Source organism: Pecten maximus, chromosome 7 (assembly GCF_902652985.1).
Source record: "Pecten maximus chromosome 7, xPecMax1.1, whole genome shotgun sequence".
NCBI classification, from domain to species: Eukaryota; Metazoa; Mollusca; class Bivalvia; order Pectinida; family Pectinidae; genus Pecten; species Pecten maximus.
Genome location: NC_047021.1, coordinates 34,804,995 through 34,928,603, shown reverse-complemented (window position 1 = coordinate 34,928,603; position 123,609 = coordinate 34,804,995). Strand labels below are relative to the sequence as shown.

The following is a 123,609-nucleotide window of genomic DNA, read 5'->3' as shown; positions in this document are numbered from 1 at the left end:
TTTTTTAACTTACGACCGGAATGATTCCATTGTCGTTTTGTTGATTTATTAAGATTTTTTAAAGAATCTTTCTATGTCTTAGGTACATTCTACTGTTAGTTTTGCCCCCTTTCCTGGGGCTTGGAGGGATAACGTTGCACAATGTAAAGACGAATTCAAGAATAATTTTGATTGTGGAGAACCATATTTTATTATATACACCTTCCCCATCAGACGAATTAGTTTTAGCCGGAAACCTCGCGAAATCAGCACATGAGCAGACGACCCTGTGTTGATACAACATGAATAGATTCAAGGAGTTAGTGGCGAGTGGAAACCATAAGTCAGAAACGGCACGCGAGCAGATTAAACAGTGATCGAGACTGCTGTAAGATAAAAGGTAATTTATGTCCCTCACTTCATTATAGATTTCTGTGTCTCGACCGGGAAATTTATCGTATATTTAGCATGATACCGAAACAGAGGAAACCGGCAGACAACAGATTTTATAGAGTAAGGAAATGAAACAATTTTCCTTGTTACATTCTTGTTTTCATTTGGTCCCTGATAAGATAAAAAATATATCTATATACAAACATATCCGCGTGCCTTTACGTCTCCCTTATTACATTTAACAATTGTTTTTATTGTTTTTATGTTTCTTACTTCCCTTCTGTACACTGTATGTCAAAACATTTGGTTCCTTACATCGCTGACGGTTCCTAAAGGGACAAAACCGTTGCATGATGCAATTCTATTATTCGTCATGTAGTAATTCTAGATTCATTATTCGACATGTAATGATTTTTAATTATTTATTCTACATGCAATAGTTTTAGATTCATCATTCGACATGCAATGATTTTAGATTCATTATTCGACATGCAATGATTTTAGATTCATTTTTCAACATGTAATTATTTTAGCTTCATTATTCGACATGTAATGATTTTAGATTCATTATTTGACATTTTAGATTCCTTATTCGACATATACAATTTTAGATTCATTATATTCCACATGTAATAAGTTTAAATTCATTATATTCCACATGTAATGTTTTTAGATCCATTATTCGACATGTAATAATTTTAGATTCATTATCCGACATGAAATGATTTTAGATTCATTAATCCTCAAGTAATGATTTCATTTTTGAAAGTGGTTGTCACATGTATATCTTTGGTACTACCCTTGATAAGAGTTTACGGACAAAAGAATTTTGAAAATGCTGGTCTACCATGAATGTTTGGTAACTAAACAAATAGGGACCCCACATTCAGATCTTAGGATTGTCTGTAGAAGTAGCTATTCATAGATGATAGGCTATCCGTCATCATCGAACTCCAACTAAGCTAGAAAGCCAGACGATTTGTCAAGAGGCTCAGATGACGAATTACCACTAGTCTTTTCCACGTGTCATTAGATGAGGTTATGTACTCTCTTGAACCTCTTGAGTCGTCTGCTAAAAATTTAAAAAGCGGGAGTGATATAGCGAAATAGGATCTAACTTATGTTGAAACTTTGGTTTGTGGAGATCAGTAAAGTTGATATGATGAATGCTTTCTTTGACTGTGTATTACAAAGAGACTGGTGATTAAAATACCGAATACTTTGTTAAAGGTGATGTATTAAGCATACATTTTATAGATATGTTATCAAGAAAAAGATCACATTTTCAAACAAAACTCAACTTCCGGTTGGCAATATTTAGACACGTTTTGTAATGGATGCGAAATGGAATCCGTCACTTGTTGCAGATGATTCTCGTACTCACTAACCCCATTCCTGATAGACCTCCATGTCGAATAAACAGCATGTTGTACGATACATTCATTGAAAATAAACAATTCGGCATCGACCGAGAAAGACACCAGGTATCAGAAGTCATTCTTGAAAACATATGGCGGCGTCTTATTAGAAGCAGGTTTGGCGGCCATATTATTTCAACCCCTTGCCGTGTTGCATGCACATTTACCCAACGCATCCATATTGTATCGCGATTGTAAATTTAGACTGAAATGTCCGATATTAAGCTCGAATATAAATATATTTTCTTATGTGTAGTTATACATTGTAAAGTGTCATTTTAGAGGGGTTTTCTGCCTGTATTCATGTCTTTATTTTAACTATTTTCAAGGATTTTGAAACAATGTCTCCAAACTGACATTAATTGTGAAACTGTCGTCATTTTCATAATTCACTTTAATAAAAGAACAACGATTTGAACAGTGCCGCCTTTGATAAAATGAAAAAAAAAATATTCCAAAATATCTTTGGTTAAGAAAATTTCATAAAACCACGAAAATTATTGAAAACGAAAAAAGAAACCTTGAACAATGCTGCCTTTGAAACACCGTGATTTGCATTCCCATATATCCCTGAGCTGTAGGTTTCATTCATAGGTGTAGTTTGATAGAAGGATGATGAATGTTCGCGTAATGTAGCGGAGACATGTTGCACACGTGCATTACATAAGAAATGATACTGTTCCTTATCAGTACCACAGATCATTAGCACGTGACCCACAGGTCTGCTCGTGCTACAATATATCCACGAGACACACCCTGACACATCACTTCCGGTTTATTAATCTTCTGGAAAACAACTTTGCTTCGATACCAACTGATAATCAAATACCATTTATTGAAAAATGATGATGAATATTGATTTTGATTAATTCAATTAACTGTATCAATTAGACAATATCATATTTAAGTTTTCAATATTGGAAAGTGAATAAACAGATCAAAGCGTAATAGTATGTCATTGAGATAGCGTTTTGTCATATGCTTAAAATTACAAGCGAAAACAAAAGGCTATCTGTGCCCAAGTTCAAAATTGGAAAGCACTGTAAAGGTTTTCGTTCTCAAAACGATATTTTATTAGAATAATATTTTGCCACAAAGAAGAAACAATATTGATGTTTTAATTCTGAAACAGAAGAAGGAACGACGAAAAAGGGACGAAAAACACAGGTAGATGATCGTTATTTATTATCAAAGACACGGTGGGGGAAACATTGGAATGGCATTTCTTATTAAAGACTTAAGATGATTATAATCATATTTATTCTACAAGACACAATTGTACATAATTCTTTGTTATTAATGTTTTCCACTAAAGGTGGTCTGCGGGTAGGAGGTAGTGTCATGATTCACTGGAAATTTCAAGAAGCAATCTAAGGTATATTTTAACCATTCCAGAAGCAAATTCTGTCTTGTCGGTATCAATAGATAATTGGTTTTCAGAAGGATCAACTGTGGAAGTTCTGTGAATTTGATACAAAAAAGGTCCCGGGAAAATGAGAACATCGGTAATCCAGCCTCACCTCTGCGAAATTAAACAACACTTTAGTTGCCAAAACGATATTGCTATGCGTTCATTGACAATAAGTATTCCATATCAACACGCCAATGATTTTGTTCAATATAGGTCCAACAAATACAGGTATAGTACCTCGAAATAGGCATGCTATCTATTTGTCGGTTTAACATCAATGGATATTGTTTGTGAGCTTCCTGCCAAAAAGTTAATTATGTCCGTGTCGCTGCACTTCACCTCACTTGACAGAGAAATCAGAAATGGATTCCCTCGCGGAAAGAAAGTGCTAATTTTCTCGTGAAACAATAAACCACAAAAAGTTAACATTATTACGATCGCTAGATACAGCCTTCTAAATTGCTTCCAAATATTTACTATCTTCTACTCTATCTCATTTTCCATACAAACATTTTAAAATCAATAAATGCTTTATTATTCCTTCAGACAAAAATACTTTCTCTATTCTTAAGTATGCTAGAATATACTCTACATTTTGTATTTGGTTCAGAATAATTTTCAGTCAGAAGATTTCACGAAAGACGATTACTACAGCTAATTGGATGTACATAATTATTATATCATTGTAGTTTCTTAAATGAATTTTTTCATAGATTACCAAAATGTTACATACGTTCCATAAGATATAGCCATACTCAACGCAAGACCTTTCCTTATCATACCATTACTATATCCATCACCACCTTCGCTTCACGCTTGGATTGACACAGATTTGCATGGTGAGCGTCATCGATGAGCCTTCAATTTCGGAATACTTCACTTGTGTTATTCTCATTGTACTTTTACAGAGGTCTCCATGCAAATTCTTAGATTTTAATTTGCGCTCGATTTGGAATTAGAATTGTTTAGTTTTAATATCGGTATTCTCTGTTGTATTGATTTCAAGTCACCATTAGAAGGATAATAGTCCGCTATCTCAGATGAAATAAATTCTTTAAGAGTAAATATTGTTGGCAATCCCATGGATATGATTACATTAACGTATATGAACTTCGATTAAGAAGGTTGATATTGATTGATTACGTAAACAAGACCTGTTTAAACATTTTAGAAACTCAAATTTGTTTTCTTGCAACCAATATCTCATAAATATTAGATGTTTGTTTACCGTTTCTTACGCCATTTGTTAAACTTCTCTGGTTTGCTTTTGTTTTCACTTATTTTCCCCCTGTGTTGTAAAAGTATTCAATCTATTAAGATATTTCCATGTTTGTAAATTTTATTTTCATTTTTAAAAAGTTGGTATTAATGTTGACGTTACTTGTGTGCCAAATCCTGTTCTACGTTTTAGCTAAAATGTTTCGAATACCTACCTAGTTATTGGTCATCAACTTTTTTTAAGAGGTTGAGAAAGTTGAGCCCTTAGAATACCGTCTGCTGAAGGGTTATCTCATAAGTGTCACTTAAACCCATAACGAATTTACAAGGAACGCAGCATTCTAAACTTCAGGCAATGTAACAAATAAAAATGTCACCGCGCTTCACCATCTTCACCTTTAAAAAACGCTCATGAGGGGAACCCGTAACAGTATCAGGGATATATAATTGAAACCTCACGCTGATTCTTTTATTGAGTAGATCAGCTTTTATAAGATATGATAAAGTGCACAATACACGACTGCTGACACAATTACCAACTTCCGGTCGGGTTAGTCTAACGATAGATTAAACTTCCGGTCGAGATCAGGTTACGCCTGGTTAGATAAAAGGTAATATATTAGTGATATTACATGGATAACAATACCATCATTACCCTCCTAACGTGTACATGATTGTAAACTAGGAGGTTTTATATGTTTTTTGAAATTGGTGTGAAAGAGGAATCTGTTGTGAGATGAAACATCTTACCCTGGGTCATAGTGTCATCATTTGTAAACATATAGGTATAATAATGGCCGATAATAAGATCACATGCTACATAACTTTTAATCCTCGTTTGTTATTTCTATCATATTTTTCTGACACTTTATGATAAATGTTATAACAAGATTAAATTCAAATCTATATCCATAAAAAAATATTCTGGTTGGTTTGATTTTAAAACTTTCTTTATGGTTATATTTAATCTGCACGTGATGATGTTAAAGGTAAGTTAGACATTTCTGAATCTTATCTGCATGTTTTACAGATTATATATGTAAGAAGGGACGATTTCCATTGGTCATTAGCTTTGGATATCACTTATATTAGATAGCATTCCCTCTTTAGATTTTATATAGACAACGAAGTATCGCAAAATCATGTTACTATCCATAAACTAAATCGCTAATAAATACACTTTTTTCACTATGATATAATATATTGTGACAAGAAAATTAGATTAAATTTGTGATAAAAAGATAGTTTTCATTGTAATCGTTAAGGATCAGCAATGTTTTTTCGTTATGGAGACATAATGCAAAATACAACTTGCCACGGACTCTTTTCTCCGAAAAATTACTACGCAGTTTGTTTACCCAATCAAATTCAACGTTACAAGCAGCGACGTCATTTTCTCTGCTATTGGATGATAACAAAATTCTAATAGCCAATAGAAATACTTGTAACAAACAGAATTAAATTATTATGAGATTCATATATTTTTTGTTATCTTCATTTGATGAATATTTATGTAAGCCCAAAAACGTCTAGTTGGGACATGTCCACATTTATAATCGATACGGCTCTCCTCAGAATCCCTTATCAGTTTAAGAATTTTCACAGTGTGACAGTATATATACGTTTTGGTATTTCTTACGTAATTTGACACATTACAGTAAATAACTCAACTTCTGAGGATAATTTTCGGCATTTTGGAAATTGTCAAACAACTTTGCTAAATGTTAAAATAATTGGGCAAAAGTTCTTTAAAACTATGATATCTAAACTGATGGCTATTTGGAATACATTATTGCTTGGAAAATGGCGGTTAGATGTGAGATATGTAGTTCTTAGGGTATTATTTTCAATCCTGGCAAAACGGTATGGATGGACGACTTATTCATCACACAAGAGTTTGTACTTGATGAACTGGCTTCAATTCCACAGGCTTGCATGGAGACGCTTGGAGAAATGGTAGGGAAAATACCAAGTCGGGCCTATTTGGAGCACAATTCCAGCCAAAATAACATATATCAGAATAATTAATGATCATTATTATCAGTATCTAATGTATGAAACCATTATAATTATTACCAGTATTTGTTGTATTAACCTATGATCAGTAATACCAGTATCTGTTGTATTAAACCATGATCATTATTACCAATATCAATTTATTAAACAGTAATCGTTTATACCAGTATATTTTGTATAAAACTGTGATCATTATAACCAGTATACATTTGAATGTTGTATTAAATCATGATCATTATTACCAATATCTGTCGTATTAAACCATGATCATTATTACCAGTATCTGTTGTATTAAACCGTGATCATTATTACAAGTATCTGCCGTATTAAACCATGATAATTATTTCCAGTATTTGTTGTATTAAACCGTGATCATTATTACCAGTATCCGTTGTATTAAACCGTGATCATTATTACCAGTATCCGTTGTATTAAACCGTGATCATTATTACCAGTATCTGTTGTATTAAACCGTGATCATTATTACCAGTATCTGTTGTATTAAACCGTGATCATTCTTACCAGTATCTGTTGTATTAAACCGTCATAATTATTACCAGTCTCTGTTGTATTAAACCATGATAATTATTACCAGTATTTGTTGTATTAAACCATGATCATTATTACCAGTATCTGTTGTATTAAACCATGATCATTATTACCAGTATCTGTTGTATTAAACCATGATCATTATTACCAGTATCTGTTGTATTAAACCGTGATCATTATGACCAGTATCTGTTGTATTAAACCATGATAATTATTACCAGAATCTGTTGTATTAAACCGTGATCATTATTACAGGTATTTGTTGCATTAAACCGTGATCATTATTACAGGTATTTGTTGCATTAAACCGTGATCATTATTACCAGTATCTGTTGTATTAAACCGTGATCATTATTACCAGTATCCGTTGTATTAAACCGTGATTATTATTACCAGTATCTGTTGTATTAAACCGTGATCATTATTACTGGTATCTGTTGTATTAACCGTGATTATTATTACCAATATCTGTTGTATTAAACCGTGATTATTATTACCAGTATATGTTGTATTAAACCGTGATCATTATTACCAGTATCTGTTGTATTAAACCGTGATCATTATTTCCAGTATTTGTTGTATTAAACCGTGATCATTATTACCAGTATCTGTTGTATTAAACCGTGATTATTATTACCAGTATCTGTTGTATTAAACCGTGATTATTATTACCAGTATCTGTTGTATTAAACCGTGATCATTATTACCAGTATCTGTTGTATTAAACCATGATAATTATTTCCAGTATTTGTTGTATTAAACCGTGATCATTATTACCAGTATCCGTTGTATTAAACCGTGATCATTATTACCAGTATCCGTTGTATTAAACCGTGATCATTATTACCAGTATCTGTTGTATTAAACCGTGATCATTATTACCAGTATCTGTTGTATTAAACCGTGATCATTATTACCAGTATCTGTTGTATTAAACCGTGATCATTATTACCAGTATCTGTTGTATTAAACCGTGATCATTATTACCAGTATCTGTTGTATTAAACCGTGATCATTATTACCAGTATCTGTTGTATTAAACCGTGATCATTATTACCAGTATCTGTTGTATTAAACCGTGATCATTATTACCAGTATCCGTTGTATTAAACCGTGATCATTATTACCAGTATCCGTTGTATTAAACCGTGATCATTATTACCAGTATCCGTTGTATTAAACCGTGATCATTATTACCAGTATCCGTTGTATTAAACCGTGATCATTATTACCAGTATCCGTTGTATTAAACCGTGATCATTATTACCAGTATCCGTTGTATTAAACCGTGATCATTATTACCAGTATCCGTTGTATTAAACCGTGATCATTATTACCAGTATCCGTTGTATTAAACCGTGATCATTATTACCAGTATCTGTTGTATTAAACCGTGATCATTATTACCAGTATCCGTTGTATTAAACCGTGATCATTATTACCAGTATCCGTTGTATTAAACCGTGATCATTATTACCAGTATCCGTTGTATTAAACCGTGATCATTATTACCAGTATCCGTTGTATTAAACCGTAATCATTATTACCCGTATCCGTTGTATTAAACCGTGATCATTATTACCAGTATCTGTTGTATTAAACCGTGATCATTATTACCAGTATCCGTTGTATTAAACCGTGATCATTATTACCAGTATCCGTTGTATTAAACCGTGATCATTATTACCAGTATCCGTTGTATTAAACCGTGATCATTATTACCAGTATCCGTTGTATTAAACCGTGATCATTATTACCAGTATCTGTTGTATTAAACCGTGATCATTATTATCAGTATCCGTTGTATTAAACCGTGATCATTATTACCAGTATCTGTTGTATTAAACCGTGATCATTATTACCAGTATCTGTTGTATTAAACCGTGATCATTATTACCAGTATCTGTTGTATTAAACCGTGATCATTATTACCAGTATTTGTTGTAATAAACTACACTTCATACAACGGATAGTGGTAATAAGGTTCACGGTTTAATACAACAGATATTGGTTATGATGTTGTATTTAATATTGATCATTATTACATCTGTTACATTAAACAGTGATTATTATTACCGCTATCTTCATTACCTGTGATATCAACAGTTTATATATCATACATAACTGTGATCACCATTCAGTTTAAGTTGTATTAGTACCAAGAATTGTCGCAAGGAATCTTCATTCTTTATTCTTATGTATCACAATAACATGCTTGTTTTCTTATATCGAACTATTAAAGGTTAAATGAATATTGTCAAAATCAATTGTTTTTCTAGGGATACTATTAGAAAGTCCAAAAACTCGGCGGTCACCGTCAAAACACAATGCTGCTATTTGATAAAACAAAAAGGCGCTGCCCGTTCAAGTCCGCTCCGATCCCAATGGTGTACCACTACGAGATGCTCCCCGTACACGTGCAGGAGATAGAGAGGCTAAGGATGCATGATGGTATGCGCGTGTTGTTCTAGAGAAAGGGAAAGTGGGAGCCGAGTGTCAGAACAAGATGTCACTCATTGACAGAGTTTGATAATCTTTTCGACACCTCGGTAATAATTCAGTGTCAAGCACCTCGTCATATAATACACCGATATGTTTTTTTTTCTCTCCGAGACAAATAAAGTTTTTAGACAATTCGATATAGGACAGATATATACGTAAAGCACGTGTCTATCCATCTACGCTAGACGAGGGCCTGGTGAGAACGTAGATAGCGTGGACCACCACAGCAGAAGACAGATCCGCTATTATAGTTTCAAGTCAGTTTGCGATCCATAAGAGTTATAAACACAAATATGTATACGGATATTTCGTTTTTGAGCTTCACAATATACAACAAAGTATACTTATTTTATCTATATTCATTTTTATTACTTTTTTTTTGTGGTTTTACAAAAAGTATATTTTTAATGAAATTTTGAAACAGACTATAATTGTTTTTCTATTAATGTTATTACCAAGGTATTATTTTTTGCGTGATTTATTTATCCTGAAATAGAACCGCATTAAATTAACAAGTTTCTGAGTCTAAGACATATTTCCGGAAATGTTTGGGTGAAATGCTTTGATCAGTCTCATGCGACGCCTATGATAGTTTAGAAGCATCAAGAGTTGATCAAGATAAATGAGCATAAGTTCAATGATCGAACAGCTACCGAGATAGAATGAAAGCTTCCAGAGAAACTCCACGTATTAGCATTTTATAGAGATAGCATTATACATAAAGATCTGCATTAAATCATAACATTACAAGATAGTATTGTTTACGGCATGTTTTAATAGAATTTCCGACACTTCAGAAGGCATGAGTCAAATAAAAAAAATTAAACTTAATTTATTTTACAGTAATTGCGAAACACGTTATAACAACTTATATCAATCACGCTTGTTGGCCCTGATGGAAGCGCGATATGGGTCTCATTGTGGGAGGAAACTCGAGTTCATGTACCCAAGGGAAAGCACATGTGGTCGGGCAGGTGATCCCGTACCTTTTCACGTCCGATCGGGGAATCGAACCCCGGCCGCCTAGGTGAAAGGCAAGTGTGTTACTACTGTGCCACCTGGCCACCCAAATTTTACTTATAATAATGTAGAAAGCGTATATCAAATATATATCTCAATAATGTAGGAAACAGACGCCAATTATAATAATGTAGAAAGCACGCGCAAAATATATTTATCTAATATAGAATGTATTTATCAACTATAATATATAACTTATAATAATGTAAAAGACACCTGTCAAATATAGCTTATAATAATGTAAAAGGCACCTGTCAACTATAACTTATGATAATGTAAAAGACACCTATCAAATATTACATGTAATAATGTAAAAGGCACCTGTCAAATATAACATATAATAATGTAAAAGGCACCTGTCAACTATAACTTATGATAATTTAAAAGACACCTATCAAATATTACATGTAATAATGTAAAAGGCACCTGTCAAATATAACTTATGATAATGTAAAAGACACCTGTCAAATATCACTTATAATAATGTAAAAGGCACGTGTCAGATGTAAACGTCAAATATGTTTTTTAATGATGTAGAAGGCACGAGGTAAATATAGATTACGGTTAAACCTGTCAAATATAACATATAATAATGTAAAAGGCACCTATCAAATATAACATGTAATAATGTAAAAGACACCTGTCAAATATAACTTATAATAATGTAAAAGGCACGTGTCAGATGTAAACGTCAAATGTGTTTTTTAATGATGTAGAAGACACGAGGTAAATATAGATTCCGGTTAAACCTGTTATAAAGGACACCTCTATATAAAGGACACTTTTGATCTGTCCCTTTGGTGTCCTTTATAGACAGGGTTTGCCTGTTTAACTTATAGTATCGTAGAAGACACTCGTGAAACACTTGGAAACGTATACTGATCTGGCTTATAATCAACTTTCATTGTGTTTTGAATTTAGTATTGCACGGTTGCATACTCTGTAATGTTCCGTAAGGCCAAAAGTTAAAAAATGAACTGAACTGAACTACAAACCAAACATACTGTGATTATATGATTAACATTACACATATCCAGAGCTGTGGTTTTGTTATTTGCCAAATCTAAGTTTAATTAGTATAGAACCAGATCGGCTGGTCCTTAAAATATGGCTTAACCCCATGATGTTATCTTTACAATAGGATGTTCTGATGTAAACACTTGTCCCCACGCCCCGGGCTCGTGTGTCGGGATTATGAGGGGGAGCACGAACTGGGCACTAGGCGGGCCATAACACCATTAGAGGTAAGGAGTTTGCACTTGAAATCGTCCCCTTCGTGTCCAATGTTTCCTAGTTTCAAAGCGTCAACACCCTATAGTCTACTCAGACAATGGTTTGTTTGTGGAACAAAATGAGGCAATACATCTGGACCACGAAATCGCTGGGGGAGGAGAGAGGGGAAGACGGGATCCAGCTGCTGCACGCGCATCACTCAATGGGAGGGTCTATCGTAATCGAAATCTTTACACGGGGCAATGCTCAGATTTACTAACTCGAGTTTCTTTTACTCGTTAGAATCTCTCATACGTTTACGTGTTAGAATCTCTCATATTTACGTGTTGTAATCTCTCATATGTTTACGTGTTATAATCTCTCATATGTTTACGTGTTATAATCTCTCATATGTTTACGTGTTATAATCTCTCATATGTTTACGTGTTAGAATCTCTCATATGTTTACTTGTTATAATCTCTCATATGTTTACTTGTTAGAATCTCTCATATGTTTACGTGTTAGAATCTCTCATATGTTTACGTGTTGTAATCTCTCATATGTTTACGTGTTATAATCTCTCATATGGTTACGTGTTATAATGTCTCATATGTTTACGTGTTATAATCTCTCATATGTTTACGTGTTATAATCTCTCATATGTTTACGTGTTATAATCTCTCATATGTTTACTTGTTGTAATCTCTCATATGTTTACGTGTTATAATCTCTCATATGTTTACTTGTTAGAATCTCTCACATGTTTACGTGTTACAATCTCTCATATGTTTACGTGTTGTAATCTCTCACATGTTTACTTGTTAGAATCTCTCATATGTTTACGTGTTACAATCTCTCATATGTTTACGTGTTGTAATCTCTCATATGTTTACGTGTTAGAATCTCTCATATGTTTACGTGTTGTAATCTCTCACATGTTTACGTGTTATAATCTCTCATATGTTTACGTGTTATAATCTCTCATATGTTTACGTGTTATTATAATCTCTCACATGTTTACGTGTTATAATCTCTCATATGTTTACGTGTTAGAATCTCTCATATGTTTACGTGTTGTAATCTCTCATATGTTTACGTGTTGTAATCTCTCATATGTTTACGTGTTATAATCTCTCATATGTTTACGTGTTGTAATCTCTCATATGTTTACATGTTATAATCTCTCATATGTTTACGTGTTATAATCTCTCATATGTTTACGTGTTAGAATCTCTCATATGTTTACGTGTTATAATCTCTCACATGTTTAAGTGTTATAATCTCTCATATGTTTACGTGTTAGAATCTCTCATATGTTTACGTGTTGTAATCTCTCATATGTTTACGTGTTGTAATCTCTCATATGTTTACGTGTTATAATCTCTCATATGTTTACGTGTTGTAATCTCTCATATGTTTACATGTTATAATCTCTCATATGTTTACGTGTTATTATCTCTCATATGTTTATGTGTTAGAATCTCTCATATGTTTACGTGTTATTATCTCTCATACGTTTACGTGTTATAATCTCTCATATGTTTACGTGTTGTAATCTCTCACATGTTTACGTGTTGTAATCTCTCATATGTTTACTTGTTATAATCTCTCATATGTTTACGTGTTATAATCTCTCATACGTTTACGTGTTATAATCTCTCATATGTTTACGTGTTGTAATCTCTCATATGTTTACTTGTTGTAATCTCTCATATGTTTACGTGTTATAATCTCTCATATGTTTACTTGTTAGAATCTCTCACATGTTTACGTGTTACAATCTCTCATATGTTTACGTGTTGTAATCTCTCACATGTTTACGTGTTGTAATCTCTCATATGTTTACTTGTTAGAATCTCTCACATGTTTACGTGTTACAATCTCTCATATGTTTACGTGTTATAATCTCTCATATGTTTACGTGTTGTAATCTCTCATATGTTTACTTGTTATAATCTCTCATATGTTTACTTGTTATAATCTCTCATATGTTTACGTGTTAGAATCTCTCATATGTTTACGTGTTATAATCTCTCATATGTTTACGTGTTATAATCTCTCATATCTTTTAAGTGTTATAATCTCTCAAAGCCTAAATACCCTTCACCTCTCCTATCGTTTGTTAATAAGCATGGTAAACGCAATATAAGACTTCAATAGAACTAGCCTTATAGTTAATAGTTCACGATTACCTTACAGTCCCGTCCCCCCCCCCCCAAACTAGCATTTAGAAGAGGCTTACGCTCCCAGAACGACTTATTCTCATTGAGCTCATAGATATTGTTTCCGTGTAAATCTATATATTTATATGTTGTCATCGTTTTGTCGACTTCGAGATGCAACTCAAGTTTCGTTAACACGTCGGCATTGTATCGAATGAATCTTTTTTTTCACAATTGTGCCAATCGCCGAGACATAACGAATTACAATATTTAAATGTGTGCACGGTTTTGTATGGGGACAGAGAAGATGACGAAAGCTGTATTTTGTTTCAAGAGTGCCTCACTACTTAAATCTGAATTTGCTAAGTGTTTTATATCATTCCTTGACAAAGGTTAACATGTTTTTGTTTTTGTTTTACATCGTACATACTATAACTTCTAACACTCATTCCACGAATCAATTGGTTTCTCGAACTGTATTTGGGCGGCAGCGATGTATTCTTATGGCTAATACAAAACCAATAATATCTTAAAGGTACCAAAGCCTGCAACATGTACTAGACCTACAACCAAACAATGTACGTAAGGTTTTTTGCAAAACAAAAACAAAAAAAAACAAAAAATAACAAAACAAAAAATGCAGAAAAATACCGACATAATAACGAGCCAATAATTCCAATTCAAAATCATTAAAACGAGAGCAAAACATTAATATAAATATAGATTTGCATGGAGACATTTGAAAAGGTACAATGAGATCAGGACCAGGTACTCCGAATGAGAAAGCGTCTTCTGTGTCATCGGAGACACCCGCCACACAAATGTAGGCCACGACGATAACCGCCATACAAATATAGGTCACGACGACACCCGCCATACAAATCTAGGTCACGACGACACCCGCCATACAAATCTAGGTCACGACGACACCCACCATACAAATCTAGGTCACGACGACACCCGCCATACAAATCTATGTTTAATCCGGGTAAAGTCACAATCACAAACTGAGAACTAGCGTCGTGAAAAGGGAACCGCTATGCATATCAAAAGGTGTCGAACTAATCTGATTTCATATCGTATAAGGAAATAGAAAATTTCCAAAATCAAATAATTATATCGATCATAAAACGTTCCTGTGGTCATTACCAACCTTTTTTGCATTGATTAGAATTCGGACTGGATGTTCGTTTTCAATCAGTGCGACCAAAAATAGAGTTGTTGTTTAAAAGAATCCTGGACAGAACACAGGCGTCTGCGTCCGGTTAATGGTTAAGATATAATAATATTGCTACTATAGTATAGTAGTAGCAATATTATTATATCTTAACCATTAACCGGACGCAGACGCCTGTGGACAGAACGACGGACGGACACGCAATGTTAATTATAAAAATAATTACAGGATACTTCCATCCGGGTACTCCATCATTTGATAATTTGTCACAGTTTCAAATATAAGAATTGAAAGATAATATACGTACCGCAAATCCTCCAGTCCCCGAATGATTCCAACAAAGGCTATAAGAAGTAAAACACTAGCTTCAACTCCTGCGTGGCGTGACACCATTCCATACATGTATCCGGATCACAGGTAACAGCTTCCGTGTTCAATTTTAGACAAACTTTCATCACCATAATCACATGTCTTCCTTTTATGAAGGTACGTCCGATTGTACAAAATGGAACAACCAATGTGCAGCAAGAAATCCAGTCATGTTTCAATTTTTATAAAGATGACGAATCCAAAGACATAAACATATTACAGGCTAAGTCTCTTGATTAACACGAGACAGACCGCGTATGGCCTTCCTAATTTGCTCACACACAGACGAAACTGCAGCATACGAATTTTCATAAATATATTTCATAGAGGCTGTCGAACCGTACATTGGAAACCGCCATGAGGGAAAAGTATTTGCAACTTGAATTAAAACCAGATTTTTTTTATATAATTAATCCATTTGATTAATTTTTTTCCCTCAATGTATAATTACATAATATATGGACTAACAGCTTTCAACATAGAAAAATAAAGTGTCGTTTAGGTAAGCTCTTGGATACAGTCACACAATAAAAAGCGGAAGCATAATATTTATTTTAAGCTAAGCTAACAAGAAACGTTATTCCTGGTCGATTACGTGAATAGGTTTAGTGGGCGGTACTTTGATGTTAATGAAACAATATCCAGACCTGCTGTTTATAGTATTCAAATAATTGACATCTGGGTCAAGCATTGCCCTTAACACGATAATACTGTTCCTTTAACAATAAAGTCGACATTATGGAGAGTATATTTGTCATTCCTAGTTTAGTCACTTCGTTTTTACTAAAGGAAATTATTCTTCATGATAAAACAGCGAAAACATCTTCTAGTATTCAAATATTACGTCCGAGAAATCAGTATTTATGACCAAGTTGTCATTTAATCATAGAACAATGTTGATCCAGTAGTTAACCAAATTTTATATTTTATTTATTATATAAGATAGATTATAAAGTATATGAGATATCTTATATGTTTATAAGATAATTTCATCTTGTTTCTTTGTAAGAAATCCAATATGTTTATATCTTAAAACTTATGAGATATTTTATATCTTTTATAAGTTATCCTGTAAAGTATAAAGGATATTTTATAAAATGATAACTGGACAAACATTTCTCCATGAATAAATGATAAATTGGCTTGCCATAAGCGTTAGTTATTTCGATAGTTGTAGAGTAAACGACCCTAGATAAAAAAAAAACGCAGTAACATTCAAATTATGTATGATAGTTTCCAAATTAAACAAAAGAAAAAGGGAGAAAAACAGAAATACAAATGAAACTGTAATTCCAACTCACAATTGATTTAACGAGGTCAAGATACGAAAACAGTTTTGATTTGGACGGAAACTCTTCAAAAGGTGCAAGTAAGGTGTCTTCTGCTTCGTCCAACATTCCATCGACGAATTATTTGAGATATTTTGGTTCACGGTGGTTTTATTTCGGAAATCAATGTGCCACACTTTTTTGGTATACCATGACATTTTACACGACGAAACCGAAGGCTCTAATGCCATGCTAGCGACTTCTCAGTTTCTCATGACTGGAGACAATCAAATGGTAGATCGCCGCGAGACTTCGTTTCTGCCATGATACATTCCAATGGCACAGATAACTTATGAATCGACAGAAGAAATTCCGGATTTCGAAGTTGTCAGGAATTGGTTTATGAAGTACTTGACGAACAAATGTTTTTCTCGCGATCTTTTACGCCATCGTTCGAATGTTTTCTTTTAATTCTTCACGTTGTCATCGTTTGGGACTCCACCAGCCAATGAAGATTACCAACTTAGCGTCTCCTTTCCTTTGTCACATCTTTCGTGAAGGTGTTCATTTGTAGTATCTGTTGACATTTGTATTGACGTAATCGTTTGTCAATAGTATTGCTTAGTATCTCGGCAGTCGCAGTCTATGTTGTAGGTAACATATTTTTGCAAATGAACTTATTTCATTGGCTTAATTTATTATTGATATAAATGAGATAATTAATTCACAATACTCATGTCCATCCTGTTTTAACAATGCATTATTGTTATCCATTTGTTTGTATTCATATTCTCTGCACTGTACCGTTTACGAGAATAAACAATTGTCGTTGCAATATCAATTATTATCTTTTGTTTATGTTCATATTCTCTGCACTGTACCGTTTACGAGAATAAACAATTGTCGTTGCAATATCAATTATTATCTTTGGCCTTTGACATATAGAAAATATTCTTTAATCTTATTGCTAAGTATTTTGACCTTGCTGGTCGTTAGTTCTGTTCTCATTGGAGATTTGAGCAGTGCTCTCGATACATTTCAGCCCAAATATTTTTTGAAACACTCCTTTTTCGTTTTTGATTAAAAACTACCGATTCGTTTGCATGTCGGTATTTTCTATTTCTTTTTTTTTTCGGCGATGCACGTGTGACTAACTAACAGTACATACAGAGTTAAAGTCCGGCTATATATCTCAACTTTAAGGGGTGTTAAATTATTGAATGATTTTGTGAGCTGACGTAAAAGTATCTTTTCCACAAATCCCCAAGTACGACGCAGAAAGGAAGTTACATTGGCTACAGCAGGTCGTCAACTTTTTCTCATTTTTTAAACTAAATATCAGACATCTTCCATGGATCGATATTTTAAGTCTCATTTTGTTCATAGTTAATTAGTGCAGAGAAACTGGCGCTAGTTCAATATAGAATATGCGACATATTCAAACTAATGTTTGGTTCAAGTGCCTGGCGATTCTGTCGTCATTGCCCTATTTATTATTGAAGAAAGTGTTGTTGCCTAGATTTACACAAGAGTCGTTAGTGGGCCAAAGGACGCTTACACTTTAGAAACGCCATCCCCCGATATCGTTCAGGTCTCCCAGTAGGTGTCTAGAGTGTTCCATTTTGTCAATGGGTAACACTAGCTTCACACTCTTAAATCATATGGGCTAATCAAGATTAAAAATTTTAATCATCAGAATGTGTTAGCAATAATAAAACATGTTATTTTAGCAACGAAAACGTCCAAATCAACATGGCTCTCTTCTGTTTTTTACTTTGATGGTATTTTATTGATCATATTGTCAAACAGAGCCAGTCTGAATTCATGTCAAAATTGTATGGTTCAGAATATACACGTCTTTTTAAATCCAATATGGCAAATTAATAAATCTATTGAATCATTTCGTCTCCCCATCAAGCTTTTGATATTTCCTTCACCATATATCAAGATCAATAAGTCACCTCTCGGGTATCCAATACTTTCGACCCTTCTAACATCAATATCACTGACGAGTTATAGAATAACAGCTGTATGGTGCAGGTATATTTTTTCGCTCTACAGTATCTAACTCTCAAAATGTATTGACAGGTGTTAATATCTTGTGTCTTGTACAACCGTTTCAAACAGAAATGTCTCCAGGGTCCATGTAATTGTTAAGATATAGGAAAAAAGACAAACACCGAATTCATATTTCATACAATATTTTACTGAAGCACATCTGTGCTACACCTCTTCAGTGTCATAGAATATTAAACACAGAGAGATGATAATCTCACTTAATGTCATGGCTCATTTTAACGTATAATATAATCATGTCATGTATCAGAAACCAAGGCAGCTACCCCAGTATATAAGTATGTATGTATCCTTAATAGCATTCCTTAATACAAGTACAATTTGTTGTATATGAACAAAAATACAAACTTACCCGGTAACCTATTCATTTCATTTGTAGAATTATCAAATACACACAAAACGTTAACTACCCGTATTTGAGGAATTGATCAATACTGTATGGTTATCAGATGCTTGTCAAATGACTCTAAGAATTGTAGAATTGTGTATAGTTGTATATATTTGTATTTTAATATTTTACTTCGGGGTTATTCCTAAAACATTGGCCCTAAATGACACAACTTGTCGATGAGTACAAAAACAATACAATGCTTAGTATAGTGTTGAAAGTCTGCATTAATCTGAGTTACCTTATAAGTATATAGAGCTGTCGTTTATGTCTTAAATGGTCATGTACAATTTACTCAAAATATATTTTAGAAATTATACTTCAGCGAGATACAAGCTAGGTAACTTGTGCGTGGGTTTGTCGCTACTCTGTTGACATAAAAGTTGAGACGGTTAGATAGGAAAATTTCAATTAAATCAGTTTCACCCTTAATCCATGTTCTTACAACAAATAAAACACTCCTTCTCATAGCATGCCAATCAACCTGGACATAAACAAAAATAAAATTCCTGTCTCGCCACTAATCTGCCCACAGGTTACCTGCCTCGGCCAGGTAAAATTACAGGTAAGGATCTAGACAGTTACAGTGACACTAATTAAGGTAAACAGATCAAGCCATTCACCCAAGCAGTCTACAGAATTCCTAATCCATGTTCTGTCACATATTTCAAACAAAAACACCAGAAGAGAATTGATATTACTTTTGACATGTATGACAATATCATAAATCCTAGATTTTATACTTAAGATGTTGGCTAATTATGAAATCTGAATTTTAATCTCCAGTTTTAATCCGGGGGATGTTATGAGTGACAAAGCTTTATCAAATCAGGTCAAAGTCGCCAAAATTCTAGTTTTTTCACCTTCACTTATAAATTATTTAATATCAGAACAAATAAAGGATTTTTACATCCAACTTTTTTTCTTTTTTTTTTATCTATGAATCATTTTTCTGCGCAAGTGAAAATACGATTAAAATAATTTCATGTTCAGAGATACATAATTGTCCAACATCTTTCTCACAAACTTGTGTGCCTAAGACAAGAATTTGGCATGGTCCCCATATCCTATCAGACATACACATACTAAAGCCTTCCTAGCTCTCTCGTTAAACCCTCAGGGACCAGGTGTGGTGTTTGGCATAGAGTTATCTGCCCCTGGGGAGTAATGCACTACCGTTTAATTACCTCCTCTCTAGAGAGGTGATACTTAAGCTATAAGAGTTATCAGGTCAGGCATTTCTAGGGTATCAGTCAACTCCTAATAGGTCAATACTATACAGATCATTGTGTGTGGCAATGTCATGTGATTTATCATAAAGTTGTTAGGGGCTCAAAAATATGATTAGATCCCCGGGGTTCAGAGTAAATGATGAGCTGATGACAGGTTATTGTGGGCGAAAGCCGATACAGATCGATAGGCAAATAGTCTGCACCTGTTACCAGTAGTACACAGATCAAGTAGGAGTCGACCTTAGTACAGATAACAACACCTCGAAACTTTCACTCACACAAAAGGATGAAGGGAAGCAAGTCATGTTTAATATAACATTCACAGGCAGTAGAAGGATATATATATCAAGAGATCTCTAAGGTAAAAATAAACAAAAGGCTTCCTGTAAATAAAATCATTTTTGTTAAATGAAAAAACAAAAACAAAAAACACAAAAAATCATTTCTCAGGATTTTCCCCTTACAATTGTTGTGTATAATGAACACATTTGTTTACCCTGGGTGTAATCATAAACAAGTTTTGGTATAAAATACATAAATTCAAGCTTTCTACTTCAAATCCATATAACATGGAAAATCAATACCCTGAAAGTTAAAACAGCTTTCCACTGCGTAAATATAGATATGTACCTACTTATATAACATAAGTGGAAAATATAATATGAGGATGTGTATGTAAACTTAATTTTCAGTTGAATGAGGACAAGACAACAGGCCTTTCTTCTTTATAGTTGAGGATTGTCAGATGGAATGGAGAGAGGACAGATATATTTTAACAAGCTGCCACAGGCATTAATATTTATAATTATAAGTTTTCAGTATATCTTCACCGTCAATGTACAATTGATGAGCAACATGTATAATAGCTTGATTTTGTTTTGGTTAAAAAATCTTATTGTTTAAATGTAAACATTCAAAATATTTTTCACAATCATTTTTTGTATTAGTAACAGCAAAATTACCAATAACAGTTGACAAATTACTGATAATATTAAGCTTTATAGAGGATAATTGATGTATTGAATTCATAACCTTAAAAAAAAAGTATTTTGAGATTTTGTATTCCAAAATGTAAATGACACTTCAAAACCCTTATCACTTATGTTGGCTAGAATTCGTTGGAAAATGAGCCTCTAAATATATATTTGTTCTCCAATTCTTTTCACAATTGAACATCTATAACATAAAATATCTATTCCAACCAGAGTTACTTCCCTTCCCCGATCATGACCTTCTGCTATCATTGTAAAAAGCATTCAGACATGGTTACTTCTTTGGATTGAAAAGCTGGTACAATTGTATAAACTGCTGTCTTAAGAATCTGCTATTGTTTGTAAGGTGAGTACTTTAGTTTTTACCATATGTCACTTGTTTGAACTGTTTATATGAGATATGTTTTGTCATTAGATAGTGTTTCTAACATGCACTTAGCTTAAGTAGAACATTTTTGTAGAGGAATGCTGTTGTGTCCAAAACTGTTTTCAATTTCTGCCTTGGTTTCTGATCCTTTCATGGTTTGAAGACATTGAAAATATTTGGCGCATTATTATTGAGATTTCCTAATTCACTCCTATTCATCACCGTCCATAAAAAAGGAAAACTTTTGTTTTACAGTGCAGTCCATCAATGTCCAGTGTTCCTGGTAAGACACACTTGTCGTATCACTAGACGGAGTGTGACCGTGCTGACTGGTCATTGTGACGTTGACGATCGGCCTAGTCAAATACGAGACAGTTGATGTAATAAGTTGGAAGGTAAGATGGCTTCCAGCTTCTCTAGAATGTAACTAATCGGCATGTAAAGCCAGTTCAGCACCTGAAACATGAAGAACAATTTAAAGTAAACACCAATATGAAAGGAGAATTTTTACTTATCTGAAAACTGCATTCAGATTTCTTATATATCATCATGAGAACAAGCACACTGAGTATTGCTTATGTCCCTTACCAGCCCCCGCTAAAAATAGTAAGTGGCATTGACCCAACAACCCTGAAACTCAAATTTGTCTCAGATATCATGGTCCTTTATCACTGTACATCAAAATCCCTCAAGAAATGAAGCCCCTAGAGTGATGATAAATTTTGTCATTATGTACATACATTGTACGTACAAGATGGATGGAGAGGAAACATATAGTCCCCCAGTGAAACAGGTAGGGAACTAACAAGCAAACAAATTGCTGAAGTAATACAATAAATGTCTCCTATCGGCCTCGGCTAAAATTAGAAACAGTGACCTTGACTCAAAAACCCTGAAACTTGAACTTGTCCTTTATCGTTGAAGTTTAATCAAATTCACTAAAGGAATGAAGTACAGACAAATTTTGGCAATATGTTCAAATGTACATACATACATAATACACAAGCATATACGTATGTACAAGATGGACAGACAGAAAATCTTTATTCTCACATACTTCACAAGGTTATCCCGGGGTTGCTAGGGAAAAGATAAATCGATCTCACACAGGGGGGTAAAGACAGCCGGCATGCTCTATATGACACTGCTTACAATAACGTAACGTCATCATTTTACGTTGAGTAACCAAGTCTTGAATGATGATGTCATTAATTTTGACGTACATTCCAAGCATTGCAGATGGCACGATGAAAAACTTTAATAAAATCTTACATTTGCTTGTAAGTATGTGAGAAAAATAATCAAACATGGGTCTGTTCCGCGAACAAGGATATATCAACCCTCTTGTAAGAGTTTGGCTGGCCAGCACTCGCCAAGCCTCGTGCTGACTGGCCAAATTTTTACACTCGGGTTGAGATATCCCTGTCCACGGAACTGACCCATGGTAGATTCCATTAGTCTCCCCGTTGAAACAAGTAGGGGACTAGCAAGCAAGCATACTGAGTCTGCTGAAGTAATATATGTCTCCTAACTGTGAGTGTTGTTAAACTATAAATTCAAGGGCCATAACTCAACAAGACCTATGTGTAATCCCAATATGTCAGTACTGTAAGTTTGAGGTTAGTTATAATCAAACTCCAAAATTCACTAAAACTTTCCCTCAAAAACAACTACACAATCCTTCATGTCAATGATTTGGTAGTATATGAGCACCCTGTATATGTTCTGGACTATAAAATCTGTATGAAAAGTCCAGTAAGGGATCTAATTATATACCGAGTTTGGTTAAAGTTTGACTTAAAACGTTTTGAAAAATGGATCTAAATGCAAAACGAGAAAGTTGATGGCAGAAAAGTAACACTCTAGTCACACTGGGGAATACAAAAATGGCATTTTCCTCGCCCGAAAGGCATTTATTAACATTTTCTTGAAAAATTATCTTCGGGGCGAGGATAATGCCATCAAGTTCGGAAGAATCGCTTTTTATTCAGGAAAATGACATTGTCCTTAAAAAATGCCTCTTGTACGAGTAAATTGCCATTTTGGTCCGAGGAAATTGCCATTTTCCCGTCACGCCCGAGTGCTGCCAGGATTTACCTGTGCAGCGGCGAGACGGCTAGCTGGCAGCATACGGCCGACCAGCTCGTTATCGACACACGTGTACGATTGACAACGCGGCCGACCACCACTGCATGTCGCGTAATCGGGCTTTACATGGAATGAAATCCTAAAATAAAAAAAAAAGCTGTAACAACCATGCTATTAATAAACGTATCCGATATTTGCCTTACCTTTCTTATTTTTAATGGCACGGTTCGGTTCACGGTATTTTTTTTATCTCTCATCACGGTACGCTCATGATTCGGGCCGTCTCCGATTTTCTGCGCGGTAATTTGTATCGCCCATTTAAGTTTGATTTATATAGAAACTTTTCTGGATCCGTGTTCAAAACAGGCGGTTTAAATTCATTTTAAATCGTTTCAGAATCAAAATTGTCGAGGCGAAGTGTTCCCGATCTACTGTCAGGAATCCTGTATTTTGATTGGCTGATGACGACTCACAGATCTAGGTTATTTCCTAACCTGAATAATGTTTCTCGCTGCTGCATTAAAGGCGTATTTTTGCTACAGATCGTACGGCGTACACCAATCATGCTTATCCTGCGTAAATCCCGGAGCCCTCCACACTTTCAAGACCCCGACAGGATAAACTAATGGGGCACGCTGTACCGTCATATCGTATCGCGAGACAAGTATCTACCTATCGTATCGTGAGGGAAGCGTATCGTTGCAGCACTAGTTACAACCACATGATATTAATAAACATATATAATATTTGCCTTTTCATGCCCGATTTGTAAATGGCTAGGACCTACTCATTATAGTTTTCCGTAGTTTATTGTGCACTGTTGAGACCGAATCAAAGTCTGAAATTGAAATCTCTACAGTAGAGTGACACTCACGAAAACAAAAGGTAGCTTTTTTTTAAGATGTTCGTTCTTTTCTCTACTGTATGTATTGCGCCGTGTCCCATATTATTATTTTTTTTTACTGCAGAACATGGGTGAAAATACGTACGCCGTGTACGGTTCGTATTTGCAGAGACATAGATATATGTCTCTGGTATTTGTTGGGACTAAATAAAATTCCGAAGTTCCGAACAACAAAGATATATAAATGCAGACGTGAAGATTTGTCCTTAATGTGCATGCCAATGTCCCTATATGTAATAGTGCGTTCACATCGGAATAACATATATCATGCTTGTTTATTCCAAGGAGGCCTCCACATTGTTTTCCCACAGCTATTTATCGGAAATGTATACATGTATGTTTTTCTCTGTATATATAATCTTGTGAAAGAGAGAATTGAAATAAAGATTAAATGTCAGCCAGTGATTCCCGTGTTCGTTTTTAAGAGGTTTGTCGCCCGGCCATAAGATGAATGCGATTTTGTTTGGTGCGTTAATGAAAAAGCCCCTCAGCGTAAGCTGGATACAGGACATCATTTTGAACGTTATTTCCTGTAATTTATTGTACTTAAAACGTATACATATGTATAAATGTTTGAAACTCAAATAAAAAATATGGTGCATGTATTGTATTTTACACGAAAATGTTCGTCTACGAGACGGGTTGTGTTTTAAATGTGTACTCAAGTAGACAATCGTTAACTCTTTGAAAGGATAGGGACAAGGTCTATTAATGTGACAAACATAACCGTGACGTAAAATGGCACAGAATATTTGACGTAAAATGGCACAGAATATTGCATTTTCAAGGCGTCTTTTCCATCGATTGACGTTATGGGTCATGGTATGCTTTAATTCACATAAAGACAAGTTTCATATCGCGTAAAAATCAATACTGGTGTTTTTTTTTTTTCAATATCCACGCCATTTCACGTCACGGTAATATTATGTTAGTCATGATAATAGGCATGGACCCTGTTTACGTTATTTCTTGTAATTTTCTGATTATTACTGTTACTTGAATTACATTGTATTGTTTTTGCTCATTGTTTTGGATTCCAATACTCGTAATATTGAAAATATCAGGTTCGTTAGTTTTTGCGTTCTATTTCTTACTCAGAATAACTTGCACTTGAAATGTCTCCTTGTCTTGCTGTAGCGTAACTTAACATTTTTGGGCACGGATGAAGGGCACAACATGTTGTACAATGATTAATCATTATATCTCTGTATTGAATTTCAGTGAAATGATACCTTTGCCTTACAAGAGAAGTTCTGCCATGGGCAGTGATCCCATGGGCAGTGATCTCTCCACAAGCCATGACACTGCAACCACCAAGAGAACGTCGTCCTTCGACGCAGATATCTCAGAATCTCTCTCATACACGACGATACGTCCTGCTACGGCCGTAACTGCTATCTAAGTGGATTCTTGACTCATCTTTGAACATAAAACTACCCGTCAATTGGCGTTGTGTGTGTCGGATATTCCTACAACACCACACTTATCGTGCTTGTCTGTTGATTACTTTAATGCTGAGATAGAAAATTTCCACTTACATGAAAAAAAGTCAAAATCATAACTTAACCGATTTACCCCGTATCATTCACGGTAAAATGTAAATGAACTGCAGCGACGACAACAGGCATATATGGATGGGTAGTGTAAAATTCATATTTAATGTATCAATTTTACTTTATTTCATATGGTATTGATTGTTTAGTCCAGATTATCGGTGGCCTAGGTCAGGATAAGCGGGAAATGACCAACCCTCTTTATATATTTTTCTTATCTTAATATATATATATCATCGTTTACACACAATTGGATATGGCAAAAGATTTTTACCAACTTATAAAATCCCTTTCCCTAAAATTCATATTACAAAGATAGTGAAAGCGACACATTATATTTATGATTACAAAGAAAGCAAAGAAAGTGGTAGGAAGAAAGACATATCTAGAAATATAAGATTAAGATGAAGATACTACATAAGGTTATATCATAAAACAATGTTCTAAACGATCTACACAATATTTATCTTTAAATACAATTAAAAACTTGTACATGTCGTATTCTTACACATCCAATACATTATAAACGTCAATAATCCATTGTCCACTAAAACACATACCATAGTTCCTTCATCGGATCAAATGCATGAGCCAATAATTACAGTACAATAGACCGAAGATAATCCGGACACTGTTGGTCCGAGCACAAACCGTCTGGATTACGAGTTTTCCGGACTGCTGAATTTCGTGGACTTTGTGAATAAATTTGTCGAGAACGCGATATTTCCCTTGATTACATACACTTGGAAACGTTTGACAACTCATCAATGATTTGGTATGTTTTTGTGAATATCAATTTTACATGTTTCTTTTTTTTATTATTGTTTTGGTTTACGTTTCATTCCTTCTACAATTTTAAATAAACGAAATTTAAAGAGGAACATCATTTAGGGTTAGGACTAGTCATGGTGACCTTCAAACAGTACACATGAGCTACGTCCCGCTACTGTACATTTACGTAATCATTACCCTACAGAATGTAAAAGTGGCACAAAGGTGTTTTGTGATGTTTACTCCAGATCAATAATAATCTTATCTTGGTTGCGTATGTTTTTATGGACTCGTTCTAACTACGGAATAGCATTTGTTGATACCCTAGTTATCAGTTGCTTAAGGTTTGAAACAAAAACAGGGCCAGTCTATAATCCGTTCATTAAAATCGAAGTAGTGAAAAACAAAGTACCGTTACAAAAACTGAGCTGCACAGGTAAATGCCTGGGGCCAAGACCTCGCAGCGGTTGCTTTGACAATGTGTAAGCGGGCAAGCTGATCAGTTGTCGACACGGATGACTGACCCGAACTTCTCTCCACGTTGTTGAAAATCTTCCGGATTAAAATTGGAAGTAAGAAACGTGTGATTTCATAGTGATCAATAAAATCTGAAATCTGTAAATGTTTAAAATAAATGCTTAAAACGTCAATAAATTAAATGAGCTTGGACCTAGACAGTCGTGAATAGTATATACTAGCTGTCCAATCGGAGAGTAATATACTGTACAATGCATGCAGCATTTGTTAATTGACATCTGCATTTTCTGAAAACGGAATCTTATCTTTTTTATTATGAATCAAAGTAACCTGTTCACGTTATGGGTCATGTGGATCTTTTAAACTAATAACTTTCCTTTAAATCAATGAACATTATTATTGTTTAAAACTCGATTGATAAAATGACTGATAAAAGAAACGAAAAAAGACCATGTTTGATAGACAAAAAAAAGACTATTGGTATTGGCAACAAACTAAGGCAGACTAGAGCTACAACTACACTTTATTATATTTGTGCACAGAGTCGTGAAGATCGGCCTACCACCACTTCTTCTATACCCGGAGGCATAAGTGAAAATTGGTCATCAGGTGTGTCAATCGGAACACCTGGTGAGGTCACTCTGCATTTCAATTAAATAGGTTATCCACAGGGGTCTATTTACAGCATTGATTTCAGTAAGTTTTTAATGATGTTTTTCTTAGCCAAAATTTGAAGAAAAAAAAAAGATATTTCAAAGTGAAGTTAGCAATGCAGATATAACCATTTATGCAGATTTCATTATAGGGAAGTTAATTCAATGTTTAATTAAATCATTATTCAAATTATTACAGCCTATAACTAAAAGGTTTAAATTAAAGTTTAAATATCCTTTTATATGGATTTGCGTTAATAATTTTGTTATAACAAAGAAACGATACTGGGCCTTGCATGAACTTACCCTGATTGTCAACACAAAAAGTATAAATCAGTATTATTAGTTTTATGAACAGTTAGTGTGTATCATGGTCTACCTATTTTTCCTGTGAAGTTGCGTGTACAATAAATCCCAATACCCAGTTAAGAGGCGGAGCTTAGTTGTCCAATAACTTCACATACTAGGAATTGTACATCAAAGTGTACACTAACTCCCCAAATTTGGATGTTATTGGCTACCGAAGGTATACAGCAACGTATACAGTCAAAAACTCACAGAACCATTAGTTTATTTCCGTAATTTTCAACTTCAATGAAACAAAAACTTCAAGGCATACAATCATTTCCAATTTGTCTATGCAAAAAGTCAAGGTAAGTTCTATTTAATGTAATTATTAAACTTCAGTGTCCTCATGTCAATCCGATCACAGAAAAATAAAGCTGAAGACCGTGTCCTCTATATATACAGTGAAACCTCACCTTACGACCACCCCGCTATTACGGGCACTTTTTTTTCAGTCCCGATTTTTTCTCTCTATATCTTTGTATTGGTCGCTTCACTATTACGACCACCCCGCTATTCCGTATTACGACCACCTTGTGCAGTCCCGACGACCACTAATTAACGTTAATTACCCCCACAATTATGACCAGTTGGTCGTGTCTAAAAATTTACCTGGTGTACCGAGCCGTGAACAGCTTACGGTAATTCGTGTCAAACTGGCCATTTGCGTGTGTATACGTAATTATCGATCTTTTGTTTACTGACCAGTGTATCCACAGGTGAGTAGAATGGCTATTAATCTCTTAGAAAACTTTGCACTGACCGGAAGGTAAAATAAACATCCAGTCTTTCATTGTTCGTAACAAGCCAGCATGTGCCGGATTTTGGTTTTACCGTTATGTGTGATCGCCCTTCCTAGGTGGCGCTGTGACGGATTAATACACAAGTGATCAGATCATCTAAGCCTATCTGGGCTTGGAACATTGTAATAACCGTACATTTTTTTTTTTTTTTTATTAATCATGGTATTAAAATAATTATGTGGCTGTTGGTCGTTTTAAGACCCAATTACATACAGGTGAGTAAAATAAACATTGTAACGTTTGATTTTTTTTTCTGGTCAAGCGCAAGTGTTTACAGCGATCTCGATGTTTTTGTATCAATGCCGAATAGGGTCTGTAGTACATAGGTGTTATTAAAACTTGAAAAAAAACATGTTTGGTTACAAATATTATGTATACGATTCCCTGTTCACAAATTTCACATAACGCGTAACAGTTGTCCAGTTCGCCGCATTTGTACAATAGTGTAAGTTTTGTGTAATTTCCTTTCACTTTCACATGTTGTTTTGGTTTGTTTACACCGACGACCTGACTTCCATAAAAAATGGGGGTTCCTCCGAGAAGTCTCCTGTATATACATCATTGTACATATCAAAGTACTCCGGAATACATCGGTCACCTGCAAGTCAGTGGGGGAAAACAAGTTATTACTAGATGTTATCCTATGATAAAGACATGGTAGGATGGGCTAACAAGTTGTCGTATTCGACATGGTTTAGAAAGGTTTTAAAAAAAGATTCTCGAAATATCAGACATAACTCGCATCTCGAAAAAAAAACAATCTAATATATTCTCATAGAATTCAAGTTTTTTAATGACAAAACATTATAGAAAAATGAATTTACTTGAAATCAAGTAACTTTTGAAATCATTAAATCATAATCGATCTAGGTCAAATTGATTTAAATAAACTACATGTTCATGCTGAATCAATAGGGCCACAGCACAGGGACTCGTTTTGGGGTTTTCGAGCAATATATTTTTTATTCATTGATTACTCCTTTTTTTAACGAGATTTCAGAATGTGTATGATTATTTGCTAAATATTTAGTGTCGTGCTAATCCCGACGTCCCTATGTACCATCCAAATAGATAATTTTTTAAATCGGGTTTGAAGAATTATTTGATTTTCATCTTTACCGTTATCTCATTTATTTAAGAAATAACTTACCTTCTTGGTTGTAATAATGTCTGTTCTTGCTGGTAATTTGGTGTATTCCAGTCCTCCTAAATATGTTTTGCATCCCCTTCCCGTTAACTCCCGACAGGTGTCAGCGACATGTCGGAAATCCCATCAAAAACTTTCACTTCGTTTTCTATATCCTTGAATGCTTGAGATAACACAATGTCGTCAAAATCATCCCCTTGTAATGAAAGGAAATCCCTGTACTTTAAACTGACCATTAAGCTAGCTGAAGGGGTTGACATCCTGCTGCTTACCGCTTACAAAGTCGGGTGCGCATTGAACTACATGTAACTGATATTGTTTTTGGCGGGAAATGTACTCCTAATTGATCGTTGATTGCTTTTGGCGGGGAATTCACTCAGAAACCCGAGATAATTCTGATTGGTTTTTAGAAGTTTAATGACAGCCGATGGACGGGCCATGACACAAGCCATTTTATTGAATGTCCTAGACTCGTGTACACTTGATATTTCGGTGGGCGTTACTCGTTCGCTACGCGAACTCGTAACCGCCCACCGAAATATCTCGTGATACACTCGTCTAGTCATTCAATTACTATAACTTAAGCAACCGTTTTATAGTGACGATTTGTCTGCCTCCCCCCTTGGGCGGTTTTTATAGAGATTTAAGGCGGTCGCCGATAACAGTACACACGATAGTCAACAATTCATCTACCCGCTCGCTCAAGCGGAACTAATCTACGTTTAGAAATGAAACAGTCGCCGGTCAGTGCTGTCTATTAAATCGGATAAAACGCCAAATCTACCATGTTTGCTAAGCACTGTTTCACTTCAAATGACTAGATTTTGTACAGTTGTTATTGTTACAGGATAAATATAATTCATGGTCAGTGTCTTAAAATATACCCACTTTTGTCTTTCTGTCCCGATAACTCGGATAACTCGAAGATTTCTCGTGGTTCCACTGCATTCGAAAATTCAAATTAAAGTACATGTTGGGCATATTACAGGTAAAATACTGCATACTGGTCTTCTATACATGCATACATATACATGTCTATATATATATATATAACAAAACAACACAGCATCAATGTTTTATATATTTTATTAAAAACTACATTAAATCACTACTACATTTAGTTTATGGGACTTACTTTGGTATGCCATTGTTTTCAATCTCTTCATCTGTCCATCATGTACGTTCACTTGTCTAGATATCTGCTTCAATGGTTTTCGTTTCAAATTTTGTAATGAGAATGACAAATTGAAAAATAGAATTATAGTTATGTAACTTTATAAACAATATGGTTTTACGTTATTACGGACTAAAGCTACCAACACTTGGACATCATTACGTCGAATGTGACTTTCCCGCATACAGCGCTGTACTCATTCAGGCCGGATTATTTCCGCGTCACGATCGACACTACAACAAGAAAGCGTCTCTACTAAAAAAAATACTAACCAAAGTTTACAGTAGAAGATTTGGAGACATGACACTACCAATGTCATTCGACGCAGGACGGCATACATCTGACAGTAACGATGGAGTTCGCCTTCTCAAAAAGTATAGAAAATGCAATCCAGACGATGAGGCAGAGATAGGTATTATCATAAAAAGGCCACCCACCCATCACAGCCCTTTTAAGGGCCACGCAGTCTCCTTAAAAAGCACTAGTGTTTACTCGAAAAAAAAATCCCGCAAAATTCATTGCAATAAATACATCGGCATTCTATATTGCGCAGAATACGGACGTTTGTAGTACCACTACTAATAATAGATTACGTAATTATGACTTTTAGCAATGCATTTGGGCACTTTCTAATATAATGCTAATTATAAGGAATCAATCTCAATAGCCTTTGAGGTCATTTTACCTACTATCTTCAATGTTACACAAACATCAAAAACGTCACATAATCTATTCGTAATATATCTTTTTTTTTTTATTTTAACCAACCTTATATCATAGTGATCTGAATAAACAATGCGAATCTTTTAAAAAATGTCTTCATTTTAAATCTGTATTTATACTCAAATAAAATCAATTAAGTATGTTTTTTTGCCCGAAATGAGCATGGCTGTCGATGGGTAGTACACTAAAACAAACAAATTTCAGATACAAGTGTTTAATCGGTAAAATTTTGAAATTCTTTAAAGTTCTTTGTAATTATCACAATTTTTTATTGCATAGAACATAGTAAGATTGTATAGCTTTACGCCATGTATCATTGTTATCATGTATATATATGTGATCTCTTGTTACACACGTTAGTGTGTCAGAGTGATATCAATAAAACCTTGAAACCTTGTAAACCAGCCTACAAATATCAATCTATACGAGATGAACCCTTGGCTGTAAAATACATCTTAGTGGTAATTCGTTGTAGTTTACAAATCAGACTTGAAAAGGCAAATATTAGATATGTTTATCAATATCATGTGGCTGTAACTACTGCTGCAAAGATACGCTTCCTCCACGATGGCTACGATACGTAGATACTTGTCTCACGGTACGATACGTATCATTTGTAGGGTGCCCCATTAGTTTATCCTGTCGGGGTCTTGAAAGTGTGGAGGGCTCCGGGATTTACGCAGGATAAGCATGATTGGTGTACGCCGTACGATCTGTAGCAAAAATACGCCTTTAATGCAGCAGCGAGAAACATTATTCAGGTTAGGAAATAACCTAGATCTGTGAGTCGTCATCAGCCAATCAAAATACAGGATTCCTGACAGTAGATCGGGAACACTTCGCCTCGACAATTTTGATTCTGAAACGATTTAAAATGAATTTAAACCGCCTGTTTTGAACACGGATCCAGAAAAGTTTCTATATAAATCAAACTTAAATGGGCGATACAAATTACCGCGCAGAAAATCGGAGACGGCCCGAATCATGAGCGTACCGTGATGAGAGATAAAAAAATACCGTGAACCGAACCGTGCCATTAAAAATAAGAAAGGTAAGGCAAATATCGGATACGTTTATTAATAGCATGGTTGTTACAGCTTTTTTTTTTATTTTAGGATTTCATTCCATGTAAAGCCCGATTACGCGACATGCAGTGGTGGTCGGCCGCGTTGTCAATCGTACACGTGTGTCGATAACGAGCTGGTCGGCCGTATGCTGCCAGCTAGCCGTCTCGCCGCTGCACAGGTAAATCCTGGCAGCACTCGGGCGTGACGGGAAAATGGCAATTTCCTCGGACCAAAATGGCAATTTACTCGTACAAGAGGCATTTTTTAAGGACAATGTCATTTTCCTGAATAAAAAGCGATTCTTCCGAACTTGATGGCATTATCCTCGCCCCGAAGATAATTTTTCAAGAAAATGTTAATAAATGCCTTTCGGGCGAGGAAAATGCCATTTTTGTATTCCCCAGTGTCATGCTTTTGTAACTTTTGTTAAATGTATAGAATCTACAATATTTCCTCACGAAAACATTATCAGTTTTAAATGATGTAACTATACAATGTGATAATGTATGAACATTTCTTTTACCTTGAATATTCCCCAAGAAACACAAATTTTATATTTTACAAATTGTTAGGTTATCATTAGTATGATATTAATAAGCTAGTGGAAAACAACTGTCTACATCCCCTTAATCATGACTATGATAGGGAAAACAAAAACTGCCAGGTATTTTTTTATTCATTTAAATCAACTTAGTCATTTCCCAGAAATTCGGACAAATCTTTTTCACATGAATATCGTAGAGCCTATGACTTTAAAATGAATCAGAAAGGCAAGAATGAACCGAGACTTATACTCTTTGATGTTTTATTACAACACCATATCAGGAGGGACTTGGATTATAAAACATTGAGGTCAGCACTTATTGTACTGGGGATTGGTCGACTTGTGATAAGGTGGCACTACTTACTGTTTTTGCGATGACACCCATGGGTTCTGGGTACTGATGTGTAAGAAGAGCCAGGAGAGCAGTAAAGGAGCAGAGACCAGCTGTGAAGAGGATGAAAAAGGGAAGCTCCTTCTTCGGATATACAGACACTTCATGATAAGCTGGAAGAGACAAAATAAATTGGTTTTAAGACAAAATGTATTTCTGGGTACAAATTAATCATATTGTGTTCACTTTCAAAATAGGATTTTAGACTGGAAATTTTTATCAAAACGTTTTATGATTTAAATCTTCAATTGTTACTATTTATATGTAAATTGTCACTTATTTGGCCAAACAGGTGTTGGGAGTGTTCAAAATCTGTGTTAGAGTTATTTCCCTTGTCCAAGTTCTCGACTTGGAATGTTCATGTGCTATTGAATTAGCATGTGTCAGTGTCATCAATTCTTGTGCACTTGAAACTGTCGACCATTTCTCATGTCCCTTTCAAAATTAATGTCATCAATTTTTGTGCACTTTTCAAACAGGTCATCCATGCATTATCAAGCCTTAAATATAATTAATAAAAAATATTTCAACATTTTTTTTTTTTTAATTCTAAAATTCTTTTTGAACAGAAATAACATTTAAGTGAAATGTATTGCCTTAAAAGTAATTGATGAGAAATCAGATACTTACGAGGAAGAAGTTCTCTGTCTGCACTTTCTGTACATGTGGGGTAGGGATAAAACAGATGGCCCTTCTCCAGTGGATAGGGAATCATTCTAAATGCTGAAAATAATATCAAATATTACTCCCAAGAATAATCTACCAATGCATGTCTCATACCAACATCATTTCATTACATCATTATATGATTAACGACAGTTCAGAAAAAAAATCTTTATTTCACTGCAAATCAAATGGATCATGCTTTTACAATGAGTAACAATGTATTCTTAAGGACCATACAACCCAAGATGTAAAAACATTTAAATTATTTACATAGTATTTGAAATTTAATGTTGTCAGTATAAAGTGGTCAGTTGAGGTGTCTTGCCACTGTGCCAAAGTATAGCATTTCATTATGATACTATAAACAGCCAATCATAGGCTCTCTTATTTGTGGACATCGATCGTCCTCATATACATGTCCTTGGATGTTGACCCTAAACAAGTAAAATTTGAAATTCGGACAATTGCACACTTACTGCCTTCCCATGTGCAGTGTAAGAGATTTATGGCACCCTCAACTCGTTTCCAGTGTTGGAGGTGGAAAAAGGCGTAGGCTATAGCTTCACTGTCTCCCCGCTTGAGGATATGTTCTGGAGGTAAAATCAGGCTCTTCATCTCTAGTAAATACTGCAAGAACAAACAACAATAATCAACATCCTGAAAAAGTCAAATTAGAGGCCGGAGTCAAATTTGATACACAGTGATTATATCCTCCAACCACTTGTACTTTAAAGGTTAATTTTGGTTCAAATTTTTCCGGCCTGGGCCAAAATAGATATGTAGCAATAAGTTATGAAATGGACTGAACTTGTTCCATTTTTTTTTTTTTTAATTTTCTTTTTTATGTCCTTGAAAACAAAGAAATAAGGAAAGAAACCCGTATTGTCTCCCTGTATATCTTTATTACACTAACCTTAGGTACATATAGGTCTCATATATCTATATTTCACCAATCTTACCTGGTAGTACACAGGGATTGTGACCTCTAAATATCTATTTCTAACACCAGTACATGGGAGCCGTAGTTGCTGTACATTGGTTTAGGTAAATGTAGGTCGTGACCCCTGTATATCTATATGGGTTTATGGACATGGGAGTTGTGACCCCTGTACATCTATTCTAGACACCAACCTTAGGTAAATGGTTTTATATATATATATATATAGGTACATGGGAGTTGTGAGCCTTGTATATCATTAACACTGACCTTAGGTACATGGGAGTTGTGACCTCTGTATATCATTGACACCAACTTGAGGTACATGGGTTTAGGTACATGGGAGTTGTGACCTCTGTTTATCATTAACACCAACCTTAGGTACATGGGTTTAGGTACATGGGAGTTGTGACCCCTGTTTATCATTGACACCAACCTTAGGTACATAGGAGTTGCGAGCCCTGTTTATCATTGACACCAACCTTAGGTACATAGGAGTTGTGAGCCCTGTTTATCATTAACACCAACCTTAGGTACATGGGTTTAGGTACATGGGAGTTGTGAGCCCTGTTTATCATTGACACCAACCTTAGGTACATAGGAGTTGTGAGCCCTGTTTATCATTGACACCAACCTTAGGTACATAGGAGTTGTGAGCCCTGTTTATCATTGACACCAACCTTAGGTACATAGGAGTTGTGAGCCCTGTTTATCATTAACACCAACCTTAGGTACATAGGAGTTGTGACCTCTGTATATTGACACCGACCTTAGGTACATGGGTTTAGGTACATGGGAGTTGAAACCTCTGTATATTGACACCGACCTTAGGTACATGGGTTTAGGTACATTGGAGTTGTTGTGACCTCTGTATATCATTGACACCAACCTTAGGTACATGGGTTTAGGTACATGTTTTTAGGTACATGGGTTTAGGTTCATGGGTTTAGGTACATGGGAGTTGTTGTGACCCCTGTATATCATTGACACCAACCTTAGGTACATGGGTTTAGGTACATGGGAGTTGTGACCTCTGTATATCATTGACACCAACTTGAGGTACATGGGTTTAGGTACATGGGAGTTGTGACCTCTGTATATCATTGACACCAACCTTAGGTACATGGGGATTGAACTCTACAGCTCTGTGTATGGCCTCCACAGCTGTCATTTCAGCTGTACTTAGGCCTCTTTTGGACGCTATATCTGGTGAAAACCTGTGAATGACAGAAGCATCAGTGAACCTGCTGATCATTATCTATTGTCCATAAAGGCACATGCAGCATGCATACTCCCAACACCAGGGTCATACAGTCATACAGAATTTAGTCAACACAACATATAAGGACTCTTTAATGATAAATTTTTCAAGATTAATCCTTATACAGACAAGACGATAATTTTTCATTCATGATTTTTGCAATGTCCGATGATTCACATTTTATGAGTTATTACATCATTGATTCACTTATTCTACTGAGGTCTATCAGTTTATGACAGAAAATGCTTTTTGTCTTTGAACTTCATCGATTCATTCATTTCATTGAGGTCCTTCATTTTATGACAGAAAATGTAATTTGTCTTTGAACTATCTTTGAATTCACAGACCACATATTGAAACCAAGAGCAACTTTTCCAATCTGTGTATTTGTGTCTCTGTGTAATTACATGTATGGAACACTGAACGACATATTCAAGGTTACAGACCAAGACGCAATGTGTTTCGAGGTCAAAAGTACATTCATAAAAGCCTTTTTTAAAGACTAGATGTACCCAGAACAAAAACCCATAACCCCACAAAAGCTCCTAATAACTCCTCCAACTTGCAGTAGATACAAAGCACATGCAATTATTCATTACAAATTAAGGTTAACAAAATTTACGAATATTGTACACTATTGATTATCCTCAGTCTAGAGATTAGATACGGTAACAAAATCTTATAGAAATTGAGATATTACAGGATGACAGCTCAGACCGAGATAAAACAACTTCAAACACATAAAGATAATAGATTCATTTTCTCCTACATAATTTATCAAATTATTCCATCCAAAATTTATGAACAATTATCATTTCCCCAATTTTTAACGTGATAAAATCAATAATCTCCCCTGTGGGTTATGTATAATTAAGATGTCATTTTGTTTCATATATTGTCTACTGGTAATTAGCGACAGATTAAACAAGACTGAAATGTCTAGTACAGGATAGTATGTGAATCTTCCTCATCTCATGTAAGGGAATCTAGTGTTACATCTATAAGCCTTATTTCCCGATCTCATGTAAAGGAATCTAGTGTTACATCTATAAGCCTTATTTCCCGATCTCATGTAAGGGAATCTAGTGTTACATCTATAAGCCTTATTTCCTGATCTCATGTAAAGGAATCTAGTGTTACATCTATAAACCTTATTTCCCGATCTGATGTAAAGGAATCTAGTGTTACATCTATAAACCTTATTTCCTCATCTCATGTAAAGGAATCTAGTGTTACATCTATAAGCCTTATTTCCCATATCATGTTAGGGAATCTAGTGTTACATCTATAAGCCTTATTTCCCGATCTCATGTAACGGCATCTAGTGTTACATCTATAAGCCTTATTTCCCGATCTCATGTAACGGAATCTAGTGTTACATCTATAAACCTTATTTCCTGATCTCATGTACAGGAATCTAGTGTTACATCTATAAGCCTTATAACACTTTGTAGTAAACATAAGTTATATCTTATCCTTCAACTTAAAAGGAGAACCAAACACTAGACTGGATTTAACTACTAATGGATGAATATGATATAGCATGTGTTCTCAAAACTTCCAGCTGAACTTTCTAGTAATGAGGAAGATACAGTGAGTGATAGTCCATGAACTCATACAGTGTGATCTGAACAATATTGTCTCTTCCATGAACTAATAAAGTATCTGAACCATATTGTCTCTTCTATGAACTATTACAGTATCTGAACCATATTGTCTACTTCCATGAACCAATACAGTATAACCTGAACCATATTGTCTACTTCCATGAACTAATACAGTATGATCTGAACCATATTGTGTACTTCAATGAATTAATATATATACAGTGTGATCTGAACTATATTGTCTACATTCAAGAAATAGGCTGTACAATTCGAACCAGAGTCAACTTCCATGAACTAATACAGTATGATCTGAACATGATCTGAACCCCCACCCCCCAACCCCAACCCCACCCCCTAAAAATTGTCTACATTCAATAACAAAAGACTGTACAATGCAAACCAGAGTCAACTTCCATGAACTAATAACCATAGCTTTCATAATTCATTAGTTTGATGCATGATACATGCACCTCGCCATTTCACATTTAACATTCCCAGGAGAAAGTAATGATGAAAGAGATCTTGTACAGTCTGGCTTTTATTGAAATGAGTATGGATAACTTTGTAAAATAAGGTATATCAGGCAATTTAATAATGACTAACACATGAAATGATAAAAATATGTAATTTGATTAAAACTGAAGTGAAACACTGACACAACCTGTATATTGATTTTCCTTTAGCTTCCCACTTCATTTTACCCCATATCCTTGATTCTACATATTAACCCTCCAACCCACCTAGAATGTAAACTTTATTTATTCTAGCTACAACCCACTGAAAAGAAGTTATACCAACATTTTTTTAGTCACTCTTGTTGCCCCTCCCTCTAACAACCATTTGATACCCCCTTCCTCCTTTTGGCCACCCCCTCTATTGAATCTCCTGTTCACCACTTCATCATGCATTCTAAACTCTCCCTACACCTTCTATCTCAGTCTGTATGACCTTGTACAATGACCTTGAGAGGTCAGCTGAGGTACTTACTTGTCAGCTACTGCCCTGGCTTTTAGTAGTGCTGCTGTGTAACATATAGTGGCTGACTTTGGTAAACTGATATCTACAATGAATAACATAAAAAGGATTAATTAAGTTGACATCCATATAGAAATCTATCAGTGATAAATCAAATAACATAGTTAAGGCTGTATGTAATTACACATTAATTTTCTATATCAGAGATTAGGTGGTCTCCCTTAAGGGAGCATGCTACCTTACCCATCCTATTTGTGATTTGTGTTGGAGTGGTCTCCCTTAAGATGCTACATGACTGACAACAAGCTAGTAAACATGATTGAGTGAAAAACTGTTATTTATGTTCATACAACACCAAAACCTACATACTTTTACACCATTACCACCCTCCGACCTTTTGAGTCAATTTTTTTTAAGTGAATAAATAATCATCGTGCTCGGCCTCTATATTTGGTACACTACTTTCGGTCTTATTAGCAATGTTTTTTCCAGAATGCTGTTTTTTCTCTCATTTTTGTGTGTGTTTTATGTTGGGATTATCTCCCTTAAGGAAACATGCTAATCTTACATATCATACACTTGATTAGTGTTTGATCCCCTTTAGGAAACATACTTTACATATTTAATATTACCACATATATAATTTTTTTACGTCAAGTTCATTCCTTTATTCTAGTTTTCTACCTACATTTTTAGCTCTCATAACTCTGAACACACTGGGCACAATTATACTTCACTAGTCATAAACTCGAATTTTCTAAATGCATCATTTTTTGAAATTTGAAATTGTAAAAGTTTTTTGATGGGTATTCTTCTTCTGAAGATGAAAATCCAAAATCCAAACCCCGTATTCACACAAGATAAAGCGTTTACAACAGTAGAATTGGTTTTGTCAGAGGTGATTATAAACTGAACTACAAAAATATTCCTGCTGAAAATTCTATCAATTTCCTGCTTAGCAAATAAAGCTTTTAATCTACGAGATAAATATATATATGAATCGATAAAAATAACATGAATATACATCTGATTGACAGAAACTTCTGTTTCAATAACTAATCCTGGTTTTCTTACATTTTTCGTGTTTCCATAACAAATAAGTTCTAGATCGAAGTACATGTTTTTGTATCACACCTCAGCCCTTATCCACAAAAATCAATACACCGGTATCTACATTGCTACTAAAAGCATTGTCCAACAACAGTATGAGGAGCAGTTACGTAAAAGACGGCAGCAAAGCTCCTCTGGGCCAACTGGTTACAGTCAAGCTTGTATGTCTGCAGTGAATATTTTATGATTTGTCAAATTATCGTCGCCGAAGTGCAACAAAACGCAGTATTAACTGCACCACTGAATATGACATTTAGGATTTCCTTCCCCTTCAAACACTGGCTACATCACAATACATGTATTGATTTCCAACCCCCCCCCCCCCCCCCCCCCCCCCCCCCTTTTTTTTTTAATAAAATCTCCTGAGAAAGATGCAATGCAGCAATGTAGGAATAAATAATGACATTTTGGTGCTAGCAGCTATATATACATAGAAATTGTATTGAAAGGTCTATCAATACTTTGTATTAAATTCTGGGTTTCTATTGAAAAGTATACAATGCAGATGGACGGTACAAACATACAGATGTTTTTTTTTATTTGTATAACCAGATTACATGAACGAGACACGGACAGTTATATACATGTAATCCAGTATAACATTGATCACAAAGATTCAATTTTCTTTTTCAAGTGAAAACTGAGTACTGCCACTACAATGGACACGACTGGTATTATGTGATTATGGGCGGATGACTTTTCAATCTTGTGAAGAAAATTTCATCTGAGAGCCACCATTAAATCCATAAAAGGTAAAAAGTGATCTTGGACAAAACATGTTATTCTGAAGCTTATTTCAACAAGGCAAGTTTACAGATCCCAGTCTGACTATCTTTCTCTTTTTATTTTCTCTTTCTTTCCCTTTTTCTTTTCTTTTTGACACTGACTTCTAATTCAGTATAGGATCCCAATCTGACTCTCTTTCCCTTTTTATTTTCTCTTTCTTTCTCTTTTTACTTTCTCTTTGACACTGACTTCTAATTCAGTATAAGATCCCAGCCTGACTGTCCTTCTCTTTCCCTTTTTATTTTCTCTGTCATTGACTTATAATTCAGTATAAGATACCAACCTGACTCTCTTTCCCTTTTTATTTTCTCTTTCTTTCTCTTTTTATTTTCTCTTTCTTTCCCTTTTTATTTTCTCTTTGACACTGACTTCTAATTCAGTATAAGATACCAACCTGACTGTCCTTCTCTTTCCCTTTTTATTTTCTCTTTGACACTGACTTCTAATTCAGTATAAGATACCAACCTGACTGTCCTTCTCTTTCCCTTTTTATTTTCTCTCCGTCATTGACTTCTAATTCAGTATAAGATGCCAGCCTGACTGTCGTTCTCTTTCCCTTTTTATTTTCTCTATCTTTCCCTTTTTATTTTCTCTTTCTTTCCCTTTTTATTTTCTCTCTGTTATTGACTTCTAATTCTGTATAAGTGAAAGTTGGAATGTTGGCCCTGGACTTATTGTAGGATAAATATGGTACAGTGGAAAACATGAAAATTATGAAAATAAGCATGTTTCTTCTCCCTCAGAAAGAGGCCCCTGAGCTTTTTACAGGATAACTATAGTAAATAAGAGATGTTTTTCTCCCCAGAAAGAGTAGTATATTGGTCTGTATAACTTTGTGCTGCAATGTTAAGTGTGCAAATGTGAAAATAAGTAGTTTTTCCTCTCTCTGGAAAGAATAGTGTGTTGGCCCCTAGGTTTATTACAGGATAACTGTATGTGGAGATGTGTAAAGTGTGCAGCTATGGCAATAAGCACGTTTTCTCCCTCCAGAAAGCATAGTGTGTTTGTAACTGGGATAATTATGAGATAAAACTGTGCTGCAATGTATAGTGTGAAAATGATATTTTTTCTCCCCCAGAAAGAAAAGCGGACAGATTTACTGGATCCCGTTTAGTTACGTGTCAATGGTACATTAAGTACTCACCATCATATTTTGCTAATACAGCCTGAACATCTGCATAGGCCTGTAGCTCTAGTAACGCATCTATCAGATTCTCATGGATGTTGAATAAATTCAACATGGGAAATTCTTTCATAAGCTGAAAAACATGAAAATGAAATAAATTTAGTGATAAATTCACAGAATCAATGCATCTGCATAGAACACCAGTCCATACTGTAAATTGGAATATTTTGGCTGTGGTTATATTTTTGTGTATTTGGCGCCTAGCATTAAAGTGCCAAAATTTAACACACACTATCATATAACACAGTCAGTATCAAAATCTTGAATATTCTACACACAGTTTTCTAGCATGGTAGTAAGTTAATGTGGATTTCTTTCTGTGAAAACAGAGCAGAGGTTATTTCATCATGTGAAAACAGAGCAGAGGTTATTTCATCATGTGAAAACAGAGCAGAGGTTATTTCATCATGTGAAAACAGAGCAGAGGTTTTTTCACCATGTGAAAACAGAGCAGAGGTTATTTCATCATGTGAAAACAGAGCAGAGGTTTTTTCACCATGTGAAAACAAGAGTAAAAGAGGTTTTTTCATCATGTGGAAACAGAGCAGAGGTTTTTTCAGCAATGTGTTTGCATCAAACTGTGCCATTTTGGCCTTCTTCAATTATGGTATGGTTGGTAGATTTGTGTTCATAACGCTTGTAGTTGTGAATGTTTGTTTTGAATGTTGTTTAAGAAGACATGAGTACTACTTGTACAGTTCATTATCATCTGGTCAATCGGCCAAAACGAAACAATATATACACGTAGCCTAGGTATGCCGACACTTGCCCTGCAATGGCTATCTAAATTGACTGTGTATATGAAAAGATATGTTAGAATTAATCACTTGTTTGTATTCTAAACAAAAATGGAAGACGGGTTGGTAAATTATATGGGTCACTGTATTTCACAAGGTTGATGGAAATGCCACCAAAATTTGCTGAGACAAAATATCTCATTTTATGATACATGTATCTATTTATAGATATTATTTGTGATGAATCAAAATTCACTAATAAGCATATCCCTGATAAACAAATTTTTACCAGTGATAAGTATGTACCAAGTAATAATCCAACCCTGATTCATTGGTTTTCACCAACAACAGAACATACTGGTCAGATACTAGAAATACACTGGTCAGATACTAGAAATACACTGGTCAGATACTAGAAATACACTGGTCAGATACTAAAAATACACTGGTCAGTTACTAGACATACACTGGTCAGTTACTAGACATACACTGGTTAGATACTAGACATACACTGGTCAGATACTAGAAATACACCAGTTAGATATTAGAAATACACTGGTCAGTTACTAGAAATACACTGGTCAGATACTAGAAATACACTGGTCAGATACTAAAAATGCACTGGTCAGTTACTAGACATACACTGGTCAGATACTAGACATACACCAGTTAGATATTAGAAATACACTGGTCAGTTACTAGACATACACTGGTCAGATGCTAGAAATACACTGGTCAGTTACTAAACATACACTGCTCAGATACTAGAAATACACTGGTCAGATGTTAGAAATACACTGGTCAGTTACTAGACATACACTGGTCAGATACTAGAAATACACTGGTCAGTTACTAGACATACACTGGTCAGTTACTAGAAATACACTGGTCAGATACTAGAAATACACTGGTCAGATATTAGAAATACACTGGTCAGTTACTAGAAATACACTGGTCAGATACTAGAAATACACTGGTCAGTTACTAGAAATACACTGGTCAGTTACTAGAAAAAAAAATAAAAAACCAATACTTTGAAGACAAGATAACTAATCCATATTGGTAGCCTTGGAGTTTAAAGATGAAGAAAGATCAGCATCAAGTTTTAGAACAAAAGAAAACTTGAATCCAATTACAGCTGCTGGATAGGTAACCTATTGTTATATATCTAATTTAATCAACAGAGAGACAGGGTAATACAGAAAGTCCTGCTTCTGTACCAAAAGATGAAGTTATGGGTGAGACATTCCAAGTTAGGTAAAGAAAAAAAAAATCATAAAAAACAACATAAATGCAAATTTGTGATGAGATCATGAACAACAGACTTGGTTTTTGTACATTTGCAGTACATGGAGATGTAGGAGGAGGGATCAATATAAGCCAAGCTGTTTCCCGTTTAGATTGACTGTACAGGTAGTCAGACCACACGCACGTCTCTAGTCTTATTGAATCAGGTGATGATTTTCTCCTGTTTTGTGTAGGTAGCAATAAATCACTCTGGGGTCAGTCACATAAATGCATACATTATCATCTCAACATCACCTGCATCCATTATCAAACATTTAAGTTCACCTAAAAATAATCAGATTACATTTCTTACATTTCCTATTTACTGTATTTACATAATGGGAACAACCTCTAACAAGTGCATCCCAAGGGATTGTTTTTCGGAGAAGAGGTTTAGTAGGCTTAAAAAGCTTTGGTTGGTTTATTTTGTTATTAATAGCTAGGGTCATTGAAGGACATGTCAGTTTTTACGAGGTGGAGGAAAGCATGAGTACCTGGAGAAAAACCACTGGCCACTTGGTTTTGAAGTCGCACCCCAGAGGTGGAGGGCTAGTGATAAAGTATCGGGACACCTTAACCACACAGCCAAGAATGTTTGAAAAGCGAGAAAGTTCAAAGCTACACTAACTTCAGTGAAATTTCAAAATAATTATTTATGAGATGCATAGTGATTTTTTTATTTTCAATTTTATTTCTTTTTTAACTACATACAATAACAGTAATTCAATTAATATTACTGAATAAAAAAAAAGAAGATACAGAATGGTTAAGCTTCAAAACCTACCTCTCTCATCATCTTGACCGCTTCTCTTGTTCGACCAAGCTTTCTGGCACACATAGCTAGTCTTCTTTTTATATATACTATCACATTTGTGTCCCGCCCTACGAAAATAAAACAACATGTTTTTAGCACCTTCAATATCTCATCAGGGAATATAGGACTAGAGCAATAACCATTATCTATGGCAATAGCAGTGCATGTTAAATTACCTTCAACAATCATTTTTTACTAATCTGCTGGGCATGGAAATATACGTGGTTCGTGGACAAATTTCTTTGTATTTATTGACCCATACATGCTGGTTAATACACACAAAGGTACACATAGAAGGGTGGTGGTATAGAAAATCTGTAATTATGCACGTGCCAAGAAAGCAAAAGCTTTGATCTGCAGTTTCATATTTTTTTTCAAAATAACAACTTCAATTTTCCCTTCCAATTAATTTTTGCTCAACACAAAATTAATATAATCAGTCATAATTTTTAAATATCCTCATTTTCACTGCACACAATTAATTTACTCAACTCTGGTAGCTTTTCACAATTGTGAACATCTCTCTTGCAATGTTTTATTTTTAGATACAATTTATCATCTTGTGGCCCTATTAATTATTTAACAGGAATTATGTAGACCTGTTACCACGACGACTAGCTCTACACTATCTGTCATACTGCTAATGAAACAAAATGACGTCAGTAAGCTTGTAGCTTTGCAATATCGTTTACAGCCTTTCTTCTCAACTAGTACAGCTGTTGCACTGGTAACTGTGAGTATAAATTAAATCATTTCCTAATTGGTCCAATCCAGTGAAGAAAGCAAAGAGAATTATTCATATTTCCGTGCACAGTCACATAAGAATGACTATATGTACCATATATATCTGCTAATGACCCCATGTCTGGTAATAAGCCCATCCATGTCTACACTGATATAACTACTGTATTTATCTGACAATAGGACCATGTCTGGTAATAAGCCCACCAATGTCGACTACACGGATGTATTTATCTGACAGTAAGCCCATGTCTGGTAATAAGTACTGTATTTATCTGACAATAAGCCCATGTCTGGTAATAAGCCCATCCATGTCTACACAGATGTATTTATCTGACAGTAAGCCCATGTCTGGTAATAAGCCCATCCATGTCTACACTGATATAACTACTGTATTTATCTGACAATAGGACCATGTCTGGTAATAAGCCCATCCATGTCTACACTGACGTAAGTACTGTATTTATCTGACAGTAAGCCCATGTCTGACAATAAGCCCATGTCTGGTAATAAGCCCAACCATGTCTACATTGATATAAGTACTGTATATATCTGACAATAAGCCCATGTCTGGTATAATAGGCCCACCCATGTCTACACTGATATAAGTACTGTATTTATCTGACAGTAAGCCCATGTCTGGTAATAAACCAACCCATGTCTACACTGATGTAAGTACTGTATTTATCTGACAATAAGCCCATGTCTGGTTATAAGCCCATCCATATCTACACTGATGTAAGTACTGTATTTATCGCAATAATTAAGCCAGTGTCTGGTAATAAACCCATCCATGTCTACACTGATATAAGTACGGTGTTTATCTGACAATAAGCCCATGTCTGGTAATAAACCAACCCATGTCTACACTGATATAAGTACGGTGTTTATCTGACAATAAGCCCATGTCTGGTAATAAGCCCAACTCATGTCTACACTGATATAAGTACTGTATTTATCTCACAATAAGCCCATGTCTGGTTATAAGCCCATCCATATCTACACTGATGTAAGTACTGTATTTATCTGACAATAAGCCCATGTCTGGTAATAAGCCCAACCCATGTCTACACTGATATAAGTACTGTATTTATCTCACAATAAGCCCATGTCTGGTAATAAGCCCATCCATGTCTACACTGATATAAGTACGGTGTTTATCTGACAGTAAGCCCATGTCTGGTAATAAGCCCGTCCATGTCTACACTGATATAAGTACTGTATTTATCTGACAATAAGCCCATGTCTGGTAATAAGCCCGTCCATGTCTACACTGATATAAGTACTGTATTTATCTCACAATAAGCCCATGTCTGGTAATAAGCCCGTCCATGTCTACACTGATATAAGTACTGTATTTATCTGACAATAAGCCCATGTCTGGTAATAAACCCACCCATGTCTACAATGATGTATTTATCTGACAATATGCCCATGTCTGGTAATAAGCCCACCAATGTCTACACTGATATAAGTACTGTATTTATCTGACAATAAGCACATGTCTGGTAATAAGCCCACCCGTGTCTACACTGATGTTCTTATCTGACAATAAGCCCATGTCTGGTAATAAGCCCATCCATGTCTACACTGATATAAGTACTGTATTTATCTGACAATAAGCCCATGCCACACATATTTTTTGCAGTTAAGTAAAACTGTTAACAAAAAGCAAACTCCCTACTTCGAGTAAAGTTTGCGACCAGGGCTTATTACAATATAACCACAGTAACAGAGCCCCATGTGGTTCGTTTCCTCAATCCATGTTCTAGATAGAAATTAAATTATAATTCTGCAATACATGAATTAGCTATTCTTAAATCCTGTTTCAGACTTAGTTAAAATTGAAAAGGTGCAAAAATAATGGAGGAATAAAAATCTTTTAGTTAGATTATAGGCTGGATAAGTCGTATCAGACCTCAAATTATGGAAGTCAAGGACAAGGCAACCACGATTCTTACAATAACAACACATGCTCGAGGACATGTTGGAAATGTGATCTCAGACATGCCAGTCCTCAAGGATTAAAATTGTCATATGGTCATAGACATCGGAGAACTAATTATACTGTTTGATAAAATCAATAAAGCTGATGAAGGAAATCAGATACTGGAGTGGTCACCTTGTATTTCAATTCGGTGTCAAGATTCAGGTTTCCTGGTCAGGTCTTCATGTGATCAGAAAAAAAAGTAGGGCAGAAATACTGGAAATGCAGTGTCTCCTGCGTTATTCAGATTTGTTAAAAACAGACTACTGTAAACGTGGCTATTGTCGCGGGTGCTTAATTTCGCGATTTCGATACGTAAACTATACGCGTGGGGGTAATTTTCGTGATCTACCCACCTTCATTTTTAGTTCGAGTATACTCAAGTTAATATCAAAATAATACATAAGGGGGAAATTTTCGCAATAAAAAGGGATCAGCATAATTAGCGTAATTTTCCCCCTCGCGTAAATTTCCACATTTACAGTACCTAAAGACCTGGGATAGTGAGATGTGGTATATGGTAACTTACGATGCGTGGACTCGTGTTGTGAACTCTGATGTTGTGTTTGTTGAGATTTTCTGTAGTTCACTTCCGCAGCTTTATATGCTTGTTTGAACATTTTCTCTGCCTGCAATATAAACAAATACCAAACCACTGAGAAGTACGCTGGAGTGCATCCACACAGCAACAGTGGCTAACAGATAGGGATCACTACCTACTTCATTCAACAAGTCAAAAGTAATCATATTTAACATCAATATATCAGAATTACTTGGAATTTTCAAAAAATAATTTTAATACAAGTCATAAAGTCTAGATGTTACAGGTTTATTTTGTTTTGTTTTTTTTGTTTTTTTGTTTTTGTTTTTATGTTCAATTATTCAAAAACATTTATGACTTTGACATAAATGTGAGAAATAGTAGTGTTTTAAGAGTAAGGGAATGAAAAGATTCTTACATCTGCTATTGTGCTTGTGTCCTCTTCTGCCAGGAGTATAATTGCTGTAGGACACCTGAAACATCAAAATAGGAATCATGTGTGATCATGTATGAAAATACATATCATGTACAAAAAATTATTCTAAGCAAACGGAATGTTTCTTCAATCATCATTGAACTTAATCATGCACTCTATAAAAATAAATGAGCGTTCCATTACTACTTGTTTTCTTTCAGTCAAGATTTAATGGGATCAACACATGTTTGACCCTATGACCTCTACCTTCCCATGCCACTCTGGTCAGAAGCTTGATCCTCCCCCTCTACATCAGAATTGCCCTTTGACCCCTCCCTGAGGAAGATGTCAGTAGGGGGCATTTGGTATAATCATTATACTTACTCTGGGTTTTTCTCTGCTGCGTCTTTAGCAGCCTTTATCCTTGACTGTGGATTCCTTTCTCGCCAAGCTCTCTGCATCACTACAACCACAACAAACTCATTATCAAACTGTACACACTTCAGGAAACCTTTATATGAGATTGTCTGTTATATCTAAAATATATATCATTAAATATCTAATTCTGAGTCAGTCCAATGTTGTGTACTTAATCCATATATTACATATCAAAACTATTTAATCTAGATTCAGAATACATAACTCTCAAATCCTTCAGTTTGATTATTGAATCATATAATACAACCAGATAGACCGTAAGATACTATTGAGAACCTACGAACTTGACCATGCGATACCACTGCATGAGAATGAATAACCTTGACAATAAGATACTATTAAGAACAATTGACCTTGACCATAAAATACCACTGTGTGAGATTGAATGACCTTGATCAAAAGATACCACTGCATGAGAATGAATGACCTTGACCATAAGATACAACTGCATGAGAAGGAAATACCTTGACTATATGATACCAGTAAGAACAATTGACCTTGATCATGAGATAAAATTGAGAAAGAATGACCTTGACTGCAATATATACTGCTAATTATATTTGACCTTGACAATAAAGTACTACATGGAACCAAAATAAGATGGATTGACATAAGTTTCGCCACAAAGTCATTATCTTACCTTCATACTCAGGTTTGCCAGCATCTGCCTCACAAGTGAAGAAAGTTTGATGGTCCTGAGCAGACAGATTCATATCGTAGTAGGTAAGTGGGTCCTTGCCCTTTGCCCATGTGTACCGCTGATACTCAGAACCACGAAACAGATTTAATGGATTTCTCCACACCTTGCATTCTGAAATAGGAAATCTCTAGGTCACATATATCTGTTACATTTGGAGACAGTTGAATTCCCATCAATTGTAGTACTATGTTTATTAACCAAAGTAGCATTTTTTCATCGAGAAATTTAACCCTTTACCTTAAAAACAAAGAATTACATATAACAGTAATCCCCTAGCATTGGAGATTAATTGGAAATATAACAAGTGTATGAAGTTAAATGATAATTAGTTACTAAATAATGTTGGTAGAATTAAGACATTGAAAATTCGATTTGAAATAAAGCCTAAAAGGTGAACAAATTTCTCACCCTTGGTGGTCAGGTTGATACACAAACTCTCATGAACCAGTACGTACTGTATATCAATTCAAGCTATTTATGTAGGATTTTTGGGGACAATAACAGGCCCCTTTCCCAAACCAGCAAAAAAAAAAAAAAGGCTCTTGCAGTATCACGACAATCAGAGCCAAAATGAGTATGTCACTATAGGGTATGCAGAGGCAGAGGCCAATCCCCTCAACAACTTGTCATGAAGGAAATTGAACGGTTCATGTAATTGGTGTTCTACTTTTGTAAAGTACAGAACACATCAATTTGTACCTCAGAATCCACAATAATGAAATATTTTTAAGACTACCCTACAAGTTCAATATAATTATACACCTAGGACATCCAATTACAAGTCTGCATCTCAATAGAGTCTTTGCAAGTAATTTAAGTACTCAATCAAATTATTTCTTTATATATTCCTGGATAGCAAAATATTATGATGTATGGATGCTTTAATAATTTTTTATCAAAATTGTCAAAATTTGCAACTACAGACTTAATCACCAGCACAGAATGTCATTCTAAACACATACCGTTACAAGAATTGATAAATTATATTTTCAAACCTAAGGATTCACACAATATCTGAATGTTAAATGAAGCACATAAAACAGTATCATAAAAATCTGTCGGAATTTACATCTCCCAGCCATTTTTCTTCATTGGTGCAAGCTTAGCACCGAATCATATGAAATTCCTATTCTGCAATCGGATTTGATTTGAGGCCTCTAGGACTGATGGTGGGCAATGTCTCAGAGGTGAGACAGCATGGAGGAATTGGGAATAACAGATGTAATATACAATATCTGTCATACCCAGGTGGAATAATAATGTCCATCTGATTGTGACAGTCTAATGAGTTGATGTATCATAATGGGCCTGACATTACACAGATAATTTACTCTACAGAATATCAGTATCAGCAGCCGAATCAATCTATCTGCCACTAACCAGAGCTCCCCGCCAGAATCAGTTTTTTCATACAATGACCCGAGGAATCTCCTTATAATTACTAGTCCTCCAAGATCAACCTTTTCATACCTTTTTCCCAAAAAGATAAGTATAATTACAATTATTTAAGGATCAGCCTAGCCTCTGTTTTCTTTTTTTTTATTAAACCTATCATCCATCTGTCTGTCAACAAATCGGTCAATAGGTTTTGCTGAGTTCACTCATGGGTAGCAAATGGATGCTGATATTGTGTACCAAAACCCTTCAGGGATAAATCATAACTGCTGTGAACTAGTAATTAGAAAATGAAATATTTTTTCTCCATTATTTGAAAGTTGCTTTTACTTCATTTCCATGAAAGCAGGAATAAGACATACATGTTTCACAAGCATTCAATGGTTTGCTTATGATATAACCAACCCCAGGAAACAAAACTGCCTATCTACAAGGCACAGGACATTTTTTTCCTTTTGAGATAATTTTTTTACAATATAATATCAGATCTATAGGAAGTGTTTCTATAGAAAAATACTACTACAGGATAAAAGCACCCCTCAGGCATTGATTTTTGGCATTTAAAACATTTTTTTTTTATCAAATATACATTGTATAACTATGTAAAAACTTACCAGGTACTGTCTGTTGGTGTGTGGTGTTGTTGCCAGTGTTGTTGACGTTGTTTGTGTTGTTGTTGTCGTTGCTGGCACCCTCTGTCCCACCGCCCAGCAGCGGAGATATATGGTTCAGTGACACCTGCTCGATAAAGGACGTCCCATACTTTTTGAAGTACCACCATTCAAATATCTGAAAGAAAAAAAATATTTTTTTTTACAAATGTTAAAGGAGGGGTTTGAAGGAGAGATTTTGTTCTCTGAAACAGATGTATAAATAATTGTCAGGTGGCACTGTGGCAACATTCTTGCCTTTCACCTAGGTGTCCGGGGTTCGATTCCCTGATTGCATAGGAAAATGTATGCCCATGATCACCTGCCCATCCACATTTGTTATCTCTGGGTACTCCAGTTTCCTCCTACAATAAGACCCCCTAATGCACTTCAAACAGGGCAAACGAGAGTGACTGATATAAAAGCTGATATGACTTGCTTTGCAATTGTTGTAAAATAGATAAAGTGGAAATGATATGTCACATATATGGGTGATGTAATGATGTAATGATGAACATAGACAGGTGGAAATGATGTAATGATGTAATGATGAACATAGACAGGTGGAAGTGATGTAATGATGTAATGATGAACATAGACAGGTGGAAATGATGTAATGATGTAATGATGTACATAGACAGGTGGAAATGATGTAATGATGTAATGATGAACATAGACAGGTGGAAATGATGTAATGATGTAATGATGAACATAGACAGGTTGAAGTCATGTAATGATGTAATGATGAACATAGACAGGTGGAAATGATGTAATGATGTAATGATGAACATAGACAGGTTGAAGTCATGTAATGATGTAATGATGAACATAGACAGGTGGAAGTGATGTAATGATGTAATGATGAACATAGACAGGTGGAAGTGATGTAATGATGAACATAGACAGGTCGAAGTGATGTAATGATGTAATGATGAACATAGACAGGTGGACCTGATGTAATGATGTAATGATGAACTTAGACAGGTTGAAGTGATGTAATGATGAACTTAGACAGGTTGAAGTGATGTAATGATGAACATAGACAGGTGGACCTGATGTAATGATGTAATGATGAACTTAGACAGGTTGAAGTGATGTAATGATGAACATAGACAGGTCGAAGTGATGTAATTATGAACATAGACAGGTGGACCTGATGTAATGAAGAGAGATCTGTTTGTTTGTTTTTTTCTTTTTTGCCTCGTGAACAGCCAAGCCGTTTTGAAATGAGGTCTCCTTCTAGTAGTTGGTGACTACCTCAAAGAACAACATATGGGAGGCCTATTGCATGCCATTCAGAGAAATTAAGGTAAAGTGCTTTGTCCAAGTACATAACCATGATAGCACAGACTGGCCCATTTCCTAGCTTTCCGAAAAACACAAACCGACATTGGCAGGGAGATAATGTCAAACGAATCACCTTGGATCTTAACTTAAGAATATGTTGCATGCGCTTTAATGGAATGAGCTATCGTGGTCCCCGTTGATGATCGAGGAAAGGTGGAAGTGTTGTAATGATGAACAAAGACAAGCAAAAAATTACGTAGAAATAATGGTGACAAGTGTACATGCAGAAGTTCATAAACGCATGAATATATTAGAGAGTTGATGTAATATACAGACTCAAGTAAAAAAAAAATCTCTTAAAGCATTTAAAAATCAGTTTTTTTCGTCAATGACTAAATACGGAAATGTGGTATCTATTGATTTTGAGAGCCACAAACAGAAACAAGATATTCCTTTGATCATGAACTACTAAATATTGTATTGCATTCAATATGCTTCTGTTTACAGAAATATTAATGAGGTTTCAGTTTCATGTACAAGTGGTCATGAACAACCTGAACAAGAGCTCTCTGACTGGATCTAAATTCAAAATCAGTTTTTTTTAAATGTAGGTCAAAGGTTACAGTGAAGGTCTGCAGGTCCGCAAGGTCTAGATCTTATGACAAGGAACACACATCAATTATATATATAAAGATCTATTAACAGTTACATGTAACATACTGTGGCCAAGATTGAAGTTTTTAAAAGTAGGTCAAAGGTCAAGGTCAGCAGGTTCGCAAATGTACCTTGATACATAGTTTATATGGACATCCCTCATGTTCCATGTCTACCCTCTGCATGACCTTGATATACAGTATATATGGACATTCCAAATATCACAGGTCCCCTCTCTATATATGACAAAGATATACAGTATATATGGACATACCAAATATCCCAGGTCTCCTCTCTATATGACAAAGATATACAGTATATATGGACATACCAAATATCCCAGGTCTCCTCTCTATATGACAAAGATATACAGTATATATGGACATCCCAAATATCCCAGGTCTCCTCTCTATATGACAAAGATATACAGTATATATGGACAACCCAAATATCCCAGGTCTCCTCTCTATATGACAAAGATATACAGTATATATGGACAACCCAAATATCTCAGGTCTCCTCTCTATATGACAAAGATATACAGTATATATGGACATACCAAATATCCAGGTCTCCTCTCTATATATGACAAAGATATACAGTATATATGGACAACCCAAATATCCCAGGTCTCCTCTCTCTATATGACAAAGATATACAGTATATATGGACAACCCAAATATCCCAGGTCTCCTCTCTATATGACAAAGATATACAGTATATATGGACATACCAAATATCTCAGGTCTCCTCTCTATATGACAAAGATATACAGTATATATGGACAACCCAAATATCCCATGTCTCCTCTCTATATGACAAAGATATACAGTATATATGGACAACCCAAATATCCCAGGTCTCCTCTCTATATGACAAAGATATACAGTATATATGGACAACCCAAATATCCCAGGTCTCCTCTCTATATGACAAAGATATACAGTTTATCTATGGACATCCCAAATATCTCAGGTCTCCTCTCTATATGACAAAGATATACAGTATATATGGACATCCCAAATATCCCAGGTCTCCTCTCTCTATATGACAAAGATATACAGTTTATCTATGGACATCCCAAATATCTCAGGTCTCCTCTCTATATGACAAAGATATACAGTATATATGGACATCCCAAATATCCCAGGTCTCCTCTCTATATGACAAAGATATACAGTATATATGGACATCCCAAATATCTCAGGTCTCCTCTCTATATGACAAAGATATACAGTATATATGGACAACCCAAATATCCCAGGTCTCCTCTCTATATGACAAAGATATACAGTATATATGGACAACCCAAATATCTCAGGTCTCCTCTCTATATGACAAAGATATACAGTATATATGGACAACCCAAATATCCCAGGTCTCCTCTCTATATGACAAAGATATACAGTATATATGGACATACCAAATATCCCAGGTCTCCTCTCTATATGACAAAGATATACAGTATATATGGACAACCCAAATATCCCAGGTCTCCTCTCTATATGACAAAGATATACAGTATATATGGACATACCAAATATCCCAGGTCTCCTCTCTATATGACAAAGATATACAGTTTATCTATGGACATCCCAAATAGCCCCTCTAAATGACTTCTAAATGTTGCAGTTAACCAGCATCTCTGTATAAACCCAGAGGTAAGTGTGTAGAGAATTCCAAATTACCTACAGTACTAGTGGTATTGATCGGATTTACCGCCATTTTAGATAGTAAAGATGAGGTGTGAATGTGCCAATCTAGATGAGATTACACTAAAACTGACAGAAATTTCTCCCTGAACACTAATGGCTACAGGTCCATTTTAGATAGGCCCTCTTGTGCATTGAAATATGAGACATACCGTTCACTATCTATTACACATTAACGCTCAGCTAAATGACATAGTTTTGCATTTTACAGTAAAAATTTCAGTCATAAATGCAAAAATAGAAATAAACCTTCAATAAGTTCTAATCGGGGACTGATTACATAAGTCTGTCGAACTGCCCCAGCAGTCTATAAAATGAAGTTAATAAAAACTGCAATGTTTTCCATAATTCAGTACGGACACCTTAACACCAAATCGGATCAAAATTGGACACCTTAATTTTAACCAATCAAAAGCCAGTAAATGTCAACCATTTTGTCCAATCAGAACACAGCCAACAGCATTGTGTTTCTGGTGTCAAATATACCTACCTACAAATTTTCATCAAAATCAGATGATATCTAAATTTCCTTCCCTCTGGGTTCACCAGTAAGAGACTAATAATTATGATACAACAGTAGCAATCATCTTCTAAAAGCTGCGAGACTTGGAATTGACAGACCAGTTTTATATGCACTTATTATTGTTAGTCAAGAACAACTGAACATGTCTGGTCAGTTTATGTAAATCTAGATACCAAGGACAATATTCAAATCAATATTTATGTATCAAAGAAATCTCCACAGACTTGCTGACCTAAATGTGTTTGTGTGAAGCCCTGAATCTGGTATCGGGACAGACAAGGATCTCGCAGACAAGAAAACGGCCTGTTCCAGCACCAATGTCCATTATGGCCGTGGCATCAAATCATTTCATATAGAACATCACGATTATTGATGGACAGGAATCTGATATAGACATCATGTATGTTATATAATATTGACAGACAAGGATCTTAGAGAAAACATCTTGTATATTATTGAACTGTCACAAACAAAAATCAGGCATGTTATATGACATTTTAATATTGTACATGCATGTTCCAAGCTAAGAAAAGGAACTTGGACAAAAAGATATTAATATAATATTGCAAAGGTCTGGCATGTGATATTTCTTACAAAGCATTGGAAACTGTGACAGACAAGGGTTTATGGCAAAGATCTGGCGTGTTGTATCATTATGAACTATATGACAGAGAAAGGATTTGACAAAGATCTGGCATGTTATAGAGATCATGAACTACGACAAAGAAAGGATTGGATAAATATCTGGCATGTTGTAACATTATGAATTATGACAGAGAAAGGATTAGACAAATATCTGACATGTTGTAGCATTATGAATTATGACACAGAAAGGATTAGACAAAGATCTGACATGTTGTAGCATTATGAACTATGACAGAGAAAGGATTAGATAAATATCTGACATGTTGTAGCATTATGAACTATGACAGATCTAGAAAGGATTAGACAAAGATCTGACATGTTATATAGAGATCATAAACTATCAAGACAATGGATCATGACCCTTGAACAGGCATCCTACATGCATATGTTACAAAACGATTATTGATGGATAAGATTTCGGACAAGCACTTATATGTTGCAAAATCATCATTGTTGTTGAAAAATATCTCAAAAAAATTGTGAACATCAATTGCAAGTATCCATGTTATAATAATACCATACCTTCTGCTAAGAACTAGCATCATTGCAGTTTTTGTGTGTCTGTCTATATGCCACACAATTTGTATTAGGAAGGTGCAATGTTAGTTAAGGAACTGTTCATGATCAACATGCAAGTTATTCTCCACCAGGAGACATAATCTCAAGTATTTGTAACTGAAATGATATTTCATGATACAACAGTCTCATTTCTGTATCTCATAATTCCCCAACGTAAAATCATTGCCATATCTATTATAGGGTGCAGTAACTATTTTTCTCTCTCCAAGATTTCATGATATTTTCGTATATTCATAGCAATTATGTGATCTATCAGTCAAAATGGCTACTGAAGCAGAAATCATAGAGTCATATCACAAGCAATTTCATTGGCAAATTACTGCTAATTCACTTACCAATATCAATCCTGATATCAATGAGGAAGTTCCTGTTAGCGCCACGTAGAATTTGGGCGTCAGAGTGTTCAGGAACATAGTAGCTGGAAAGAGAAAGTAAAAACATATTAGCCTTTATAGATCAAATTTCCAACTGATCTTTTATTCAAAACCTAGTCAAGATTGTTTCATCAACCTTTCAAACATTTTATAGGAAAGCTTTGCAGAATTAAAAAAAAAATTTTTAATGCAATATTTCCCTAAGGACAGACTTAAGAAACAGTGGATTAAATAAGGACCGCGAACATCAAAACAATGACTTAACAATGACTCTTAAAAGAAGAATTTTATCAATTACATTTGTACCATAGCAATGTAGTAACCAAAATATTGCATACAATGTACAATTAAAATCCAGGACATTACCACATCTTCATTTTCTCCACACAGTCAGATAAAATCGAACCCTTGTGACATTTGCATAGTTATTACAAAAAGACGATTGTTTGGTTTTGTATTGTTACACGTGCTAAACAACAGCTAAGGTAATTTATGGACGGCCTCTCCTGCATGTGAAATGTATGTGTGTAGTGTATGTTTGTGTGTTTTGAGAGGCTGCGGTATGGTTGTGTTTGTCTCCTTGTGATGATGTGGAACTGATGTCAACGTATAGTGTTACCTCACTGAAGCATACTGCCAAAGACACCCTGCAGGATATCCCCACCCGGTCACATTATACTGATGATGAGGGAATCAGTCATTCAACTCCCAAAATGTAAAGCATATAAGCAGGAGTATATATAGCAACAACCATTGTTCATTGTTATAAACTCTTGTATGTCTCGGCCAGGGGACAGAACCCAAAGCCTTCCTCACAGGCGCGAACTAAAGATTGAAGATGTATTTTTCAAAACATCTACATGTATGTCCATTACTTCAACACTGGCTGGTCTTAAGGGTCATAGAATATTGTAAATGTACTTAATTTGACATGCTCAAATAGCACAAAACCATATTAAAACAGATCAGTGGAATGATAAATTAGCGCACCAACAATGATTGCCATAGAAACCAATATAGATGATATAATCTACAATTACATAATCATAATTTAGCGTAATGCTTCCAGCACGAAAAGCGTTAAAATAAGATTACCACTAAAATATGTACGTTGACAGTATCACCTACATGGATACCTACCTATAGCTGACATTGCGGAATGTGTTCAAAGTTTGAGTGATAAGTATAGAAAGGAGATCTTTTTATCGTCGATGATCGATAAATGAGACACACAAAACGATACCAGCAGCTAGCAGACGGCCAGAAATGTGACTATTTATGTATCATATCTCACCGAACAAATACCATCTATGTGGAAGTCTACACCAATCATGAGAAAATACAATTAGTATACAATTGAAACAGTAACCATTTTGTTTCAGATAGGATATCACCATGTTGCGGCAATCTGGCGACCATATTTGCCTAAAAATAATTTATAAGCCCATGCTTCAAGTAATACCACCATCTAGTGCTATATTTGTATATTGTTCATGTTATCTCGTTATTTGAGGGCCATTGTGAAATTAAGACTTATTATTATTATACCGCCCTTACCTATTGCAGTTCAGGTAGTTCATTAGAACAAGGGCCCAATGGGCCCAAATCGCTCACCTGCAATGCAGTGATCTTTTCATATATGGATCCTGCAGTTATTTGAAAGCATGCTACAGGACCAATATAATGTCTCTCTGCACTTTGGCTTTTCTCTAAAAGTCATTTAAAGATTTAAGCATACTTGATCGACGTGATCTTGAATGAAGGTCAAGGTCATTCATTTGAACAAACTTGGTAGCCCTTCACCCCAGCATGCTACAGACCCAATATCAACTCCCTGGGACTCTTGGTTATTGAGAAGAAGTTGTTTAAAGATTTTAGCCTTTTTGACCCCTGTGACCTTGAATGAAAGTCAAGGTCATTCATTTGAACAAACTTGGGAGCCCTTCACCCCAGCATGCTACAGGCCAAATATCAACTCTCTGGGACTCTTGGTTATTGAGAAGAAGTCGTTTAAAGATTTTAGCCTTTTTGACTCCTGTGACCTTGAATGAAAGTCAAGGTCATTCATTTGAACAAACTTGGTAGCCCTTCACCCCAGCATGCTACAGGCCAAATATTAGGTCTCTGGGACTCTTGGTTATTGAGAAGAAGTCGTTTAAAGATTTTAGCCTTTTTGACTCCTGTGACCTTGAATGAAAGTCAAGGTCATTCATTTGAACAAACTTGGTAGCCCTTTACCCCAGCATGCTACAGGCCAAATATTAGGTCTCTGAGACTGTTGGTTATCGAGAAGAAGTCGTTTAAAGATTTTAGCCTTTTTGACTCCTGTGACCTTGAATGAAAGTCAAGGTCATTCATTTGAACAAACTTGGTAGTCCTTCACCCCAGCATGCTACAGACCCAATATCAACTCCCTGGGACTCTTGGTTATTGAGAAGAAGTTGTTTAAAGATTTTAGCCTTTTTGACTCCTGTGACCTTGAATGAAGGTCAAGGCCATTCATTTGAACAAACTAGGTAGCCCTTCATCCCAGCATGCTACAGACCCAATATCAACTCCCTGGGACTGTTGGTTATTGAGAAGAAGTCGTTTGAAAGATTTTAGCCTTTTTGACCCCTGTGACCTTGAATGAAGGTCAAGGTCATTCATTTGAACAAACTTGGTAGCCCTTCACCCCAGCATGCTACAGGCCAAATATTAGGTCTCTGGGACTCTTGGTTATTGAGAAGACGGTTTTTAAAAAAAAAAAGGAAAGTCCTTTTCCTGACTTTTTAGGAAAAGCTTCTGGACCTGACCCTTTTTTAAGTTCCTGGGGAACCCCTAAAAAACCTTTTTGGGAAAGATTAGGAATTAAAAGCCTTTTTAAAGGAAAGCCCCCCAGGAATCAAGTTTCCCTTTTACCAAAGGGCCCCCGGGCAAAAGACCCTTTTAAAAGGGACCTGGTTAAAGACATATTTTATCAGGAAAGCATCCTCAGGTAATCCTAACGATACCTTTTATCAGGAAAGCATCCTCAGGTAATCCTAAAGACACCTTTTATCAGGAAAGCATCCTCAGGTAATCCTAAAGACATATTTTATCAGGAAAGCATCCCCAGGTAATCCTAACGATACCTTTTATCAGGAAAGCATCCTCAGGTAGTCCTAAAGACACCTTTTATCAGGAAAGTATCCTCAGGTAATCCTAAAGACACTTTTTATCAGGAAAGTATCCTCAGGTAATCCTAAAGACACTTTTTATCAGGAAAGTATCCTCAGGTAATCCTAAAGACACCTTTTATCAGGAAAGTATCCTCAGGTAGTCCTAAAGACACCTTTTATCAGGAAAGTATCCTCAGGTAGTCCTAAAGACACCTTTTATCAGGAAAGCATCCTCAGGTAATCCTAAAGACATATTTTATCAGGAAAGTATCCTCAGGTAATCCTAAAGACACCTTTTATCAGGAAAGTATCCGCAGGTAATCCTAAAGACACCTTTTATCAGGAAAGTATCCTCAGGTAGTCCTAAAGACACCTTTTATCAGGAAAGTATCCTCAGGTAATCCTAAAGACACCTTTTATCAGGAAAGTATCCTCAGGTAATCCTAAAGACACCTTTTATCAGGAAAGTATCCTCAGGTAGTCCTAAAGACACCTTTTATCAGGAAAGCATCCTCAGGTAGTCCTAAAGACACCTTTTATCAGGAAAGCATCCTCAGGTAATCCTAAAGACACCTTTTATCAGGAAAGCATCCTCAGGTAGTCCTAAAGACACCTTTTATCAGGAAAGCATCCTCAGGTAATCCTAAAGACACCTTTTATCAGGAAAGCATCCTCAGGTAGTCCTAAAGACACATTTTATCAGGAAAGCATCCTCAGGTAATCCTAACGATACCTTTTATCAGGAAAGCATCCTTAGATAGTCCTAAAGACTTCTTTTATCAGGAAAGCATCCTTAGATAGTCCTAACGTTACATTCTATCATGAAAGCATCCTCAGGTAATCCTAAAGACACCTTTTATCAGGAAAGCATCCTCAGGTAATCCTATAAAGACACCTTTTATCAGGAAAGCATCTTCAGATAGTCCTAAATACACCTTTTATCAGAAAAGCATCCTAAGATAGTCCTAACGTTACATTCTATCATGAAAGCATCCTCAGGTAATCCTAAAGACACCTTTTATCAGGAAAGCATCCTCAGGTAATCCTATAAAGACACCTTTTATCAGGAAAGCATCTTCAGATAGTCCTAAAGACACCTTTTATCAGAAAAGCATCCTTAGATAGTCCTAACGTTACATTCTATCATAAAAGCATCCTCAGGTTCCTAAAGACAGCTTTTATCAATAACGTGAGTATTTGATCACTGGAACTCCTAAGTTTTATTTGAACTGTACATATTGCTTGTTCCCCTGAGAATGGATTACCATGGCAACACAATCCACTGATCATGGTATGACTACTAAGTGACAATTGATATTAACTAACTGTACAAATGAGTGCTGTGTTTATGATAGCATATAGTGACAGTGAATTATGTCTTGTGTATATGTGATATGTACATGTGTACCTTGATCTTTTTAAATTGTGAATATATATATATATATATATATATGCAATGGATGGAAACAAAAATTGTAGGTAAAAGGTAATTTTTTCCTAACTTAAAATACATTCTACTGATGATTTTTAAAACATCATTGAAATTTTAAACAATTAGTATTTCATGTGTCCCAATAACCTCTCTAAACTATATATAAATCAAGAAGGATTCCCATGTACTATTTGTTCCTATAATAACTCAAATAGTCAAGAAATGTTCAACTTTGTGTCAACAGCTTTTAGCCAAATAAAATGCATTTGCTTGAATGTAAAAACAAGGATACAGTATTCAGGGCCAGATCCAATCCAGGATATTGCCAAGGCGGGGGACGGGTGGCAGGGCTTTTTCTGGGGCTTTTTTTTTGGCCGTTAATGGGCCCCCTTCCTAACTGAAATTATTTCATTTTTAAGCCAAATTCCCAAAATTTGCAGTTTACTCCTGAAAAAATCTTTTCCAATTCACCTGAATAAAATTTTCTTCCCAAAATGAGACAAAAAGGCCCTTTCGAATTCCCAAACCAGTGAGAAAAAGCCCTGGGTGGGGGATGGAGTCAACTGTAACTTGGTGACAGTCTTGTTTGATTAAATGCCATGCCAAGCATGCTGCATGTAGGAATTGAAAAAGAGTACATATGCACAATGAAAATATGGAATTCATAGATAATTAAACATGCTGTCAAGAAGCAAATATGCTTAATAAAACCGATTACTACTGTTGACTATACACACAAAGTGATACTACCGTGGTCTAAATGGGTGTACCTTGATTACATCCGACTTCTTTAAGAAATAAATAGCATCATCCGGTATTTGATGATTTAAATAAAAGAAAAAATATTCCATCAATAACCTATCTTAACTGAAACCACAGAACAAAATGGAAGTCATAGACAAATGGTTTGTTAGTCAGGTTTCACTGCAGTTCAAAAACTGTCTTTGCATGCTATGCGATTACCGTCTCATCCAGAACATTCCTAGAAAAGTACTTAATTATCTTGTCATTTACAAAAGCTTTTTGTAGTGTAATGAGGAACGAAACGGAAATGAGTGAGGATCTTCAGCCATGTGGCCCGTGTGTGTAGTACTACCGTATTGAACGGTATGCATGAGGCTATTGATTTATGTAGCAAGCTATAGGGATTGCGATAATGGACACAATCAATATACTTACTATCCCACATTGCAGCTTTATCCAACGGAGAAACGCACGTGAACAATAATCCTATCCTTAACACAAGCAACGTTTCAGAAATATTTCAATGAATCTAAACGATATTCACACAAAATGCTCTTGTTGTATACATGTCCATCAATTTTAACGTGACTAGATCTTAGTGAGCAGACCTCGCTCGGTACCGACAAGGACCAGCAAGGACACAGGATGACAGTCAAAGCCTAGCTTCCATATGACAGACCAGGGCTATCCTGTAAGACTGCATACACAGGCGTTCTGTGGCAGCCTCATCAGCTGAAGTCGGAGGCGAGGAGACAATCACTGCTGAGCTACCCTCCACAACTGTCAAACGCAACTCTGCTCCAAATGTATATAATAGCTGTTTCTCTAGTCGCATCACATAGATATCAAACGCATCTCTAAATGTCACATCTCAAACAGATCATGTATACATGTTATGGCCTTGATATTGTATCTATCGATATACATAATCATCTATAGCTTGTCATAGATTATATTATGTAGAAATAATTTCTTATTTCATATGACTTATCTTTTTGAAGTATGAATTTCATGGCTAAAATTTTGAGATAAGCATATTATTTTCAAGATTTCATGATTTTAGTTGAAATTGAGTGCAGCATATTTCTGAGTGAGAGGGAAAAAAAAACATACATTTTGTATCAAGTTCTGTTACTTAAGAGCTGAAGACCATCATAACTACAACAATCATTTCAAGATTGATTGATTTTAAATTTAAAGATAAATTTTCTGGTAAGAAAGGCATGGATTCTTTTCAAGATTACTTATTTATTTTCAAGGTTTTATTGGGGTTTTTTAGGGGGGGGGGGGGGAGGAGGAGGGGAGGTAAACATGCATTGAATTTTAAAAAATATATATATACGGTATATATATATAGCTGAAATTTCATATTGGTTTTATGAGCTGTAATGGAACTTAAAATTACTCTTTCACATTATCAAATACATTCTCCTGTACACTATCAAACAGGATACATGTACATAAAGCTCTCAACATATTGCCACCTACTGGCAAAAACAAAACAAACCAAATTAATTCCGTCCTTAAGTAAGTGGTCAAACAGATGAAATCATATTGATAATACAACCACAAATAAGCTTTAATCTGACAAATAAGCGAGCTCTCCTATTTCAGTCAATCATCCTTTGCTAGGAGAGAGTCAAATGCTGAATCTCTATAACCTTTAAACATCTTTTTTTGTGTGTTCTATTCATAAATTTAAACTTAAGGAATGATAACACTTAATGCTTATTTTGCATTTTACCTCCAGGCACCTTTACAATGTCTGGTAATACCGAATAATTTGAAAAATCAAAAGTATGAAAATAAATCTCTTTCATATTGATTTTTCCAAGTGGGAAAATTCCAGGGAAATCGCGCTAAGTTTTAAGGAGAATACTATGAGACAAAAATCTATGAGATATTACTGAATGCTAGATTTTGGAGCCAAATTTTCTGTGTTTAATATGTATGTGACATAAAACAGTATTTGTAGGTCCGCCTCCAACTGAAACCATTTCAAACCAATGGAAAAATCAATTTTTCTCCAGAGAATTAGATAGCATGTTTTCACGATTTTTGGCTATTCATGTACATCATTTGCATTGACATGCTATTACGAAAAACAGCAAAAGCATGCAAAACCTTCAATCAAACCAAGATAGAAATCAGCAGTAGAAAGAACATCTGCAGATCTGTAGTGTTGTGGAATGAATGATAAAAGTAACACCATGCATACTTAAAGAAAAGTGGTTGAGAGACTTATTAAGAATATTCTCAGAAGGTTCATTAATATGATGAAACTAATGAAGATTATTTCTATAAACTGATTTTATTAATTCATTTATTTTTTTATAAATGATAAATGCACCTCTAATTAAGTGCTGAGGTGCCAAAAACTGACGATACATATATATATTGTAAGGAAATTTTAAAATAACTTTTTGTTACTTTACATCTGTCTACAGCATGAACAAGTTATTCTTGAAAGGTTAAAATACATGAATTCCATATGATTTATAATAAACGTAGTCTCTTTATTGCAGTCCAATAAGATGACAATTATATAGGTTTAAAAAATGACAAGATTTTTCGCTCAAAAACTGAATAAGTCTGCTAAGCTGAGTGTTTTAAATTCACAATAATTTTAAATACATCATGGCAAGTTAGACATTTATCACTGTATATATATATAAGGACTTTAGCATATATGTTTATAAAGGAGCTACAGAGAGGTTTAATGTATTGGAGATAGGTTTAAGAGTGTTGTCGTACGATTTATCATATTAAATCATTTAAATGGGAGTTGTGTATAATGACTACACTAACTACCCCTTAGCTCTCTTCAAACTCGACAGTGCGTCAGATTCCCATATTCGATCAATCCTGTGGTGTGAGGGATATGGCAAGGCAAGGCAAGACGAATGAAATCAATACCCAAATCTTCACACATCCAGTATGTCCGCCAGTACCCTAATCTGTATCACTCAGTACCGCGAACATTACATCCTCCAATGTCAGATTTTCATCTCTGTAGAAGGGGTGTGCAACTGAGGGTATTAAAGCCTAGGGGCGTGTGACTCAGCCAGGGAACACATGGGGGGCACACAGAGGGAACACATCAGTCTAGAAGGTGTGAGTGATGGAGAGGGAACGCTTATCAGTCAAGAAGGTTTGAGTGACGGAGAGGGAACACATCAGTCTAGGTGTGAGGGACGGAGAAGGAACACATCAGTGTAGAAGGTGCGAGTGACGGAGAGGGAACACATTAGTCTAGGTGTGAGTGACGGAGAGGGAACGCGTCAGTCTAGGTGTGAGTGACGGAGAGGGAACACGTTAGTCTAGAAGGTGTGAGTGATGGAGACGGAACGCGTTGGTCTAGAAGCTGCGTGTGACGGAGACGGAATGCATCAGTCTAGAAGGTGTGAGTGACGGAGACGGAACGCGTCGATCTAGAAGGTGTGAGTGACAGAGAGGGAACACATCAGTCTAGGTGTGAGTGATGGAGAGGGAACGCATCAGTCTAGGTGTGAGTGACGGAGAGGGAACACATTAGTCTAGAAGGTGTGAGTGACAGAGAGGGAACACATCAGTCCAGGTGTGAGTGACGGAGAGGGAACACATCAGTCTAGGTGTGAGTGACGGAGAAGGGAACACATCAGTCTAGAAGGTGTGAGTGACGGAGAGGGAACACATCAGTCTAGAAGGTGTGAGTGACGGAGACGGAACACATCAGTGTAGAAGGTGTGAGTGACGGAGAAGGGAACACATCAGTCTAGAAGGTGTGAGTGATGGAGAGGGAACACGTTAGTCTAGAAGGTGTGAGTGACACGGAGAGGGAACACATCAGTGTAGAAGGTGTGAGTGATGGAGAAGGGAACACATCAGTCTAGAAGGTGTGAGTGACGGAGACGGAACGCATCAGTCTAGGTGTGAGTGACGGAGACGGAACGCATCAGTCTAGAAGGTGTGAGTGACGGAGACGGAACGCGTCAGTCTAGAAGGTGTGAGTGACGGAGAGGGAAGATGCACATGATTCACTTGCTAAGGGAACAGACTACATCTGGTCCTGTATAGGAATCTTCCGACATCTAAGCACTCTCAAAATCAATACCTATTGTACACACCACAAATCTCTATTTGGCAGATAAAGCATCTTGCACATCTTTCTAAAGTGATGCAGCCAAGACCACCGTACCTAGACATATAATTATATATGTTCAGCATCCTCCGTACCTAGACATATAATTATATATATTCAGCATGTGGTGTAGTTTGATGATGCTGAACATCCTTTATATATCATTTTTAAACTACACAAACAGCCAAGAAAGTGTGCATGACAATTCATAAAGGCAGTTTTGAGGTACAACTTCTTGTAATACATAGCGAATACATATACTGTGAACTGACCTCTGAACTCTCTGACCGCTGCGTCCACTCTGTCCAGCAGCAAAATTGGACATTGCTGGAAATATAACTTATGTACTGTCACTCATTGGTCACTCGCTGGTCAATAAGACCAAATCAAGCAAAATGATTTTTTTTAGCAGGGACAGGGACACCCTGCTACGGCCATACTACTGGGATAAATGATGTGTTAACCAGGGCTGATCATGACACACAATCAGAGAATGGCCAGTCGTCTTGAGTACTAAGTTTAAGGTAGCAGACCACAGTAGGATAGTCTTGCCATGGGTGATTTTTTTGTTAAACAAATAACTTTGGTATTTTGATATGCATTAAAAATGTAAAATCAATATGTACGCTATATATAATTGGTACATTGTATATTCATTATGACGTAGTATATACAGGCTTCACATTTATATAAAAAAAAATTTTTTTAAATTGGTTCAAAATGATAAATTTCCGGATTTTCCTTAAGTGTGTCTACACCGGAAATTTAGATTTGTTTGCAGCAGAAAATGGTTTGTAGCAGTCGAGGTAAGAGAGCAGAGAAACTTAATGATGAACATATGTCAGAATAAGATTAATTCTGTCTTTAGAGTAAAGATTTTTAATTTCAAATAGGTTTAAGAAAAAAAATTGTATAGGGAATTGTGTCATTTTGGGTGAAAAATCATGATATTTTGCAATTTTTAAGGCTTTTTGAAGTGGTTACTATGGTTTTCATAGGTCTAAAAAACATAGAAAAAATCAGTTTACTTATCCTTCACAGCTGTATGAAAATTGCAAATGTTGTATAGATTACACTACTTTAGTAAAGGTAATATGTATTACAGTAATATGTAGGGTTAACTGGCTATGGCATATCTAAAACATGTGCCTTATTTTTCAGAATTTAGCATTTTTTCTGATCACTGCTACATCAAAATCACAATACCAGGATTTTGAAATTGTTGTTAAACTGTGATTAGCCTAACAACAGAGCCATGGTTTAATTAACAACCTTGCAGTACCATCTTTTTGAAAGAACCACAGATGATTTAGGAGACACCAAGTCACATGTAACTAGAGACGTTTTAGGAGACACCAAGTCACATGTAACTGGAGATGTTTTAGGAGACACCAAGTCACATGTAACTGGAGATGTTTTAGGAGACACCAGGCCACATGTAACAAGAGATGTTTTAGGAGACACCAGGCCACATGTAACAATATATGTTTTAGGAGACACCAGGCCACATGTAACTAGATATGTTTTAGGAGACACCAGGCCACATGTAACAAGAGATGTTTTAGGAGACACCAGGCCACATGTAACTAGATATGTTTTAGGAGACACCAGGTCACATGTAACAAGATATGTTCTAGGAGACACCAGGCCACATGTAACTAGAGATGTTTTAAGAGACACCAGGCCACATGTAACTAGATATGTTCTAGGAGACACCAGGCCACATGTAACTAGATATGTTTTAGGAGACACCAGGTCACATGTAACTAGAGATGTTTTAAGAGACTCCAGGCCACATGTAACTAGAGATGTTTTAAGAGACACCAGGCCACATGTAACTAGATATGTTTTAAGAGACACCAGGTCATATGTAACTAGAGATGTTTTAAGAGACACCAGGTCATATGTAACTAGAGATGTTTTAAGAGACTCCAGGCCACATGTAACTAGATATGTTTTAGGAGACACCAGGTCACATGTAACTAGATATGTTTTAGGAGACACCAGGTCACATGTAACTAGAGATGTTTTAAGAGACACCAGGCCACATGTAACTAGATATGTTTTAAGAGACACCAGGCCACATGTAACTAGATATGTTTTAGAAGACACCAGGTCACATGTAACTAGATATGTTTTAGGAGACACCAGGTCATATGTAACTAGATATGTTTTAAGAGACTCCAGGTCACATGTAACTAGAGATGTTTTAGGAGACACCAGGTCACATGTAACTAGATATGTTTTAGGAGACACCAGGTCACATGTAACTAGATATGTTTTAAGAGACTCCAGGTCACATGTAACTAGAGATGTTTTAGGAGACACCAGGTCACATGTAACTAGAGATGTTTTAGGAGACACCAGGTCACATGTAACTAGATATGTTTTAGGAGACACCAGGCCACATGTAACTAGAGATGTTTTAGAAGACACCAGGTCACATGTAACTAGATATGTTCTAGGAGACACCATGCTACATGTAACTAGAGATGTTTTAAGAGACACCAGGCCACATGTATCTAGATATGTTCTAGGAGACACCATGCTACATGTAACTAGAGATGTTTTAAGAGACACCAGGTCACATGTATCTAGATATGTTCTAGGAGACACCATGCTACATGTAACTAGAGATGTTTTAAGAGACACCAGGCCACATGTAACTAGATATGTTCTAGGAGACACCAGGCCACATGTAACTAGAGATGTTTTAAGAGACTCCAGGCCACATGTATCTAGATATGTTCTAGGAGACACCAGGTTGTATATATAGAAATGTTTTAGAAGACACCAGGCCACATGTAACTAGAGATGTTTTAAGAGACTCCAGGTCACATGTAACTAGATATGTTTTAGGAGGAGACACCAGGTCACATGTAACTAGAGATGTTTTAAGAGACTCCAGGTCAATGAGCAATGTCTGGTATCTTAGGAGACATGTACAACATTTCTAAACATTGGTACTTGCATACATGTAATTCATTGTTTTTACACACAAAAATGAGTTCCAAAATCATGTGAACACTTTTGTCAGATTCATGGGTGGAAATGTCTCATTCTGAAATCGAGCTGTGGTTTTGCCAAAATTTTATATTCAATATAGACAGATAGTGGAAGGAGTGTATTTCTAAAATACTGAATTTAAAGTATTAATGCTGAAAATTTTCATTCATGCAGATTAAATCTATTGAGCAGAATTGAATCCTATACATTTGTCGCCCCTAATACGATATTGCATTCTGACAAACCTGCAGGGGATTGCTTCTAATTACACAGTGGACAATGGAAATCAAATGACCATTGTCCTGGTGTTGAGACGACGTATTACAGATGGACATCACCTGTCAGGTATGATGAACATAGCTGGCTTGATTAAAGGTGAGTTTACACCACGAAATCAATAGTTGTGCTAATGGAAAAGTAATAACTACTGCCCGTGATTGAGCATCACTGGACATTAATAGATATGGTATACTGTCAGATTAACACATTTAATCAGTCTGCACTGTTATATACTATATGATAAAACAGATTATTTAACACATCTCATACCCTTATGTATGTATATATATATACATATTATAACAGAAAAATTAACATGTATTGTGCTCATTATTAAAATATCCTAAACAAATTAACACATTTCCATTCTGTGTAAAGTTCAATATGCTAGCCCCGGATAGAGGGAAAAAAGCTAAATCAGGCAAAAAATTCCAATTTCAACTTTCGCACTGTGGAATTAAAATGAGTTCCCATTTCACGATGATTTTATGAAATTGAAAGCCAGTTTATTTCATAAAGGTCAAATGGAATTGCAACAAGAGGCCCATGGGGCCTGCATCGCTCACCTGGTTGGATTAGGCCAAATGTCAAAATAATGTTCATATTCAATTTGTTTTATTTGTTAATCTCTAACAATGCTATATATGGTTATAGTGTGGGAATCCAAACTACTTTAAAGATTAATGAAGTCCAGACTCTCTAAGGTCTGAAAGACCTCAAGAATTGCTTTTAGAACATGCATTCATCACTTTATGACTAGTAGCGATTCAAAGGAATTACCTCTATTTCACCTATTGGGCCCCGCCCCTTTGGCCCCTCGGGGGTCAGAGTCACCATTTATGCAAAATCTGTTCCCCTTCCCCCAAGGATGTTTCTGACTAAATTGGGTTCAAATCCATTCATAACTTTATGACTAGTAGCGATTTAAAGTAATTACCTCTATTTCCCCTTTTGGGCCCCGCCCCTTTGGCCCCTTTGGGGTCAGAGTCACCATTTACGCAAAATCTGTTCTTCTTCCCCCAAGGATGTTTCTAATTAAATTGGGTTCAAATCCATTCATAACTTTATGATTAGTAGCGATTTAAAATAATTACCCCTATTTCCCCTATTGGGCCCCGCCCCTTTGGGGTCAGAGTCACCATTTATGCAATATCTGTTCCCCTTCCCCCAAGGATGTTTCTGACCAAATTGGGTTCAAATCCATTCATAACTTAATAACTAATACCGATTTAAAGGAATTACCTCTATTTCCCCTATTGGGCCCCGCCCCTTTGGCCCCTTTGGGGTCAGAGTCACCATTTATGCAAAATCTGTTCTTCTTCCCCCAAGGATGTTTCTGACCAAATTGGGTTCAAATCCATTCATAACTTTATGACTAGTAGCGATTCAAAGGAATTACCTCTATTTCACCTATTGGGCCCCGCCCTTTTGGCCCCTCGGGGGTCAGAGTCACCATTTATGCACAATCTGTTCCCCTTCCACCAAGGATGTTTCTGACCAAATTGGGTTCAAATCCATTCATAATTTTATGACAAGTAGCGATTTAAAGGAATTACCTCTATTTCCCCTATTGGGCCCCGCCCCTTTGGCCCCTCTGGGGTCAGAGCTACCATTTATGCAAAATCTGTTCCCCTTCCCCAAAGGATGCTTCTGACCAACTTGGGTTCAAATCCATTCAAATCTTTATGACTAGTAGCGATTTAAAGGAATTACCTCTATTTCCCCTATTGGGCCCCGCCCCTTTGGCCCCTTTGCGGTCAGAGTCACCATTTATGCAAAATCTGTTCTTCTTCCCTCAAGGATGTTTCTGACCAAATTGGGTTCAAATCCATTCATAACTTTATGACTAGTAGCGAATCAAAGGAATTACCTCTATTTCCCCTATTGGGCCCCGCCCCTTTGGCCCCTCGGGGGTCAGAGTCACCATTTATGCAAAATCTGTTCCCCTTCCCCCAAGGATGTTTCTGACCAAATTGGGTTCAAATCCATTCATAACTTTATGACAAGTAGCGATTTAAAGGAATTACCTCTATTTTCCCTATTGGGCCCCGCCCCTTTGGCCCCTCGGGGGTCAGAGTCACCATTTATGCAAAATCTGTTCCCCTTCTCCCAAGGATGTTTCTGACCAAATTGGGTTCAAATCCCTTCATAACTTAACAACAAGTAGCGATTTAAAGGAATTACCTCTATTTCCCCTAATGGGCCCAGCCCTTTTGGCCCCTCTGGGGTCAGAGTCACCATTTATGCAAAATCTGTTCCCCTTCTGCCAAGGATGTTTCTGACCAAATTGGGTTCAAATCCATTCATAACTTTATGCCTAGTAGCGCTTTAAAGGAATTACCTCTATTTCCCCTATTGGGCCCCGTCCCTTTGGCCCCTCCGGGGTCAGAGCTACCATTTATGCAAAATCTGTTCCCCTTCCCCCAAGGATGTTTCTGACCAAATTGGGTTCAAATCCATTCATAACTTTATGACTAGTAGTGATTTAAAGGAATTACCTCTATTTCCCCTATTGGGCCCTGCCCCTTTGGCCCTTCGGGGGTCAGAGTCACCATTTATGCAAAATCTGTTCCCCTTCTGCCAAGGATGTTTCTGGTCGAATTTGGTCAAAATCCAATAAGAACTTTTTGACTAGTAGCGATTTGAAGCAAATGTTGACGGACGACGGACGGACGGACGACGGACGGACGGACGGACGGACGACGGACGGACGACGGACGCTGCGCCATGACATAAGCTCACCGGACCTTCGGTCCAGGTGAGCTAACAAGAGGGGCCGCGGTGGACGAGTGGTTAAGGTCTACCGACACTTTAACACTAGCCCTCCACCACTGGGTTGCGAGTTCGAAACCTACGTGGGGCAGTTTCCAGGTACTGACCGTAGGCCAGTGGTTTTTCTCTGGGTACTCTGGCTTTCCTCCACCTCCAAAACCTGGCACGTCCTTAAATGACCCTGGCTGTTAATAGGACGTTAAACAAAAACAAACCAAAGCAACAAGTTAAAGTTTTTTTGCCTCAGTTTTCTGTTACAACTATTATTTATAAGTACAGAGACACATTTTACCTGGTTACAATGCAAACATCCCATTCAATGTAACTTTGACAGAGATAGATTATTCTCATACATGAACATGATCAATTGTCACTGTATAGGTGAAGCAATGGAATACTGAATCCTATGTACCGGTATATGTAATCCTAACTAAAAATCCTTCGAACCGGGGCAAAATATGGACAAAATATTTCCATAGACACCCTTGTTGATACATTTGTAGGTTTGTTTCTGAAGTTTTATGACAAAAAGAATATAATTACTTGTGTTCATATTGTATTGATTTCATCAAATTTACTCATTTCAATTGAAACTTACCAAAGGCAAAATGAAATTGATAAATTCTGTTTCGTAAATTCACTATTACATTAACGCTTGCTTAATGCTTATCCTCAGGTAAGTAATTATTCGCTAACTTTGAATTATTCATAAACTCCAAAATTCAAACATCATTATCAATATTTCCCTTGAGGAGATTCAATCAATTTTTAATATTTCGACATAATTATATAATACACTTAAGCTTAGCGAAACAAATGCACAATAGTGTCATCCTTATATAAACTGTATAAACAGACGTCATAGCTGTAATGATAGAATTACATTACAAAATACATTTAACTTAATCTACACAAAACAATTTGTATATACACTGACATCCATAAAGAAGAGGCCAAGAGGGCCTGTAACGCTTACCTGGTTGGATTTGATGACCAAACATCAAAATAGTGTTGATGTTCAATTTGTTAATAGCTTTATTTGCTGATGTTGAATGATACTATACATGGTTATGGCGTGGGGATCTCAACTGCTTTAAAGAAATAACCGAGAAACCAAGTCCAGACTCCCTACATGTGTGAAAAGACTGCAGCGATTGTTTACACAGTATACACTCTCTTTTGACTTGTTGAAATATTTTTACAGTTTCTTGATCAGGATTATTAATTTGTTAGTGACAATGGCAATTTTCTTTGAAAATAACCCAACTCGATGAAGTTTCAGCAAGGGTCAAGACAGGGACCTACTTTCCAAGATATTCGAAAATTGAAATAAAAAAGAATACTTTTAAAAAAAAAAAAAGATGTTTTATAACATTACACTCTAAGAATTATCCCTTCAAATATTTTTATTGTATTCTGTGAAAATATATGCTATCAATTTACCGTAATTTCCAAAAAAAACTCATTATTGCAAAAATGTTGTATTTGGAGGATTTGTGATTCACAATGACCTTATCGACTTTTGGTAGACTATAGAAGCATATGAAGTCTTGAGATAAACAATTACAATAAACCATATTATAATCATATTTACCGAATTTCCAAAGATTGTCAGCAAAGTGTATAGGAACTTATGGATGTCAGCGTATATATACAAGTAACTACACTCCGAAGGATTAACACTATATATATCTGTATTCCTGCATATTTTCTAATTCAATACATTCTATACTTTTGGAAAGAAACAAAACTAAGATCATTATATAGACATCTCAGATGTACTCCATACTTGGAAAATATTTTGTATCAATGTTGGTGCAAAAAATAGCTTCACAAACAGAGGATATAATTATGTAGCAGACACAACTCAGAGGTCTGTCGGTTCTGATCAATGAGACAGAGAAGTGTTTTCCTTGCCAGGGGTCAGTGTCTGTCTGACTTTGTGTTTTAAAAGATAATAAAATACTTGAGGTTTGGAAACCTACCACATCTATGTTGTAGGAATTATAGTATCCTCTCTGACTTGGGTTACACAACACACATGTTTTTCTTGGTATTATACAATCTGGCATGTCTTCTAAGTAAACTGTTAATTAGAATACCCTTTAAAATCAAATGTACATGTAGTTTATGTTCACTTCACTTAAAAAGTAAATAAATCGTCTCTAGATTTTGTTGTGAGTATGTACATGTACATTACGTGTGGTGTATTGATAATTCAGCCATCTTAATTCCCAATAGATAACCTAGAGCCCTAACCATTCCAATTCAAGTACCAATAGAATTTATAGATAATCCAGCCACTTTTGCTCCATGTTTTTATCCTGCCACTTTCATTCATTCCAAACTAATACATTATATTGACATATACATTCCTAGTAGATATGCTTGCCGTTTTCATTCCCAGTAGATAAACTTGCCATCTTCATTCTCAATAGATAATCTAGCTCCTTCAGATAATCTAGCCCCTTCAGATAATCCAGCAGCTTCAATTCCTAATAAATAATCCTGCCTCATTCAGTCCAATATGCCACCACTTTCACTCCCTGTTATAACATTGCCACTTTCATTTCCAGGAGAAAATCCAACATTTTCTTTATCCAGTCTTATTAATCCAGTCACCACTTTATTTCCAGTAGATAATTAATCTGGCACCTATGTAATGCAACCATCTTTATTCTCAGTAGATATTCTGGCCCCAGTAGATATCCATTCATGGCCACCACTTAATCAGCTGTTCCACTGTCCAGTCTTGTTTACCCAGTCAATACTAATCCAGCTGTCCCACTGTCCAGTCTTGTTAATCCAATAAGTACTAATTATATATATATAATCCATCTGTCCCTATATAAAGACATGTTCAAATTCAGCTGTCCCATAATCCAATCTTGTTAACCCAGTCACCACAAATCACACTGCCCCTTTATCCAGGATGAATCTTGTTAATTCAGACATAGCCACTTATATACTGTCCCAATATCCAGTCTGTTACCACTAATCCAGCTGTCCCAATATCCAGTCTATCACCACTAATCCAGCTGTCCCAATATCCAGTCTATCACCACTAATCCAGCTGTCCCAATATCCAGTCTATCACCACTAATCCAGCTGTCCCAATATCCAGTCTATCACCACTAATCCAGCTGTCCCAATATCCAGTCTATCACCACTAATCCAGCTGTCCCAATATCCAGTCTATCACCACTAATCCAGCTGTCCCAATATCCAGTCTATCACCACTAATCCAGCTGTCCCAATATCCAGTCTATCACCACTAATCCAGCTGTCCCAATATCCAGTCTATCACCACTAATCCAGCTGTCCCAATCTCCAGTATATCACCACTAATCCAGCTGTCCCAATATCCAGTCTATCACCACTAATCCAGCTGTCCCAATATCCAGTCTATCACCACTAATCCAGCTGTCCCAATATCCAGTCTATCACCACTAATCCAGCTGTCCCAATATCCAGTCTGTCACCACTAATCCAGCTGTCCCAATATCCAACCTTAACCCAGTCACCACTAATCCAGCTGTCCCAATATCCAGTCTATCACCACTAATCCAGCTGTCCCAATATCCAGTCTATCACCACTAATCCTACTGTCCCAATATCCAGTCAATCACCACTAATTCAGTTGTCCTGCTATCCATGCAGTCTTTTTAATCCAGTAAATGCTAAATGCATCCCCTAATAATAACCAGCTAATGATTGAGGGGACAAATTTGGCCTTAAAATGATGAATCCAGACATTTCCTGTCTTCCGACTTTTGTCGTGATTAAATTTTAAGGTAGCAGGATTATCGACCCTTAATATTGTTTAATATCAAGTACCAGTAGATTGAAAATGTTAAGCATATTCTTTAATTTAAACATATGTTTCGTAACTTACTTTTTTCCTTAAAATCGGAATATCAAACAGATTGTCTGGCTAGACTATATGTGCTATTATGCACATTTAGATTATCTTTGACCAGTAGCTACTTGTATGGGACCAGGACCAGCTATAGGATCAATTTACTGACATGTAATTTTCTGTCAAAATGATAGCTTCTGAATTCTGATACAAGTGGGTAAAATAGCTAAGACATTATCTGATTTACTTTGGTAGTCCAGTGACTAGTTACACAAGGGCTACATGGAATAGCAAAACATCTTACTGAAATATTATTGAAAAGTATATGGGAAATACATTGAAAGGAGTGCCGACTTTTTTTTGTATTATTGCAGTATCTTCAGCAGGAGTGAATTCAAGAAATATTCTTATTACTTAAACAATGCGTCAAATAATTTCAGAATATGACAATTTTACGAGCCCAATCTTGGGTTAGAAGGTCCAGTATATAATATATATACATATGTATTTTAGAACTTTTCACACATCACTGAAGTATACATACATACTGTGAAACTAAAGCAGATTACATAATAAAACAACTATCATGTTATTAACGAACGTTATATTATTGAGCTCCTTGCTTAAGAGTCTATTACTGAAGTTCCCCTGGCTGGATCAATAGAAAAAAAATGCAAGACAACTTATACTTACACATGAATAGATTGAACATGTTTGCTGGTGGGTTGTATAAGTGAGCTCTGACAGTGACACACGTCCTGTACGTACAGCTACAGCAGATGCTATGCTGGGGATCTAAACATATTCCTTCTCCCTTATATATTATATCTAGAGAGTTCAGTTGGTGACAGGTCACACCAGCAGTGGTAGTTAGTTAATATTCACACCAGATGCGTTAATGCTACCGCGTGTACATCAGGATATTCCTAGATCACAGCATCGGCATGTATGTATGTACACAAGGACCTTGAATGTTCATCACCCTCCTCCTTCTTCAGCATCAGCTTCAGTACTAACAGAGTACTGTCTGTGTACACTAACGGCTAATCGTCTAAAAGACTGTCAGCAATTAATGCCCTGAAGACATTGTACTGCACAACACAATGGTGAAATCGTACAGAAAAATCCACGTGGCATTTCAATCAATTGTAGTGAGCCATGATAATTGGCAGGAGCACCTGCCCTTAGTACGTTGTTATTAGTCGCCGAGTACAATAGATGGTGCTACCTGTTATTCACAGTGGCTGACTGTCTTGCAGTGGCCACAGCCCATATACATAGTACTGATTTTCATGTTTTTTTTTCCCCCTGAAGTAATCAATGCCAGTTGTGATGAGGGCACCTGTCAGTCAGCTAGTTTACAGTAGACACTATATAGTAGTATTCTCCAGCCACTGTATCACAGATGTAAACATGCATTGACCCTTGGTTGACCTCTACCTAGCTAGATAAAGGTAGATCTAATATATGTACACCTGTACTACTCATACACAGTACCAACAGCAGCCAACTCCTAGGTAGGTACAAATATAGGTAATAATCAACATGTTTGTGTTTCATAAATATTTTGGAATGGTATATAAGACATATGTATTTCTACACCGGCGTTTTAATATTAATCATAGATTTTATTGGTATAAGGAGAAAAATAACCTGCCACAGAAGGCCTGAGCATTTTTTAGCGATACCACTGCTAATTCAATTCACATCCAGTATGTGTACACATACATGGCATCTAGGCTAGTGCTGTGAATCTGATAAGTAAACTTCCAAAAACAAACTATGTATCATATCTTGTCACTGAGAGTAGCTACCTAGTACAAAACCATCCCTGACCACTGCCATAACACTGATTTATCCCTCCTTGCAGACAGTACATCAAACTAGTAATATCCCTCAAATACTAGTAATCCCTCAAATATTAGTAATTCATCAAATAATCACTCTTCACCGACAGTACATCAAACTAGTAATATCCCTCAAATACTAGTAATCCCTCAAATATTAATAATTCATCAAATAATCACTCAATCTTCACAGACAGTACATCAAACTAGTAATATCCCTCAAATACTAGTAATCCCTCAAATATTAGTAATTCATCAATAGTCTCTCTTCACAGACAGAACATCAAATTATCCATGATAATAATTCTTCATAATAATCTTTCTATGCAGAAAGTACATCAAATGATCCTTCACAATTCCTTGTAATAATCCCCACATAATTCATAAAACAATCCCCCCCAACGTCACTGACAGTGCATGGAAACCTCCCTGGTAATAATCCCTGGTTGCTGACATTACATCAAGCACAGCACTATCCCTGAAAATTGACATGAATTATCCAGAGTTCGCCTTAAACACACATCCCTTAAGAAGCAATGCTTCTCGCATTATTCAGTAAAGCTGACAGTCTCCATAATCACAAACTGTTTAATACTCTAACGATTTACATCCAGAAAGTATATTCTTCCTGTACGATACACGCTTCACCACAAGGTACAGATACAACACTTAGGACGGTGTACAAATTAATTAGCACATTGTTTCCATTACGGCATCAACACACATGGAGGATATTAATTCTACGTCGTAATCGCCACCAATCAAGGGGTTCCGAAGTGGGCTAAGTAACATGCTTCACACACAATGTTACCATAATGCATTACACATTTGTATGCTACAACATCACTACATGACTGCAGTTTGAAAAAACTTTTGACGCGTTTCGGATTACTCTTCACCTGGGCAGTGAGGTATACAGTGCTAGCACTACCTAAACCCAAAATTGTTACCACACTCAAGAAACATCCATCCTCAGTGCAGCCTTAACATATTCATTAACATTATAAAACACTCCTTTTAATGACAGACACCAATATTAGCTGGTGTCACAATTGAGATAAACATCACCATTATATGAATATCCAATAAAGTTCAATTATATATATAAATGATCAAAGCGATGTCATGATAAGTTCACTGTTCTTTCAGCTTCACGTCAAATCCATCTGGTTCTGATAGGCTACTGTGGAGGTCTGATCCTTTGTTGATCTGGGAACCTAAGGACATGTGATGATTGGGACTGCCGTACAATGGAGACCACAAGGAGGCACGTTTTTTATGCTCTTTATCATCACAGTCGAAAGGCAGCTTTAATGACAGGTCCCACTAATTCTCCTGTACAATAGAAATCTGGGGAGGAAGAAAAATATTTTTTCTCCGGCAGTGGGGAGGAGATGAGCAATGGAGTTGAATTAAAGGGATTGACAACAAAAATATTACTTCTCCAACTGTTACGAGGGAGCAATGGGAGATTTATTGAGATCCAGAATAAATATTAGTTTTCCAGCAGTATTGTGTATGTGTGTTAGGAGGAGGAGCAATGGAGGGAAGGAAATTAGAGAGATCGACAACATAATTATAGCTTCTCCTGTGTTACAGCAGGGGGTGAAGGAAGCCATGATGAAGAAACAAGAGGAAGCATTAAAACATTGGTACCCCAAGCAATGCAGGGAAGAAAGTCTAGGGAAAGACAAAAGCAATGCGTCTCCGTCAATGAGAATTGAAATAATTTAATTAACAAACTCATTTGATAGAGGAATATGAGTTAAATTGATATGGTGTATAGACTAACATCTGCTACACAGATCTAGATATAGACTTTTGATAGTAAACATATTACATGAGTAATCTATAGATGCATTATAAGCTGACCTTTCTCTGGAGGTCAACACAGACATAAACTTTAGTACCCATAATGACAACAGATGTTTTATATTTACAATATTAATCCATATATATATATATATGAACTACTTAAATTACTGAAAGTCATAAACTTATAAAAGCACTTGTAGTCAAATGTCACTGTAGTTCATAGCTATATAAACATTTTCTTGAGGTCATAAACTTATACAAGTAAAAATGTTACAAAAGTTCACGGATGTATGAACATGCATACACTACTGATGATTATCAACCTATTAAAGTCACAGTGATACTGTAGTTCATAGAAGTGTGTATATGTAACTGATATTTTTTTAGGCAGCACAATGATAAACCCAGCCAACAAATGTAATAGTATTTGTAAAACATGTAGCTTTAGTTTGGAAAACATTGGTTTTATTATGATTTTCAAATATGCTTGTGTGGAAGGAAGTTAATATAATGCAAGGTGCATGAACAGTAATTAGATGAAGTACTGCATGCATACAGTACCTTGGAAAAAGACAATACGGCTCAAATTGTTCAAATCAATAAAAACAACTTCATCCCCTTTCAGAACAACCACCATTACCCAACTATAGAGAACTCCAACAAAACAGATATGACACGTTGGGCCTCTGACTCACTCCCCGGTTTATCTGCCAATCCAATGACATGCCGACCATGAGAGTTCACACTCAATGTAAAAATGTATTTAGCAAGTCATTAAACATGGAAGCCATCAGACAAAACGCCCCTACACATCCAGCCTGAGCCGCCATTCCAAGTCTTTGTCAAAAATATCAATACTTATAATCAAGGGTCGTAAACAAATATTTACAACAACAGGAGTATATTGCATTCGTTAACATTAAACAAGAGTCTATTAGATCATGATCAGCATGGCTCACTTTCCTCCTATACATGTATAGACATAGTGCCCTTTGTTTCAAAGGAAATATTCCAGATTACTGAGGTCTTTAACTAATTCATGTTTAGCAAACTCTGACCCTCTACATAGATTATCTGAAGACAAAGGATTACATACGTAATTCAGTTTCTAGATTAACTGACAAGAAATGAACAGCATTATATATTAAGGATACAGATTTGCCTTTAAATACACACATGCTGTCTTTATCTGATGCAAAAATACTGTAGATTTTTTTGGCGATCAACAGATATGATAATTTTTAAGACTGATGTACGTGGTATCCTTGTTCTATAATAATTAATATAAAAAAAAATCTAATTAGACATTTGTGGTTAAAAATATCTTACAAAACTATGATAAACCATTCATACTAACAGAAGAAATGGAGAAACAGATGTAAAAATAATAGTTACAAAAATTTTCATCTTCAGATCAAGAATTACTACCTTAATTCATGTACATTTGAAGTCTTTTTTTTCAACTGGAATCAGCACTTTCTTGAATAGATCAGTGTGAGAATATTAAAAGATTAGAGTATTCTTTTGAAAATACATTCAAATATTGCCCGATATTTTCCTGGAGACCATTAAGTTCTGAACAAAAATATCTCATTATGATTAAACCAGAATTTCAAACTCAATACCATGAGCTCCCACTTAAGAAATTGTGTTAAAATCTTTGAAACTTGGACTTCCTTATTTTGTACTGATCATGATTGTGCATTGATCAAGTTTAATACAAAATGATTGAGAGACCTATGGAGTAATTTTTAAGTGAACAATACATTACAAACACTATATAATTATGTTTTAATTAAGTTTGATAAAGATAATTTAAGAGAATAAGGAGTATTACAAACACACATATAAATGTCAACAAACAGATTGACAGACATATCGATTCCAGTACTAGTACACTACATAAATTTAATCAGCATAATTAGCATTTTTCTATGGTTATTTCAAATTCTTATCCTATATTCAATAAGATTTTCAATGCACACACAATTTTTTTTCTACCATGAATTTTGTCATAGATCATCCCTGAAAATTTTACAAATATACTTGGCAAAAAAAAAATCAACATTATATTTAGTTGAGTATCCTTTACGAGGATACTGGACATGCATACACAAGTCCATCATGGCTAGAGTAGTGAATTTGAGTGTGGGATTGCTGGGTGTTCTAGTGATAGGTCTTTAGAAAACACAATACTGTAATTATAATAAATATAAATCATTTATTTATTTTCGGGTTAATACGCGAGGAGAGTCAATAATGAATTCAAATTCTTTGCGATTATTTGTACGAAAAATAACACCTTGGGATGGCAACCAAGCTATCGGTTACTTAGATAGGAATCTTGTAGAGTCCATGGCTCTAAAAGCTTATCATTCATTAATTAAAGTCATTTCTACATCAACATTCGCGAAATCATGTGTTCGCGAATATGTCTGAATAGGTAAGTTCTTGAAATAAAGTATTTGAAAATCTAAGTGATCTACAGTACACAATATTGAATAATGTTTCGCAATGATAAGGTAAATAAAATATTGACATGCTCTAATGTCACTAATTAAGTTTGTAATTAATATGTGTAAATATATAGAGGATGTTGGGAATCAGAGTGAAAAATCAGTCTTTCCATGATTCTGTCTTAGAGCTGACCATTAAATCAACATTTAGTAATTTCATTTACATAAGTTTTTCTCTTTATTTTAATAAGTCGAAAATTATCACATTTAAGATAAATAAATATTTCTTTTAAACTTAGAAAACAATGATTTTGCATCAATGTCAACTGAAAGCAGTTTTATATGGAAATTATTACAGTATTACCATATTACAACTATAATATTCCTGAAGTTAACATAAACAATAAAATTTACTTATTTCTTGTTATATACATGTATATCCTAGCATAGCATGCATGCATTGTATACGTATATAGTTGTCAGTGAAAGAGGAACTTGAGTACAAAAGAGTTATCCCCCCTACCTCAATAAAAATACAATTTTGTAGTATACCAATGCAAACCAGTGTAACAAATTATATGAAACTATTTAACTGTTATGGTATAATCAAGACAGTTCTTTAAACAGTTACTATATACCAGTATCTTGATAGAGTATTTTGACAGTTCTTTAGATGAATAACTACATATGATCTGAGGCAGAATCTAGTCAAACAACGGAACAAAACTTCTCCCAAAGCCATCAGGCTTTTTGTGTATGCAACATATTAATAAAATAAAAATATTCTTTATTTTTGATAGTCCAGAATAAGAAAAAGAACACTAATTGTTTACAATAGTGAATACATTATATATAATATAAACCAACAAGTTTTGAATTTCCAATATAAAACAACATGTGGTACTCCTATAACTAAATCATATGTAATATAAATATATTGTCAGATATATTTATTGTCATTTTCAAATAAAAACTGATTACTGCATAATACTATATCTCAACATTAATTCAGGGCATCCAGTAGATCCATGGCCTTGAGAGTATGTTTTCAACTCCCCAAAGTAAGATCTGACTCCAGCTTTTGGGTTTGAAGGGACATACCAGGTATCTGTGTGACATGTTTTTGACCCTTCAGATTTCTGATAAATGAACATGAATCAGGGTTCCCACCGTAAAATACCAGGTCATTAGAAATCAGAATTATTACAATTTTTAGCCATTTTGCATTTGAACATGTTGTAGAGATATTGATAAAGCAGATCTCTGGTGAGTGAATTAAAACAGAATAAATGGCTAGGCTATTGTATTTTTTTCCCCTTTCTTCACCATTTACACTGGAGTGTTTTCTATTTTGACGGGTACTCGGTTACATATATTTGAACCCAGGTCAGGGGTTGACACTAACTTAGTTGCCTTGACAGACTGCTGGGCTGCCAGGTTTTGAAATGAAGGCAGCCCGGACTGCCAATGGTGAAACTCCTCCTAGGGGATTTGGGGGAAGGTCCCTAAAATGCAGTTTCCTGCTGTCTAGTTTATTCTGAGCATAAAAATATTAGATCTTACACCAACAGGTTTTATATAAACAGTTTTGAAAACAAAATTATTGACGTAAACGAGGACAATTTTGGCTGGACATTATACATTTGGCTGAAAATGTTGGCAGCCCACAGGGCTGCTGGTCTGGACATTCTGGTGGCCCAACCAGATTTCAGGCAGCCCAGGGCTGCCGGGCTACTGTTAGTGTCGATCCCTGCAGGTTATTGAAAAACCCAATCTGTGTTCAGGTACTCATAACAGCCCTATGTATATTCATTGAATCATTTCACCAATTAATGAAAAATCTAGATTTACATCAAAGCAATTATATTGAATACCCCCAAACCGACTTCCTGTAAATTTCTTTTCGGTAATGCCAATGTGAAATATGAAGTACAGTCAAACCTGTCTCAATGGGGGAGAGTAAAATGGTCACTATAGACAAGTTGCCTTTTTGGACAGGTCAAGGTTTCTAACCAGCTGATCTGGAGCCATCATACGTCACTTGATAAGTTGATATTACATATATACATACATGCATGACTGGTATGTATGTATTGCATGTTCAGTGCATGCACTTTTCAATTTTTTCCGTTAATGTTAAAATTTTCATTAGGCCCAAAAATGTCATGTCAGGTTTATGGAACACTGGAACACAGGAGAAACAGAAGCCTGTGACGGAATAGGACAAAATTTTCTTTTTATAAAAACAAGTTGGAAAACTTTTTAAAATAAATAGCAATGGTTTACTATCAATACTAGCCAAGGGATTTTCTACGATGAACAGTAACAAATTACAGTAATGTACCGAACAGCTAACTAGATTATTCACTGTTTATAGGTCGACAGTAACGACAACGAAATTTTAGACTGAATGCAAATGGATTGAGCCTCACTATAAATATATCCCAAGCCAAAATGTCACTGTGTAACCAGTTTTGATGGCATATATCTGGGGACAGAAAAGACTGTTTTAGTGTTTTCGATAACTTGCACTGGTGAAACAAACCAATTCACAGTCAAAATATCAAAAATTATTAAACAGAATAACGAGATACTGTTCTAGGTATTTTACCATATCATATTGCAACATGTCGCTAAACTATATTTATCAACCATAAATTACCATACACCTTAGATTGTTTATTAAGCCTATTGTATGGCTTCGTTCTTCCTTCAATATTTACCAGGTGTACATGTGATCACGAGATTGAGTGCTCATTGTATTAAGATATGATACGAACAGTTTCTTAGGTATCTTTGATCATAAATATCAAGAGAACATGTTATTACCTACTTTCCAAAACAATGTTTTTGTATATAACTCATTGCTTATTTGCATATTATTGATTTGGTTTTTTTTCACAATGACACCATATTGTTATGATGCATTGGGCTGTATTCTATAATTATGTTTTGAATTATTCTTTTAAAATGAAATATGTTGTAATATATATGTATAATATAATCCTATATGATGCATACGGAATATATAGATTAAATTGTAATTGTCAATATAATCATTATGGGTGCGACGGCTCGGTTAAAAACCAATGAACCACAGTTCAACATTGTCGGTTTGGTTTTCCGTTCATATATTCCGGATTTCGGTTCAATTCGCTTCTAAAATTACTCAATGCTTATAATTGCAAAATGAAAGTCTCTGTCAACAAGACGCATGTTGTCTGCCCACGTAATGATCATGATTAAGCAGCTAGCTGACTGTGACTTTAATGGCAGTGAATACGAGGCGTATGTCAAAGGTGTGAGATTATATAATTATTTCCAATTAAAACCAGAGCCCCGACAAAAATAAGAAATCAACAGTGTGTAACATGTCGGGAAACTCCTTTAAATATAAGCATGGCACTGCATCTACTATATCATCCGATCTTAAGTGGAAACATGGCGTGCAAATTAGGAGATCAGCCAGGAGCAACGTCTAAACCTAACGTCAAGGCTCTAAACGAAAAAAAAAATTCCAAAAGTCAGGTTGGTCACCTACGTTAACTCAGAGGCATTTACTTTGAAAAACAAAAAATAAAATAGACCATTTACGAACAATGAAAATTGAAGCTGTATCTTTCATTTGATAGACGAAAGACCGACACACATTTGTGTTGTGCTGTTAGCCTTGTACACTGCTTTAAATTAATTCAACGATCTCATTCTTTTTGTTACATGTTTTAGCGATCACGGCTAACAGGGCAACAACCAAATGACTAAATAAATGCAACTTGGACAAAAAAAGTTAAGTTAAACATGATTTTGGCTATTCATACATAGTAGCCAAGCAAGCTTTTGTATGATTCTGCCTCCTGGTATTATTTTCTATCTTTCGAAATATTAAAGGTTGTGTCTGGTATTTTTACACGACAAAAGCTAGCCCGAGTTTTCTCTGGCCCTGTTACCATGTCTGGTGTAGGGCCAGAGCGCACTACTATATGAAAACGTGGAATTATCCGACACCGTTTGGTGTCGCTAAGAATTTGGTGAAATACAATAAAATCGGGTGTGACATAACACCTACCTTACATATATGGATAAATGAGATATCTATTTACCCCAAAACACCCCTTTAGTCCCACTTAGGTGTTTTATTTCGTCTGTATAGACCCTCATTGTACACTAGTCAAAATTTCATACTTGACTCGGCGCCATATTGCTAACCATGTAGGTCGCGGTCGGCCTAATTACCCTAATCAGTGCGCGATGGAGCGAAAAGAACAAAAATACAACATTTATTTTTATATATTTTACCGCTTATAATTCATAAATAATGAATTTTTAAATTGGATATAACAGGTTTTGGGAAATAATAAGCTTAGTTTTCTTATTTTAAACAATGTAAGACGAAAAACACAATAAATGATACGTGGTCTTTTCGGTCCATTGCGTTCCGATTCGGGTGGTTAGTCGTACTGTCACTTACAAAATGGCGGGTCAGCAGTACGAAATTTTGACTAGCGTAAAGCGAGGGTCTATACGGGCGGAATAAACCACCTAGATTGGACTAAATGGGTGTTCCAGGGTAAATAAATATCTCATTTATCCATATATGTAAGGTAGGTGTTATGTCACACCCGATTTTATTGTATATCCACCAAATTCTTAGCGACACCAAACGGTGTCGGATAATTCCACGTTTTCATATAGTAGTGCGCTCTGGCCCTACACCAGACATGGTGACAGGGCAAGAGAAAACTCGGGCTAGACAAAAGCTAGTCGTAGTTCATATTAATTAAAGGTATGCAATTATAAATTGACCCATATTATGATGATTTTTTAACCTGCATTCTCCTAATATTGTACCGCAAACATGGGCGGAATTCCATATTTCATTACAGCAGTGTCTTAGAAATTATACGACGGTAAGTATTAAAACAATATGAGATTCAAAAATTGAAGCCAATGTTAAGATGCAGCTGCTCAGCATTACACAGATGCTGTAGCTAAGCAATCAGAATATACGTGTAACGTGACCATACGTTCGCCATACAAATGCATTACTTTCCTTACCATATGACAAATTTTCGCTCAGCTTCAGTGGTCCTCGAAGAATATATACGACAAAGATCACAAGCATGAACCAAACAGCCCATAGGTAGGTCCAGGACCAATGGATCCACGATTTGACTTTTTCCAAGCACCTCGACAGGAAACCCGCCATATTGGGTACACAAAGTCCGCACTGAATAAATTAAATATAGAAATTAAAAATCTTTCATTTGATAAATAAGAAATTGCATTCAATAAGTTAATATTGTGTTGTTATATTGAATGTATGATTGTATATGGTATATATACTCCTAATTTAAATTAACTAATTAATAACATTGTCTGCGGACCTATTAGTGGCGGAACCAACATTATTTTTCAAGTTGCTTGAAAAGTGAGTTCGCAAGATTGTTTACATTTCTTACATGTAGAACGTCGTACCGATTACATATGAAATCTTACAAAGCGGATATGTAGTGAAGCATATACACACGTTTTTTGAGGTTATTGAAAATTTGAATGTGTTAAAACAAGGCTTTTTCTGAGGGCTTTCTGGGGCCGTTAATGGAATTATTTCATTTTAAAGTCCAACTTCCAAAATTTGCTGTTTACTCCTGAAAAATCTTTCCCAATTCACCAATTTTCTTCCCAAAATGAGACAAAAACAAAATTGTTCTCAAACCAGTTATAAAAACGTTCCCAAACCAGTCATAAAAAGGCCCTGTAAAATGGATTCACAAATGTGTTTATAAATGTTTTACTGTGTGACTGCCCATTGGATAAATCAAAATGGTTAAAAATGTGTGTAAAAATAGAAATATCTTTGAAATTTTATTTGCAATTGTAGTTAATTATGTGAATATCTCAGCATCATGTGTATAACTCAGCATTTTAATGAGAAAATGCCATTTTGTCGGGTTATTTTAAAGCACTAGTATCACTTACCTGTACCCAATGTCTCAAGTCGGAGTTCTAATTTTATCAGTACAGTAGCTGCTATAGCTACATGTATTGAAATTTTGCAATCTTTAAAATGCCTTGCTTTTTAAAATTCATTAATTGAATTGTATGCTTTTTCTTTAAATTAGCTGCCTAAATGGAAATCAACATGCAACATCAATGATCAACTGAAACCCTAGCAATATGTTTGGTCAAGGCTTTGGTCAGTCGGGTGCAGGAACACCTGTATTTGGACAGGGAGCAACTGGTCAAAGTCAGCCAGCATTTGGTACTGGACAGGCGGCCACTGGTTTTGGCACAAGTGGACAGTCAGCTTTTGGAGTAACAAGCTTAAGCCAGTCAGCATTTGGACAGACACCAACTGGATTTGGAAGTACATCACAGCAGACTAATTTATTTGGTGCAACTACAAGTTCACCAGCATTTGGCAGTTCATCGTCAGTGTTTGGTACAGCTACTAGAGCAACAACTTTTGGTGATGGCCATGGCACCTCTAATTTTGGAATCACATCAACTACAAGTTCTTCAGGGTTTGGTCAAACACCTGCATTTGGTGTAACCACAGGTGCTAGTCCATCAGCATTTGGTATGGCTAGTGCCTTCGGAACTGGCACAACCACCAATGCTCCAGCTTTTGGTTCAGGTCAGACAACTAGTGGATCTTTTGGTAATGCAACAACTTCATCATCTGTGTTTGGCGGTTCAGGATCAAGTACATTTGGCGGCACAGCAAAATCAACCTCTGTATTTGGTGGTACAAACCAAACTGTTTCATCTGGTTTTGGTGGTTCTGCACAGGGCACTAATTCATCTGTATTTGCTAATTCAAACCAAGCCACTTCTACATTTGGTGGTACTGGACAGGGCAGTTCAACATTTGGTAGTGCTGGACATGGCACTTCAACATTTGGTGGTGCTGGCCAGGGCAGTTCAACATTTGGTGGTGCTGGCCAGGGCAGTTCAACATTTGGTGGTGCTGGTCAGAGCGGTTCAACATTTGGTGGTACTGGACAGGGTAGTTCAACATTTGGTGGTGCTGGTCAGAGCGGTTCAATATTAGGTGGCACTGGTCAGGGCAGTTCAACATTTGGTGGCACTGGTCAGAGTGGTTCAGCATTTGGTGGCACTGGTCAGAGTGGTTCAGCATTTGGTGGCACTGGCCAGGGCAGTTCAGCATTTGGTAGCACTGGTCAGAGCGGTTCAACATTTGGTGGCACTGGCCAGGGCAGTTTAGCATTTGGTGGTCAAACAACTTCAGTGTTCAGCAGTACTACAGGATTTGGTACAGTAACAACAGCACAGGCACAAACAGCTTCTGGGCAGCAACAAAAAGGTATAATCTCTGGTAAAATTTCACATATGTTAAAATTTCATAAAACCGTGCGTTTTGATGGTAAACTGAGATACTTTCCTTGATGAAGATAAATTTAATTCATCAATACCGGTACATGTGTTTTATTAATGTAATCAATCTTTTGCCAATAGAACACTACAACATGTGTAACAAAATGTATACAGGTATCCTCTCTCTTTTTTGTTAGAAGTTTAACAGTTTAGTTTGACTTTCAAAAGTGAAATTATTCAAGTATAAACTTTATTTATTTTACAACAGTTGCAAAACAAATTATTCCAGTTTCAAAGAACATTGAACTGATATTTAAAAAATCAATGCAAGTGTTGCTGATTTTACAGATACAGGGTCGACAGCCAGCCTGTTTGGTGGTACTACCACAACCAATGTTTTTGGTGGTTCCTCCAAGACCAGTGTATTTGGTGGCCAGGAGGGGAAAGCTCCGACAGGAAGCACGGCCAACCCTCCTTCACTTTCAGGAGCGACGGGAGATCTCTCAAAGCAGCTGCATCCCCCAAGGACAACATTTATCATCAAGACAACACTGTCAGCAAGTAATTAGAATATGTCTTTTATCATTTTTTGGCCAACACAAATACAATTTTGTACACATTAGTGGTGCTAGTTTACTGAAATCACATAAGTAAGCATTTTCACTTACCTGCAATATATATGTAGGTGGGGGAAGGTATGCTATATTTGGCAAGAATAAACTTGTTGGTTATGACAATAGCAAGATAAGATAATATTAAAATGTTCATTCATTTGTTTTTCGTTAGTTCCTTGCACATTAATTATCATTATGTATACATATTAAACTTCCTTGTTGTCATTACACAAATGAGATGATATAACTCTACATTTAAAGATGCCTTTATCTTGATATTATTTATGAGGAAACACCAGTATTAAATTCCTTACTGCTTACTGTTGTAGCTTTATTGACAACAAAAATAATACTTAACAACTATTTTAAACTTTGCATTAAGCTGGGGATGACATGAAAGGCTCAGGTTCTGGGAAACCTGGAGGGGCTTCTGTGGCCTCACAGGATCAGAAGCTGTTTGGCGCACCCTCAGCTGACCAGAGTGGTTCTGATGTCACTGGCAAGCGTTCGTCTTCCACGCAGCTCTTCAGAAAAACAGGTTATGGTAGCAAAGTCTCTTGTTAGCTGGATTTAGAAAAAGAGGATCTATAAATGATTTACTAATACATGACTGAGTGCAAGAAGATTTTCTTTGATTTTTGTTAAATTTTTGTTGGAAGTATTGGGTGATTTGTCTTGCAATTCAAAAAACTACTTTTTTTCTGATCATTAGTGCTTGAGGTCAAGAGCTTTTTAAAGATTAATGAAGTATATTAAATTTCAGTTAATTTATAAGATTATTGTTATAGCTATTTAGGAATGTTTACAGGTAATTCTTTATTATGAGTGATTAAATATCATTTTATTGAGATCTACTCAAATTTTCATCAAATATATCACTTTGGTTTGTAGGTAACCAAAACCAAGGTCTTTTTGGCAAGGGTGGTACCAGTGACACACGCAAGTTGGGGAGGAAAACAAGTGACGACGCAGGTAATTTATATGTTATCATTGAAGTATCTTCATTTGCAGCAGTGCGTCATGTTCTCAGGAGAATCCATCAATTTAATATGTGATTGAAATCTCGGACTATTGTAGATACTTTCTTAATGCAAATTGAACTACCTATGACCTATGGTGGTGTTCTCTATCAATTCCAGAAACTCTCTATCAGACACTGGTTAGGCATTGTGTCTACATATATCAAATACTTATTCAAAAGTTTTAATTGTTCTGTGGTTTATAAAAATCAAACATTTTGGTATCTACTACAATATGACTTGAATATAGTTATACACTGCTCTCTTGTTCATAAGATTCCAATATCAGGTTTTAAACATGTTTTAGAAAAACAATGAAAGTATGTTCCTGAAATTTCTTCTGTAGTAGTATCAATGGTGACTATCAAATGTATAAATATATACTTTAAGTTAACTTCTTTTAAGGTTTAATATACTAATCACCTGCTACCTACAAGAATTAATGTGTGTTTCTGAAGCCATGTAAGAAGCATCTAGACACTTGAAGGACGTGTGATCACCTTTCACTACAGAACTTGCTTAAACCATTTTTTTGTGGGATAATATAGTGATTTGCTTCTGACTTCAGTCCAAAAACAATTATTCATCCAAATCAGTATTTGCTTTAATGCAAAAATCTGAACTTGTGGAAAGAAAGGTAAAAATCTATCTCGTTGAGAATGGTTTGTAGATTCCACTTTCTGAACAAATTTTGGCACCAATTTGTCTCATTTTCAGATGAAGCTCCGAGGGCAAAGAAGACAATGTTACGCCGACTGTCATCTGTGTCCAGTGATATGTCAGACAAGATAACGATTGTGTGTAGAAATGTGCCAGCTAAATACAACAATGCTAGGGACCTAAGAAGTCACTTCTCAAAATTTGGTCAGGTGAAACGTACTTTTCCAAACACAAGACGACAGCAGGCTACAGTTCACTTCGACACTCACGTAAGTTATTTTAACAGGTAGTGTTCTTCTCGCACTCAAAACCGATCTGATGGAGTAATTTAAAATTTAATTCTATACAGTCGAATCGGTCCAGGTAACCTACTGTATAAGGTGACCCTCTGTTCTAAGGGACCATTTCAATTACCGCCGAGCAGTTTTGCTACATATTTTAAATCGATTAAGTGACCCTCTCTTTATGTGACCAGCTACAACATATTTTCTTTCCTGTGGTAACAATAACTCTCTAATAAGAAATATATGGACAGATATTTGCCTATTGAGTTGATGACTAGTTGATAAGCATGCAGGTTGAATTAGAATAATGGTGGTTTTAGTATATAATATAATAGCCCTTCATTCCATCAGAATGTCTTGTACAGAAATCCCCTCACCCTTATCTTTGATGCAAGTCCAATGTCACTTTATTTGAGTGCATTTGATTCCTTGGTTGATCTTGGTCTCATAAGATCTTAACATATCAACCCTTGACACCAATAGCCCCCACTCTATGAACAGGAGAAGATAATCTCGATCCGGGGTCCACAGTGTCCGAGTAGTTTAAGAGCCCTGACACTTGATCACTAGCCTTCCACGTCTATGTTGCAAGTTCTAACCTCACGTGGGGCAGTTGCCAGGTACTGACCGTAGGCGGGTGGTTTTTCACCGGGTACTCCGGCTTTCCTCCACCCCCAAAACCTGGCACATCCTTAAATGACTCTGGCTGTTAATATGATGTTAAACAAAGTAAACCAAAATGATCTTGATCCTATCAACCCTTAACTCACATGGCTCCCATTCTAACAGGAGAGTATTTAATTCCTTAGTTGGTCTTAGTCCCCAAAACTCTTCATATGCATTGCTTCTACTATATTAACAGGAAGAAGCCGCCAGTGCTAAGCGACATGGCAGTAGGATAGACAACGATATGAACCCAATGGAGATCTTCTGGGGTCGGCACAATGTGACCTCACCTCAAGGGCAAAAACAGGCGGAGGAGTCGACTGGCAGGACTGGTGAACATGGAAAACGGCGGGCCACAGGTATTTATTAATATATTAGAATTTATTTTCTTTAAGCTTCAATGTTTGTGACCTATACTTAGATAGTTAGTTTGCTGTATTCACTGGTACAGATTTAGCTGTAAATGTAGTTTGCTGTATCCATCAATACTGATTTAGCTGTTAATGTTGTTTGCTGTCTTCATTGATACTGATTTAGTTGTAAATGTAGTATGCTGTATCCATCAATACTGATTTAGTTGTAAATGTAGTTTGCTGTATCCATCAATACTGATTTAGTTGTAAATGTAGTTTGCTGTATCCATCAATACTGATTTAGCTGTAAATGTAGTTTGCTGTATTCGTTGATACTGATTTAGCTGTAGATGTTGATGCCAAATTTGCTATAAATATTGATGTTGAGTTTGCTGTAAGCATTTATTCCAAGTTTTCTGCAACGAATAATGCTGAGTTTCCTGTAGCTATTGATGTTGATTTTGCTGTATACTTTGATGCTAAGTTTGCTGTAACTGTTAATATTATATACTTTACTGTCAGATGGCCATAGAGACAGACCTGCACAGTCGTCAAAGTGGATAAAGAGTGAGGTGGACGATGAACTAAGCAGTATGGCTGGTACATCAGACATCAACAGTGGAGCAATGGAAAGGGAGGTGAAACGTCCCGCCCCTCAGACCCGGCCCGCACGGAATCTCAGTCCCATGACACGCACCAGACAAGCCAGTCCCGTCCCAGTGACTCCATCATCCTCTGCCGATGACGTCAAGATAGGAAAAGGTACGTTGTGAAATTTTGATACTTCATTTAGTTTCAGGTCTTGAATTTTTTTTTTTTTTTTTCTGCCTCGGCTGAATCCTGTATATAAATTAGATGTTACCATTACATTAAACTGTGGTTCCCTTATAGATTCCTTGCGGACGTTGACTAATTCCGTGGTTCACACTGTGGCCGACAAGATCCAGATCCTCAAACTCAGAGACAAGATTATCAGACATGGTAGGTTTTCACTTATTTTGTGGAGGAACTTAAGCTAGCCCAGGTTTGATGTGATGTCTCCAGTTTTTCAGCTCCTTCACTTATAGAAAGTGTTTAATTTCAATTACTGGGAGATTTGTAGCTCTGGCACTCCAAAAAGTCTTAAAATAAATCGTAAAATAAAACTGGTGATATGTGTGTCCTGGATATTTTATTATCATGTCTCACGTTTTAATTTTATCTTCACTGACTTTTTCTTTTCCTTTTAAAAACAGAAAATGTTTAGTTTCCATAAAATAAACAAACTCTTTGGGATGTCAAAATATTTTTAGTTTTAAATCCCAGTTTAGAGGTTTAACAAAAAGACGAAAGATATCAAATTTACACCCAGCAAACCATGGTAGGGTTCTAACACTTCAGACTCTTGACTTTCATGTTCTAAAATGTTGTATTTCTGTACAGTAATATTTTCCCCTTTCAGGGCGTACAAAACAGTCGAGTTTGGCCACAGCCAAAGCATTCGTAGGAAATTGTCCTGATATGTGTCCTGAGATGGAGCGCTATGATAGACAAGAAAAACGACGTCTTCACCCATTTGAAACTTTACAAGGAGTTGAATTACAGGTGAGGAAAATTGGAGTGTGGTTAAGGATCCATTATCATCCTGGAATTGTAGACAATATAGTGACAATGGTTGTTAAACATTAGTATGAAATTATTCTTTGAGCAAATTTTCACATCAGTTTTAATTAAACCTTAAATATTATTCTTATTATTAATAATTTTCATTTTGCGTTATTAGTAAAGAATTCATTTAAAGAATATTTTTCTATTGTTTTTCATATTTTCAAAAAACTATTCAAAAATTTCAAGTATGGCATTTAGGAACTGTCATGCTTGAAAGAAATCTCCAATTTACCGTAAAATCTATTGTTGTAAAGCCTATTTGTATTGTTACAGCCTGGAATGAACCCCATAGCGGATCACCTACGAGCTGTGAAGGAGTACAGTAGATCCTCTGCAGATCAGGTCATTTTCTATCCTTCCTCATATCTACTAGGGCCTCACATCCGTGTGTCCTTCCATCCATTCTAAACTTTCTGATCAGCTTCATAAGTTTTACCATAACCAGGCATGCTTATATTGTAAATTTGTTTCTGTCAAGATCATAATCTGTCATCGCCACCAGTGTTGTCCTGCTTTGTTATTCTGTAACTCCTTCAAAATGTCTTGACAGAATTCAACGAACATCAGGAGTTTCTTAATCAGGGCATGTCTACATACCATATAGTTGTCTCAGATTCCATTTCAGCTTTTGATAGTTTAATCTATTTTATAAGTTAATTTTACTGTCATATTTCCAAGTCCTTTTTAGAAAATTGTCAGGATGCTAAATGCTATAAAATGTTCTACAATAAAAACTATCTGTAAGGTGTAGCCTTGTTAAAATTAGGAATGCTATATCCCATTATTTAGAAAGGAAGACCTGTCAGGAGAGATGTTTTATCTCCCAGGTCAGGGCTTTTTCTCACTGGTTTGGGATGGGGTCTTTTTGTCTCTTTATGGGAAGAAAATTGGTGAATTGGGAAAGATTTTTTCAGGAGTAAACAGAACATTTTGGTAATTTGGCTTTAAAATTAAATAATTCCACTTGGGAAATGCGACAATTGTAGTGGGGCCCATTGACGGCCCCAAAAAGCCCTCAGGAAAAGCCCTGCAGGTCAGGATGTACATTTCGTCTTTTTCTGACAGACATACTAAATACATCTAGGTCTTGGAGATACCCCTGTTTGGAGATATATGTTGTTTTCTAGTCACACTTTATAAACAAAATATTTTATTTCTCTTGTGGAGGAAAAAGACTGTTTTAGACAGTTCCCTTTGAGATATATCTGATTTTTTGGCCACCAGGAGGAGCCACTTCCCTATGAGTTACGCCCCGTATCAGTACTGGTGATGACAATGAATTATCTGCTGAGTGAGATAGCAGACAAAGGAAGTGACGGGACGTGGGGAGATTGGTTTGACTTCCTGTGGAATCGTATGCGAGGCATTCGTAAGGTAGGCAACAGAACATGACATCATAGAGACTTACTGATGGACAGTTTGTGGTGTTCTTATCGTCGGCACAATAAAGTTAATTTTAACTGATTTTGTATCATGTGGAATTGTATGACATATTTACTAGACTAATGGGAGACTAAAAATAAAGGTATTTTAAGGTTGGCATTTGTATTTGAAATAAACTTGTTAATGAAAACAACAGAAAAGTGATGTTTGATCGATACAAGCTGTCCTGAATAAATTACATAAAAGGCCATAAAAAAATGCTTCAAGATATCTGTTTTGATTAAGTGAACAGAGTATATTTTACGTATGATTTTTACTGTAGTAACTCAATTTTTACTTGAGCTTATCAGCGTCTATGAGTTACAAGAGTTTTGGATAACAAAGTTTGACTGTGCCTGTAAAATTCATCAACAACTTTTAAGTCCCTACAGAGGTAATACATGTAAGGGCTATTCCAGTAAAACATCTACCCCACTCCAGGACCCCAGGTTCGGTTAAGGGGTACCACCCATAGAATTTATTGAATAAATTACTAGATCTTATAGAAATTCAACCATGGATAGAAGTGATTTATTTTGGATTCCTGGGGTCAGGTAGATATTTTAATGGACTAGCTCTAATTTATCTAAGTTTAATATTTGAAAAAATGGTTTGGTTTCTCATTGTTGGTAATGATATACTGTACAATGTAAAGGTTCATCGGTTGTAGGATATTACACAACAGCAGTTGTGTGACGTCCACACAGCAGAACTCCTGGAGAAGTGTGTCAGATTCCACGTGTTCTGTGCGGAGCGTCTCTGTGAAGAAGACATGTTCTCATTTGATGAAAAAATCAACAACGAGAACATGACAAAATGTTTGCAGACCCTGAAGGAACTTTACCATGATCTGTTGAAGAAACACAATACATACTGTCGTAACGAAGCCGAGATCAGGGCCTACATGATCCTTATGAACCTGAATCAGGGTGATATCCTAAGGTTTGACACTTTAGTAACTTATAAGGGTTTTGTTAGTGATCACTCTCACAAACGTAGACTCCTTTAGACTTAATTATAACTGGCGATCACTCTCACAAATGTAGACTCCATTAGACTTCACGTAACTGTGGTTTTTAAATGCCCTGCCGGGGAAACCAGGGGAACTATAGGTTTCCTTCCGTCTTTATTCCTTGAGGGATTTTGACCCAAACTTCACACAATGATAAAGGACCTTAATATCTGGAACATATTAGAGTTTCAGGGTATTTGGGTCAAGGTCACTGTTACTGTTTCTAGTGGGGCCGGTATGCTTGCCAAAAAAGAACTCACATTTATTATTAATCAACAGTTAATTATTGTTATACTACAACATATTTTCAAGTGAACTAATGGGATTAAAAAAGGGGTTTAGTGATATCTTTAAAAATGCACAACAATTTTCAAGAGAAAAATCTGTGATAATTAGCTTTCTTGATCTTTTTGTATATTATTACTCTTTCATAAAGTTATCATACTTCCAGATCAAAGTTCAAATCAGAATTACTATCAAAAAAGGACTTTGGTGTAGTCTGTTTTAGAATATGTGACAGATGTTAGAACATTGTTGAAGTATCTTAAATTTGCAAAACAATACAAGTTTTTGGTTTCAATGTTTAATGGTTTTAAATATCGAAGAAAATGTATATGATTTTCGCAGAAATTGCGGAAAAGATGACAATTGGCAAAATAACATAATTTTCAAGATGTCTTCACTGTTACACTCTGTTTTCAAAGATAGCAAAAAATGAACTCAATGAATTTATATTGATAGAGATTTCTGTTTGTTTCTGTCTCGTCAGGGAAACACAGCAACTGCGAGCAGATGTAAGGAACTCCATTCATATTCGTTTTGCACTCCAAGTGTATTCGGCTCTCAACAGTCACAACTACGTTAGATTTTTCCGACTCGTACGTGATGCTTCATACCTCAATGCCTGCATCATGCACAGGTAAGTGTTTGTCCTGAAGTGTGTGTTAACCTTTTATGATGCCTAGTTATATATGTAGCATCGTAATTATGCATAGGTTTTTGCATTCATCAATTTTATCTGTAAAATGAAAAGTCTTTAATAGGAAATTTCAAACTTGTTTTTCAATTTCACTAATTTGATAATTTTTTTTTTTTCATTCATTGCACAGGTATTTCACTCAAGTCCGCGGCGGAGCACTAAAACGAATCTTATTTACCTGTGGGAAGGGACAGCACAAGGTATGAAATATAACAAACTGTATGACATCTGTAGACAGACGACCTGTCAAAATATTTACACTGTAGACATGAAATTGACATTGTAATTTATCCTATTGTTTAGTTGTGTTATTACAAGATTATATTCATATAGGGAAGAGGTCAGAATTGGATTTCTCTTACCCTGGACAGGGATATCCGCAGTTTTACTGGGGTGAGGGAAAAGACAAGCTACACATGCTCTTTTCATGTTCTCAACAATTGTATTTCGTCTAGTCAACAATATCATGACATCGCAGCAACGGTACAATGAAGTCACGTCGACAATTCAATCACATCACATCAACATTTCCTTGCATTGATATAACGTCAATATTAGATACATTAGAGGGTAAACAGTGTAAGAGAAAAATAACAGAATCTTTCACCCCCTTGGGGGTGAGACAGGGGAATCTCAACTCTCGGGGTAAGATAATTTAGCTGCCAAACACTCGACAAGCCTCGTGTTTGGCAACTCAAGAATCTTCCACTTGGGTTGAGATTCCCCTTTCTAAGTGATTTAATAGGAGCATCCAAGGCATTAAGATTTCATGTACAGAAGAATGTGGCCTATCTAATCACCACACATCAGAACTGCCATGTCCCCCATGTAACATGTTTTCCTGTTTTTATTAAATCACAGATATCCAAACATTCACATCACCAAACAAAGTGTCCTTTGAGTGGTTAGGTTATGTCATGTGTTCTAATGCTATAGAAAACAATGCTCAAAATTAATGGATTATTAGAATTAAAAATTATAAAGTATTGTTAAGATATCTTGATTTTACTTCATGTTTCAATGATAACAAATACGATAAAGACCACATGTTCAATTTGAAAAATCTGGTGCTGTGATGAAAAACTACTTACCATTAATTTTTGTTTCATTGTTTCTTATTACAGTATGCTATAGATAATCTTGTGAGAATCCTTGCGTTTGAGAACAGCTCCGAGGCAGCCGACTTCTGTCAGTTTTACGGACTGAGGGCCAACACCAGTACAGTAATCTTGAACCGGTCCGACTTTATACAACCAGAGAATAACTGGCTTCCTCGACGAGCAGAAAGACTGATTGAGTCAAAACGTCTCGTCAGCATCGGGGAGGTGAGAATTATCTAACTTTATATGAACATTGTTTAATACCATATAAGAAAAGGAGATTGACTGCCAGGCAGATTTGAAAATTTCAGAAGAAAAATGACACAGATGTCCAAAGCCTCTCTGGAAATGGCATCATTACTTTGAAAGGAGACAGCATTATCAAGTCAGAAAATATTGTCACATGATCAATTTGTTGTTGGCTGTCATGCAACGGCTGATAAAGCAAAATGAACAGAAAAAATCGAACTCATGAACTTCTTAAAATCATTGGTATGAAATAATTAGAAGATGTCTCCGAGATCTTTATTTGTTTGCTGGGTTTATCACCCCATGAACAGCCAGTTTCTATTTGAGACCAGTTCTCCTTGTAGTAGCTGGTGGCTACTTCACTGAATAACATGAAAATGGCCCATCATATGTCATCCATTGCAGCTGAGGTAAAGTGTCTTTGCCAAGAACACACCCACAACAACATAGGATGGTATGTTATCTCATTGTATCGGGCAAGGAATCAAAACAGCCACCTCGGATCTTCACCGGAGATTGCATGTCCTGTTTGAAAAAATACTTTTGTCCATCAATTTAATTTGCTTTGTATATTACAGGTTATCAACGGAGCAGCTCTGTCACCAGTTAACTTACCTACTCCATCTTTTAGTTTTGATGATAATGGCAAGTTTGTGGCTAATATAGGTGTGTCTATGACAGGTGAGTATTTTACTGGACAAAGCACAGGAAAATCTTTTCTCAAATTTATTATTCGCAGGTCGTGAAATGTATTACCATATTTATATCATATATCATTATATATTATATTTCACTGCCTTCACTAAGGATCAAAATCTGGAACTTATGAGTATTATGCTCAACCCATCGAGCTAAAGAGCTAAGCAATATATACCATTTGAAACATTTCAAAATCTAAAAATTGGACGAAATGGTCAACATTTAGCAAATATATTATGATGCAATGATGAACAAATTTTGGCAAACTTTAACAGACTGATAGCATTTTATTGCCTTTGTGAGTAAAGATTATTTAAAACTTGGACATTACATCTACATGCTCATGAGTCTATGAAAAATTTTCATATTTATTTCACTGATGCAAATGGTAAGGCTACACCAGGGGTCATACAAGTTGTAACTCAGTATATATCAAATTCTGTTCATAAATGAATTAATGAAATGTTGAATTGCCAAAATATTAAGTGTATACTGCAATCAACAAAATCATAGTTAAGCTGAACTACCAGCGTGAAAAGTGCTATGATTAGATAAACAATTAAATATGAATTTTGCAATAACTAAAATTGATATTTATTGAGTCCCATACAAAATGTTGTGTCCATCTCAGTAGCATGTCATTTGTAATATTTATGAATAAATTTCTGTTTCAGATATGGTAGACTCCCCTTCTGTTTTATCAGATAAATTAGAAGTAGATTCCATGCCACCCACTGTTGCCCCACCTCCTTACCCTGGACCAAGCTATAGTCAGCCTGGGAATAAAGTGGAAGCAGGCCTGGAATTCAAACCACAAATACCCTCCCAGTCACTGCCAACAGCAGTTACACAGCCTGTCCAACCAAAACCACAGAAGTTCACCAACCAGGTACATTCAATATACAGGTCGTAACCTCCATATGTGACAGTACAGGGCATAAACAAGTACCCTTTGTGATAATTTACGTGAGCATCATTTGAACTCATTCACAAATATTGCCTTTCATGTAACAGCAGTATATTCATAGTTCTTTCTCTTGCAGCAAAAAAAAAAAATTTAAATATGCTGCTTTTTCACCAAAATTATATTTTCTCTCATTCTGATGAATGCTTGATGTATAAATTGTATACATCTGTTTTCTTGTCAGGCAGTCAAATTCAAAATGACTTTCAAAATTTCTACACGTTTTGAATTTAAGTCAAATTCAAAATGACTTTCAAAATTTCTACACATTTTGAATTTAAAACAAATTGTGTTTTTGGCTCCTTTCCATCATAACCAAAAAAAGACAAGCATTCTACTTCTTTGGTTATGGAATCAATAATATTGGAAAATACAGTAAAAATTTAAAACTCAATAATTGTTGTGGGCTAATAGCAGAAATTAACTAGTTGTTTGAGCAGTAGAGTATGTTGATGTGTTTAGGATGTGAAGGAGTGTGCCAAAATGCTGTTCTGGGAGGTCATTGACGAGTTCTGTGGTCAGGCGTCGAGGGAGACATACAGCGAAGTACAGACTTACCTTGACCAAAGTCACGTCATTGTACACTCTCTGGTGGAGGAGGTTCTTCACGAAAATGTCAGGTAAGTGGTTAGTCGGACACAAAAATGTCAGGTAAGGGGTCAGTCTGACACGAAAGTGTCAGGTAAGGGGTCATTCTGACACAAAAACGTCAGGTAAGGGGTCAGTCTGACACAAAAGTGTCAGGTAAGTGGTCATTCTGACACAAAAACATCAGGTAAGGGGTCAGTCTGACAGGAAAGTGTCAGTTTAGGGGTCAGTCTGACATGAAAATGTCAGTTAAGTGGTCAGACTGACTGGAAAACATCAGGTGAGGTATTAGTCTGACATGAAAATGTCAGGTAAGGGGTTAAAAAGTAAGGGTCAGTCTGACATGAAAAAATGTCGGGTAAAGGTCAGTCTGACATGAAAACATTGGGTAAAGGGTCAGCCTTGTCACAAATACGTCCGGTTATGATGGGTCAGTCTGACTCAAAAACGTCAAATAATTGGTCAGTTCTTTACAAAAACATCACCAACAAAGAGTCATTCCAAGTTTGATGCTAGGTAAAATTGTCAAGTGGAGACTACCATGATCTGAACATTTCCCATCATATGCCTGTAGAAAATGCTTGGTCTTGGAAATATTCAGAAATCTGTCTCCACCATTAATGATGTTGGTGACCATCTATAAGCATGATTATAACAGTCTCACACACATCTTTAATCTGTATGATATACAATTGTTATATTACAGTGCCCTGTCTATAGCCTATTACAATGAGATCCAAGTCCTACGTCAGCGCCAGCTCAAACAGGAGAGGGAAGCCACACTGAAGAGGGCCATGGCCACGCTTGTCTCCGAGGTCATCAAGGACGTGACCAATCAGGAACTGCTCAACCTCGCCACAGCCAAGGTCAGGTATGTAAAATGCTGATTCCAGGAAGGTCAAGGTCAATGTGTACATCAGATCTAAGTTCAGGGGGGTAATGTATCGAATTCAAAGAGGTCAAGGTCAATTTGTATGTCAGGTCAAAGGTTAGTATAATACTGACTCTAGCAGGGTTCGAAATTAACTCCTTATAGCAAAATGCCAGTTAAATTGCAGGAAATGCGGGTTAAAATGTTGTCTACTCTCAAATTTTTGCTAGTATGTTTTTCCTGATAATCTGTTCATATACGTGATACATGAGCATAATTAGTAAAAATATGAGTGGAAAATAGATACCAATATTAGAAATTATGATTTTATGACGAATGAAATCTTTCCAATAATTGGTGTGATTCCTGTATTTTCTCTAGTTTGCTTTGTATCAAAATTAATGTAAACACTACTATAAAGTTTGCTAGTTCAAAAATTCAAAATTTTTAGGCACTCGCAATGAATTGCTCGTGACGAAAAAAGTTAATTTCGACCCCTGTCCAGTAATGTTAAGGTCACTGAATTTCACAGCCAAGAGTATGTCAAGCTGACTTCTGTAAGTTCATTATGTATTAACCAAGTCATATAAAGGTCATACTGATTCAAATAATGTCAAAGTCAAGAAATGTCATACTAAGAACATTAGCCATTTACATTTCCAGTCATGTTTTGGAACGTCTATTGTTATTACTTTACTGAATAGTATGTAAAGTCGAGCCTATCTGTAAAGGCCACTCATGAGACCAGAGAGATGCAGCCTTTAAAGTTTAAGACAGGTTTGAATATATATCCTTTGATAATTAATGATCAGTTCTAAGATTTGGATGAAGATAAATTTACTGTTCTAACCCTCAGGGAGGTCAAGGCTGAACTGAAGGAGCAACAGAAGGCTAGGTGTTCCATAGATGTCGGTGATGACATTGTAGAGGATGCAATGGGAGAACTGGTACAATCTGTAGCCGCAGATGTCTATCAGAAGGACGTGGTGGAAAGACTGGAGAAAACTCGCAGATATTGAGAAATGCATCCAGCTCAGAATAGCTGGCAGGTTCCTTCAGGTTTGGAAAAAGGAATTCTCTGCACGACAGAAACTAAAACGTGGCATGCTCACCTTCCCGTCTGCTCCTAGTATGGACTCAGCAGCGGAACAGATCAACATGCTTATCCCCGACAGGAGAGAGGATGGAATCATAGGAAACAGTTTCTCCATCAGTAGTGATGGCAGGCTCTCACTGGCATCATCCATAGAGCTGTCCAGTCAAAGATGGGTTGGTGCAAAGCTTCTAAGTGCCCATGAATTATACCAGAATCTTTGTCACTGCAAGGCTTGGCAGCCTTTTGATATTGTGAAGCTTGTGGGAGGAAATGTACAGAAAATCCTTCACAGAAAACTCAAAGGTAAATGTAGCATTTTATGTAAAGTAAATACTAATCTGTATTACTTTGGAAGGGCAGTTGTTAAATAGACCATATTCTTCTTAGATTTCATTTTCAATATATTTCATAACTTTTTGCAAATTTAAAAAATGGCAAAAAATTCAAACTCTTTGTACCTTTGAGCTACATTATATTACAAATTTTTGTTAATAATATCAAAATTACCAAAGAATGAAATCTTCATCAACTAAGGAGTGTATGTTACTGAAGTATGCTGTATTTACAGGTGATCGACCAGCCCCAATCTACTGGAAGTTGTTGCTATCCCTGCCAGATCCCGATACCTGTGACACAGAGGGGGACAAAAACGCAACTGGTCATCTCAACCTCTGGCTAAGGTCAAAGTTCTCAAAAAGTTCAACGGCTACAGGTCAGGTAAGTGGTAGATTTACACATGTTTACATTCACAAATTATTCACATCATTGTCATATCAAGGAGTAATTAAAAGAACTCAAATCTTACTATATTATCCTCAAATCAGCCCTCTCTTCTAGAGTATAAAATTAGAATTAAGGTTTTGTGAACCACTTTTAGCATACTATTTTTGATGATTCTGCAAAAATAGAAAAGAAGTGTGTATTTGTGGGCCAGGACTTATTTGTGAATAATTGCAGTGGTGAGATCTAGAAGTGAATTCATAAAATTTTCTCAGAACTTCAATTGGTTTTATGGTAATTTCTTAAATAAGGAATGCACAAAAATATGGTGTACTGCATAGGTGAAAATCTTAATAGTACATTAAAAATTACAATATTTCTGTACACATGATAACTATATGTATAGGAGGAAGTGCTGAGTCTGTACAAGGCTGACCTGATGGAGGATGACAACACCTCACCATGTAAACTGTGTGTCTGTGTGAGAGCCATCAAGGGGCCACAACCCCGTAGGGGCAGACAGGGTGTGGAGGACCTGATGGGGGTCAGCGGGATCATCCTGGTCCTACCCCCGGGCATGGAGGATGATCCGGATTCTGTAAGTATGAGGGATGGTATTCCAGGTGTAGGTTTACCTCGGCCCTACCCCCGGGCATGGAGGATGATCCTGATTCTGTAAGTATGAGGGATGGTATTTCATGTGTAGTTTTACCTCGGCCCTACCCCCGGGCATAGAGAATGATCCTGATTCAGTAAGTATGAGGGATGGTATTCCAGGTATAAGTTTACCTAGGCCCTACCCCCGGGCATGGAGGGTGCCCCTGATTCTGTAAGTATGAGGGATGGTATTCCAGGTATAAGTTTACCTCGGCCCTACCCCCGGGCATAGAGGATGACCCTGATTCTGTAAGTATGAGGGATGGTATTTCATGTGTTGTTTAACTCGGCCCTACCCCCAGGGAGGATGATGATGCTGACTATGAGTTTATGTTTGATCCTTGTAACATCAGAGCTGACCTTGTGTGTGACCTTTATAACCTTACAGTTGCCCTATTGTATGACCTTTAAAGCCTTACAGTTGAGCCAATGTTTGACCTTTACAACCTTATATATAGCTGACCATGTGTTTGACCATTGTAATCTCATAGTTGGACCTCGGTTATATTTGACAATATGAATTGACCCTGTGTTTGTAACCTTATAGTTAACCCTGTGTTATAATTTGCCCTACAGTTGACCTTGATAACCTTGTGTTTTGCTAACTTCAGATCTACTGGAAAAGAGTGCGTCAGAGGTTGGACAGTCTACTTGAACTGAAGCCGTGTAGACCAGCAGTGTCTCTGGTCATCCTTTGTCCAGTGTCCACAAGTCAATCTATGGTCACTGACGATCTGGTCCGGCAGAACATCATGGACACATACCTTAATCTGGACAAAGTGTCCAATGTCTACATACTCGATGTAGATTACAGAGATGACCTTGAAATGGGATTCGACCTTGACAGTTTGTCATTATCAGCAGAGGTAAGCAATATTACATCTTTATTTCAACTACAATTCAAATGCAATCTAAACATTTCAGTTCATCAAAATAATATAAAAAAAAAAAGAATAAGGAACTGGTAATCCTGATTGTACTGGACATTTCGTTTTCCGACAGCTTGGGGAGGCAGTACAGTGGCTGGGAGAGGAATACCCCAGCTCGCCACAACTGTGTGTTAACTACATACGGGACTTCATTGACTCCACCATTCATAAGCACTTCTACACCCGCGTACTCTACAACCTCAAACAGAGGAAGGTCAATGGCTGTTTACATCAGGTAAAACCAATGGAAGGTCTCTAATTGTATAAATAAAAAAATATTGCAAATTGCATATTTTCTATCAGGTTATAAAATGACATGGTATATAGCACTGTCCACCGGGACTTGGAACACAATTCAATTCTATGCAAGACCAGACTAATGTCTTTGAAATTGTATTTTTAATATACTACAGTATATGTATTATTGAAAATTATATTGTAATTAGAAAAATAAAATCTTCACATGCATTTAATTAAGCGGTTCTTTGATATATGCCTGTTATTTTGTTACAGAGGCCGAGCGACCTGCTGACACTGTATAATGATGTCATTCGTCACATGGGAGAAGTGATTACCTCCCCTAGACTTCTCGACATCTCCTGGCCTGTCCCAGAGTTCAGTCGTTCAAACACTGTTGAAGGTCAGATATCCAGAATTCATTGTATTGATTCAGTATGTAAAAACTGGGTTAACAATGCCTATAGATTTGAGAGAGGGGCACATAGATATTTTCAGGGACAGCTAGTTGTGACATTGTTATTAACTACACAAAATTTGCTTATGTTCTAGTTGTTATAGATATAGTGATAACAAACTTGGATAGTAGGTTGCTTTGTTGATAGAAAGCGCAAATGCTCTGGCCATTTTAAAACATGATGTTTTGGGTAATGTATAATATAATAATTATATATATTTACACGCATAGCTGTATCAAATAATGCTAATTGCAGCAGATGTTTTAAAAGTGATTAATTGATAAGATAGCCTATATCCATAAGGGAGATAACCCTAACACAAATCACAAATAAGAAATATTTTGTATAAGGTATCATATCCCCTTAAACGTTTTGACATTTCAGGGCTTCCCACTCCCTACTGGAATGATGAGGATCACCTTGAGTATCTGGGTAGCATCATCCAGGAACTGGAGTTACCATGGCTACAGGATATTGACCTAGAAAACACAGACTGGTCAGAGGTGTGTGATGAGATTTGGGCCTTTGTCCGAAGTGTGGCTGCAGATGACCAGGGGTCAGCCAAGGTGGATCTTGTTTCCAAGTAAGTTTGGCTTTGAAAAATAAAATTATAAAAAAATAAGAAGAAAATTACTATGGACCACTTCGCAAGTGTTGTCAATACCAGATTCTCGTTTCATTTGTCAGATGTGAAAGGCATATATAGTTCATAGGGTTATAAAAGTCCTTTAATTTCAGCCCATGTCTGGAAAAGTCTTGAAATTCAATGACATCCATTAAATGTCTTGGAATTTGACCGAAGTGCCTTGGAAAGTCTGTGAATTTATAGCTTTAATGTTGAAATGAACTAAAGCAAATGATTTAGTTTCCTGAAATATTCACAAAATCAATGTCACAACAAGATTGTGGGATATAGTCTTTTCCTTTGTTGCAATATTGCTATACGCAAATGATTCTGGTACATAATTTTACAACATTCCAACATTCAACATCTATGTGGATCCCTGTCCTGGAAGAGTTGGGGAAATCGATGAACCATGAAATGGTATGTCAATGTTTTATTTTGAACTCTTGACAGAATGCGTCTGCTGCTGAAGATGATACGTCGAGATTTTGAGGACACCTGTTACCTAATGGAGGGAGAAAACCGTTGTGAGCCGAGTTTTGAGAATGTACCGTGGACAGACGTGATCACTGCCTGTATAGAATATAGGATGGCATCCGTTAGTTTTACAGACCCACAGATGGAAGATTTAGAGGTCAGTCTCTGTCCAGAGGTCAGACCTAACTGTACTCGGTCCATGACCTCGGGAATGGCGGTCACTACTGGATTGATCCATCTTAAATTTTCTTTTCCTTTGTCCCTTACTAGTACTTTCTTCTACTTTGGTTATCCTGGTGAAAAATTTGATTAAACACAAATTAGAGTCAGCATGAATTAATCACAAGGGGATTAAATACAAGCCTATGCTGGTTAGTAATTTATCATCATGTGGCTGTATAACAAAATGGCTGACTAATCTAATTTCAAATCTCCAGCTGGGAAATGATTGTAGAATGTCAGAAAACTTTGTTACAAATGCATGGTGTTGCTTTAAAATCTACAATGGCTGTTTGATATATAGATATCTCGCAGTTAACCACGATTGATTTTCAATTTACTCCCTGAAATATTGAACCAAACAACGGTGGTGGACACTACTGTGGAGGGAGGGGTGACATCACATTTTGTTAGTGTCAAAGTACGCCAATTCATTCAGGCCTCATTCTTATTTTGTTTGATGGATAAAAACAGAGTTCCAGTTGAGAATGGATTCTAGTTCAGATATGACCAATACAAAATACTATTTTGCATCCTTTCAAATTTACATGATACTGTATCATAATGTCTTATTAATATCTGTGTATCTGTATTGTTATATTTAAAAAAAAAAATGAAATTTTTGTTTTACAGTCAGATGACCAGGAGTTGAAAGTAGTGTACTTCAACAGCCACTTGAAGGCTTACAAACCTCCTGATAGCTGGACCTACCTGGAGAGTCAGCGAGATATCACAGGTACGAAAACACATTTCACACTAATATGACATAAAAGGTTTTTTCTTGAGAACTTTTGGCAGCACACCTGTATGGATGGTCTTTGTTGTGAGGTCTTTCACATAATCTCGAATGTTGGGAGTTACATGACAAAGTATGATGGTGTTTGATCATAGCCATTGTCCCATTGTGGGGTCTCTCTTCACATCAGTGGTACCAGAATAATTTGGTGTTAGGGACTTTGTTTTAGTCTAGATGAATTTTTGTAAGTTGCTTGTTTGAACAGTAAATAGACTTGTCTGCTTCAAGTTTCTTTTGTAAGATTATCTGTATAAAACAAAGTTATCAATTTTTAAACAATGGGGAAATGAGACAGAGTCCTTGGACTAAATTTGGTCATGGGATGACAATTTGATAATTTGGGATACAGTGCTCTAATTGTTTTGAATTTTAATTTTGCTTTCAGATATAGTTCTTCAATTTTTTATTTCTATGCTATGTATTTCATATGCAGTTCTTCTGGATTATTTTTACTATTTACTGCAGTAGAAAAAAGTGGTCATGTTATTGACAAAGGAGGTGGTGCATGGCGGCCCACGGCCGAATCTTATTTTATGCATGATATTATGATAGACTTTTACCAAATACATGTCATTTTAGACACTAAAACGAAAATTGGCAAATGCTGTATACGCAGCGCCACCTAACATGGTTTCTGTAAAAAATGTGTACCCTCCCTATTAAATTCAATATGTTTCTCGTACAAAAGTACTTGATAAATTTCATATTGCATTGATATTCTCATGTGATGTTATATTTTATAAAAACATGTGTGCTTAGTATGAATTTGTATAATAGAAAGTGTAATTACAGCTTTTTTAACAAAATTATCAGTAAAAAATTTACCTTCTTGAAATTTTCTTTTATTTGTTAAGTAGATAAAATGTAATAATCGTTGGAGTACTATCAAATTTTGCTTTTAAAAAACATGTTTGCATATTAATCTTAATACACAACCAAAACAAATCATCAAAAATTACTGGATAACAAAAGATTTTTGCATACAAAGAAAGGTCATGAAGTAAATTGTATTAAAAAACCAAGGGTTAAAAAGGAGCACCCTGTCTGACACAAGCAGTAAAGCAGTAAAATAATGTTTAGTCGAACGTTTTGATGTACCTTTTGTAGCATTTGCCTCTATTTTTCAGTACTTTCGGTACTTTGATATGTTGTCCAAAATTTGGGGTGTATGAATTTAACATAATAAAATCTTGGCATATCCAGTAATTCACAAAATAAATTTGTTTCATTAAATGTTTATGAATATCCAAAGATTATTTCTAACCGGAAATTTTGATAGTACTCCATTCATAACTTTGTGGTATTAGACTTTAAATGAAAAGTTAAAAACAATGATTTTCCCAAAGAAGACATCAAATTAGGCTGAAATTTAATGTTAGTGTCACGGAGCGTGATGATTCATATACAAAGTTAAACCTTAAACAAATGGGGTGAATTTGTTTCACAAATAGGAAATAAAAATGTGTTCTATAATAATTAGTGGTCAAAACATTAGCTTCTTATGCAGTTTGATGGGGAAATAATGAAATCACCAAAAAAAGAATATATACATTGAGGAATGGAAAATAATTCCTCCCACATAATCGGGGATATTATGCTTTTGACAGAAATATGTTTCCGGGAAAAAAATCGCCGTGGGCCGATTTAGCCCTCCTATGCACCACCTCCTTTACAGTTGCCATATTTTGTACATTTGTACCTGGTACTAGAAATCTTGTTATGTTTACATGGTAATTTCCACACGTCAGGTAAAAACAACAACAAAAAAACATTTTATAGAGGTGTATGAGTACTCAGGTGACCAATAAAATACCTTAAAATGGCCATAACTAACATTTTATTTCTTAACAGGTCTTCCATCCTTGAACAACACCGTACAGACTGCCGTAGACAAAGCTCGGGAGGCTAAGCTAGAACAGAGTAGGAGACAGGACAGATTACAGGACTCCCATGTGACGTCCACATCATGTGCTAATATTGACCTTGACCCTTTGTCACAGGAGGAAATGGCAGCCAAGGAAGACACCTGCCGTCTGCTTGAATCTGTTAAAACTGAACGCCGCGAATCTCAGAAATTTGATCGGTATCTTCAAAAAGTTTTGAATGAATTTGACGCAGATAGCCCAGACCAAACATTCGATAGAAGTAGTTCGTTGTTGTTCAATCCCAATTATACTGTACCTCCAGAATTCATGGATGCTTCCGGAATAGAGCCTTCTGTGTTTGGTGACTGTATTACTCCTAAGCGATACAGTTCAGATCTCCCCAGAATTTCTGCCTTCAAGCTGCTGGATACTTCAACTGCTGACCAGTCAGCTTTGGAGACAGTTGAAGCAGGTGGTGTGTCTGACAAACTGGCAAAGTTAAAAGAAGAAATAGTGCTATGTAGGAGATCTAGTGACATATTTGAACAGAAACTTCAGCTTTTGATTGATGATGGACTCTAGAAAACTTTTGTTAATTTTTTGGTTACGTATCTCTGTTACATACTTGGTAAATATGCTTTACACGGAAATCGAGTGCTAGAATGATGGTGTGTAACGAGGACTGCAAGGAAGTATATATATATATATGTTGATCAAGATCATGTACAAGAAATAAATTTGTTCATCAAAATTTGGATTTTTAATTTTTAGTTTGGTGTATAAAGGTTGCCAGAGACTGTATTGTCTTGGTTATACCTGGAGTCAGAGGTCTGTCTGTTTGTCTATCTGTCCTCTTTTCCATCTGTGAAGGAGGTTTATCCCAAGTAATATTTCTTATCCTTCAACCAAATGTGATAAAAATTGTATGAAGATAATATTCCAAGAATTTAATTTTCTCTGAAATTCTTTGAAGTAGTTATTGAAGTTGTTTTTGTTTTCTTGAAAGAATTTTAAAAACAACATGTAAATATAATGTTGAAAGGAAAAGTGATTATTTTCAGCAAAAAAGTTGAGTGTTATCGTAAGAATGAATGGAAAATAACAGGAGAAAACAAGAGTTTACAAGATTGTAGTCAGGGCAGCCATTTACAAATTCTCCTCCAATTCAGTAACTTCAGAAAAACATCCACAATACAGACAGTCTGTGAGTTTCACCTTTTAAAAAGTGACTTATTTGTAATGATCAAACAAAGAGTGCCATCAGAGGAAGTGTGTCTATCAGACATGTTAACATTTAAGATAGATGTCCCACCAAATTTGACAAAATTAGTATATCTTGACTTTCAATTGTACCTGTTGTTATAAAACCACATCTCCAAACTTTCCCTAAAAGGTTTGAAAATATGTGGCATTCTAGGTATTTCCCCTTTTATAATTTATTTAAACTTTTCTTCACCATCGTTTTTACGTCTTTTACTAAACCAATAATAATAAATACTGGGAAATCAATCGAATAAAGGTTATTGTATTAAAAAGAGCAATACTGCTTGCAATTACTTTGTCCAGTGCTGAGAAAATATCAAAGAAATTTAAGAAATATAAGCTGAAACAAAATCGTCTGTTAGCCATTCAATATGATATTTATAAAATACGAAAAACAATATGAAAATAAAAACATAGCGCGAGTGTATTTTGTTTGATTTTGGCATCGCCGGGTGGTGGGATGCTGAACGTGTCATAAAAAGTAGGAGTTGTCTCCCTTTATACAGAAAAGCCGTTGAATTTCGGACTCTGTGGAGTAGGGAGATTAATGTACAACAGCAACCATGAAAGAAAAAGTCAAACATATAAAACCTCTGAATTATACAAACTAATGTTTAAATCAAATTATGTACTTTCTAGAAAGACTTTGTAGGTCATACTGAAAAGGTCTTACTAGATAAAACTAAAGGGGAATTGTTTGGTCCCCATTGTTAGATATAATTCCATCATGCCAAAACTTTTCCCTCATATACCAAGGTATACTAAGATCGATGCGAAAAAAACACACCTGATTATTATAAGAATATACAATATTTAATTTCCATTTCAAATTTCATATTGGTAAATTACATCTAATATACTTTTAGAAAATTTTATTTCACAATATTGATGTTTTTTTCACTTTTGCCATTAATACAATTGCAGAGTACTATATATAGGTGTTTCAAAGCATTAGGCTTTGGTTTAGTACAAGGAAAGTGAAATGTTTCCTGTGGAAAAACGTGAGGCCCTTGGAAGAACAGTAGGAAAGTGATATTGCATAGGTAAAGATTTTCATGCAATATTTCAAATGGGCAAATCGGTCAGAGCTCGGTAGGTACATGTATGATGTTTTGACCAAGGAAATTAGACGGTCGGAGGGAGCACAGGGGGTAGGCGCAATGATATGTAGTCGTGGGACGGGCCATACTCGAGAGAGGCTATTTTTGTTATCTCAATTATTGTTTTGTGATTTAGGTCCGCGCCTACCCCCTGTGCGAGGGAGGGGCTGTGTTGATATTAGCTGAACTATCAACCATGTGTAACGTCATTAGGCCTAGGTGACATTTACACACTGCAGCAGGATTCTAAACTTCTATTTTAAAGCTTGATGAGAATCTCGACCCATACCGTCTTGAGGTTCATGTGTCGCATTTTACTGGTGGCTACCAACCGTATCGACCATTAACATCAGTTTGGCAATAAGACCTTAAAAACATGAAAGCTTGAATTGGCTGCCTAATAACCCACCCCTTGTTATCATTCATGGCACTATTACCCCAAATCTCTTCAGAAAGGGCGGAATACGATTAAGGGTTGCTGTAATTAAGACTGACTGTCATGGCAGTCGATGACTTCCCCTTAGAGTTTATTATGGTAATTATTTAAAGTAAACATTTTATGTTGTCAAATTATACGATGTCTGTTTTTGTTAAAAATGTCAATTGTTACGACCTGACAAGAGGTAAGTAGGTTTTAATTGTTGGTTTCGATTGACAGAGACATTGCATAAACATCACGTGTCATTCGTCTTTGATATTTTACACTAGGAAGAAGTGATACCTTACCTTGTTATTTAAAGTGATGTCGGCGACCTCAGACAAATTTACTTATATCAAAGACTATCATGAAAATGTTACATTCACTCCTCTTAGCAAAATCAAGCTCAGATTCGGTTTATTTAAAATCTGAAACGAAGGAAAATACCATTTTTATACTAAAGGTATGGAAATCGTTTCAATTTTGTAGGGACCTCCCAGGTGGATTTTTCTCAGAATGAAGATGTTACACTGCCTTTCAAATAAAACTTATTTTTACCTCGTGCGCTGCTCCTTGTTTATTTTCTTCATACTTCTTAAAATATCTACTTCACATATACCCGATAGAAAAATATGTTTTCGTGAAAAGTTATAATTTGCGTCAATCTAATTAAAATTAGTCTTGTAATTTCCGCTCCTGTTCTATACATTGCAATACATCATAGTATATCAGAGGAGCGGAAATTACAAGACTAAGTTTAATTAGCGTTTATTGAATTTTCGTTTATTTTTTTACACAACTATATTTGATTGAGTTACCTCCCTTTGGCCAATTATAAACTCTTTGGTGGTGCTGTTTGAAATCAGATCAGTCGTTTTTTTTCACACAACTACGGCAATTTTATATATAAAAGTTTATAAATCGTTAGTCACAAGCAGGTGCCCGTTCCAACGAGGTTATGGGTGGTCGGATTGCACAGTGGTAACACACTTGCCTTTCACTTAGAGGACAGATTCAATTCCCGGATCGGACGTGAAAAGGCGTGGGTTTTCTGTTGATATTCTGGTTTCCTCCCAAAGTACGACACCTCACATGCTTCCATTCGGGCAAACGAAAGTAATAAAACTTGTTTCACAGCTGTTGTAACATAAAAAAAGTTAATACTTTGACAATATAAAAACAAGGTTGACCAGGACCCAGTAATAAAGATCACATTGAATGTATGACAGAATTGACCAGAACGACTATGATTGTTTGGTTTCAAATTGTTTTACGTCGAATACGATAAGGTCATTTAAGTTATCCACGAATGATCAAGCCACTAACATACGTTTTTACAGCGCCATCACACTGAAATGCCACTCCCAGACACAGTAGTGGGACACTCCACACCGGCTCGTTATACTGATAATGGGCGATGCTCTGGAACGATGACGGTCGTCGCCTTTATTATAGTTTGTCCTAAGTATTAGGCGTTATGAAACTTTCATTTACGTCACACGATAGCGTTTGACTGACAATGCGGAAGATATGTAACTAACAGAAGAGAAATATTTCTATTAATTTCTATTTCACATACCTTCCTCTCACCAACGCGTCGCGAAAATATACATTTTACTCAAGTTTCATGAAGTTTATATGAATCTGGTCATATTTATTAATCTATTTTAGTTCCTGGTGCTGACACCTGGTGGTTTATGGACGAACACCGACTCCGTTAAAGGTCGTCCGCTTGTGGTAGAGCCACTTAAAACAAGTGTATTACTGTGAAAAGCCCTTGATCCTCTTGACTTTCTATCAGGCTAAGCCACGTTATATGTTCGGTGACCGGTATAAGTGATAATGTACATTCATAGCTTAATCTTTCTCTTAACTAAATAAAAACGGGAACCATTATGCATACATTTAGACGGGAATCGTTACGCCTACATTTGAACAACGGGGACCATTACACCTACATTTGAACAACGGGGACCATTACGCCTACATTTGAACAACGGGGACCATTCCGCCTACATTTGAACAACGGGGACCATTACGCCTATATTTGAACAGTGTGAACCATTCCGCCTACATTTAAACAACGGGGACCATTACGCCTACATTTGAACAACGGGGACCATTACGCCTACATTTGAACAACGGGGACCATTACGCCTACATTTGAACAACGTGAACCATTACGCCTATATTTGAACGGGGACCATTACGCCTACATTTGAACAACGGGGACCATTACGCCTACATTTGAACAACGAGAACCATTACGCCTATATTTGAACGGGGACCATTACGCCTACATTTGAACAACGTGAACCATTACGCCTATATTTGAACGGGGACCATTACGCCTACATTTGAAGTATGACTACAACTGAAAACCTTCACCATTTTCGCCTACCTCTGAACAACATCAATTAGTATGTTAAGACTTAAATGACACACGTGTACACAACAAATCATTCACATTATAATACTAGCATAAACTATGGTAATTATTACCGTAAATACATATAAGTTGTCTATAATTACACCTGATAGTCTTAAGTACTAACTCTAATGCTTTATAATGAGGTAGGGGATGTTCACGGGAGCTGCACGACTCCTTGTGTGGTCGTGTGGTTACTGACGAGTGGACACTTACTGGTGACATAAATTGTGGCTCCTTTGTATTATAAATATAAGGTTGCACTAAGCATGCAGAAAATGACATGGGCATTTAAAGTATTCGAGCGAGTTGTAATTCAGCTTTCCGCCTGACTAGCATAAGGGTTTGACTGATTTACCAGGTAGGTAGTTAAAAGGTAGGATGATATATTATTTTAGAAAATCAAACTTAAGGTTGTATTAATAGAGAATTAAATGATCAATATAAGCTGATACGGCTATGATCTATGAATGAGTTCAATTACAAGTTTATGTGTATGTGAAAACCTTACCCGTGGACTATCGAGGTATGGAACGGTGTCATGATAGTTAATACTAAGACCACACCAAATAACACTCTAACTTTCCCCGGGACTCAAGAAGTTATAATCTAGAATATATTGAGACACATGCATGCTGTATTTTATGTTTAAGGGCCCATCGACATAAACTGTCAAAACAGGGCCACACGACACAAGGAAAGTTTAAACGTCGACTAAACAGGTCCAAAATGACGATTATCGTCGTCACCAATCTAATCAAAATTAGAATTTCCGCTCCTCTCCGATACTCTACGATACTCTACGATACACTGCAATACAATGTTTGCATTGCAGTGTATAGTAGAGGAGCGGAAATTAGACTTATTTCAATTAGGTTGTCGTCGTCACTTTCCGTAAATGAGAGATAGTTGTTTATTAGAAATTCAGTTCCCCACCAATTATGCCGGAATTTAGTCAGAGAAAATAACTTCTTTAACAGTGTATTCTACCAAGTCTGTGGTCGTGTAGTTGTTTTCGAATGCCCGCTCAATTATCAATCTTGTCTAGTAAAGAGGACGATAAAATAGATATGGAAGATGGTTCGTCACATACCGTTGAAGTTAGCGTAAATCGTCCCATTGTCACGTCACGAATACCTTCGAACCAAGACGAATCGTCAGCAACTTATGCCAATACACCTTCAACTTTCAACCAGGAAGGGATCCTCGGTGCCGTCATGGGGAGGATATTGCTATTTGCTTTCGATTACCATTCACGAAAGAATTATTTCAGAAATTCAAAGATTAACTTTTCGTTAACCAGAATGCCAGAAATGAAATTGAAACATTGAACCAAACTGAAAAAACTAGATGGTCAAGTTGTGTTCGTGCCCTGACCAAGGTCAATGTTACGTTATCTGGGTAGTTGACAGCATGTTCGCAGCACTGAAAGGCGAAGAAGAGATGACAAAACAGTCGGAACAGTGTGTAAATTACCAGATAACGGGCCCCAAGCAGTACTGTAAGTTGCTGTCTGGATTAGAGATTTATCTACGAAACACAAGAATAAAATGTTGGCGCAAGCATCAAAATGGGCCGGAGAAATGCGAATAAGAAAACGTGAGTGTTTGTGAAAGTTCAAATGACATATGTATTGTTTCTTCTTTTTTAACTTATATTATAGCGGTGACTGATTTTGGCCATGTCACATTGACGTCCCCGCCAAGCGAAGAGCGACAGTGCGCCAAATGACAAAATGAACGCGCCATTGTGACATAAAAATGACGCACTGGTGGAGTATTTTGTCACGTTCACGTGGTACATTTGTGACATTGTCACTCTATGTATGGCGCCCTGTCGCCCTTCGCTTGTCAGGGGCGTCAATGCAGCAGTGCGGTATGGCCGAAATCAGCAACCATACCAAATGGTAATGAAGAAAACGGAAGAGAAAATATATTTGGTCATTGTTTATCTGAGTGCTATCTGTGCCAGCGGCGATCATTGCAGGGATTGGCAAAGTACCATACAGGGTAGGGGTTAACAGTGATTTACCTACCCGAACTTTACTTGGTTAGCGAAGATACCCGTATTGTGGGTGTACGTTTTACATAATTTTCTGTGCTCTTCTTGAATCACTTTGAATGCAAATCAGTCAATCCTTACCTATTCCACTGACTTTTATAATAAAAACAACAAATATATTATTTCCTTTCCCTTGAAACTTGTTGAATTACTTGACATAATTGTATAACACGGATTTGTACCGAAGTATTACGTACTGTATACAACTGTTAAAGATATTATTTGGGTATGATGTTATTAGCGCCCTCTGGTACCTACTGTGCAAACTCAATTAACCCTTTAACACGCCGTTTTCTGTTTGGACACCTGGCAGCCCGGACGGGGAGATTTCACGGCATACCGATGTTCTTACATGTGCTTTTGGTTAGCTGTGATATAAATCCTAAGTGCTTTTATGTAAAATCACGATTGTTCAACAAATTTAACTATACTTAACGAGATTTACTTTGAGTCGTTAAATGTCCTTTACCAGGGACCATTATTTCTATAATGTAAAAATGTGAAAGCTTTCAGAAATAGTCTATGTGGTAATATATTTGATTTAATGGAGATTATCACACCGGAAATGTCATTGAATTCTCTATAAGGATACTTCCTGTGCCAAAAGCGACACAAGTAACGTTTTCTGCCGCAAAATACAGCGAGTTTTGTCGCCAAACTTAACCATTCTTTCAAACTTTTAAAACAGCAATTTAATTAGAATATAACATTTGGAAACTTGTTCCCGACGACGATGTGTCCTGCTTAATAGGGTTACCGCTATAACGTTATACCTGCAGTCTGAGAATTAAGGTCACCTAACTAAAAAGAGACAATTTTATTGCCATAATCAGTTGAAGTCGTTTCCTCCTTAGCAATAAAACCAACCTCCTCGGTCCCAGGCACGCGTATGTCCTACATCATTTTCTTCTTTATTACTGGTTTTAAGCACGCGAGTTTCCGGAAATACATATCCTGAAGGCTCTTTATGACTGTCGCTCTAACTTATTTCGAGGTTTCAATATCTACCAATAATAGTAATTCTTAACAAATCCAAGAGTGCTGACCTCCGACATTTGTTTCTCTATTTGACATCGTGGCGGGCACCACATGTGGTAACCGGGGACGTCATAGCGGATGTAACGTGTTGACGGTTGATATCATGATGGGTACCACATATGGTGACGGTTGACATCATGACGAGAGTCACAAATGGTGAAAGGATACATCATGGCGAGTGACCGCCGCCGCCGCCGCCGCCGCCACCACCACCACCGCCACCACCACAGCCACCGTTACCGCCACCACCAACATAACCACAATCACCACTGCCACCACCACAACCACCAACAACACCAACAACACCACCAGTCACCGCCGCTTCAACTACAGTCACGGTTATCGCCACCGCCATCACCATCGCCATCACATCCACAATCATCACTGTCACCATCACAGCCGCAATCACCACTGCCACCATCACAGCCGCAATCACCACTGCCAACACTACCACAGCCACTACAAGCACCACCGTTACCGCTAATAACACCTTTCTAATAGGGAAATAATGCGTGATGGGTACCTCTGCACTGGTACAACAGCACCACCATTAACACTGTTTGAGGACATCTAAACCGGTAGTAATGTTTATCAAATCTGTTGTACAAAGTAGGCTAATTTTTCTTTTAAGAAAAAAGAAAACTAGTTTCTCAAGAGAATCATTTCTACCGTTTTATTATATAATTAAAATCTCATCAGTGCTGTACGGTTGTAAATGTTGAAGTTTTATCGTTAATTAAGCAAGGAGAAAACTAGTCCGTTACTTTCAAGTGGATCTATATATATATATATATAATGTGTGCGTGTGGTACTAAGTTTATGAAAACCACATCCACTCGACTTTTCAGGGACAGGATTGACCTGGTGTAATTGCTATATTTCATGCTGAAATATGAAACGTTTTATCAGCAATTTTGAGAGTTGGAGAAAAATGTTAGTATGCTGTCAGCATAAATCAATGTACATAAAACACATCGCCCGTAACTTAAAGAGCATCTCTTCAAAATGACCGATGTACGTAATTTGTATACTCACATATATGTGTATATGTAATATGTATCACATTGTTTTTTAACAGAATCAGTTGATGTGGATTTTTAAAAGTCGATGGTCAAGAGTTACATGTAGTTCGATGGTTAAGTGAGGTCAAGATCATGTCGGCGGCCAGATGTTAGTCAAGAGTTAGGTCGGCAGTCAGGCGCTAATCAAGGGTAAGGTCGGCGGTCAGGCGGTAGTCAATAGTTAGGTTGGCCGTCAGGCGGTAGTCAATTGCTAGGTTGGCCGTCAGGCGGTAGTCAAAGGTTAAGTTGGCCGTCAGGCGGTAGTCAAGGGTTATGTTGGCGGTCAGGCGGTAGTCAAGGGTTAGGTCGGCGGTCAGGCGGTAGTCAAGGGTTAGGTCGGCGGTCAGGCGGTAGTCAAGTGTTAGGTCGGCGGTCAGGCGGTAATCAAGAGCTAGGTCGGCGGTCAGGCGGTAGTCAATGGTTAGGTCGGCCGTCAGGCGGTAGTCAATAGTTAGGTTGGCCGTCAGGCGGTAGTCAATTGCTAGGTTGGCCGTTAGGCGGTAGTCAAGGGTTAGGTCGGCCGTCAGGCGGTAGTCAAAGGTTAAGTTGGCCGTCAGGCGGAAGTCAAGGGTTATGTTGGCGGTCAGGCGGTAGTCAAGGGTTAGGTCGACGGTCAGGCGGTAGTCAAGGGTTAGGTCGGCGGTCAGGCGGTAGTCAAGAGTTAGATCGGCGGTCAGGCGGTAGTCAAGAGTTAGGTTGGCGGTCAGGCGGTAGTCAAGAGCTAGGTCGGCGGTCAGGCGGTAGTCAATGGTTAGGTCGGCCGTCAGGTGGTAGTCAAGAGTTAGGTTGGCGGTCAGGCGGTAGTCAAGGATTAGGTCGGCGGTCAGGCGGTAGTCAAGTGTTAGGTCGGCCGTCAGGTGGTAGTCAAGGGTTAAGTTCGCGGTAGTCAAGAGTTAGGTTGGCGGTCAGGTGGTAGTCAAGGGTTAAGTTCGCGGTAGTCAAGAGTTAGGTTGGCGGTCAGGTGGTAGTCAAGGGTTATGTCGGCCGTCAGGCGGTATTCAAGGGTAAGGTTGACGGTCAGGTGGTAGTCAAGGGTTAGGTCGGCGGTCAGGCGATAGTCAAGGGTTAGGTTGGCGGTCAGGTGGTAGTCAATGATTAGGTTGGCGGTCAGGCGATAGTCAAGGGTTAGGTCGGCGGTCAGGTGGTAGTCAAGGGTTAAGTTCGCGGTAGTCAAGAGTTAGGTTGGCGGTCAGGTGGTAGTCAAGAGCTAGGTCGGCGGTCAGGCGGTAGTCAAGGGTTAGGTTGGCGGTCAGGCGGTAGTCAAGAGCTAGGTCAGCGGTCATGCGGTAGTCAAGAGTTAGGTTGGCGGTCATGCGGTAGTCAAGAGTTAGGTTGGCCGTCAGACGGTAGTCAAAAGTTAGGTTGGTGGTCAGGTGGTAGTCAAGAGTTAGGTTGGCGGTCAGGCGGTAGTCAAGGGTTAGGTTGGCGGTCAGGCGGTAGTCAAGAGCTAGGTCGGCGGTCAGGCGGTAGTCAAGAGTTAGGTTGGTGGTCAGGTGGTAGTCAAGTGTTAGGTTGGCGGTCAGGCGGTAGTCAAGGGTTAGGTTGGCCGTCAGGTGGTAGTCAAGGGTTAAGTTCGCGGTAGTCAAGAGTTAGGTTGGCGGTCAGGTGGTAGTCAAGAGTTAGGTCGGCGGTCAGGCGGTAGTCAAGGGTTAGGTTGGCGGTCAGACGGTAGTCAAGAGTTAGGTTGGCGGTCAGGTGGTAGTCAAGTCTAATAAAATAAACAAATAGGCGAATGAACATCAACTTTGGCTAAAATAATAAAACTATGCATTCAGTTTTATATCGTATCAATTTAATGTTGCAGTGTATACGAATCTTCAATCAACCTT

The 123,609-nt window shown here is 36.3% G+C and overlaps 2 protein-coding genes and 1 long non-coding RNA gene across 5 annotated transcripts; 1 reads left to right on the top strand and 2 right to left on the bottom strand.

Moving 5' to 3' along the window:
• Positions 1 to 18,879: 18,879 nt before the first annotated feature.
• LOC117330677 (suppressor of tumorigenicity 7 protein homolog) lies at positions 18,880 to 89,100 on the bottom strand. 3 transcript variants are annotated; one of them, XM_033889117.1, is made up of 15 exons: positions 88,923 to 89,100; positions 58,359 to 58,441; positions 52,588 to 52,762; positions 50,519 to 50,689; positions 49,825 to 49,903; positions 49,444 to 49,498; positions 49,014 to 49,113; positions 45,727 to 45,824; positions 42,877 to 42,991; positions 39,849 to 39,921; positions 37,108 to 37,237; positions 35,533 to 35,683; positions 35,021 to 35,113; positions 34,364 to 34,503; positions 18,880 to 22,206 (listed from the first exon to the last, which is right to left on the bottom strand). In XM_033889117.1, exons 1-15 carry the CDS (start codon positions 89,071 to 89,073, stop codon positions 22,111 to 22,113), a joined length of 1,710 nt encoding a protein of 569 aa, XP_033745008.1. In that variant the 5' UTR covers positions 89,074 to 89,100; the 3' UTR covers positions 18,880 to 22,110. The 3 variants fall into 3 exon arrangements, with proteins under 3 accessions (XP_033745008.1, XP_033745009.1, XP_033745010.1); XM_033889118.1 differs by having other exon boundaries at positions 37,108 to 37,210; XM_033889119.1 differs by lacking the exon at positions 88,923 to 89,100 and adding an exon at positions 78,443 to 79,188.
• LOC117330678 lies at positions 24,771 to 32,496 on the bottom strand. The gene is made up of 2 exons (XR_004533385.1): positions 30,495 to 32,496; positions 24,771 to 29,942 (listed from the first exon to the last, which is right to left on the bottom strand). It is a non-coding gene; the product is annotated as an uncharacterized LOC117330678 (long non-coding RNA).
• Positions 89,101 to 89,245: 145 nt separating the features above from the next.
• LOC117330675 (germinal-center associated nuclear protein-like) lies at positions 89,246 to 113,162 on the top strand. The gene is given in 31 exon segments (XM_033889115.1): positions 89,246 to 89,295; positions 89,990 to 91,194; positions 91,554 to 91,766; positions 92,202 to 92,363; positions 92,711 to 92,791; positions 93,556 to 93,767; positions 94,645 to 94,807; positions 95,324 to 95,563; positions 95,693 to 95,782; positions 96,243 to 96,385; positions 96,722 to 96,790; positions 97,673 to 97,822; positions 98,541 to 98,812; positions 99,652 to 99,801; positions 99,992 to 100,061; positions 100,986 to 101,186; positions 101,789 to 101,891; positions 102,584 to 102,798; positions 103,336 to 103,493; positions 104,168 to 104,332; positions 105,189 to 105,333; positions 105,335 to 105,731; positions 105,997 to 106,145; positions 106,555 to 106,746; positions 107,417 to 107,671; positions 107,808 to 107,969; positions 108,248 to 108,374; positions 108,814 to 109,012; positions 109,508 to 109,688; positions 110,384 to 110,486; positions 112,398 to 113,162. Coding segments are annotated over 30 exon segments (6,513 nt in total). The 5' UTR covers positions 89,246 to 89,295; positions 89,990 to 90,044; the 3' UTR covers positions 112,994 to 113,162.
• Positions 113,163 to 123,609: the final 10,447 nt, after the last annotated feature.

Excerpts from the sequence above, each read along its gene's own strand:
- LOC117330677 (XM_033889117.1), bottom strand. The coding sequence starts at position 89,073 with ATGGCGGGTTTCCTGTCGAGGTGCTTGGAAAAAGTCAAATCGTGGATC. Across the intron at positions 49,904-50,518 it reads TGGCAAACCTGAGTATGAAG|TGATGCAGAGAGCTTGGCGA; the intron begins GTAAGATAATGA and ends TTGTGGTTGTAG. Across the intron at positions 39,922-42,876 it reads TGTATTAGCAAAATATGATG|ATATCAGTTTACCAAAGTCA; the intron begins GTGAGTACTTAA and ends TATTCATTGTAG.